Consider the following 144,179-nt stretch of genomic DNA (forward strand, 5'->3'; position numbering starts at 1 on the left):
GTGATTATTTGATACTTCAACTTTGCACTTTAGTACTGTAACACATTTTTGTTGGAGTTATACAATTATATATGTTACATATACTGTAAAAATGGAGGAATAAATATCTATTAGCATATTTAAGCCTACTTTGAAATTCATTATGAGTCTTTGTTTGTCCAAGTAGATTAAGGTAGTCTGAGAAGTAGTCTCAAATTTACTTAAAACATGGTAACTAACTGGATACTTGCTATATATGGCATTATCTTAACTGCCAGTAACACCGTGAGTCATTTTTGATCAGGATGTCTCCTTCAGTGTGCACATCAAACAAGTATAACATGTAGTACTGCTTTCTTTCATTTGCCCAATATCCCCCCATAAATTGAAATATCCTCTACTGGAGTGATGCAGAAAAACCATGTATCATAGTATAACTGAATATTTATTGCATTTAGGCTGGACTATTGTAATTCATTCTTATCAGGTCATTCTAATAGTTCCCTAAAAAGCCTCCAATGCAGCAGCGAGAGTACTAATAGGGAAGAGAAAGTGATCATTATTCTCCAATATTGTCTCCTTTTCATTGGCTCCCTGTTGAATCCAGAAATACATACAAAGTCTTGACCTCAGATTACACCACAGTAATGAAGCACTTTGGTCTCAGACTGCAGGCTTCCCTGTGGTTCCTAGTGTTTAAAAAAGTAGAATGGGAGGCAGAGCCTTCGACTTTCAGGACCGCGTCCTGCAGAACCAGCTCCCAGTTTGGATTCAGGAGACAGGCACCCTCTCTACTTTAAAGATTTGGTTTAAAACTTTCCTTTTTGAAACTCCTGCAGGACTTCATGTGATGCACTAAGCACTTCTCCACTCACACCTTTTCACTCTCCACATACACCACTGCAGTATGAAATTAAAGCCGTTCTCCTCTATCCTTTAGCCTGTGCTTTGTCCTGTTTCCATATGCTCTCGTTTTTCGTTTCTCTTTCCCCTCACGCCCCTAACCAGTTGCAGTGCATGGCTGCCCCTTATGTTCTTTGTCCACCTGTGTACTTCTGTTTTCTATTTTAATGACTGTTAGTTCAGCTGCTTTTCTGTCTGCTGATCATCTTTGGGTTTTCACACTGATGTTTTTCAGCCATATTTCTTGTAAGAATCAAAACGTGGGACATGATCTCAATATGTCGGATGAGGAGGGACAAAGGATAAAAATGCAGTGCAGTTCATCTGGTCACCCTGGCTACAAACAGCAATCAGCCCTCAACCTGTCAACAACAATATGGTTCTTGTTTTGGAATTTTCTTTCTGCAGATTTCTTCATATTTTACTGTTTTGTTTTTTTCACGTTTGAACGCTACTCTGGAGCTGCAGTTTCAGCACCCCTGGTTTAAGGCATCAGAGTATTTTCTGTCCATGTCGTGGTACATTAGATCTGGAAATACTGAACTTTTCATTTTCACTCATAGATATTCAGACGAACATCAAAAACAATGACGTAGATAAATGGCAGACAAAATGCTACAATCACAGGCTAGACTTATGTGCAATAACTAAACAGGGTATGTGAAATAACAGATGTAAAGACGATAGAAGATAAGACTCATGGTTATAATGTGCACAGAGTTTATCATCTATGATGTACATAGCTTTTTATATACACAAAAATACACTGACTATCCATCAACCAATCAAACTGTGTTTGTAAGTTGATGCAGGCTCAAAGTGCTTCACACATAAAAAAACAAAAAACAAATTGAGAAAAATTAAAAAAGATTCCTTATTAGAAGTATTAATAAACACTTAAAACGTGGATACAACTAGTGTTTAAAATAAAAAAATACTAATCAATAATTAAAATTCTGAAAACAGGCATTTCATTTGTAATCTGGATTTTTGTGGCTCTGAATATCTGACCTAAATTAATATTTTTAAAAGCACAACACAAAGACATATTTTGGAAAATGTTTCCAATTTATTTATTGCAAGAACTATTTTCAAGGTATTGTACTCAAACAAAACAGTGCTCCCTGGTGGACAAAGGGTTTTTAAATAACCTGTTATTACCACACATACAGTAACATCATCCGATCTATCATGGCCCAAATAAATTACCAGCTGGCTTTTCATTTTAAAATTGTCACGTTTGCACCTTTATGTTTATTAATCTTTGGCAACACTTGACTGAATAATGCACAGTACATTGAGGGTGAAACTAAAAGCACGTGCACAGTCACAAGATTGAGAATTTATGAAATAAGACATACAAATTGCATTTCTAGAGAGAAAAAGATTCCCTTTTCTAGCCAAATAAATAAATAAATCCCTGAGAGAGGCTAGTAAAGCAAAAGGCCAAGACAAGCATATGCTGCAATCTCCCAGATGGTTTTCTTGATAGCAGGGTCAAAGGTGGATGGACTTTCATTCATTATGTAAACAGAATGATGACTTTAGCAGAGTCCACGTAGCTCTGTCCTATGGATGTTCCAGTTACCTGCAGATAAAACTGGAAATAACTATGATATATCTGTCAGATAGTGTTGGGTGCCTTGAAAGCCTGTTGGTAGCTTTAGCGTGCTAACAAATCTGCTTCATCTCCTGAGGAACTCAAATTTTAGACAATATATTAATCTTAGGCTATAGATAATATTTTTTCTGGTCACATGGATTTTTTTAAAAGACCAGTGAAAGAAATCGCAGTGATTAAACTTCTGTGGTTATTTGATTCCAACAGCCAGTGGATGTCGGTTCTAATTAGCCTGCATCATTTGTACACGTCACGGTGCAACACTTTGCCACTCATCTTGCTGGTGAAACTAATCCCGAATAAGCCTGCTGCTTCAAATGAAAAAAAAAGAAGCAACTTTGTGTGTTTTGTTTTATTGCTCATTAGCGTTTGGTGCCAGTGTCAGTCACATAGAAGCTTGTACACTCATGGGATTTTTTTCACACTTTTTCTGTGCAGAGCTAAGTTGAGAGGTTTTCTAAGGGGAAATGAAACCTAAACTAATATGCACTGTGCGTGTCTCCTCTGCTATTCTACTAGCAAATGGACCGCCAAACATCCTCTATTCCTGGGTGTTTGACTTTGCATGCATTATTGTCACTTAAGATTAGCAATCACACATGCAGAATAAGAACCATGTGAACCTGAGGGATGCTTGTGCTAATCCCCGTGCTCTACATCCTCTTAACCTGTGCAGCCTTGTAGACCACGACTATTAAGAAATTTGCGGAATTAGTTAATGAACTAATTAGTGAGGGTGATGAGGGAGCAAACAAAAAGAAGAAGATGGTGGAACAAAACAATGACATAATGTGAATACGTGCGACAGAGGTGTAAACGCCTTCTTAATTTAACCCCTTGATACAGTTTATATTTCATGTTTTCAGAGTAAGCCAATAGGTGTCTATGCCAAATTTTGGACCATGGATCTATTTAGAATATATAAATAAGCTGACATTAATAAATGGAATAAAAATCCTCAATTAATGTAGAGAGGTCAGATTAAGAGAGCAAGAGTTGATTTTACTAGGTTTTAAACCACTTGTTTGTGGAGAAAAATGCCAGTTATCACATGTGTTGTTTTACATAAAACATGAACCATTATAGGGCAGTGGTTAGCATTGTGTCTGTGTAGGTTCTCTGTCATCCAGGTCATGGTAATGTATGGAGCTTGGAAAGAAAAATGACCTAGTGGGAGTTGTCCCTTGGTTGGTTAGCACTGTTTCCTCACAGCAAGAAGGTCCTGAGTTCAGTTCTATCATCGGGCTGGGGTCTTATTGTGTTGAGTCTTCATGTTTACATGTTTTGGAAAGACAAAGCGTGAAATGGACACAGTGGAGTGTGGTGTGTTTTGCAAACTTGTTTATTGCAAACTAATCTGTGGATTCAGAGTAGTGGTAGGAAACTTTGCCAGTGGGATTTGCACATGTGGTTCCCACACTCACCGAAATGGCAGCACGGGTGCTTTTATAACCATCATCATAATTATGACCCCTCCCATGATCTCATTTAGCTTCCAGTCATTTGTTTATTTTCAGATTATCTGGTTAAATTGCAGGGGACTGTGCTTGCACGTGCAAATGTCATGCACTTTCAAGCCACACTTTAACCGTACATTCATACAGCACTTTATTCTAACCAGTTAACCTAACATGTCTTTGGACCAACGGGAAGTTGGACTACATGCAGGAAGACTTCACAAGCCTAAGGAGAACATAAAACTGCAGGACAAGCAAATGTTGTGGGAACACGTATCGTGACACTGTCAAGGTCCCCCACTTTCCACAATGCAGGAACTCCAACAACACTTAGGGGAAGAGGAACAACTTTATTGACTGACCAATGCATTTGTGGCTTTCATCAGGGTTATCAGGTACCCCCACCTTCCCATTAAAAACACACAAGGACTGTACAGTTTCAGATTAGAGGATTTTTACTGTTGAATGTCAAATTTGACCCAAATTGTATGTGAGACTTAAGCATTATTTAAGCAGGCAAGTCATTAAGAAAAAAATCTTATTATAAAATATCATTTCCAGTGGCAGCCTAAAAAAGGGAAAACCCTGCTGAGTAGTAAAAAGAAACAAAGCACACTTCCAGAAACATTTCAGCACACCCACTAATTACATAGAATCATAGCAAGCATAACGTGAAAACAAGTATTACATGAATAACTAGCACACGACGTCCAGGAAGCTAGGTAACAGACAACACAACACGAACGCCACACACAAACAATTAAAGATACAAGCAACACAAGAAAAAGCAGCGCCATTCCTCTACAATCAGATCAATGACGGTCTCACCAGGCTGGTTTAAACATGTCACGCCTCAACGCCAAGTGCAAATTTCTGGTAAACATCTAGAGGTGGACTGTTGAGATGTAGTCCCCAGCAGCAAATCAGTGCAATTGTGTAATAAGCTGGAACCGCCCCCCACATACCCCCACATTTATTGTCATTCCAACACTTGTACTGACATGAGGTAACAGGAAAGTTTGCACTTTAAGATCCTGGTTAAAAGCCAACAAGAACATGTAAGAGTAATATATATATATACATACACACACACACACACACACACATATATATATATATATATATATATATATATATATATATATATACACACACACTTGTATGCAGTATAAAGCTTCGTGGCAGGCATACCATGGTCAAAATACCATGTCAGTATTAAAAAGTGTTTCATTTGAAGGCCTCCTGCGTGAATAGTGTGTGGGAAGTGAAGGCATGTGGGATGGCAAAGAGAGTCCAGTAATTGTGACTCCATAAGGTGACAATATTCTCCACTTGGTTGCAGCAGCATACAAAAATTGTGCTTTTCAATAACAGATCTGGGCTAGAAAATGCGAAAATAAAAAATAGCAAAACACACAAAGAAAACAAGTAAGTCGGACGTTTATTTATTTATATATTAGTGTGGTATTTTTTTTGTTGTTGAACCGATTAATCGGTTAAATGCGAAGATTTAATCTTACTTGCGCTTTCAAAATCCCGTCATGACGTGCACGACGACGCAGGTCAGGTGACTGATGACGTCTCAGGGATACTAAAAGTTTTGTGAGAGGAGGCACGTCCGTGAAACTTTCGTGAAACGGGTGTGACAGAACCCGGCAGGGGGATTAAATTCAAGAAGCTGCGAGTCTCTTCATTGTGCGCGGAACGGAAACGTAAACGGTAATTACTGAAATGTGAGGTTTGCTGTTCTCTGTTCTTCGTGCTCACAACTTTTTACGGATTCAAATCCGTCTGCGTCGGTCCTCTAACATGAAACGTGCTCCAGCGCCGATGTCTTTAAAGACGATATTCTAGCTGATTTTTTTCCTTATCTGAGGAGCTGTTTGAGTTTAACACACATTAGATACATTACCTTACATGAAGATGAACTTTGGTATGTTTTATGTAAGGTTGATATATGAAGTTATAGCTACAGGCTTAGCTTGGAATAAGATGTCAAGTGTGAGGTGGTATTGATATTTTTTACTGGAATAATTTGCTTTAAGAGGATAGCAAACGCGCTTTTTTAAACACCTGTCTTTGGTTTCATGATAGGAGCGGTGTAATTTAGCAATACTGTGAGAGCCAGTTTGGTAACGCCCCCAGGGGCATTGTTGCGCAACTAGCACGTGAGCTCCCCCCTGTGGCTGAATTGGTGTATACCGTTATACTGTGATTGTTCTAAGCCTGTATATTCTCCTTGTTAGAAATGACTGGAGACGTTGAAAAGGGCAAGAAGACATTTGTCCAGAAGTGTGCCCAGTGTCACACCGTGGAGAATGGTGGGAAGCATAAGGTTGGACCCAACCTTTGGGGCCTCTTCGGACGCAAAACCGGCCAGGCAGAGGGGTACACTTATACAGATGCCAACAAGAGCAAAGGTGAATACTCTGTGTGCATGCACTCTTTAACCAGCCTTGTAAATCACACAAACTTGATTTTAAGCCTTACTTTCTCCTGTTGTTGCCTACTTTAAAACAGGGGTTATCTGGAATGAGGAAACCCTGATGGTGTATTTGGAGAACCCCAAGAAATACATTCCAGGAACAAAGATGATCTTCGCTGGCATTAAAAAGAAGACTGAGCGAGCTGACCTTATAGCGTATCTCAAATCGGCAACTTCATAAAGATCTCTGTATCCGTGCACCTTTTTAGCAATCTTTGTGCCTTAACAAACTGTTCAAGATACCAAGACTTGTCTTTTTCCCCCCCAAAAAATAAGGCAAAAGAGCAATCAGTTGTGGTGGCACTGGGATGATAAGTTGTCGCCATTGTCTCAGGTTTACTTGATGTGGACTAAATATCTCCTGGTTTGAACAGGTTTCAGACATAAATTATTAAATAATATACTGTGCATCCATAATGTAGGGACCAAAAAAATGTTTAACTGTCCATTATTTTTTGGGGTGAGTAGGTTGTTGTTTTGTTATCAAGTTATTTGAAGATGTGTCTGTTCTAAGGATGAATGTGCCTTCTCTGGTTTGATTCCTACCTCAGCTGTCTTTTTTGTCATTTCTGAATTTGAATAAAACAACACTAAACATGAGAATTTCTTCACCTTCTTTTTTGCCCGAGATCATAAAATGCTGAGGAGGCAGCATGCCAGGTTTTGATACACTTGATTTGTCAATCAAATAAAGATTAGAGTGGTGTACTTCATTGTCTTATATGCCAGAGGATGTGCAGGATTTCTATCACAAAACTGAATAAACATGACACACTGGGACACTACTTGCAGGATTTGAGTTGTTAGTGGGGAGAGAGAAGCAAATAACTCTGAAGTGATCTTTAAGAGGCTGTGACTGATATGAAGCTATTTAAGAAAAAAACCTGCTACACTTTGAAAACTGTTCTGAGTTGTTTGACCACATTTTGAGAAAGAAAATACTGGCCAAAAAGACAGAATGCATTTGTAGGGGTCATGTTAAGCAGATAAAGGCATGTCGAAGTTAACCTTGCTTATCAAATCTAGAGGTTTCACGCTTGAATTCAGATTGCTGAACAATGAGGTGCTCATGATAGGAGTCAGATTTGTGCTGGTAGCTGTATCACTGTCCAAGTTGTGGACTACAACTCCCCCTAGTGTTCAAATTACACACCTACTCACAGAGGAACTAGTATAAAGGAATTTGAGTATCTGGCATGCTCACTAGCGATAAAAGTCGCGGTTACATAACTAAATGACACAGACCGCTGCAGACGATGTTTAATATATGCTAAGAATTCCTTCTTTTTTAGTCGACTGTCACTCATTGATTATCACAGAAAAGCCTTTTTTGTGGAATGCATAGAGATCCATTGTATTTGAATCATGTTAAAGAGTTAATTCACCCACATGGGGTTCCTTTGCTTCAGATAAGCCTTACAAAACTGGAGCGGATCCGAAATATTGAAAGTTATGAACAGTGTGCAACAAATCTATCATTATAGTCTACTGTTTTATATTTTTGTGTAGCTTATTGCATATGTAACCATACGCATTCTGTATAATATGTGCTGGACGGACAGACGTTAGTATTATCCTCGTCGTTTTCACACTTGGAGCCTGTAATAGGGGCCAAACGGTTCAGATGTCCAGAGGGCTGCGTACTGAAGCAACCCTGAGCTCCTTCTCGTGTGACGAAACGAGCATCAGTGGGACCGAGCCAACCACAGCCAGCGTCATTTGCAAACTAGAAGACGCACACGACAGTAACGCTCGGTAGTTGCTGTTTGTTGTCTTTTCAAAGCCCGTGGCAGTCCCAGCGAGCATCAGTTTGCGTCCACGCTGCTTAACCTAGATCTGCTTAAATGATCTTACATTAAGTGAAAACGGCGTGGACATGCTGTGGAAGAATATGCTGGTGCGCAAAGGGAGTCTCCATCGCCACAGAGTGGAGCTGGATATGTAGCCGAAGCTCCAGGGATGCTCCAAGCGTACTGCACCTTGGAAGTTGTCAAACGATTCTTGTCTTCAACCCCCCAGCAAAGCCTCATAGATGATATTTCTCTGCGCGACTTCATGGATTTGGTTCTCTGAGGACCATCTGAAGAACAGACATGGCAGTGTCAAAGATGCTGTTCTCTGACGTGGAAACTTTTCTGGACTCGCATCCCGAGTTATTCGAGGATTACCTGAACAGAAAGGGGAATTATAGCATGGTGGAGAAATGGCTCAAGAATCACCAGGCGAGCAAAAGTCCAACGGCTTCAGCTCCGGCCGAGACAAGAGAGGAGAAGAGCAACCCGTACAAGGACAGCTGGGCGAGCAAATGTGACGGTTTGCAGCGGAGAGCGTCTCAGAAGGAGCTGCGTAAAACTTTCGCCAGATCCAAGGCAATCAACATCAACAGGACATACGACGAACATGTTAATACCAGGGCGCAGGAGCCGCTGACAAGCATGAGGAGGAGAGCACTGCTGAGGAAAGCGAGTTCTCTGCCCCCGACCACTGCGCACATACTGAGCGCACTGCTGGAGTCCAGAGTCAACATCCCCCAGTACCCTTCCACAGCCGTGGATTTTAAATATTACCTCAAAGAACACAACGAGCGAGAGTTTTTCCTGGAGCTTGTAAAAGACATATCAAACGACTTGGATCTAACGAGTCTCAGCTACAAGATCCTCGTGTTTGTTTGCATTATGGTGGATGCAGACCGGTGCTCCTTGTTTTTAGTGGAGGGAACAGGCAACAAGCAAACGCTAGTGTCCAAATTCTTTGACGTGCACGCAGGCACCACAGTTTTACCCTCAATGAATTCAGACGAAGTTCAAGTGCCGTGGGGGAAAGGGATCATTGGTTATGTAGCCGAGCACGGGGAGACAGTGAACATCCCTGACGCTTATCAGGTGCCTTCTGCTCTGTGTGCATGTGTTTTTGTGCATTTCCATCTGTCACAGGCAGTGAGTCAGATCGTTTTCGTGCAGCTTTTCATTTTATCTCTCACAGTTTGACGAACAAGAGCACTGCTGATAGCTTGGGCCAAAACCACACGTTCACACAAATCACATAAGAGTAATAAAAAAAGTGTTTTTTGTTCTTTCTCCCCCTCAAGTCCACTGTGATTTAATACAACAACTACATAAAGGTGCTTAATAATGGCAACAGCCTTTTTAGATGTAAAAGTCTTAATGGCTGGCCAAACATTTACACTAATGCCTCACCACATTGCTCTACTTTACTACTTTTTGTAGAACAAGCTCCAAACTCTGCAGACGTCCATCAAACTGACATTCCTGTAGACACGCAGTCATGATCTTCATGTTTAGTGCCCCGTCATCTGAAAAATAGAGGAAGCAAGTGCTCTTTTCCAACAAGTGCTTACACTGTGTCTTTTCTTCTGTGCCTACGGCTTGCAGGATCGTCGGTTCAGCGATGAAATTGACAAGCTGACAGGGTACAAAACCAAGTCACTGCTGTGCATGCCCATTCGCAACAGTGATGGAGAGATCATCGGAGTTGCTCAGGCTATTAACAAGAATTCAAGTGGAGAGCTCTTCACTGAAGATGATGAGAAGGTAATTTAATCATTACAGTTATGAGCATACGTACTGAGTAAAGAAGACACACACATACACACACATGCTTCTCTAATACAGTGCATCCTCCCTGGTGTGTGCAGAATAAGCTTATGTGTTTGTTCTTTGTTTGATCCCTCCCTGTTTTCTTACATCTTACACCACTAAACCTTCCCACAGGAACTTTGTGCACGTGAATCAAATGACTTTATAAAGCGCTATACAAATAAAAATAATATCTGGGGCAGTTTTCGATCACACCATTTCTCATTCTTACATAAATAGAAACAATGCTTGTGGGTAAAAGGATGGGAAGTCACAGTGAATCGGTAATTTATCTCAATAAAAGCATACTGTTTATTTCATTTTTATTCTGTTTTGTTAAATTATTGCAAAGATGAAATAACACATTTATGTGCTTAAATCCTAATGTTACATTTCATAGACTGGCAAAGCAAGAGAAGGAAATGTGACAGACTGCATTTAATCACAGTGAAACAAATAAAGCCATATGGGGTAAAATGGTAGTTTGGGCATGAATTTTAGCCACACTTGTAACATTGTGCAAGAGCTACATCAACTGGCCTGTGCACTTCTTTGGTCCACATGGCAGGTTGAACTGCAGAGATCCTGTGACCTCTTCTCAAGCACTAGGCATGAAATATGGTTCCTTCATGTTTGAAGATGTCACCTGATCACTTTAGTAACCTGGTCACTGGCTTGATGTTTTATGAAAGCTGTTGTATGAACAGCGATGAGATTTGGCACAAACATTTTTAGAATATTTGGCTAGAACCTGCACACATGCACACACACAGTCCCATTTTCATGTCTTAGTGACATAATGCTATCCCTTGCTGCCTACCCTATTCCTAACCATCAAAAATGAATGCCTAACCCTAAGCCTTAGCTTAAACATAACCTTAACCTAATTGTAACCCTGACACTAAAACCCAATTTTGAGTCTCAAAAATGCCTTCAAACACGTGGGGACAGGCATTTTGTCCAACAAAAGGGTTTTACATCTATTGATAAAAACAAAAACAAAACGAGAACACAGCTATTATAGTTAAGAAGAAGCCAGTTTATTGTTCCATAGTTTAATTCAACAATACATACATGCAAGCCTTTTTCATAAAAGTTGGTATGCTTCATAGGACTTAAATAAAAAACTGAATACAAGATCTGAAAAAATCTGTTAAATCCCATATTTAGTCGCAGATAGTAAAAGAGAGGATTTGATGATGAAATCACAAAAACCATGGTTGCCATCAATTCAAATTCATTCACACTTTTCTTGCACGATGATCAGATCAAATTTCAAGTGTGCCATTATTTGGATTTCCTGAACCTGCAAAAGTAACAGTATTAACACCAGAGAAAAGATTACAATGTGAACACATTGCAGGTAGACTGTGAAAATAGTAAACCTGCAAACCATCAGCATGTTATAATTTCCATTGCAAGGAAACTGTGGTGATAATGATAGCGCTTCTTAACCATGGCTTTACAGAGCTGCTAGCAAGGCCTCCAACTCTCACTTTTTTTTGTTATTATTGCAGCACATTGAAGTAAAGTACAGATGAAAGAATAGCCCTGAAGTAATGCTCATGCTTTATGATTCATGTGTGGCATTTCAGGGATGTTACTCAGTTTTTTTTTTTTGGTACATAGACACTGTTTTGTGGTGTTAGCGGCACACAAGCAGCAGGGCTGTAGCGATGCCAGCTGTCATTTTTCATTACCGTCAGCGCTGCAACACTCATGAGTTTACAGTTGTAAAGATTTTAAGAACAGGATGTTTTTTTCTTCATATTTTGCCTCCTTTCGTGTTTTGTTTTGCACTGTGACCTACAAACAGGGAACAGTTTTTTTTCTATTCCCTCCAGTTTGTTGGGTGATTCTTCAGTTTCTGTGACATTAAACTTAGAGTTAGCCTCCATTCTGTTTTTAATATTTAAATTGATAAATAAATCTGCTTTATTAAATTACTTTTAATTATCAGATGACACAATAGATGTACATCTTGGAATTTTAAATGTTATTACAACTGATTAATTTCTCAAGATCTTGCTTGGCTTCAGTTGAAAGTCATTGTTAATGTTTTAACACACTGCTTAAAACCCTGAAATTAGTAACTACATCTTAAAAATATCATAATATTTAATGTAGGCCACGCCAGTAGAAGTGATTGGAACCTATTTTGAAAACACTTCCTCTCAGTTATTTTGGCATTTTAAACCTCTGTCAAAATGTATAAAACTGTAATTTAAAGGATGACTAGGCCATATTACAACCGAGTCACTAGTAAAAAATCTGCTTTAAGAAATGCTTCTTGCACATTGAAAGTTTTTTTCAATGCAATTCATACTTTTACTGCACATGTGCAAAGTTGCATTACATAATGGCTTTATTAACGACTCAGTCCAGAGTACTGACATGATAAAACACCTATTGCCTCATCCCACCAGAGCACTTGAACAAATACCATGCTAATTCATGTTATAAATACAGCAAGCCAAGGAAGAACAAAAGCAAAAAATTACATTAATTACACACGTCTCCATCTTTAATACACATGCCATGTTTATGGTCACATTTCATTTCAGGGTTCTTCGAATGCCTAACTGCCATCATCACAATGGATATTACCTTTACATGAACAACAGTAAATATTATCATGTTACATACTGTAATACTGAATGTAGGTCATGTAATGTTGTCACAGCTGTTCTTGCTTCTATCATCCCTTGTCATAAAGTATTTGACAAACAACATTAACTGAAGACATCATCGTCCACTTTATTAGATACACCTCTTCAACTGCTCATTAACACATCTAATTTAACATCTAATTAGCCAATCACATGGCAGTAGTTCAACTCTAACCTGCTGAAGTCCAAACTGAGCAACCGAATGGGAAAGAAAGATGATTTCATGTTCATTTCAATGTGGCATAGTTGTTTCTGCCAAATGGGCTGATATGAGTATTTCAGAAACTGCTGACCTACTGGGATTTTCCCACATAACTAGCTTTAGGGTATACAGAGAATAGTCCAAAAAAGAGAAAATACCCAGTGAGCGGCATTTCTCTGGGAGAAAATATGTTGTTGATGCCAGAGGTCAGAGGGAGACGGCTTTGAGCAGCTTTGAACTGATAGGAAAGGAAAAGTAGCTCAAATAACCAGTTAGCACACTCACCTAAAATGCAAAAGATTTCTGGCTTGAGCCTGAGAGCTGAAACAAATCCTTTGGAGGATTATGTAAGTGTAAAAGGATGTTCCAAATTAACAATGTGGATCCATCCAGCGTGGCAACCCTTTGTGAATAGGGCATCAACCAAAATAACTTTTCAACACACAGCCTGCCACACCTTGAAGCAGATGAAGATCACACCCCTTTCAGCTAAGAACAGGAATCTGAGGCTAAAAAACATTACCTGGTGTAATGAGTCACAATTTCTGCTGTGACATTTGGATGGTAGAGTCAGAAGTTTGCGCAAACAACATGAAAACTTGGGTCCATCATGCCTTGTAAGATAGTGTCTGGGATATTTTTTGGTCACACTTTGGGATTCTTAGTACCAAACAGCATTTTTTGAACACCACAGGCTACCTGAGTATTGTTGCTGACCATGTCCATCCCTTTCTGACCTGTTCAGATGATCTCAAACTAGCTTCATGAACACCAGACTTATATCATGGATGTGCAACTGACAAATCTGCAGTAACTATGCGATGCTATCTTGTGAATATGTTTCCAGCACCTTTTCGAATCAGTACCATGAAGAATTAAGGCATATTTTACATGCAAAAGTGAGTGTATATATGTAATCTGATAAACAGCAGATCATTTTTTCTCATTCTGTCTTCATTCCTGAGTCCAAACTGACTCAGTATTTATTATTTAAATAATTAACCCCACTGTCTGAATCCATAAACCAAGGTTGAGTCATCTGTCATTAAATTTTCCCAAGGCAGTATGATGTAAAGGGCCGGGGCACTGTGTTAATACCACCAGTATTGGCTGGTAAGACTCTCGCATTGGTTAATGCTTCACTTTACTGCTGAGTAGAATATCCAGTGCGTCAGCAATTAATTTATTGTCACCCCTTTGGACTGCGCCATTTGTGTGATTTTGAATGGTTGCCAACGGCAGCACCATGGGATTTGTGGCAGTGTTGGGGCAGCCAAGTTACTTAAAGATGATTCAAGAGGACGAAAGCAGACTCTTGGATGAGAACCATCCAGGATATTACTCCATCGGTTAGTAAACACACTGGTCAAGTTTTCAGCCCCAGCACAAAGCCATCGCTGTCTGTGAGTTAATGTAATATTTAAATTTCAAGCAGCTGTCAGGGGAGCAACATCTCCCACAGTGATCCAGATAGCCTTCTGTTTGTGAATGATCGTTTGTCAGAGAGACACGAGGAGCACGTGTTGAGTCCATCAGCGCGCTTGAATAGACGTAGCAGGAAGGCGGTGAAAAGCCGATACAGCGACTTGTTCTCTTATTGCAGGGGCCCCTAAAGGAGAGGAAAGATGAAACATGAAAGCACAAAGCTAGCTGTGCTTTTATTTAAGCGTCAGGTTTCACTGTGGCAAAAATGATCTGTCGTATGTTTTTCCTCCACTGCTGCTCTGCCATCAAAATTACATCTCCAGACTCGATGCGTTGTTTATAATAGATGCAGATTAGGAATTCTTTTTTTCATTTCCCTTGTTTTGAGTATGTTTCACATTTCGTTAACATCACACTAATGCCTGGGATGGCTGCAGCTGAATTAGTAATGAAATGCAATGTGAGTGTCAGAGAACACAGCAAGCTCCCTGTACAGCACAGCTGCAGCCCTGCTTTTATGGAAGACCTTGTAATAAGAAAATTTATCATACCTTTCGAAGCAGATTCCTTTAGAGACATAAGCTTACGTTTATCCTTAAATGATTGTGCTGAAAATTTACAGGATTTTGAACACATTACATGCTTGGTTTTAAATCCCAACAGCCTTAAATTTGTTCTGTTCTGTCATTCAAGATTTGAGACCTTTGGCAAGTCTGAAAATGGTTCAGCCCATGTATAATTGCTGTGTCTCATTATCTTCTGCAAAGGAATTTGGCTACCGACTTAATTTAAGAGTGCAAACTGACCCCGTCCTCCTATCTCTATATTTTGCATTACTTTCTTGATTCTTGTCTTGCATGCCTTGTAATACATCCGATGTGAAATGTGTTATTCTTGTGAATTAACTTTTATTAATTCTCCCATGTAGGTTCCATCTGCCAGTATATCTCAACATCTGTGTGAGCTGATTGTCAAACAGCAGTCCCCCCCTCACCACAGTGCTCCCTCTGGCTGCCAAATTCCCAGTCAAATTGGCTCAAAGCATTTCAGTTAATAACCACTTTCATACAATTTCCAAATGTAAATCTGCAGCTAAAGAACAAAGAACACAATTTCAGCTTGGCACCTAATTAAAAAAAAAAAAAAAAAAACAATCCTAGAGGATATCAGATCAAATCAAATGTAAGGAGTGCATCATACCAGAATTGCTCATTGCAAAGCAAAAGAAGGGAACTATCACAAGAAATCCTCTTAAATCTTTGCATGTTGCTGTATTAAACTCTGTGTATACTGTACAGGGGTGACCCACACACAGTAAAAGGAGACCTGCCTCCCCAGCCACTAAATAAACAGTTGATGAGAAAAATGTAATCTTCAATATTTTTTTCAGATGTTTAACAAAAGGTCTGATTCTGTTCTTTATCCGACTGTCTTCTGATGTTCCAGGAATAATACTGGATCATGTTTATCTAACAGTCATCATATTTGGTTAAAATTAGTCTTCTGTTATGCTTTCTGGGGACTTTGGTTTAACAATTCACTGTGTTATCTACCTTTGATGGCAACAGCAGTGTTAAATATATGCACATTACTTTTTTTTATATGCAAGGGAGCGAGGTGCACCAGGTCAGTCTGAGAAGAAAAACTGTATATAAAAGATGGATGTAGATTCTAGGTCTGAAAAGCCTTAAACTTGCATTATTTCTAACATCCAGCAGGATGTGACTCCTGCAAAAGTCCACTTGTGTAGAAGTTTAGGATCAAATGATACTTCTTAGTTGCTTTAATACCTCATCTATGAGTTTATGGTTACAGTTTCAAGTTTCAAGTCTTTTTTATGCAGCAAGATGCTTATTTGGTACATTATGGTTCCAGAATATCAACATAGGCTATACTTTAAGACTAGAGATGGCACGATATCGCTTTTTTATGTCCGATACCGATACCATAAATTTGGATATCTGCCGATACCGATATGAATCCGATATAGTGTATTTTATAATCAATAAAATTGTTTTTCTATACATTTTACATCAGATAAAAACTTTTGTTGTAAGATTCAGAAAATTATTTATTAAAAGCTAGACATGAGAATAAGAAAGAAAAGTATTTCTTTGTGCCCCCTTTTCCCTGTTAATGCCCTACCTGGCCCCCTGGCAAAACTTTGCTAGATCCGCCCCTGCACAGTTACCAGCCGTCAGCTACTTAGAAAAGGATCCTGGTGTGGAAAGTAATATTAAATAAGTTCTAACAACAGCTTATCAAGCTTGAACGCGCTGCTGTTGTTTAGTGCAACATCCGCTGGTTTCCTCTTTCTGGCAAAAGTGGGCCAAAAACAAACAAGAGAGACGGGAGTCGCGACAGAAAAGCTGATCAGTTGGTCATTGATCAGTTTCATGATTTCAAGTAGCAACAGTAGAGGGAGGGAGAGAAGAAGAGGCAGTTGCTCCATATATCGGTTGTTAAGCTTAACGTGGGAATGCTTTACAAACATTCCGAGACGAACTTACACACTTGCTTTACTTCTCTGGGATAGCTTTGTTGGAGAGGAAATGCTGGTTTGGAAGCACATAGCAAGGCTCCAAATGCTCAGGGAGACCACCGACAGGTCTGGCACACCGCAGCCGCTCTATCACGCGAGACATACTTCTCCGACGTGCTAAGGTCATGAGTTGGATTACGTCATGTCGCAAGTTTTGTGAGATGCTTTTGTGATACTTAATGGATCGATTACATTTTTTGTTTCTTTCTGATATCCGATCCAGTAATTTAGGTCAGTATCGGACCGATACCGATACTTAATATCGGATTGGTCCATCCCTATTTAAGACATGTACATGTGACTGACAAGTTGCTGCAGTATAGGCAAATACTCATAATCAGAGGCTTCAGAATACGACTCTACAAAATGCTGGGTGATGTGACATTGGCTACATTCACCTTTTGTATGCAAACTAATCTATGAGTATATAAAAAAAATAAAAAATAAAACCTGTGATGGGGATGTCTGACTTGTTGAGGTCAACATGTCGGTAACAGTGGAACCTGTACTAGATTAAATTAAAGCAGTGTTTGTGTCAGACAAATAAAAAGTGTGCAAACCTTTAAAGTACAGAAAGTGTAGTATTGAGTAAAAACTAGAAGAGTGTGGGTCCTTCCAGTGAACAAAGCAGAATAAAGCTGAGGATAACAGTTACATTGTCTGTGAAGAGAGAACTAAGTTAAGTTTATGTCTTCCTTTTTAAATCCTCATATTTCACAGTTTGTTATTAACCTGCTTATTAATTCCATCAAAGTTTAGATAAAAATAAAACAAATAAAACATCTGAACTAATTTCCACAGGCAGGTGGAATATGTTGGTTGTATAAGCGGCCAGAAAAGGATGTTTCAAAATTTCTGAATGGATACAAAATCATGCTCTAGGGTTAATTAGTAAATTCATTTCCATTCTGAATTCCAAACTATTAATGATAACTGATTACTCTAATTTTCTCAGTTAAGAAATTAGCATATGTAAACCACCTTGCCAAATATAGTGGCAGCACACTGATGTTAATAGAGTGCACCTGATGCCTCTATGGGTAGATTTAATCACTAAATCAGCTTTCTGGTTGATGGAACACAAAGTCCATTTTTCTATCCCAAACTGCACTTCAGCCTCAGTGAGTTACTTGTTGCTTGAATGAATATATTTAATATATTTTTCTATTTAAGATAAGTGAAGAATCTGTAGTTCTTTTCTTATTGTAAATCAAGATCCATGTAATGTCAGGGAAGAGGAGAAATTTTCTTTTTTGTCACTGACTACAAACCTCGTTAAAAACAACAACTGTTTCCTCTTTTCACACATGCAAAGCTTTAAAGCGCAACTTTAAAAGATATCCATAGAGAAATGGAGACAAAAAGTATTGTCTGTGTAATTCCCCTTGATTTCTCTCATTTGAAATTCCAGTTACAGAGAAGGAAGTCACTGAGGTTAGAGGAACTGACAGTCCCTGAGGCGGTGGCCAGTTAGCTTTGTTATTAAACCGCTCTTTACTGGTCAGCCCAGAGGTCTCTAGGCAAAAAAATGTCTTGTTTGTAATGCAACCTTGTATAATGGCCTGCTTGACAGAATGTAATTAGAGCAAGCAGTGCTTTTCTTGGCTATGCCTGTTAGTTCCACAGGCAGATCCATAGCCACATCCCCCAAGTCCTGCTCATTAATGAATCTGCTCCTGCTGGGGCTATTGATGGCCACTGCCTTTCTGGAAGATCATTATTAGAGAATTCCATAGGACAGCTGAAATACATTATGTATGAACTCATTGCTCAGCATCATCTGTTTTCTGCATCTGAAAACAGTTGCATAAGGCACTGGATTATGTATAATGACTGAATGAAGTGCATAAAGTTAATTTACCCATTAGCATGACTGAGTAAGTTTTCGTGTCACGTTATGATTAAATATGTCTTTAATTACAGTGGCTTAACATGTAGTTAATGTATCATAACATGCACACCAACAGGACATGGGAGAGCAGAGGATTTACACTTTAACGTTTACTGACGCAACGCAATAATTATAAATACACAAGACTATAACTCTGCCCTGCAGAGTTTCAACAGATGAGTGACATAGTTGACTTCTTTCAGGCTATCTTTTTAAAATCTATGCATTTCTATCCATTTTGAATATTAATTAATAATCCCCCATTAATTTACTCCTCAGTCACTAGAGTATTGATGCCAAAGTAATGGGTCACATACAGCCCGAATTTGATCTTGAGTATGTATACCAGGCCGGTAACCTAAAGACGCTACAGTCATACAAGACGATGGACAGCCTGAGAGGAAAACACAACAGCTTCAGTTTTTGCTGTTGTAAACTAAAGGCACACCTCCTTGGATTGACCACCTTACAGTAGTTTGACCTGCAAGTCATTGGTAATGTCTTTGGAAACCCACTGCTGTGGTATGGTCCAGTTTTAAGAACTGACGATCTAAATAGATAGTGAAAGAAACAAGAAGTATGTCATTTAATTGTTTATCTATTACCTTTTGGCAATTTTGTAGTAAGATTGACCATGGGACAGGTCTTTATCAGTAGAAAAACCTATAAAACTAAAATTGAGGTCCCCCTTCACATTTTCCAAAGCTGCCCAGTGGGCCAGATTGCAGTCTTTTGCAAGCTCATTCTGGCCCCCGGGCCTTATGTTTGGTACCCTTGGTCTAGAAAAAGTGACCTTCTTTGCAGTTCCAGATCCAGCAGGACATAGGTTTGATACCACTACACTCGATACCACTACATTATCCCCAATCAATTTCTGCTATATTAGTGGTTCAAAGTAGTAGCACTACCACTGTAATACAGACTAGGAAGTTACTGATATGCCACTAACCTTAAGCAGGAGCCAGCAGAAGATGGGTGCACTGTGGCTTCAAAGGGACTACCTTAGTCAATAGCAATACTCAGGCAAGCTGTAAAGTTAAAACAATGCTCATTTAGTAATAAGGGAAAGAAACTGTGCAGAGAAAATATTCCCCACACCATTATACTACCACTACCAGTCTGAATGGTCAATACAAGACAGGATGTTGCCTGCCACCTGAAGGCAACATTTTTGGTGAGCTTGTATCAATTGTAGCCTCAGCCTCCTCTTCGTAGCCAACAGTGGCACCTGGTATGGTCATCTACAACTGAAGCTCATTGGCTTTAAGGTTAAATGTATTGTGCATTCAGGGATGCTCTTCTGCACACCTTGGTTGCAGTTACTCACTGCCTTCCTATCAGCTCAAAGCAATGTTGCCATCCTACTTTGACCTCTGGCATCAAAAAAAAAAAAAAAAAAAAATCCCATCAGCAGTTTCTGAAAAAACTCAGATGAGCCTATCTGGCACAAAGAACACCGCCATGTTCAAGAAATTCAAAGTCACTTAAATCACCTTTCTTCCCAAGACTGTTGCTTGGTTTGAACTTCAGTAGGTAACATCAGGTGGTATTATCACCTCACATGGCAGCAGAAGTGCTGTGAACCGACGGTGTACGTAAACGTAAAAGAATATTTTCCATGTAGGCCACAGGTACAGGCGTATAGTTTTCCACAGAAGGCTTTAGCCTTGTGTTCTCCACATGTTCATTTGCAGCTGATGAGAAACTGATAGATTATAATTTCTGAAAAATGAAAGCGATATCCTTGTATCAGTGGCGACAGCTGAGTAACTTCCCATTCATGTATTGTTGTAATGTCCCTACCCTCAGGTCACACTGAAGGCTGGTAAATATTGGTGGGTCTGTTGTGCTGATTGTATTGTTTACACAGCAGCCAGATGCTAAAGATTGACAACTAAACAAAGAGGCAGCGCAAGGAAGCACACAACCTAAATTCTATTGATTTAATGTTATGGAGCTGAGTGTCACACCGATAAGGCCACATTGTTGGAGAACTGCGGTCATATAGAATTCAAGCCGCACGTTCACATCACAGACATATTTTTGTAGCACTGCAGCCGCTGCTTTGCACTTTCTATACAGGTAAGGTGCGTATTGATATTCATTATGAATCAACTGTGGTAAGGAAGCAAGGAATGTAGTTTGACTCTGAACCAGTAATACAATTCAGGTTATACATACCATACATATTAGCTACAGCAATCAGACCACATCAAGTGATTACATTATTTATGTGAAGAAAATATGAGGGAAATAAGGAATTCATGTTATGAGCCCAAGGCACAGTAAGTCAGACTATTTGGTCAAATGGTAAAATGTCAGTTGAATTGATTTATTTGTCCTAGCAAGTAATAACACCAATGAAAGGCCATTTCTTATTTGTTCCAATTTAATTTAACAGCTAAGTTTTTCCTGGATGAAAATATTACTTGTGTTTTAATTTCCTAATGCTAAAAGAGAAGAGTTACAAACAAGCAAAAACTTTTGTCTTTTGGTTAAATGTTAAATGTTCAGTTAGTACTAAGGGGGCCAAAACGTGCCAAAAAATATCCCTCACATCATTAAACCATCAAAACCAGACTGAACCATCACAGGATGGATTCATGCTTTTACGTTGTCTTACTGTAGCCTCAGCTTCCGTAGTTAACAGGAGTGAAATCTGGTATGTATCCGTGTGTTGTGTGCTCAGAGATGCTCTTCTGCTTAACGTGGTTGGAATGAGTGCTATTCTGAGTTGCCTAATTATCAGCTACGAGCCATCTGGCTATTCTCCACTCATGTCTAATATCAAAAAGGTATTTTTGACCAGAGAACTGCTGCTCACTGGATATTTTCTCTTTTATGGACCATTCTTTGTAAACCCTAGAGGTGGTTGTGTGGGAAAATACCAGTAGATGAGCAGTTTCTGGCAATAACAATAATGCCACATTTAAACTTAAATTACCTTTCTTCCTCATTCTGATGCTCGGTTTGAAATTCAGCAGGGCATTTTGCCCATGTCTTCATATTCCAATGGACTGACTTGCTGCCTTGTGATTGGCTGATTAGATATTTGTGCTAATGAGCAGTGGAACAGGTGTACCTAACAAACTGTCCATATAAGTCAAATGAGATTTAATATTATATTGTATTTTTTTATACAACAATAATGTGTTATTTGTGGCATACCTCCTACTTCAAACGATGTTTCATGAAGTCTTACAGTTTAGTTTCAAAGATTAAATGTGGGGGCTATGTGTCTCATCTCAACAAGCGCTTCAAACCTGTTGCTTTATTTAGTCAGCAAATCTGTTGAATATGTCCACAGGTGCTGCAGATGTACCTGCCCTTCTGTGGTATTGCAATCTCCAACGCCCAGCTATTTGCCGCCTCAAGGAAGGAGTATGACAGGAGTCGGGTAAGGGCAACAGGGCCAACCAAGATAATAATCCCCACCTACCCCTAGGATCAGCGGTACTTCCTCCACCCTCATGCTGACATTGAGGCTGAGTATTGATCAGCAGCAGCCCACTTGTTGCCACTGCAGTGGGAATCTCAGAGCAGCATGCAGCCCTGTCTGGACATTTTCTGTGGACCTGTGGAGGGGGATGGGCACATATCCAGCAAGGGGCCTGGTTCATGATCTAAATCTCTTAGGGACCGTTAAGAGATGCACTAATTCATGTCACAGGCATTGATCTGTGATGGAAGAGAACATAATGAGTGCACAGTTCAGTGAGTAGAGAAGAAACCGCATGATTTTTATGTGGTTGTGTATTAAATTCGATTGGCACTCGCTAAGATAAAGGGCCTAATTTTCTTTTATTGGGCAAAGTAATCATATTATATCGTGCTGTTGGTTTATGATTTAGAGATAATGATAACAATCAAGTTTCAATAGCTGAGCGAGGCAAAACATCTTTATTCAAAGGGTCATCACTATTACCTGTTGACCAATTTTTTTTTTATTCAGCCTTTGATTGTTGGGAATAATGCCAGTGGTAACGTTTTCTGTCACTGGTCTTTAGGCACTCCTGGAAGTAGTCAATGACCTGTTTGAAGAACAGACTGACCTGGAGAAGATTGTCAGGAAGATCATGCACCGTGCACAGACACTGCTTAAGTGCGAGCGTTGCTCTGTTCAGTTGCTGGAGGACATTGAGTCACCGGTACTGTTTTTCTCTCTGCTGTCCTGTCATATATGTCAATGCATTTGCGCATGTGCGTTCTTGTTTTTTTGTTTTCTGTTTTCCCCCTTTTTTCCCAGTAAATACTTTGTATGTCCATGAGCTGTTGTGATTTCTTCCCTTTTGCATCTTTCAGGTTGTGAAGTTCACCAAGTCGTTCGAGCTGCTCTCCCCTAAGTGTAGCGCAGACACTGAAAGCAGGTATGTTTCATTCAGAGCACCTCGGTAACATTTGGCCTGATTAAAAAAAAAACCCCTCATACAACCCCCCCTCCATAATTTTCCCTTCCATTTCCTCACTCATCATACCATTACCCTTCTCATTAAATAGTCAGATCTGCAACATGGCACCTGTGCATTTGGCACAGAGCCTTTTTGAATCTGCAGAGCGTCCATCAAGGACAAAAAAATCTGTATAAAATTTGACTATTATGTAGTGCTGTGGGAGTAATATGCGGATTCTGAATAGAAGGCATACTGTGGGAGCCCTGCTTAATTGGGTTTTCCAGCTTCTCTCTACAGCTAGGCATGGCTGAGTGGAGAAAGAAAGGTTTAATATTGCGTAGGATGTTTATGGATGAAAAAAAAAAAGGCTGAAAAGGAAGACAAATTATCCCCCCAAGTCCTGCACTTGCTGTAACTGATATGGTCACTTTGAGGCAGTAGTTACAGTAACTATAACAGTAATTTAAAAATATCATAACACAAGAAATACCAATATTAAAAAATTAGCGATGATGAAAGAAATTTTCAGCCGCTAGACTGGGAAATGTATTCTTTCTGACTGCACGCTCCTTTCCGATATGTGTTGCTACTGTCACATTTTAAATATGAAGCCAGTTTGTAAATAAAACTGCACAAATTCCTGAAGCACCTCTTCCTAAAGGCTCTCATCTCAGTAACAAGAGAGCTAGTGAAATTTATGTGTGTAATTAAATAAATGCATTCGGTGACAAAAGGTGAGGATACTGTAAGATTTCTGATGTGCCTAAAATCCCCAGCTACTCCCACAAGAACAATGTTCCTTTATGAGAGGGATGAACCGAGGAAGACAGAGAGAGAATTAGGAGAGAAACATAGTAAAAATAAAAGAAACAGGAGGTAAGGCAGATTGCCATCACACCCATGTGGTTTATTACTGCTGTGCTGTGGTTCCACATCTACACACAGCTGTATCGCTAGATCAAAGGGATCCAAAAGATCTGACATCTGTGTCGTTCCGTCTTTTTTCTAACCTTAAAAGACAAAATGAGCCACACTGAACATTTACTTTGGCGTATTTGAAAGTAAAAACTCAGTGATGGCATCCTGCAATAAGATGTAAACAGTCTGAATAGTGATGCAGGTGTCTGGCAGAGAGTGGGGGCACCGTCTAATCAGAAAATAGCTCATACTGTATGCTTAACTTTTCATTACTTTCATTACTTTTTAAAAATCAAGTAGCTAAAAATAAGATTGTTTGCTTATTGTAACATTTCTAAATGCGTATAAAGGGGGTCTGACCTGTGCTCATTTCCAGCTCCCTGTTTTATTCTTGGACTCTGCTGGAGCAGCTATGTGTGAATCAAAGTTCATGTTAATCCTTTATAAATGTATTCTACACTGGCTTGTTCCCCGGCTTGAAACAAGTTGTTTTAACTACATTACCTTTCCCTCTAAGCCAGCTTGTTTCTAAAGGTCTGAACAACAGTTTTTTGGGACTGAACCTTTGAACCTTTAGGTCACAAGGATTCATTTCACATATCCTCACCTCATCTCACACAGTCTAATTAAACAAATCTGGTTGAGAACTGGTTGAGTCTTTTGTCATCTATCTTGTTTTTTTTTCTGACCATAGTTTCAAAGACAGCATGGAGAAATCATCTTACTCAGACTGGCTCATCAATAACAGCATTGCGGAGCTGGTGGCTTCCACAGGACTGCCTGTAAACATTAGTGACGCCTATCAGGATCCTCGCTTTGATGCTGAGGTAACCACACAGTAACATACTTCCTAAAGTTCACATCACTAGGATTTAAAAAAAAAGGTGAAATGATTTGTGGGACTTGTATGAAATACACCTGCTGTGATTGTCTTGCATTGTGATATATTATATACAACGTGAATTCAAAAAGCTGAGACCAATAAAAACATACCTGATTTAAATCTGCCCACTGTGCTCTTCAGAGTCATTTCCTTGTGCACTTCTGGCCTTTTTCACGTGGCCCTGCTTTGTTTGGATAAACCTGTTTTGATCACTTCTCTGTCCTAAAGATATCTTGTAACTCACTGTTTCAAAACTTGAAAAACAGAAGGAAGTTGCAGGGGAGCCAAAACTGCCAAGTAGGACAGGTGGCAAACAGTGATTTTGTTTTCAAAGTTTCACAGCATTGTGAGCAGTCATGTGATGCCACATGTTAGCTGGTCTGAAGCAAATTTTCTACGTCAGACACTTGAAGACATTACAGTTCTCCACATTGACAATCTGTTGGGACAAATACATGGCTATGTTGTGTATATGTACGATGGTTTCCTAATAATTTTCACATTAAGCAACTTATTTAAGTTTAACATTTAACCTGGATTCACACAATAGTGAAGTGCTCATATAGATTAAACTGGATGCCAGTTTTTTGAGCTGGTGAAGCCTCTTGAAAATGTCTTTATAGCTCTCTGCACACATAAACGTACATTTTCCGAAGCTGTTCTTTCTCATTGCACTGCAGGAAATGCTCTACTTAAGACACTTTCACACTAACTGAAATACTCCGTTGGGTTTCGGTGATGGAGAGTGTAGCTGGCGGGTAAAAGTCTGGCTAGTGTCCAGCTGAGTGTGCATACTGCACTTGATCTTCCAAACAGAAGTATTCTGTCAATGCCGCACTTACAATAAAATCATATTCTTAAAATCAGTCTCAAATGCATCAGTTTAATGCAGTAGCCATTCAGAATAGTTGTAATCTGTTTTAAAGGCATTTGAGTGCACATCCTCTGTCCATGCCCTTGCCCCAAAGTGGAGATTTTAAAGAAAGTGATTCGGAACTATTACAGCAATAGCTATAGACTTATGGCTTATAGTTATAAACTTCTGTGCAGTACATCAGTTTCACGTTTTATATTTGGACTATTTTAAACTGCACAGGCAAAAAAACAAAAAAAACAACAAAAAAAACTGCACTGTATAGATGAAGAATAATTATAACTACAAGCAAATTTAACAGGTTTTTCACTCATTTTTTCATGATATTGATGAGGAGAAAAACCCAAAACACTGATCACATAAGAGAATGAAAACATTTTAAATAAAGTAAATAAACATTTATTATTTACATTTTATGTAGAATAATTATAATGTTTTATTCTCCCACTTTTTGCAGGCAGACCAGTTCTCTGACTTCCATATCCGCTCAGTGCTTTGTGTCCCTATATGGAACAGCAACCACCAAATTATTGGTAAGTTCATACACAAAAAATCTTCTAGATTCTCAAATTCTTCTGTTTAAAAGTTTCTGGTGTGGCTGAATGACATTAGATACTAAAGGATGTCTTTAGGCACTTACTAAGGTTCTGGATAGCTTATGTTGCTACAAAGGAATGCAAAATGTCCTAAAATATCATTTTAAAAGTCATTTGTAGAAGGGTCCCTAGCTGGAACCAATAGCAAGAAGTCAAGCCATAAAACATCACCACATTCCACATACCTTTGGCTGCATGCTGTGTTCAATTGCAGTAATTTCATTACCACTAATACTGCACAGGCATGCACCTTTTTGCTGCATAAGGCAGAGAATATAAGAGGGGGAGGGCTTGAAAATTTGTCCAGCCGAGACTGCATGATTAACTCCATGCTGCACCATCACGCCACACTTAGAGGTGGTTCCCTTCTTCTGGCAGCGTGCTTTGTGTTTGTGAATCAGCCCCAGGCTAACACCACACTGACACTCTGATAAATCATTGATCTCTCGTCTGGCTTTGGCGCTGGATATTGCAAGGAGGAGCGACGATAGCGGCTCTATTCAGTCCACTGAGATCTGACGCGGGAAGCCATTAGTTTTATTTGAGTGCAAAGTGATCAGCATATCTGGTGCAGATGGTTGGTGAAGACCTGTGTGCATCTTTGCGTAGGTGTAAGTGCATTTGTCAGGGAGGGGAGAGGAAGAAGAACACAAAGAGTGAGGAAGAAACACAGTGTGTGGGTGGCACCTGAGGATCTGGAGTGAAAAACCATTAAACAAACAAAGCAGCAGAAGATGAAATTCTTATATCAAGGCTACATTCAGCTAGAAAAATTAAAGCCCTTGTGTCATCCGCAAGGTTCCAGCAGACTCATTCAAAATATAAGCAAAATAAATACTTTAACAATAATAATGATTAGTGAAATCCATCTTAGCATATTATGCATCATTGAAACTGACTTTAATAAAAGCAGATGGCTCACCAGGTATTTTTAATGATTTATTTTCCTGAATTTAATGAATATCTTTTTAAAAAAAAAACAATTATTTTGCTATCCAGATAAACAGAGAGAACAAAACATTTTTTTTATTATACTTAAATCCCTAGTCCCTTTAATGTAGTACACTGTGTACACTACCTATTTATTTGTGTAGTATGTGTTTTGACAGCGTAGTTTTGTCTGAAGTCTGAATCACGTTTGTAGCACCTTCTCAATCTTAAAATGCAAAAACCACAGCCCAACAGTTCTACCCAACTTTGGACCAATTTCTAAATTCTTTATTTCCATAGTATCCCTGTATTTAACTGGGAGAAGCGTTTCAGTTTATGTGGGGTTCCTCAGGTGTCTGTTCTTGGCCCAAGTTCAATCATGAGAAAGCGTGGCCCCTCACTTCCTTTTTATGCAGATGATTCTCAAAATTAAATCTTGATTTTAAGATTTTATTCTTAGTTTTTTCCCGAGTGACAGGAGAAGGGAGCCGGAGATCGACAGACGGATTGGTGCTGCGGCCGCAGTGATGCGGATGTTGTACCGGTCCCAGGATACGCTGGAGAGATTATATCTCTTGGCTGGCCTGGGAATGCCTTGGTGTTCCCCTGGACAAGCTGGAGGAGGTGGCTGGGGAGAGGGAGGTCTGGGCTTCTCTGCTTAGGCTGCTGACCTGGCCCCAGATAAGCGGAAGAACATGGATGGATGGATGGATGGATGGATGTTTTTAAGTGTTTGCCTGGGTTGGTGCTGCGTACCTCACTGATTGTTTGCCCCTGCATGCTCCCACTTTACCGGTGGGGTCTGGTGAACAGATGCTCCTAGCTGTCGTGAGGTTCAGAATAAAACATGGAGCCGATTGCGTCTTCACAGAAGCTGCTCCTAAATTGTGTAACAAACTGCCTCTTCACATCACATCGGGATCTCCCCAACATTAGAAACTTTTAAAGCCGCTTGAAAACCCACTTTCATACTTTGGCTTTTAAACCAGACTGCGTTTTGATTGCTTTTGATTTATATTGTTTTATTATTTCAGCCGCACTTACAGGATCAGCTGTTTTTTTTAAAAACTGTTTTGTAAAAATAAATCTGACTTGACATGAGTCCACTTTATAGAAAGTTGCCATAGACTCAAGCGCTCATTGCTGCACTGTTGCTTGTTTCCACCTTTTCTGGGATTTTTGCATTGGGTAGAAGATTTAAACACATCTGTTATGGTACAAAGAATCGGCACAGGCGCTATCCCCGCATCTAAAACTGTAGCAGTTCATTTGTTTCCATTTAGCATTTAGCACTAAAGGCCTCCTTCTCCTAACAGTTATTTATTTATTCATTTATTTTTTGGGATGTTCTACAGGAGCTAAAATGAATAACCTCTGGAATTCAATCTAAATTATAAGGAAAATTATTGGAAAACTTTTTTTCATTCAACTTCTTTTTTTTTTTGTCATCAACAATTTTTATTTATTTCATTTTAAACTTCAATAACAGAACTTAAGAATAACTACATAAATAAATAGTTTAAAAAACAAACAAACAAAAAACAACAAAACAAAACACAACACAACAACAGAAACAAAACAAAACAAAAAACCCAAAGGAAAGTTATCCTATCCGGTTGTTCAGTCTGACGTCACTAGCCGTGTCTGGGTCTAAACTCCGCTGCAGGTCCATATATCAAACGATCATATGGCATTACTGAGAGTTGAAAAACTGTCTAAAGTCTTTCATCTTTAATAAAATGATCAGCGTTCTGCTCTACCAGGTGTAACAATTGAGTTTAACATCCAGGCATCCATGAAAACGGAATTTATGACATTTAAAGGAGTTAGAAGTTAGCAGAGAGTTAGCTCGCTAGCTTCTATCTAAATACAATATAACATGTCCTGACTGCGGGGTTTTGGAAACAAATTAAAACGTACAGCTCTGTTATCACTTCCAGCATAAATGAAGACAGAAAACTAAACAGCAGTGACGTTTGTAGGGTTACTGAAGTTGGGCTAGCTGGTATATAATGATGTGCTGCGTGACCGCTAGCGACACAGCTACGTTAGCATAATATAAACAAGCTAACTTTTTTTCCACTCGATAAAAGTTACCGTGAGTGTTCTCGGTGGTCAGGAACAAATGTAATCGCATGGCAGGATGCTGTAAAAGGACCAAACTTCAGCCAGGAGAACAACTGAGATAATCCATCCACAATACGAGGTTAGTCATTCATATACTGCTGCATGGGCTGGGCTGTAGTTACATCCTAAGGTTTTAAAAACTGAGCTTAAATAAATGATTAGCGGTAATAAAAGCCGAGGGAGATCAACAGTGATCACTGACTGTTTTAGGAGCTTTTTGAGATCAAATAGAAGAAAATACATAACATTAAACATGTTAACAACACAAAAGCCATATTAAACGCAGACTACTTTAGACCCGGAAGTAGGATTCGTCGCGTCATCACTGAACAACCGGATTCTTTCTTCGCACACCAATCCCCACACCACCACTCTATCATTACTCTTCTGTTCTTCAAGTTACAGAAAGCCAGCTTGTAAAGGGGGACCAAATACAATCATATTGATGCAATTTATCTAATAAACCATAAGTCACTTTTTCATAAGATGCCAACTTAGCCGTTGTCTTTAGCCACTCTTCATAGGGAGGGGGGTTCTTTTTCCGCCAATGTCTTAGTAGGACCCGTTTGGCCGTAGTAAGAGCCAGAATAATCCATCTTTTTGTATAACTAGAAAAATCTCCATCAGAAAGTTCTGTGGTTATACCAAGTATGGACAGTTTTGGTGAGATACCAAATCTCCTTTTTAAAACACTGAAAATTACCTCCATTATATTTTCCCACCAATCTCGAAGTGCCGAACAGCTCCATAAGATATGTAAAATCGAGGCATTTTGACCATCACATCTCCAACATTCGTCCGTAGAGGCCAGGTTCCATTTATACAATTGTTGCGGTGTTCGATGCCACCTATGGATTATCTTAAGTTGAATAAATCTACTGCCTGTTTCTTTATACATAGTATTAACACTTTGAAAACATGAATCCCATTCAACTGAAGATATGTCCAATGCCATGTCCTGGGCCCAGTAGCCCTTAACTTTAAGGAGAGGGTCAGCTGACCGTTCTTGCAATAAGTGATAAATCTTAGAGGTAATGCCTTTACCCAAGGGTGATCTTGAGAGCAGGACTTCCACAGGGCTGCCCACAGGACAACTCAAGGGGGTTCCCAGCCACTTCGATAATGAACTATGTATTTGGACATATCTCCAGAATTGATTACGCTTCAACTTATATAACTCCACAATTTTATCAAAGCTTAAAAAACATTTAGTCCCACAGTCAAATAAATCTGATACATTAAGGATGCCTGCTTTACGCCACTGTAGCCAGTCAACCGATGTCCCTCCAATTAAAATTCTTTTATTCCCCCATAAGGTTGCCGAAGGTGATTTAATAAAGTCCCAGCGACCTGCCCTATGTAATTTACACCACAATGTCTTCGCGTTTGCAATTATAGGATGGGTAGTTTTATGACTGGTATCAAACAGCTCCCTCCAAGGAGAAATACCACCATTAACTTCCGTCTCTATATGGGACCAGATGGGTTTAACTGGTGCAGTAGGTAACCAAGCTCTAAGTTGTTTCACGTTCATCACCCAATAATACCATTGGAAATTAGGCAATGAAAATCTCCTTGTTTTACACTCGCTTGAAGTTTCCTAATACTTAAACGATGTGGTGAACTACCCCAAAGAAACTGCCGGATCAAAAAGTCTAGATCTTTGAAATACTTATCTGGAATGTGTAATGGAATATTAGATAAAATATAAAAGATCATGGGTGCAGTCATCATCTTAATACAACTAATTTTACCCCATATTGTGAGACACACTCTGGACCATCTACCAAATTCCATTTTTATTCTTTCAATCATTGGCTCCATATTTGCTTGAACCATCTTAGTGTAATCCGAGGTAATTTGTATCCCCAAATACCTCAAACCATTCACGGACCACCGAAACTCCCACTGTTTAAATAAAGTATGGGGGCAGTGTCCTGACATAGGCATTGCCTCTGATTTATCCCAGTTGACACGATACCCTGAAAGCAGCGTAAAGCTTTCTATACATTCTAATAGGGCTGGAATTGACTTCCCAGGCTGGGTCATAAGTAACAACATATCATCTGCATATAATAGAAGCTTATGTTGACTATTACCCATCGAAATTCCAAATATATTTACATTATTTCTCAGTTTTTGTGCCAGAGGCTCTATAGCAATTACAAAGAGACCGGGGCTAAGGGGACAACCCTGTCTTGTGGATCTCTGTAAAAGGAATAGGTCTGATATGAGCCCATTCGTCAATACTCGCGCTGAAGGCGAATCATATAATATCTTTATCCACCTAATAAAATTATCACCAAAACCGAACTTTTCTAATGTCTTAAACAGATAATCCCACTCAACACAATCAAAAGCTTTTGCAGCATCCAGCGATAGGGCCACTGTTGGATATACTGAATCATATACATAATTTAGCAAATTAACCAACCGCCTAATATTATCTGGACCATAGCGGTTTGGAACAAAACCAGATTGGTCTGCATGAATTATTTTCGCCATTACTGCTTTTAATCGGCCCGCTAAGACCTTTGCCAAGATTTTTTGGTCAGAATTCAGCAAAGATATAGGGCGGTAACCACTTGGGTCTAAAGGGTCTTTCCCAGTTTTAAGAATAAATGTTATAAGTCCAGAGTGCATTGACTGAGGTAATGAGCCTACTTTGAACGCCTCATTATAAACATCGAGCAACAGGGGACTTAACATATCTTCAAATGCTCTATAGAAATCCAATGGTAACCCATCTAATCCTGGAGCTTTATTAAGTGGCATACTGTTAATTGCACGGGTAATCTCCTCCACTGTAATTGGAGCATCTATAATCTGCTGGTCAGTAGTAGAAAGCTGTGGCAGGTTTAAATCAGTAAAAAATGCTTCGAATTTCTGTTCATCTAAACTACCTTGCGTAGAATAAAGATTATTGTAAAAGGCCCTGAATCCATCATTTATATGTCTAATAGAAGTTGAAATAACCCCATCTGATTGTCGTATGCCTGGGATATGGTTCATACTGTCTTTCTGTTTAAGATGGTATGCTAATAAACGACTCGGCTTTTCTCCCATTTCCCAATATGCTTGATTAATGCGAAATAAAGCGTATTCTGCCTTTCTGTTGTACAGTACATTCAACTCATATTTAACTTTAACGATTTTATTCAACGTAACTCTGTCTTTTGTATGGGAATGTACTGCCTCAAGTGCCTTTAATTTGGCTTCTAACGTAATGATATTCTTGTTAGCTGCCTTCTTTTTAAAGGAAGCATAAGAAATTATTCTCCCCCTTAAGTATGCCTTCATAGCATCCCACCAAGTAGCCAATGTAGTGTCCTCTCGATTATTTGTCTGTTTGTAAAATTGTATTTCATCTCTTATCAATTTAATAAAACCAGAGTCTTTAATTAAGGACACATTTAAACGCCATCTGCGGCTTGGAGGAATCTGTAAAATATTTCCAAGACATAGAAAAATTGGCGCATGGTCCGAAATTACTATATTACCAATACTTGAATCTATAGTTATTCACTAAGGCTTCAGAAATAAGAAAGTAGTCGATTCTAGTATAAACATTATGAGGCGGAGAGTAAAATGAATATTCCCCGCCTTCTGGATGCATTGTCCGCCAAATATCATTCAGACCCAAATCTGAGGTCATCTGCCTTATGGCAACTACAGATTTACTCTCTGTGCCTCTCCTAGGAAGTGATCTATCTAGGTCTTGATCCAGTATTTGATTAAAATCTCCTCCTACCACTATTTGTGCACCTTCTAATTCCAAAAGATACTGTGACAGGTTATGAAAAAAGGCGGGTATGTCCGCATTAGGTGCATAGATATTACATAAAATTATTGGTGTGTCCAGTAATTGTCCATAAACCAATATAAATCTACCTTCCTTATCTGGTATTACTTTTGTTTCAGTAAAGCTAACTGCTTTATGAATCAGAACCGACACTCCCCTGCTTTTACCAGTTCCAGGACTGGAAAAGACTTTACCTACCCAGGAACATTTAAGTTTTAAAGTTTCTGACTTACAGATGTGTGTTTCTTGAATAAAGGCTATATCAACTCTTGATAACTTTAAATATTCATTCATTCAACTTCTTGACCAGCAGAAACTCTTTCTTGTAGGTAAATGTATATAAAAAACTGGCATTATAATTGCTGTTCTAAGCCAATCAAGTGGAGCTTTGACTTAAAATGTGCTTTCTTAGAGGGATAGGTTAACAGTGCTCTGGTTGCTGCTTCACAGAATGTAACATTGCCAGTTACTGGATGAAGATGACTTTGAGTTTAGGTTAGTTCTTTGATACACTGTAATTCCTCCTGGATTAATGTAGTGCTGAGCTGGTTGCAGCTCAGGTCTGGCCCAATGCTTTGTGAAGCTCTAAGCAAAATTTGACACCACCAGAGCAGTGAATAAATTGTACGGTACAGTCACACAAGACCATAAGTCGTTTGCGTAAAAACCCGTATTAGTGCTGTGATCATTGTGATAGTGTGTGTGTGTGTTTTTTTAAATGAAACACTTGTGGCACTAGGAATATAGCCTCGTTAAACCAATTAGCTTGTCTATGCTGCAACTCATCACAAATTACAAGCTCAATACAGAAGGAGCAAAATTAGATTTTAGAGAATGTTTGCCATGCATTAAAAATTAATGGCACCAAAATGAAAATTGATCATAGTTGCATTGTAAATTCTTTTCACACTATTCGTTGAAATGAACACATAATCCCATTGACAGGCTTCTTTCACCTCCTGCAGATAAATAAAAATTGTAATGATGTGGAAATAAGAGTTGCTGTATTAATTTGATGTTCTCCTTTATTACCGGAGTTCTTTCTGTTTTGATTAGACAATGAGAGAAGCGGTCTAAAAAGGAAAGACTGCTTTGTTAAACCCCACTACAGGGTTGTGGAGAATAACTGGATTTTCGGTCAAAGATAACATTATCTATTTTGCAGCTTCAGCACTATTAAACAATCATTTTATTCTTCTGTTTTCACTGATTTCCAAATGTTTAACACAGGAGATAGCTGCACTGCAGACTTTTGTTTCTTAACCACATTTATGTGCACTATTGTTGCCTCTTCCCTTAATTTTCTTTAATAATTCATAATATTGATCCTGATACTAGTCTGCCAGTATCAACCTTAAAGCATTACTGCTATGCTGTTGGTATGGGTAAACTTATTTTGTGTAACAGGTGTTGCCCAAGTGCTGAACAGGCTCGATGGGAAACCCTTCGATGATGCAGACCAGCGTCTTTTTGAGGTATTACAATTGCTTGTGTATTTTTTTCAGCATTAGCAATTCTCTAAACATTTTGGAAACCATGGGAGTTTCTCTGTTTTATCCTTTTAGGCATTTGTGATCTTTTGTGGACTGGGCATCAACAACACCATCATGTACGACCAGGTGAAAAAGTCTTGGGCCAAGCAGTCGGTGGCTTTGGATGTAAGAGCGCGTTTTTGTGTATCCACTTATATTTGTAAAAACACTGCTAAGCAAACTGCTTGACGTGTTTATTTGTGCTTGTGAGTCCTACTGTATTTATTTTTCTGTTTCATTCACTATAACGGCATCTTTACTTTGCGTTCCGATCAACATATGCTCAGGGGTAACACATTTAACCAGAAGTCACAGCAAACAACAGCTGCTACATGGAAAATGTAAACTCCCTTCCTACTTATTCTCTCTCAGTGGTCTTTTGTACTTGGCTTCTCTTTTTTGTCTCATATTTCCAGAAGAATGTACGCATTAAAAAAAAAGTGCTGATCTCTCTTTGTAGATAACCTTCTCACAAAGGTTTTATTGAAAATTAATGAGAGGCAGTGAAAAGCAATCCCTCATCTGCCCTGCGGTATGAAGCCATTCAGCACTATTCAGCCTTTACAGCATGTCCTTAGATTACAATAGGGAGCTTTCAGGTGCATTATGGTAGTTAGCACTGCTGTTTCCAAATAGGACAAGTAGAGAACAGAATTGAGACACTGGGTGAACTAATATGTTGATGCACTGCGTCTGGTAGCACTGAATAAACATGATCAAATAAGCAGCTGCAGGCCTGTGCAAAGTATTTCTCTCAGGGAATGAGCGATGGAATCAGCGCTGACATTGCAGCTCTTGTAAGCTGTTCCAGATGTGTTACCGTCATCATCTGGATGATCCACTAAAACGTACAAACGGGCAGTATTTTCAGCTGCAGCAACAGCTGAGCGTCTTGTAGAGCCTTACTGGTAAGGGTTTGAAAAGTACACTGAGTGACACTGTGCCATCATTTTGCAGGTTCTGTCGTACCATGCCACTTGCTCCAAGACTGAAGTTGACAAATTCAAGGTAATAGATGTTCACTGTTGTTCACAGTAGAAACTTTTGTTTTTCTTTCAGGATTTGCAGATGTGGCACAATCAAGTTTTTATATTTTTATTTTAAGTATTTTGTAATATATATTTTTTTGTGTTTTTGGAAAAACACAAAAAAGGAGGCACTGGTGCAAATTGGCCACTGCACAAGAGAAGTTAGCATGCTGTGCCATATCCTACTCATTACTTGCAGCTACAAACTGAGCATTTAGTTTGGCTAAATAAACCTGATCAAAAACCTATAAGGTATTGGAAGAAAGCACCACCTTGTGGGGTATTCTTTTAATGAGGTAACTTCCATAGACTCTAAATAAAAAATGGACTAAACCCCCTAAAAGCTACTAAAATCCTGTTTTGAAGCCTCATTTTTAAAAAGATGGTAGCTGGCAACTTAGTTATTGGGGGCTAGACGTTGAAGCTGTTCACAGCACTTGAAATGGCTTTGTCGACAGTGAGCACTGATCTGTTACTCACATTCTTTTGGCTTGCATTTAACAATGGGTTGGCATTAAGGTTACAGCTGGTTCAGTTCTTCTCTTAAGGTGTCAGTTTTTCTTATTCTCTGCCCCTGTTTCTTGTGGGGTCCCTCGGGGGTCTTTGCACTTTTTTCCATTTAATAATAATATTAAGAGATATAACATTGCCTTTCATTTCTATACTGATGATTTACAGCTATATCTTCCAGTAAAATATCAGGATTCCCTATAGCATCTACTTGACTGTCTTGGAGACAAACAAGGTTGGCTGATTAACAACTGCTAAAGCTGTTAAACAGTGACAAAACTAAGATTATCATTCTTATGATCAGGAAAAAAAAATTATGTGTACCTTTATTACTTCACGTCTGGATTAATCTTCCCATACCTACGTCTGCAGATGGTGCAGAAATCAGCAGCAAGACTGCTGACTGGTAGTAAGAAATATGAGCACATCCCTCCAGTCCTGGCCTTGCTGCATAAGCTTTCTGTCAATTTTAGAATCCAGTTTAAGATTTTGCTGGTTGTTATTAAGGCTTTTAATGGGTAGATCCCAGTTTATATCACCAATCTCATTCGTTTTCTATCAGCTCCCAGGTCTCTCAGGTCCATTGGCAAAGATCTGTCATATGACCCAAGGTCATGTCTCAAACAAAAGAGGGTGACAGAGCCTTTGTAGTCACTGCTCCACAGTTCTAGAATCAGTTTCACATAAAAAAGTCCTGCATCTCTGCTTTTAAATCTAAGCTCACAAACCACCTTTACTCTGGCCTTTCCTGCCCACTAATCTCCTATTTACGGTTTCTCCCCTCTTGTCCTGTGGTTGTTGTTATTGTTATGTTGCTGCTTATTTGTTTTTAATGTAATTATGTGCAGGTGAGTGTATATAGGTATATAAACTTTGTACATCACGAACCTGACGGCTAGCATCCACAAACGATCGATCATATTGGCATCCGATTATCCAAAAAAGACCAAAGTGGGTCATTTTAAATTTGGAGTTTGTAGAGATTGGTTAACTTTTGGAGTCACTGTTTAGTGGACATTGGAGGAAACTATTGAGGCCGAAGCAAACAATCACAAAAGCAAAGACAAGAAGTAAGACAAGAGAAAAGGTCTTAAGGGAGGCTTCTTGATGTCTGTATTGGTGTCACGGTCTGGAGGGCAGACCGTGGGGGATGTAGGAGAAAGGACCCAAAACGCAGACTTAATGGAATGAACAGTGGGTTTATTTACAGTGAGGTAATTGTACACCACACATTAAATCTCCAAAAGTGCTCCCTCGACTACCGTGACGTGTCTTCTCCCAAGTGCTGGTATCCCGTGCTCTCTGCCCCTGTGCCTTCACACACCCCGTGTGTCTTGCAGTCCTGTGTTCCGCTGTGCTCCTGGGGAAAAACACAGACACAGCCGTTATGGCACCAACTCCGGCAGGCATACACTTTAACAACACTAGAAACACTGACATGGAGTCTAACTCAACGATCCTGCGCCGGAGGAAGCTCCATCGCTCTGTTAAGTAGCTCCCCCGACGATCCTGATCAGAAGCAGGTGTGTGGTAAGCTAGGCGTGACCAGCAGCTGGCAGGGCCACACCCATCAGGCTTGCAGGTGGCTGTCCTTCATCCTCCAGCCTCACACACACACACACACACACACACACACCAGCATGGAACACAAGAGCACAGTGCAGCAAACATACATCCAATACACTAATAACAATAAAGGTCCACACTGTTCACGAACCCCGAGTCCCCGGAACCGGGTCCGTGACAGTACCCCCCCTCAAAGGGTCGACTCCCGACGACCCAAAACAAAACCACAGAACAACCAACCCAGGGCGGGTGGCGGGGGGTCCAGGACGGAGGGCCCCAAAACCACTCCGCTAAACAGCCACCACAAAGCAACAAAAGAAAAACACAGGTTAACAGTCCAATCCCCCGGTCCAGTGGCAGCAAACAGTTCTGGCGGCCGATCTACAGGACGGCAAAACAAGCGGGACCCGCTGCGGGTTAGGCAGTGGCGGCAAAAAAGTTCAGGTGGCCTACCTCTAACCCCGTGATGGAAGCAGAACGCTTCAGGCGGCCTGCCACGGATCCGGTGGCAACGGCGTTGCAGCTCCGGCGGCCTGCCACGGGTCCGGTGGCGGCGGCAGTGTGACTGCTCCGGCGGCCGGCCACGGGTCCGGTGGCGGCGGCAGTGTGACTGCTCCGGCGGCCGGCCACGGGTCCGGTGGCGGCGGCAGTGTGTTGCGGGGTCCGTGACAATTGGTGCAGATAATTACCATGATCTAATGTTTTGTTCTTCTAAATGCTGTCCTTAATTAATAATAATAATAAGACAATAATAAGAATCAATAATTAATTAAGACATATGAAATAAAACACCAACATTAAAGGTGTATTAGGATTCTGCTGCAACCCGATTTCACAAAAGTTTGATCTAAGATAAACTTTTACTGATACATAAAATGAAAGTTTTTTCACAGAAAGTTAAGATACTCACAATGTATTTGGTTTCCTCGTAGGTGCTTTAACTAAGATATATATTTTTCTAATTAAATAACAATTTCTTATTAACTTTAATGAGAAGGGAAAAAAAATCTATGGCAAAAGAGAGAAATTATTGGCAGACTTCAGCTTCAAAAGAACTGCAGCAGCGCACAAGCATAAATAGGAGCTGAGAAGTCCCCTGCGAATTTAAACTAATTGTAGCATTTGGAATGGATTACTTCAATCAATAAGCATTCATTCACAATGCATTATTGATAAAGATGAAAATATGGAAAATGACTACATTTTTAATTGGCAGGACATTTCTGAAAAATAGATATGACCTATTTTCCTGCACTTTCATGTTTAGGATTTTCCCCTGTGGCCATTATTGCATAGTAGGATCCCTGCTCTCTAGTGTGCCTGTGTGATCTTTCAGCCCCCTCATGCAGCACTGCTCTCTGCTTCTGCCTTTCCCTCCACTTTCTGCACTACATAAGTAGCCTTGTTGAGCACGCTTGCCTGGGATTCCACTGGTGTGAAAAAGGCAGTGGCAAACAAATCTGGCTGACATTTCATAACCCCGGGGCTATGAATTAAGATCTAAAGAATACCTGCTGGCCAGAAAGGCAAATGTTTGCGCAGGAAACAATGGTGGTTGTTAGAGAAGACAGATAGAGAGGAAAGAGAAACACAGCTTTACAGAAGATAGAGAGGAAAGAGAAACACAGCTTTACAGAAACTTTAACTCTGCTAAGATATATTTGACTGCAAAGCTCAAAATCCTTCAATTATAAATGCTGACTCAAGTCAGGAAGAGCATCTCCTGATCAGATAGACGTTGTGCTCATTAGAACCGATTAAAGATAGAAGATGTGCTTCAATATGAAAATGCTTAATTGGAATCCTATATTTTTGTTTGAATACCACAGAAAAAAAGCTGCTGCTGATTATTGTTGCCACAATTGTCAGTGAGCTCTGAAAGTAAACAACAATGAAATTCTCCAGTAGATCCCCCTCATTAATCTTAAACCCCTCCAAATGAAGCTTCGGGTCTTAATTAGCATGTTTTTATATTTCCGTATAACATCTGAAAATCGCACAACATCCTCTGACCTCTTCATCTTCATTTCTGCTCTTGTTCTTCTTGTATGTTTCCTCCTGCCATGGCGAAACAGGCTGCTAACATCCCCCTAGTCTGCGAGCTGGGCATCGACAAGCTCTCCTTTGATGATTTCTCTCTGGATGTTGACGCCATGATAACGGCAGCTTTGAGAATGTTTATGGAACTGGGAATGGTGCAGAAATTTAAGATTGACTATGAGGTGAGGACACTGAGTTTCCCTGTCTTAATTCCTTTGCTTTAATACTTGATTGAGATTGCCCCGAACAGTTTTGGAACTGCACGAGGACCGCTGACCCATGTGCTCATCTCGCCACCTGTCTTACCCTGCAGACGCTGTGCAGATGGCTGCTGACTGTCAGAAAAAACTACAGAATGGTTCTCTATCACAACTGGAGACACGCATTCAACGTTTGCCAGTGCATGTTTGCCATGCTGACGGTAATGGTCATGCTCATTTTTGATCACTTTCTGTTCTAAACACAGTTAGATCAAGGCATTGCATTTCAACATACAGTTAGAGATAAGAATAGAAAAGCTTTGAGAAAGTTGATCTGACCAGCAGTGACGATATGAGGGCTGTTGCCATATAAACTGCTATTGATAACTGGAAAACTTAATTAAATAATTTGTTTGCTATAATGATCGTAGTGTATATCTACATATATGTTTGTATGCATCCTATGTTGCATATCCATATGTTTTCGCTATCTTAGAGTTAGTTGTTCGTTCCACTTTGCTTTTAGCTTTACTTTCCTCGTCTTCTTCTCTATGATTGACTTCAGCTTTCTCACTCTCTCCAGCTGTCTCCACTTCCCCGATTGCACTTCTGTGTACATATAATCGCTGTCTCCTTTTGTCCTTAGTTTGAGTGTTTGTTCCTCTTGTCTTACTGCTTATTCAAGCTTTTATGTTCCTGTAGTTTTATAATTTAGAATTTCCTCTTCTGGACCTTATGTTTTGGTTTTTTGTTTGAATATAAACAGTCATTAAACAGCTCACTTTCAGTTAATGCAGTCTGCCTCTGCACATCTGCATTTGGGTCCTCCTCTAATCCTTCACTGTCAGTAGCACAGCTGACCATGACAATAAATTTAGAAGACAAAAAACCCCATTTTTACAGATGTCATTTTTTAAAAATTTCCTATAAATAGTCTTTATTTGACAATCCACCTGCAAATATGATGTTACATTCTACATTTGCGTTTTTTTTTTCACCTATGATGTTCAACATACATCACCTGTAGGGGAGACCGGGGATAGTAGTAACATTTTTCACATTTCTGTCTGTAAATTGGAGCTCTTTTAAGGTAGTGGATTCAAAATGTAATGCAAAGTATTTACATGTCTCTGCTATTAAATAGTGCAGCTATTTTCTCTGCAGCACAATTACCCATGCATGGTATGGCCTCAAACACGAAGAGTGAAATGTTACAATTAACCCCATAGTCTGGGTTAGTTGTAACATATCCTGGGGTGAAATGTAACACAATGAAATAAGGGTACTAACAAAATATTAACATGTAATCTTTGTTTATTCAACACATGAATGCACTTACATCCATTTATGTAGCTGTGTGTGTGTGTGTGACAGAATGCAGAAATCTAGCTTTTGAACATATTCCAACCCCCCAAAAAAGACAAATTATGGAAATTTCTGCAACTGAATATTTCATTAATTTTGGTTGGTCTTCCTTGAGTTTGGCCTCATTGGCTCAGTGGGCATTATAACCTACAACTCTTGCACCAATTTTGAACATAACAATGGAGCTGAAAAAATGTAGTTGTTCACCAGCATCGCAATTCCATTACTTTTTATCATGACTTACCTTGGTGTGGTTTGCAAAGTGCCTCAGAAAGATGAGGAAATCTGTTTCTTGCACCCATCCTGATTTATTTCACTACCAGTACTTCCTGCTGGTCCATCTCTGACACAGTGGTCTGCATAATGTATGTGTGGGAACACAAACAGTGGAGGAATTGTGTTGCCAATGGCATTAACCGCATATACAAATGCGACCAGTGAACCTCTCTCTGCTGATGTCGTTGCCCCAACTTGTTTAATATAAGTTAAAGTAATAGTGTGGTAAGTTGTAACATCTGCATTATTGTTACAACTGACCCAGACTGTTGCTGTTACAACTGACCCAGACTCCTATAGCCATGAACTAGCTAACATTAGAGCCAACGGCTAAAACATTAGCACTAAAGACCCACACAGAATATATCCTCATAGACATACAAATAACATAATTTAAGTTTGATGAGTTTAACTGCAAAGCAGATAATGCTATTACAAATTGAAATAAAGTAGAAAAACTTACTTTTTGGCATACAAATAACTTTTTTTCGTGTTAAATTGTCTGTGTTTGACGAAATGTGCTGATTTTTCACATGTGATAGCAGAACTGAGTTGGGCATGCACAGGATGAGTCACATCATTTGAAACTTAGCCCTGATTGGAGAAATTGGAAGTGTTACAACTGACCCACGTTACAACTATCCCCGGTCTCCCCTACGCAACGTACCAAAGTTTGTATCCGTGATGGAATTTTATTTGGGCCACGAAAAAATACAGAATGAAGAATTTCAAAAAGCGCTGCAGCAAAAACCACGCTGCTTTTTACTACATTTAATATTATTAACACCAGCAAAAACCAGCACAGATATGATAATGGCTGACACTCCAAAGTGGTAGGTAGTGATATTGTACCTTAATGATTTTGACAACCACCAATATGCAAAAAAGAGAGGACAGTCACTGCTCAGGTAGTGCCACAGTGTGTAGCTAGCTAGTACCAAGCAAAATCATGTTGGAGGAGTGTGAGAATTCTTTGGTTTCTGTGGTGTTAGCATAGTATAGCATAGACTCTACGTGGGAAGCTGAAAAAATTGTACTATCCTGTTTTCTTGGTGTCAAAATTGACTTATCTCAAGACAAGACTGTGAGTGCTAACTTATCAGCTAATGCCAGTTTGGTTTGTTTTGCTGATTAGTGCTAAAGGGGAAAGCGATTTTGCCACTTGTCACTTTGGTGCTGATGGTTGACTGCTAGTGGACATTTGAGTTGCTCTGGTTGCCTAGGTAACCTGCTACCACCCTTTTGTACCCTTTCTTTGTTGTCACATGATTCAGTCCCACAGCTTAAAGTTTAAGTCTGATTGCGTCCACTTCGTTGGACCAAATTGAGTTTTTTTTGTTGTTTTTTTTGTACCATTTTTCTTATCCTTCTTTTTGGTGGATAAGTTTTGACAGTTTGTCTGTAAACCGAGCTTCCCAGTAGGCACAATAAAAGGATTGAATTGAACCAGTGGTTATTTCATCTGATGTCACGTGAAGTCGCTGTCATTTTCAATGAACTTCACTTCCCAAATCTGGTGCACAAATGTCTTGCACAATCAGTGAATAGAGTTAACCATATAGCAAGCTACTTTATTTTCCCCATTATCTTCTTGGAAATGCTGCAAAAGGTACCAACACCATAAATTCTAGGTCTAGAAGCACACTAAAAAGCCTCAAAGCAGGCTACAGGTGCTGGTGTTGGCAAAGAAACCCAGTAATTCACAACTTTAAACTTTAATGCAAATAAAATTGGTGAAAAAAAATCCCTCTCTGCAGTTTACATTAGTGAAGAAATTAAAGATTTTTCAGACCAAGCTGTGAACATGTCTGCAGCAAAGTTGGACAGTTTTTTATCACCACCATAATCATGGCGACCAGAGGCCATAGAAAGTCAGTGGCATTTAGTGCCTTTAGCGAACCATGGATGAAAAATCACTGGCGATGTGAAAGGGGTGGATTCTGAGTTAAACTTTTTTAAACTTTGAGGAAAACGATCCAAAGGACTACCAATAGGAGCGCAGGATACCGGTGATTGACATGTGATAGGATAGTAAGTATATTTAAATGACGGACCTGGATGTTGCTGGATGTACAGAAAATCAAGTTAACGTAGCATATAAATGAGAGACATTAAAAGATAAGGTTGCAATAGCTTTGCTGCACACTGGCATGAATATGAATGGAAATAACTAGCCAGCTTGCAACTAGGCAGCTGATGAATGACCCTATGATCAATGTTAAGATTGTTAAAATCGTATTATTTTATGTAATACTACATTTCAGTTTGATCTACGTTGAACTCACAGAGATTTAAATGATGACTCACTATATTATTAACTGTACAAACAGCCAGTTCTGTGTTTGCTTGAATTGAGACCCCAAGAGAATTACTTCTGCTTTTCCAGCAGGCCTTTTAATTTATCAGGTCTTTGGGGTAACGCACACTCTCACACAATTACACATGCATACAGACATGCACACAAACTCGTATAAAACACCACAGTGTAGTTCACTTAATCAAGTGCAGCATTAATGGGTGGCATCCCATCTGAATTGATTATTGGCAGAGGGGAAAGAAATAGCAGTGTGTAAGCTCCTGTGGACCCCTCAGCTCTTCTCCCATGTGCTTTAATGAGCAGGCTGAGGGCCTTGCTATCTTTGCCGCTATCCCGACAATGACCTATAGTGACTCACTCAGCACATGGCCTCCAGAATCCATTCATCCAAGCCATAAATCTCACTGTTTGGCTGTGTTACTGCAGTCCCCTCATTTTTAGAGGGATATAGTTTTGGATGATGCTGCTGTTTTAGTGGGGTTTTTTTTTTTCATTTTATTCAATGTACTGCTTACAGCTTCATAAAATTATAGAGTAATAGATGCAGCTCTGGAGCACATGGAATGTGTGTGTGTGTGTCTCTGTGTGTGTGTGTGATTTCTTATTTGCCTCCTGTTCTCTGTGCCAATCAGACAGCAGGTTTCCAGGAGACTCTGACAGACGTGGAGATCTTAGCCCTTATTGTCGGATGTGTGTGCCATGACTTGGACCACAGGGGCACCAACAACGCTTTTCAAGCAAAGTAAGGAAACACACACACACACATACGAACATACTGCAATCTACACACTGCTGTTCCCATCTGCAGCAGTCTGCAGTAGTGCAGCTCAGATCAGCAAGAGTCAAGTCGGAAGTTGTTTAAGGCTTATATAAGAGTCTCCTTAACGAAGAAACTGTAAACATTGCTGACTCTGGGTGCATTAAAAAAAGCTAATAAATTACTGAATATAAATATTTTCTGCTTCCATCAAGATTGTTATAGTGCAAGCTGATTTTCAAAAATGTTGGAACATGATCGAAAATATATCAGAAAATGATATGAGAAATGTTGTTCTGGCAACATGTTTATATAAAGAATGGGCATTTATCACAGCGCTGTTGCAGTTTTTATTTCAATAACACGGTAAATGTACAGCAGCTGAGGAGATTGCTTCGAAAGTTAGATTTCTTTCGCTATTCTTGTTTCATGTAGGATTTCAGCTGCTCAACAGTTTAAGGGTTCCTTTATTGTATTTTGACTTTCAGAATGCACCCAGTGTTTTCAAGCTGGGCACAGTAGTGTTGGTTTTAGCAGCCCAACACCTGTTCAGCTGCTTGATAATGCAAATGTCATCACTTGGCAGCAACCCAGTACATTTAGACAATGTAGACAAGGAAATCTGCTCAAGGTCAAAGTGAGCATCAGAATGGGAAAGAAAAGTGATATAATGATCTGAAAAAGAGAAACTCTTAAGTGAGCAGTTGGGTTAAAATGTCTTGTTGATGAGGAGGCTGGCCAGACAACACGACGATGTGGATTCAACCTGCCTTGCAGCAGTTCAAACTCCTGGTGGTGTACTGCTTCCTTAATTATATTTTTTGGACTGACTTTGGCATTGTTTAAAGTCTGCAGCCTACCTGAGCATTGTTGTTAACCATGCTCATCCCCTTATGACCACACTGTACCCATCTTCTCGTCACATCATCTCAAACTGGTTTCTTGAACAGAGCAGTGAGTTCATTGTGCTTAAATGGCCCTTAGAGTCACCAGATCTCAATCCAACAACACTTTTGGGATGTGGTGGAACAGGACACACATCATGGATGAGCAGCCAACAGATCTGCTGCAATTGCATGTACACCTCAACCTATTAATCCAGACTAATTCACATTTGTAAAACCCTCATTATAAGAAATGCTGATTTTTACCATGGGTAATAAATAACATTTAAAGACGGCACTAAAATGTGGGATATTTTTGCATTTTAAATCCAGCTCGCATGCGTCGTTTGTGGCTGTGTCACTTCTCTTGAGTATTCTTTTTAGAAGCTAAATTAAACGACGATCTTATTCAGTGTGAAACCTCTCCGTCTTTGCTGTAGTTTAGGATATGACTCTCAAGCTGTTTTCTGTACTGCAACACGTGGTGACAGGTTGGTGAGGAAATCATACCAAACTCAATCAGTTTCTCTGCATGTGTTGAATCCTGATTATGTTATCCCTCGTTTTTGATCCCAATATGCGTGCGCGTGTGTGTGTGTTTGGCAGGACGGGCTCAGCTCTCGCTCTGCTTTATGGGACCTCTGCTACACTGGAGCACCACCACTTCAACCATGCTGTCATGATCCTGCAGAGCGAGGTGGGCTATGTTCTTATATCTGCTGCAATGCAGTTACCATAAACGGTTTGCTAATGCCTACCTCAGACAAAACAGAAAGCATTCAGAAAGACCCAACATTCAGAATCTCTTCACAAAGACATTTTTTGCAGCACTCTTGTATTTCAGTGCATTGCATGTTCACATTTGTGCTACTTTTCATTATATTGAAAGTCTGTTAATATCTGCACTGCAGATCTTTTTCACTGCCCTGATATTTTACATGGTCAAACTAATTTCATTACTGATGCCAGCTGCCAGCAGCATGCACAGTACCAGGAACCTGGAACCACCAGGTCCAAAAATTAAATGCAATAATTTTAGTAACACTCATGGTTTCCCTGCTGAAGTAGATGTCAATGCCTATTAATCCTGAAGGTTGAACAGTGAGTGATAGAAGGTTAAAGTTATGACCTTAAAGGACTGATATTACCTTTTTTTTGGTAAATACACTACTGTGTAAAATTCTTGTGCCACCCCTCATTTCTTTATATTTTACTTCCAAATAGAGACATTTATTTTTTTTAAAGTGGTCTTGAGCAGTAGCTCTCCAGACATGTTTTTCTTTGGTCATTGGCTGCTTTTTCCACTCATTTTCAGTTCAGTTCTTGTACCTGAATATTTTTAGAGGAATGTTTTTTGTTTTGAAGCCACTTAACACTGATCTATGAATGATTAAGCATTAAAAAGTCATCTCACACAAGGGATGAGTCAGTGTTGTGTTGACCAATAATGGACAGATTAGCAGAGAAGCAATTTTAAATCGTTTAAGCACTTTGTTACTAGTATCTGACGTAAAAATAAATCCTTTGTTTACTCAATTAAATCTATGAAAAACTGCCACAGATAAAATGGTATTAATAAATAGTATTTTAGAAGTGCTATCAGCTTAAATGTTGTCCAATCTCAGTATGGTGTGGTATCTCAGTATGGTGTGTCCCTAATATATTTGAGGAAACTGGCCCGTCAGATGATCCATCTACTGTTCACTGGAGCCTCATCAGAAATGGTCTCAGTGGAAGGGTTTTTGTCAAGAAGTGATTCTTCTTAAATGGGAAAGAGGGAGAAAAGACTGATGTATAACAAATTACACAAGAACTAGACTGAAAAATCAGTGGTAATAGATTTTATGGAGTGATGAATCCAAATCCAGATTTTCTGCACATAAGGAGGAAGTCAGTGCAGAGGTCCAACAGTGAGCATCTATAGCCATCTGTAAAAGACAGTGGTGCTGGGAAATGCAGAAAAGAACCACCTCAGTTGTTCTCCTGGCTGAAGTTTGGTCCTTTTGCAGCATCCTGCCATGCGATTACATTTGTTCCTGACCACCGAGAACACTCAAGTTAACTTTTATCGAGTGAAAAAAAAGTTAGCTTGTTTATATTATGCTAACATAGCTGTGTCGCTAGCGGTCACGTAGCACATCATTATATACCAGCTAGCCAAACTTCAGTAACCCTACAAACGTCACTGCTGTTTAGTTTTCTGTCTTCATTTATGTTGGAAGTGATAACAGAGCTGTACATTTTAATTTGTTTACAAAACCCCGCAGTCAGGGCATGCTATATTGTATTTAGATAGAAGCTAGCGAGCTAACTTCCTGCTAACTATTAACTCGGTTAAATGTCATAAATTCCGTTTTCATGGATGCCTGGATGTTAAACTCAATTGTTACACCTGGTAGAGCAGAACGCTGATCATTTTATTAAAGATGAAAGACTTTAGACAGTTTTTCAACTCTCAGTAATGCCATAGTGATCGTTTGATATATGGACCTGCAGCGGAGTTTAGGCCCAGATACGGCTAGTGACGTCAGACTCAATGACCGGATAGAGACGAGAAGAAAGCTTGCCTAAAATTTGTATGGCTCTGTAAGGGTGTCAGCCAACCAGCACAGACTTTAGGATGGATGCTCTTAAAGTAACACGACTAGTATCTACGTTTTACCATGAGTGCGCAGAAGTCACGTGTTTCCCTGCTGTCAAACTCCTGTGCACCTAATGTGGCTCTTCAACTCTCTGGCATCCCAAATGAATAAATGCTAAATTTTTCATAAAAGAAAACAGTGTGTGTGTGTGTGTGTGTGTGTGTGTGTGTGTGTGTGTGTGTGTGTTTGGGGAGAGGGGGGTAGTTTGTACTCACAGTGCTTGGAGGCAGACAAGTGGTGTGGATTGTCTGCTACATGTGAACAAATAAACAAATAGCTCACGCTACTCTCAAATCAATGTAATTACCGAGATGATTGATTCGGTGGTAATTGGTTGAGAGAGACATTTTACCAGGTGACTGGATTCCGTGAAGTTGTAATTGAAGGCGTTTTGAGGGAGCAGCTGAGGCGAAGCTTAGCGGTAGTTTCCACAGGCTTCATTATCGTGGTGCTGACAACACAGTAAGCTGACAAATGTTTGCTTGGAATATCATAATGGTGTGTGTTGATACTGGGGTTGAACTACTGTTATCCTTAGTTCATTAGCATATAAATGAACAGCAGGGCTAATTCAAGTCGAAGCTGGAGCTCAAATTCAATCCGCCAGCCCGCGCAAACCATTAATAAAATTGTAAACTTTTAAACGTCACTCGCTTCCTTTGTATCTCTCAGATCCCGCTAGTCATTCTATTTCAGTCGCCTCCTTCCTTCATCTGCTCCAGTTGTGACAGAATGAGAGATGTCCTTTGTGTTACTGATGTTATGCAGTTCAATATTTCATAGGAACCCATGAGCTGATGAAAGGAATTACAAGCATGTTGGCACAGTTTTTAGAGTTCAGTGCTCAGGTTGCGAAAGGGAAAACGGTGACGATCAGCATTTAAAAACCTCTGCTAATTGCAAACCATCCGTTAGAGGAGAGTGGATATAATGTGATCGCTTATATTCTAACTATGTGTTCTACTGTTATGGCTTAATTGTCCAAATAAGATCTTTTTATGACTCTTTCACACGTCAAATTTGTGAAGACTTCATAGGACTGCACATTCCCTCATTCTCTTCTCTCTATAACACAGAAACGTTTTATGGTGGTGTAGTTTTATATGGCTTTAATTTCCATATGAACTGACAATTTGGTTAGATATTTAGGCGTGTTAATGGTTCTAACAGGGGTGAATACCAGGTGTAGTAAGCACACTCCCTTCAAACACCCCCTGATTTTTAAAATTCTCCCATCAGCCCTTTGTGGTGCTGACACAAAGGGCTGATGGAGCTGACCCCTGTTATAGAGAGATACACTTGATATCTCTCTATAACAGGGGTGTCAAACTCAAATACACAGTGGGCCAAAATTCAAAACTGGAACAAAGTTGCGGGCTAACGTTAATATTTATTGAAATATATTTATTCCTCCAGATATAAGAATGAATCTTTTCTTATGGACTCAAACACGTTTTGCTGAAAAACTGAATATGGAACAAGCAAAGCTTAATACTAAACAATATATATATTAGCTGTATAATACCAGTAGGCCAGCTCTAATAGTAATTTGGTATGGCTTCGCGGGCCAAATGTAATTAGGCTGCGGGCCAAAGTTTGACACCTATGCTCTATAATATCTGGAGCTATATAAGTAAAATTGAACTGAAGGTTTTTGTTTCAGTTTATCAGCTCTCTCTGGTCACAAAATGCTCTGTATATGCTTCCCCACATATGAATTAGTACCTATTAGTAATAGGGCTGGGCTATATCATACCGTTCATGGTAATACTGGTGTAACTTTGGGCAACGATAGGAAAATGAAATATCGTGATAGAATATGGGTAAAACGTGCGTGCGCAGTGCCTTTGTTTACATATGCACATGGCGGTGACACAGAATGAGAAGAGTGAAAGCGGATCGTTGAATGAAACGGATGAACCAGAATTGGTTTGTAAAAATGCTGCAACTTCAGTGGTGTGGAACTGGTTTGGCTTTCATCGGTCAGATACACAACAAAGCACTATTTTTGGTAGAGCATCCTAGCGGGCCATCGTTATTACCGTGTTGTTTGGAAAATACAGCACACTTAAAATCAATCCTTTGATTTTTCTGAAAATCGACAGTGCCCCTTATAATCCCGTGTGCCTTATGTATTAATTCTGGTTGTGTTTACTGACCTCGAAACGATTTTATGTGGTACGTGGCGCTCGAAAATCTGTCAAATGTTTTAGTACGACTTTGCTAAGCTACGAAGCTGCACCGCTTGATGGACTGTCGCAGCATTACGGCTATCGTAGGCAGGAGCCTCGCGGAGTGATACCTACTGTGCTTCAACATAACATTGCCGTATTGTGTGTGTATAACCTCTTTTTAAGTTTTGTGGATATTATACATGGTTATGCTGAGGAATTTCCACTGGAAATGCCTTTTGGTTAAACTGTCAGCAAGAAATTTACATTTGCACTGTTAAATTTTTATATAACTTTAATGCACATAAAAAGCAGCTGCTTGTTTAAGTCAAAATGCATTGATGGGGTTTTTTGCACTAATAAAGTTGTGGAGTTGTAAAGTATTTTGTCTAGTGTCAATTATATCGTCAGTTATATCGTTATCGCAAATTTTCAAATGTATATCGTGATAAATATTTTTGGTCATATCGCCCTGCTCTAATTAGTAAAAGTATTATTATTAGTAGTAGTATTAGTATACATTATTACTGGAATTCTTCTTTTTAAAAGAATCTTTAAATTTAAAAAAAAAAGAGGCTGGGAACCAACTAGAACTTTGACTGTAAAAAACAAAACAAAAACGCTTCCAATTCAACACTGACAGTAGTTTCCTTGATCTCTGTGCCACCTTTCTAGTTGACAAATGCTTATTTTAACACGTAGATTGTAACAAAATTTAGCCCAAACTTTTATTAAAGGCCAAATGTGAGCAAGCCTAGATGAGTTGAAGTTGAAATTTTGGGACTAAATATCAAATGTTAATAGTTATTGTGGTAAAAACATTTAAGTGGGTAATACATTTGTAAAGATATCCCACACTGCTATCACGTCAGCTGCTTTAGTTTGTATATCTGACGACAGGTTTGTGCTTCTCTTAAAAATTATACAGCAGGTCATAGGAATGGTACTTATCCAAAATGTCCAGGGACAGTAATCATTCATTTCAGGCTACTTGTATGCTTTTAGAAACGTGGCTTATGTTTTCTTTATGGTGTCTCTGTGTGTCTCTCCACAGGGTCACAATATCTTCTCCAACCTCTCGTCCACAGAGTACAGCGACCTCATGCAGCTGCTGAAACAGTCAATTCTGGCCACAGACCTCACACTTTACTTTGAGTATGTACCGCTAAAAAAAACACTGCTTATTAAACTGTTAGTGAGATGTCCACAGAGCCCTGACAGTGTAGCACACTGACAGCTACAGAGCCTCTAGCTGTTCACAGCTTACTATGGGTTTCTTTTAGGTAACATCGCCCCCTTGTGGAATTTATGTAATTTACATGTACATATGAGGATTTCTTGTTTTCATTCAGGAATAGAAACATGTTCTTTGAGCTGGTCAGCAATGGAGAATACAATTGGAATGTGAAGGCACATAGAGACATGTGCAGGTAATCGTGTATGTCTTTGTCTTCCTGATTGAATTTGGTTTTATGTTACATTTTTTGGGATTATTAATGCTTCTTAAAATAAATATGTCTTCGCAGATCCATGATGATGACAGCATGTGATCTCGGTGCTGTCACTAAGCCCTGGGAAATATCACGAAAGGTGACAAAAACAGTGTGAACTCTCATGCTCATATGTAACACAGGCGACATTTGTGTGGATGTATTTCAAATCCATTCACGTGGAGCTGAAATGGCTGAGCAGCAGAAAGATACGCTGCATTCATAATCAAATCATCATTTAAAGCATTTTGAAGCAAAAAAGTTTAACTAGCCGCTGCATATAAATTGTGGGAATCTGCTGCTTTTCTTTGACAGACATAATAACTTGAGGCGTAATTGGCGATTAATCACTTAGTTGACTGAATTAGCACCTTATTGAATTGTCTCTCTTCAGGTGGCTGAGCTGGTGACGAGCGAGTTCTTTGAGCAGGGCGACAGAGAAAGACTGGAGCTGAAACTCACGCCCTCTGTGAGTAAACCGAGCCAGCTCTGGTTTTGTGCTTTTTTGCACTTTCTCTCCCCTCTGCTGACCTCTAAGAGCTGATGATGCTGAAGATAGATTTTCGCTGCAGTCGCTGCACATAGTGGCTGTTTAGGAAACACGAGAGCTTGCGTCCCATAGTGTGAGAAAAGCATATGGTCAGCTTGACTGCTCCACTGCCTTGCTGCTGTGCCAAAAAGAAAACTGTGGACAGACTTGCAGTAATTCTTAAAAACAGAAAAAGGAGAGAAGAAAAAGAAAAGAACTGCCCCCGGTTGCATTTAGAGCAAAATGTGACCTTTTTATTCATTAACGCTATTTTGGTGTATCGGGACTTTACAAGAAAATATGTTTCCTTTTTTTTAATTAGCAAAAGAGCACTGTCTGTTTGACTGAGGGGTTTTTGAGCTTGAATTATGTTGGAAGTCCTTAAAAGGGGAAAACAGACAGCTTTCCACGTACAATTAATGGCTGTTGAGTAATCGAGCCAGGCCACATTGCCTCCTCTCTGAAATAACTAATTCAGTAGCCTCAGGTCTGCTGCTTGTGTCAAACCTTTACCGCTCTGTGTGTGGGTGTTGGAAATTAAATATTAACTTCTAAGTCATATCCCAGTAACTATCTCTGAAGCACAGCCTCGGTGGAGGCTCTTAAATTCCGGCTGCAGGAGAATGAGGCGGAATGGAAAATAAAGTTATAAAGCTGTCTTGAGAGCTGAATGAGAATTTTCTTTTACAAAAGCAAGAACGGCAGCACTTTAGGGACCATGATGCTAACTTGTAACCGTTGTTTGTCTAGTGTGAGCACTGATATAGATGTAAATAAATTCTGTATTTTGTCTTTCAGGCCATTTTTGACCGAAACAGGAAGGATGAGTTGCCAGGGCTTCAGCTAGAATGGATTGATGGAATCTGCTCTCCGCTGTACGAGGTAACGCTTGAAGATCCGCCGCTCTCTGGCCTTCATTGTGTGCCGCTTGTCACACATCCGCCTCTGACATCAGTAGTCACCGTCCTTCGCCCGTTATTGTCCTCCACTGACGCCAGCAATGAAACTGTCACCAACAGCTATTCAACTTTCTATGCAGCAACAGATTTCTCACTGAAAAAGAAACACTTTTTTTTTCTTTTATTGAAAGCTGTGGAACAACTTCAAGGTTGCATCCTGCTCTTTTGAGAATAGCAGTGTGAGTGTGCACTTCCTGGGTGTGAGAAAGCTCAGAGGTAGTCGAGTGCGTGAATGAAGCTGTGATGTAAGTCGGGTTGAAACGTCTCAGTAAGACAGTGTTCTTCGTTGTTCGCCGCACACAAATGAAATTAGCAAGGACTGATGCGTTCGGTTCTTTAAATACCAAAAAATTTCAATAAAAGCAAGCAAGAAAGAAAGAAAATCTCATTTCATTTCTAGATCCCTCATGAGCAAATATTAGGATCAAGCTAATACTGTGTCCTTGCTAGTACAGTGATGCGCGTGTGCATGTGTTTCTGAATGACATCAACAGAGCCTCACTGCCCCTCCCACTGCCAGCAGCGGCGGCTGTGTGGGAGGAAGAAAAAAGGCTGACTTACTGGTGAGATCAGGTCTGTTAAGAGATGAGACGTGCTGGAGTTAAATTCATGAAAGTCAGACAGAAGAGGAGTTGTGAAAGGAGTCGAGGATAAAACAAATCATTCAGTTTTATAGAACCGGGGCCTTTTCCCTCTGCTTTTTCTACTGTGAGACTACACAGCACAACCTCTCTTCCTTTTTACTGTCATATTGCACATATTACTCTTAGTTGTCACGGGAAGAAAACAAACCATAGATCATCCTCGCATCTACTAAATTAACCCAGGATCAGTGTCAAAAGTTCGAGCAGACTAATCTTTGCCAGGCTCTGGTTACGCCATTGTTACTGCCAGGGTAGTGTAGATAAAAAGCATCAAAGCTGTGCGCCGTCTGCGTGGGGGGTTTGTCTTCACACTGGCTCGTGTAAAAAGCTGATGTTTGGAGAATCCAGATATGGAGCTCACGATCACGCTGCTGCCAATTAAACTTGCGACGGGGAGTACAGAGGAAGTTCAGAGGCAGCAGGGTTTTTATCCGTGGGTGGAAGAGATCTCGTTTGTGATCTCGCTGATCTCCTTCTCCTGGTGGTGACTCGCTATTTTCTGGAATATTAATCCCCCCATTATATAACCTTCCCTTCTTCTTACCCCACCATATGACAGTCTCTTCTCTTCTGAGTCTTCCTTAGTGGAATAATGAAGCTGCGCAGACCAGTGAGGATATGCCACAGAGGGTTTTCTGCTGCGTAGAAAGCGGGAACATGTTTTTCCCCAGAAAAGCCCCCTCTCTCAACCTGCAGATGAGACAAATCTCATCAGGTTTTGTAGAAAATGTGAAAATAACTCTGTTATGTAGGCATGTGGTGCATGCAACTGCTTTGAGAAAAAGGATTAAAACTCATTTATATGATAATTCTGTTTCATGTGAATGTTTGTGAGTGATACACATTCACATTCATTCAGATTCATTATCTGAATGATAGGTGGGAAGCACTTAAGCATAGAAAAAGGTGCTGTGTCAATGAATGAATGAGCCATGGTGTATAAGTGCTTTGAGTGCTCAGAGTAGAAAAGCACTAAAAGAACCAGTTGATTTACCAGTTACATCAGTTACATTCATATATGTTTGTACACGTGAAACGTTAATATCTACCTACCTACAGTGGATGCCGCTCCTGTCTTGACAATAGGAAACAGACATAAGGAACACTGCTGTTGTATGACTCCCATATGAATGTTAAAAAAAAACTTGCCTTGTAAGTTGGACATATATTCAATTGTTAAAGTTCAGCATCAAAAAGAGATTATTGAAATAATAACTAATTACACTGGCTGACTGCCCTGGATATCCAGTAGGCAATGTTAGAAAAATAGAGTTCTGTCTTGCAGGTAATTTATTAAACAGTGGGTGACAGCTTTGACCACATTGCCACAAGCAGCTCAGTGCAGAAAAATGACAAAGGCAACTAATCTCAGTCATACATGTGCTTCTAATCTTTAGAAACCAGCCATTTAATGGGCTGCAGCTATGAACCGGCTGTGTGTCGCTGTTATTGTAGTCGGCTACTCCCCCTGTATTGTTTCATTTGTTTGCCCATGTAATGCAGTGGATGAATAATGTGCAGCTTCTCTAGCCCCAGTCTGAGCCTAAAAAATAAATAAGTATATACTATTTCAACTATCTGGATAAAAAAAAAATGTTCCCACTGTTGTGCAAAAACAAAGTACTGCAACTGCTGTAAAGCATTACTCTTAAATAAAAAATGTTATTCTGTATCAAAAAATATTGGCAACAATACATCAATGTATGCGATTTTGCTTTTTTGCCTTCTGTTGTGTAAATTCATATTTGTTTGGATTATTAAAAAAGGAAAAAAAGTACCAAAAAAAGTTTTTGCTAAAACACAGACGGTATTTAAAAAAAGGTTAAGCCTCGGGTTTTAACCCTCTGAAGCCTGACCTGTTGCTGACATCAGACGGGTGTTTTGCAGCATTTTTTAAACATCTGTAACTCCAAAACCATTTGCTTATTTTAAGAATTCCAACGCTTCCTCAAAGCAGCGACTCTGCGCGTTGCTACGGTTAGTACAGTAATTGCTTGGGAAGAGAGAGTGAGTGAGTAAGTGACGGAGCTCGACAGAAAACAGACACTTTATTGGACATTTGGGTTGTTTTCACTGTTTTTTTAAATTGTCTTATTGAGTTTTGAATGTGGTGCTCTGCCTGGGATTATACTGTAATGACCCTAATATCACAAGCATAGAGTTGCTGCTTTCAGGAACCATTAGAACTTTTTTGATTGACGGGTCAAGAGTTACGGTAGTTTGACGTAAAGGTTTGACCTAATGTGAACTTGTTTTTTTGTAATGCAAAGGGTGACAATTCATTCAGTACATTGGGCTGAGGGGCCCCTGGTGAGCTGTGAAGGTACTGCATGTGTACTGGAGTAATTCAGTTTGACATTCCTCACACGTATGTACAGTTAAATATTTATATAAACGTATTTATTTATATAATAACTTAATTGAAACTGGGAATAGGAGCGGTTATTTTGTGAGATTACTCATTATTATTGCTATTGTATTGAAGTTTGCGTCCCAGTGACTGTGTAACATTAGCATATTATAGCCAATAGCGTGTGTTGTTTATGTGTTTTAAGGAAAACTCTTTAAGGAAATACATCACTTATGCATTTTGCTTAGAGTGGGGGGGGGGGGGGGGGGGGGATTTTCTGGTTTTTAAGTGGCCTGCAGTACGCTTGACTTTGGGAGTAGTTGATTTAATAAATTATGCTCCATCCAGCCATTCATTCCTCATGAGGGGGAAATGAAGAGCGGATGGCTAGAGGGTGGAGACTGTCCCAGCTGTCATGGGACATGAGGCAGGGTACACGCTAGACAAGTTGCCAGTCTATATTGCAGAAATTACAGTCCTATTAAGGGGAAAATAAACAAAAAAGCAGAGCCATGCTTTAAGGAATAATGCATCATCACTTCAGCATGCAGTGTTTCTTGTTTCGTCCATAAGATCCATTCCTCTTCAAAAAAACAGACAGACAGACAGACAAACAAATAAAAATACCCCCTATGAGTTTTCTTCTAAGAGTGACTGGGCTCTCCCTTAGAGATAAGGTGAGGAGGTCAGTCATTTGGGAGGGACTCTGAGTCCTGTTGGCAGAAGGCTGCTGACCATGAGGAAGACATGCTGGACAGATTATATCTCTCAGCTGGCTTGGGAATGCCTTGGGAATGCATCCCTCTGGATAGCCTGGAGGAGGCTGGGGAGAGAGATGTTTGGGTTTCTCTTAGCTTAGACTGCTACCCCTGTGACCTGAATCCAGACAAGCGGAAGCAAAATAAGAAGTTTTCCTCAGTCCCGGCTGTATACTACGAAAACTTTTTGGGTGTTTTGGGTTTTTTTTTTTTGCTTGTGGTGTTTTATCCTTTATTTATTTCTGTCAACCCTTTAACCCTGCAAAAGTAGCATTTCAAAACATTTGTTTTTAAGCAGTATCTTGCCGTTGTAAGCACATGTAGCCAACTGTAAGTGTTAATTCCTTTCCCCCCCTCTTTCTCTTTCTAGACTCTGGTCAAGTTGAATCCCAAACTTCAGCCGATGGTTGACATGATCAAAGCTAACAGGGCCAAATGGGAGGAACTGAACAGGAAGAGACAACGTGGCCAGAGTGTTTCTGCACCCGCGAGCCCCTGCAGTGGTGACAGCACAGAAGCCAGTGGCTGCACTGTGGCCAAAACTGGCAGCACACTCTGCTGCAGTGGCAGTGCTGACGGATCACCATCTAAAGCAGCTAGTTAGCTTCTGCTGCCGAGCTTCTGAGCTGATTTCCTAGGCTTATTTCCTCCAAAATGCAGTTTGCAAAGGAGGAAGTGCAGTGCATGCAGAGATTCATGGGCTCTGCTCCTGTTCGCTTTTTGCTACTAGGGATGAGCTTCAGACTTGAGTGTGGCGCTATCATAGAGGTTTTTCTGCTGCCTTCAGATTCCCTGTGCTGAAGGGTGACAGAACTGTGTTTGGCAAGCTTGTCAGAGCAACTACAAATCAGCCGATGACGCCACGTCAGAAAGGAAACTCAAACCACTGTGTCAACATGTCAGCCAGTGAGCTAACACCAACAATTCCACGGCAGTGTACAGATTTTCAGCACAGTCGTGGAGAATATAGGGGAGGAATATTTGTCTCTGCTGTGGTTTGTTTTGCTTTTGGCACCCTCTTGTTGGTCATTCTTTTTGTCCAGGGTAACAGATTATTATTATTATTATTTGTAAATCTGTAAATAGGCTACCGAGTTATTGAAAAGAGTAAGGATTGTAATGTGGCTGTAGACTTTCTGAAGGCCAACGGGGTGCAGGAACAACAAGGACCTGTGACAGTGCTTGCAATGCAAATTGAATTCCCACTCCCTCTTTTCCTGTGCCTTGTTTTAGGATCCTAATGAAACATGCATGGCCTCCGTGCTGAGGTTCTTAGATAGTGTGTCAAACCACGCTGTATTTTTTTTTGCCATAATTTGTAAAAACCAGTGACTGCAATTAACATCTTGACCCCCATAAACTTAAATATATATTTGCCTAGTTTTATAAATGCAGGGCCTGACTTATCACATACAAACTTACATACGCGCACACACACACAAACGTGCCTTGATGAAGCTGTTCTGATATTATATTAACTTCTGCAGGAAAAATCTTAACATCTACTAATTTAACACTCGCAGCTGTTACCTAAAAATAAAATATTCTTTAATATCAAAAGCCATTGTTGGACATTTGAAGAGCTGCCCTTTTTTGCTTATAGCCAATCAGTTTGAAAGGAAGATCCTTACCACTCTTGTGGTTATCTGTTGAACAGGCAGGTGATCAGAGCTTAGATAGCATAGAGACTGCAAACACGTGGAAGCAGATAGCATTGCTGTTTCTCATTGTTTATTGTCTAGCAGTTAAGGGTATTTCCTAAAATGTAAAACGTTTCAATCTAATTTCTGGCCTTTTCTAAACTTCACAAATGCTACCAGCTGTATACTGCATTTTATTTAAAAAAATTCCTGAGACAATGACATATCACTTGTAGTCACAAACTTTTGTTTCAATTAGAGCCCAGTCATTAATATATTGTTGGGACTTAAATGAGAAAGTAAAAACTTTCAGTACCTATATATTGGGTGATATTCTTTGAAGATATTGAAACATAATATGTTAGTTAAATGTCAGTTATATATTCATTTTTAACATCACTAAATATTTCATAAAATAGCAAAAAACTTACTATCACGACCCCACTTGACTCCACGGTTAGACTCTATATAAAGGATGGACAGAGCCTTCGTTAAGCCACCCTTCATTTAGTAAACTAATGTGCGACTTAAGTCTTAAACGTATTGTTTTAGTGAAATGAAGAAGAAGAAGATCTGACTTTGAAACTGAGAGACACCACACAGTCATCGGCTAACAACATGTGACTCACTTACTTTCAAATTCTAATGATAATTTTAATTAAAATACTAAAATAATCAGGGAAGTATATGCTGAGCTTAAAGAGCAAGGGAGCCCAGGGCATTTTTCCTGTAAATATATATACAACTGCAGCTCTTTTGACAGTCAGTGCTGCCCCCTGCTGGTTATTTAAAGAACTTCCACATTGGCTTCCCCATCTATCTTTTATATACAGTCTATACCCAGCTGAGATGTATACTCTTGTGCTCCTGCACAGTCCTGAGAGCTTTGGAGTTGGAGCCACCCTATGGACAAACTATGTGATGACGCCATTTCTAAATTAGGCTTTAAATTGGACATTATTTAAATTATCAAACAATTATAATAAGTGTTATTTTGGGGTGGGGGTTTGCCTTATGAATTGTGTTGTAGCTTTTGTTAATTGGAGTTTTACAACGTGACTGTGCACATTGTGTGGCATGGATCTGTGTGCTCTGTATTTTAGTTGAAGAGCTAAACTGAAGTCAGCCAGATTGTTTGTTTTTTCTTTGTTTGTTTGTTTTGTTCTTTTTAAAGAAATCGCATGTCTTTATGCAGTATTAAATTCAACCACTTGCTAAGGATGTAGCAAATAAGTGAGCCAAGAAATACCTCGTACTTTCATCAGTAAACATTTTATCTCATGGGAAATGCATGACTTAAATTCTATTGCATCATGTTATGTGATTTACGTATGAATATCACTGTTCTATTTTCCAATTAGGTCTCCGTGCAGGGCCAACTTCTACTCATTTTTTCCCGCAGTGTAACGTGCTTTTTGTGTTTCTACTTTCTCCCAGTTTGGACTCTGGATTTATTCACGGCAGGCTAAACTGAAAGAAAACTAAGGCATGGAAAGGCAAATGAGCGATGTTTCTGTTGAGAGTTTAAATAAAAACTGCTGCTACACGTGCTCTGGTTTGCTCTGACTCTGATTGTGGTGATCCATTTTGAAGCTGCGCTGCTGTCAAGTATGCATTTTATTTTATGCATTTATTTAAAAACAAACAAACAGTAAAACGCTGCTTCTATGTAAATTATTACCTGTTACTACATACAAGGCTCACAAACTATATTTCATTGTTAGATAGCCTTTTTAATAATCAATAATTCAACGAGATTTTAACTGACCTTTAATTTTAATGGTGCATTTTTACAGTTCTGTGCCAAAGCCATGTCTCATTTCTTTATATCTTGCTTCCAAGGAGTCAGAATTTCCTGTAACTTCTTAAAGTAGTCTTGAGCAGTAGTTTTCCAGATTTTTTGAAGGTCTTTCAAAGCTTTTCTTTGGAGACTGGCTGCTTTTTCACACATTTTCAGTCCAGTTTTTATACCTGACTGTATGTTTTTTTTTGTTTGCAAAACCAAAAACCACTTAAATCTGACCTATGAATCATCTAAGTGTAAAAGAAGCACCTAACTCGAGGGATGAACAAGTGTTGTGTCTACAGATAGCAGACAACTTAGCAAAGAACTCATTTTAAATTGTATCTTTAGGCACAAAAACACATAATTTGCTCCCACTTCTTTAGTAAATCTAAAAAAAATGTCAACGATAACAGTCTGACAGACACAACACTGTATTTTTGCCTCAACAAGGTGATTCTCAAAGAGCTATTAGCTGAAAAGTTTGCATATCTCAGCATGGTGTGGAGTGTGCCCTTAAAAAAAAACAAGTGGAGGACAAAAGAGGAAATGACAGGCCTTAAAAAACATCTACAGAAAATGAACAGTGTCTGAAAGTCATATCCTTAAGAAATACAAAGAAATCATGACCTGAAACATGATCTGTATCTGGCCCATTAGTTGAGCTTTAATGTTGATTAAAGCATCAACAGAAATGGTGTAAATGGAAAGGTGGGAGTCTCTGTCATGGTTTGTGGCTTTATTTCAGCCAGTGACCTTGGCGTCTTTTGATGAAATTATGAACACACACAAAAAAAGGTTTTGATCCATTATGCAATAACATCAGAAAAGCATCTGATTGGCCTGTATTGATAGATGCTCACTCGTACAGATACTGTTGATACTGTTTATCTGGATGCTGCATTTTCAGATGAAAACGCAGAGACTTGGATGGTTGATCAAAAGTTTCTCCCACTGAAAACGCAATGTCCAGATAAACAGAATCAACTTTCTGGAGCTTCTGATGGGCAGTGGCGTCATTTTTCAGTTTGACAACAATCCCAAAGACTCTTCCAATACCTAGATAGAAAAACACTATCAGTGGTAGTCTAAGAAGCTTGGAAAGAAAAAAGCGTCTGGACTTCTTTATGTTGCTTGAAGACGTTACTGAATATTGACTTTCAAAAGAATTCAAGAAAACAAGAGGCAGCCCAAGACTTTTGCACAGTACCAAATAGTCCATCAGAGATGCTTATTAAAATTTTCCTCACCATGGACACTGTCTCCCGTTTTACATCTGATTTCTTCAGTGCAGTACTGACCTCATGTGGACAAATGCATCCTTGCACACAAACTGTATCTCTCAATGAAATTCAGTAGATAGGGCGTTTCATTGAGAAATCTTTGAATTTGTAAAGAGTGGAAATTGCACAACAAACATTAGACTGGTCAGGTTACAAAGATGTAAAGATATTAGTGAAAAGATAGTAATTACCTGCAAAATATATCAATCTAATCATATCGGGAAATATGACCGTCAGTCCTAAATTTAATTATGGATCCCTTGTGTCTTTTATCTGATATATCTATTCACACATAATTCTGAGCATTAGACTGTTAGACTGTGAAAGCTGCAGCGCATTTCACAGTTCAAGTCTGAGCTCGATTGCTGTTGATCTTGGTGGTGCTGACGTCAGCCAGCAGTGTGTGTGGGTGGCTGTGTGGGTGAAGATGACTCCCAAATGAGCCCGTGCGTAGAAAAAAAATAATAAAAAAATAAAAGCCTGCCAGGAAGCAAAAGACAGGCTCTGTTAAGCTCTGCTGTTTTACCTTGAGCTCCGCATGGTGCAGGTAAAGGCTGAGCAAACAAAAAAAAGCTGCTCTCAGGCTCTCGTTGACCTTCCTAACAGCCTGACAGTATAAATAAAGACAAGAACTGAAGGGCTAAATTTAAGATGATGTATGAGGAAAAAGTTTTCTGCTCTCGCAACAATGTGGAGTGCATACAAAAAGCCAAAGAAAATAATAAAGAATTCACAACTGGGAAGTTTTACTTTAATTTATTGCACAAACAGCATTGACAAAACATACTTAGAAGTTACTATGTTGTTAAGAGAAGTGGAAAAATTGACCAAAAAGGGTACAGCCATAACATTCAAAAACAAGCTCTCGCATATTTTTGACACAAGAGGGTAGAAGGTCAGATAAGAGTTTGGGGGCGGGGTCCTGAACAAATCTTTTTACTTTTGGGGGATTTCTTTTGACCTTAAAGCACACAGGGATCCTGGAAAACATGACACATCGTTAACAATGGAAAGGTAGACCTTCAACATGAGAGCAAAAAGTCCAGTATCAAAATGTAGTACATTACAGGGTCCGATCCAAAAAACCTTTCATACAATACACTATTCAACTGTTTGACGAGCTGAAGAATTTTGGGGTGAACACAAATGATCCAACTACATGGCAGGAAGAAAAAAAAAAAGTGAAACATGGACTTGTGTTTTAATACAAAGTTTTAGCAGGTGTAACAGTCACACATATTTACATTTTAGAGCTCTTCAGATGGTTATCTTTGCATATGCTAATTAAAAAATACAGTTTAACTTTGCAGTAAGTTGCCATAACATTAAACACATGTACAGTATGCTCGCATGATCTGATGAGTTGAGTCTTTGGTACAACGTGAGCACCAGAATCCAGAGGCCCTACACTGCAAACGTGGTCATAATGGAAATGGCTTTTTCCCCTCCCCCCACTCTCTCAACAAACCATGCAAGGTTGATGCCTTCAGTGCAAACGCTAAACACACTGGGAATCATCAGTCTTTATCCTCATACTGTTTATCTAAGGGTGGGGAAATTTTGGTTGTGCAGAACAAAGACTCGAGGGGACCCATTATGTTTTTTCATCATTTTCTATTATGGTTTTATTATTGTAGTTAATGTTGCCATAACATCAACCCCACCCACCTGCTGCTGAACACTACTGTTTGTGACTGGCAGCCAATTAGAAGAGAGCTAGCTGAGATGAGATACGCAAAGGTCCAGCAGAAGATAAATAACGATTATTGTGACCTGTGAATCGTGCCAAGCTACTCGAGCAGAGTCCAAGAATAGAAAGGTGGGGCTAGATATGAACATAATAGGTCCCATTTAACTCGAAAAAGTTCATCACCAGTGGTACACACACACACGCATACACAAGAAACAAGTCTCTTGGCAATTGGTCAGTACAACAGAAGGCAGGAGGGCATGAAAAGATGAACAGAAGACACTGATGACCTTCACAAAGGGACTTCAATGTACACACGTGTAGTAGAAGGGTAGGCAGACAAAAGCTTTAGAAAGGCACAGAGCTTCAGAAAGCGCATTGAGCTGAAAGTTACCACTAAAGAAATGCCAATCACTCAATTGCATACACTCATACACACACACACACACACACACACACACACACACACACACAAGACAGGATCATGTAGACAAATTGTTTCTGCTAATGTTGGCAAGGATTTTTAGCAGTTTAACAAAAGAAAATGTGATGAAAAATGAAGGTTTTTGTTGCATCACAGTTGTGGCTTAGGAGGATGAGACCGTGACACGAGTAAAAATGAGCTTCAACATGGACGACAATGATTGTTACAGCAGATTAAGTGCAATACAAAGTCAAAGCAAGAAAAAGCCTGGGTGAATCGTTAAATGGCACCGGATGACACTTTTGATGTAGATGACAAAGATCTGTGTCCGTTTTGAAATCACATTTAGTATCTATTAATCAAAAATGCACAAGATGCTTTCAGAAAACAAAACAAAAAGGTTAGCTAAAGATGGACAGAATTATTTAATTAGAGGAGGTTTCTGTTGCCGAAGATGTTATTTGGGTCCACGTAGTCCTTGACAGACCTGAGCATCCCCATGCCGACGCTGGAGATGGTCTCTCTCATCCACTCCTTCCGAAGTTTCCCCACTGAATGACAGAGGAGAGAAATAAATAAAAAAACCAAGGAAGACGACTGAGGGGGAGAAATAGAGGAATCGGCACGGCTGATTGCTCAGCAGGCTGCTGGGAGCCAATCAATCTTGTGAGAGTGAGTGAATAAACAGAGGGTGATAAATGCTTTTATTCAGAGAGGAGAAATGTTTTGCATGGCATGATTTATGGAGCTCAGCAGACTATCAAACTCATTAGGCTCTGTGTGTTCCCAGAGGAGGGGCCGGCTGGCGGCTGGAGCGGGCTGTCCCCGGCTCCCTCACTTTTTGAGCCACCGCTCCCCTCCAATCCGCCCCCTGTCCACAGTCACAGGAGCGTTTTCTGTCTCATTGTGCCAACGGCCGCACTCCTCCAGCTGACCCGCGAGGGTTTTGTGCTCCGTTGTCCCGAACGTCACTCTATGCCCCAACACTGGCCCGATCATCATTAGGGTGCCACAGCCAGCCGTGGAGCACCAACACAATGGCACTCTGTCAGCGGGAGTTTGGCTTTCAGCCGCTCCTCGCGGCCTCTCATCATCGTCGTCCAAACCCCCCAACCTGAGGAGTGAGACTGCCTTCGGCATGAAGCCCAGTGAGAGCGCCCATTACTTTACCAGCTGTCCAGTTCGACATTCTCCAAAGCATTTGGACCTGACAGGGTCCCGCAGAGTGGAGCCGGCAACTTTTCAAACAGAAGAATTTAACAGCAAATGTAACCAAATTAAAGCACTAATTTATATTTTTGTATTTGGCAATAAGAGGAGGAAAAGAGTGGTGCTACTGGGGACTAACAACACTGACTTACTCAACTGGTCAGTAGACCCAAGAAACCCCAAATATGTAGATTTAGGTTCATGTCAAATGTTTTTCGGCACAGTCACGAAAATTGATCTAATTTCAAGTTTAACGTTGCCTTTTATGGCCTAACCAAGTACTTAAATAATAAATGATACATGAGAAGCTTTCACCTTCTCTCTGTTTTCTATCAGTGCAACTTTTTGGGGGGATAATGTGGGATTTGGGAAGCTGACAGGAAACTTTCACATTTTTCAGTGTAAAACACTGAAAAATGTGAGATAATAGCAGTGAGAATGATCATTTCGGTCACTGTTTTAGCTTTAATCCCTGCAAAATCAGTTCAAAAAGAGCAAGTAGTCATTATCAGAGTGTGATACTAATAACTAAAAATCCGGGAAAGGAAAGCTGCTTCATTCTTGGAAAAAGTCGTCTTTTAATAACAGTCCAGCAAAGAGGAAGTAAGTAAATTTTAACTTTTGACGTCGTGTCACTTTAAAAGAAATACTCGATATGTACAACCCACCCACGCAAAAAAAAGATAGACTTGAGAACAGAGCAGCTCAGAACAGGTGCTGCTCTCTGTGTAAACATGTGAAACCAGCAGTGTAATCAGTTTAGATAAGATTATAAAGGCCAAAAGGAAAAAAAACGAAATGAAAAACCCAAAAAAAACCCCCCAAAAACGTGTCTTCACATGCCTTCCTTTCCCAATCCACACGATTCTCTCCAGCCTCTACCCCCCCCGTGCTCCCAGGGCAAGATGAGAAAAAGGGGCCACCCTGACATGTTACAACGCTATGTTATCAGAGTTTGGCCAGGAAACCCAGATGGGGATAAGCCATGAGGCTAGTGAGGCCCGTCTCCTGACAAAACAGGGCAGACAGCGGGGTCACTGGGGACTCTGATACCACACAAACCTCCAGATGGGGACAAGGGGACCAATCAGCTGCTACCCAATAACTAAGAAAGTACCAAGCTCTCTACCACCACCACCTCCTCCCCACTTCTTTCCCCTCGTTCCACCTCCATCCCACCCTCCTCTCAGGAATAGGAGAGAAAACAGAAGGTGCTGGGACTGCATCATTGCCTCCATCACTGTGATAATTTACACATCTATCTTGTCATATTCTCTCTTTTTTGCTTGCTATTGCAATCAATCTCACCAGGCTTGGTGTGTGCAGCTGAGACATGCAAAGAAGTGCAGGTAGCTATTTTAGAAAATCCCCCCCTCCTTCTCAAAAATCAAACAACTGACATTTCTCCCATGTGGAAAAGCCCGGGGAAGTTCAGGGCGAATGGCAAACGCGGAACTTCACCAAATCAGGTCATTCTTTTTACCTCCTGAGAGCAGTGACCTGAGTGGAAGTGCAGTGTGGGGAGCAGGTGAGAGAGAATCTCCGCAAAAAAAAGAAAAGAAAAAGAAAGCCGCAAGGTGAGGTGAAGACGCTGGGCACCCTCGAATGGCCTTCATTTGGAGAAGAAGAGAGAAGCTGGGTTGAGGCTCATCCGCTTCCACACCCCGCTCTCGCTCTCCTGGGGTTTCTCTAACAAATGGGGGTCAGGACATGACAGACAGGGTAAGGCAGTGGCCATGCATTCCTCTGATATGACCAAGCTGGAGTATTGGTTGAGGAGTTGCGGTGCAGGGTTGATAGATGGATGATTCTCCTGGTGATGGATGTTCCGACAACTCTTCACTGCTGCGACACTGGTGACCTAGTTAAAGAGGACATTTCTCCTGGTGTTCTGTCTTTAAGCACTGGCCAATATTTAAACATTTAACATGTTTGTTTTGGGGTTTTTTAAAGCCAGTTTGTTAAAACTGACTCCTTTTTCATGAAAAATGGTTTTCCCCTGGACAGCAGCTGACACACAGTGCTGTTAGGTGAGTATTACGTCCTGTAGTGAAAGGGGTCGAAGCGCTCTGCATGCAGAGATTCCCTTTCGTATGCCCACGCAGCACCGTGCTGACCTGCTGTAAATACAGGGCCACAAAAATGTATATTTTCTCCACTGGCCTCCCACCTCACCATCCTTGACTACATCTGTTTTGTTTGATACACAAAACCCAGGGAAACTAGCTCCATTTGTCAAGCGCTGATTGTGGGCAGACAAACCGTCCTGTCTGCACCCAGATAGCGAGCCCCGCTGTTATTAATCACAATTACAGAATGGGCCTCGCACACGGTAGCTGCATCAATATCCCACCCCCCTCTCCCCAGCGTCACCTCCCCGTGCCGCTCGGGGTGGCCGGGCCACCGTTTGGAGGTCAGTGTACAGCCGGCGATAACGGCGGCATCATTTACCCCGGCCCGCTGCCTCCTTTTTATTAGCAATCTTTTAATTTTGAACCCGTCCCCGCCTTCAGGAAAAATTGTGATTTAATATCGCAGCTGATTCACTACATACTGTTTTTGACAGGTGTGATGAATAGCCTCAAGTGATGTATGAAAACAGCGAGGCGGATGGCAATATAGATAAGGCAGCCGTTTCGGTTAGCCCTGATGGGGCCAGGAGAGTTGTTTCGCCGCCCTCCCCTGCTCACGTTTCATTTGGTCACTGCTGAAATGAACAAATAGCCGAGTCAGAGTCATTCATCTGAGCTGTGGGAACAGATTTTGGAAATGTGAAGGAAGCGATGAAAGATCCACGACCAAATGCACATTTACAACATGACTGGCTGCCAGCGTGGAAGAGCACGCCGGGTAGGCTCGCCATGCTGTCATCGCAATTCAGTACAAAACTGAATCTCCAAATATAACATCACTGTGCTTTTTTGGTGATTTATATGCACTTGCTTTCTGCAGTTTGTGAAAACAGGCTCTACATTTTAAGCACAAAATTCTCAGCTCTGGGTACCTCCATGGTGATGTGACAAGCTCCCTCCATTGGCAAGGATCTCCTCTCTAGCTGCATGCTGTGAAGAGGGGAAAAAAACAAAACAACACTCAGTTTATACATTATATAATGTTATATTCTGACATCTGTTCTGATGGGTGTTGGCGTTTCAACATGTTATCACATCAGATGCAATTTGCTCTAATTTTATTTAACAGTTTTTGGCATAATGTGCAGAAAAATAAAACTGGATCTACCTCCACTTGTTCATACACATGCACTGGATCACTGAGTCCTCTGTAGTTGAAGGCAAAGTAAAAGTAGACACAGGCACCGGCATCATACGTCTGAGTCACCCTGCACGAAAAAGAAACACGTTCAAACGAGCGGAAAAAACCTTAATCTTTCTCTTTCCACCGTCTCTCAGAAAATCCAATTTACATGCATGTGAAGGAGGAGTTTTTTGACAAGTTGCTCCATTTTACATACAATAAATGATTCTTTTCTATTGGAATCGGAAGACAAAGTGCAGTGGGAGGTTTGGTTTTCCCCAGCGAACCTCTGACCTCAATTCCATTCATGGTTAGCAGAAAGCGGAGGCAGCGTGGAAGCACTATCGCCTTTAATAACACAACATTATCACATAATAAATGGCGATCAAATCCTTTTACTGAATCATCTGAGCCACATTTACTCCTCAGGTATGATGCAGGCAGGGTGATTCAACTGACATCATAATATTTGTGTTTTCCCCACACCACTAAATGCAGCTTACGCTCAGGTTTTCGAACATATTGTGTAACAACCTTTGTGTTGAGAATATAATGCTGCTTTTCCCGTTTACATGTTCTCTCTCTGGCCTTGCTCCCTCTGGAGGAGCAGGGTGCTGGGCCCTTGTTCATTTGACATGGCCCATCACCTGGCACACTCACTGTTCTGGAGGTTAAATGGACAAATCAATCATGTGACAGACTGCAGCCGGGAAATGAATGGCTGTAGCATAATCAGGCTGAGGCCTAATCTGTCCGCAATCTGTGAGCAGCAGCCTGGTGCTCCTCAACCAGCTCGCCGTCTGTCTGTCACAACGTCCGACCGCATTGTCTCCGTGGCTCTTGCAAACTCAACAGGGGTCACACTTGGTATGCACCTCAGTACTTCCAAGGTTATAACTGAAATGTATCTTTAGGATTGAATGCCATTTGCTGTCAAACAATAAAAGTTAGCAACTGATAGTCATTCTATTTTTTCTTTGCTTTTCATTTGTTTCTAATTTGGACCGACTTCTTCAAAATATTTCATTTGGGGAATGCTCTTGATTATTTGTGTATAGATGTCATTTAAAGGATTGATGTGATGATATTTTATCACAGCATGATGTTTATTATTTTTTTCAGAAGCATTTATATTTGTAAAATTTAAACAATTCAAAAACTGTTACAAACTGTGACAAACAACTACATCTTATTCCTCAGTTTAAAATAGCATCCAACAAGAAAACCATTTAATCCTTGAGTATCATTTGCTAAAAACTACACTGCCCTGCTTGTTTAATAAGTTACCTGAGCTCGTTACATATGTGTGACCTGATTGAGAGTGTCATATTTTTAATAGCCTTTGGACAAATTAGAACACACAGTGCATTGTTGTGTTCTTTTCATGGGAAGAACAATATGAAATCTATACTGTAGGTGTCGTTTCTGCACTAGTGTTAAACATTAAAATATGGTGAGGAGACTGGCAGAGCGCTTGTACAGGCTCAGTCTTTTGGAAACTGTTTTTAAATATTACCTGCATGTGGATAATGGTGGAAACTGAACTCCTTTGTCTTTACACTCTCGCACAATGCGCGCTTTTACATTTCTGCAAATGTCCAAAACCCTAAAAAAAAGAAAGAACGAAAAGACAAGAAAATTAATAGGAGTTTAAGCTGATATTTGTGTGTTTAAAACATGACAACAATGTGTATTTAAAACCAAGCACTGCAAAAATATAAATAATAAAAGAAAGACAGACCAAAAACATTAAAGAAAGGCAAGAGACCAGGCAGGAGGTAGAGACCAGACTGACTAACATGAAGACCATTGTGGGAGAGATTCCCACTGGTGTGGAAATGGCCGCCAGTCCTAAGCATCTGCAGTCGTGCGTGGAGTGTGGAGGATGGGGAGGAGGCTGGGTAATGAGCCAGGCACATATGCTCGCCTCACTGCCTGATCTCTTGGTCTCTCCCCATCAGGCATGTTACACAACAAGGAGCCTGCATGTGCTCCTGTTTGTTGTGTGAGAAAGCAGGACAATGAAAACATGTAGAAAATGCAGATCACAGTACATGGGTGTGAGATGAGCCTGTGACTCATAGTACATGGTACACATACAGAGGACACTCACACACCTCTCCCCTCTATGTATGTGTGTGGGTGTGTGAGTATGTCAGTAGTGGTACGTTTGTATGCTGAGGAGGAAAAGCTCCACCAACGCAGGGTCATTTAATGAGGGGAGAAGGCAGGCATGAAGGTGAATGTGAAAGACAGAGGAAAGGAGAAATAAACGAAAGGAAGGGAAAAACAGGATTAGGACGCTCAGGGCAGACTCTGCAGGAGGCGAGTGAATCAATGTATTTACCTGTCCCAAGGCACAGAGGTTTCAAAGGACTCGCCAATCACATAGTAGTCCATTCCCAAGTCCTGGTTGGAATGAAATGCACATATATAAGCAGGCTTATATGTTAATGTGATTCAGCACATTTTATGAGAACTGTGGTAACCCTGTAAATCAAGCGTATGCAGAAATCCTCCAAGCTTGTGATCTTATTTTGAAACCACAGCTTCTTATTTTTATGAGCTGGGTGACATTCGATCGATTTTTTTTTTTTTTTTAAAGGCAATGCACAACTTTCTTTTTTAAAGGAAAAAAAGAGAAATGAAAGCAGCTTCTCTTCTCTGTACCGATAAAACAAAGACATTATCTTGGGCTTTTTTGTGATGTTTTACCACCGGCTTACATTCAACAGAACAAACCACTATCATAAAACTAGAATATAAAGAATGACTACATAAATAACTAGTAGTACTAGTAGACATCTCAACGAGACATTTTCAGACCTGTATTGCAAAAAGGCATTTTTGAATAGAAGCTGTTGCTTTATTGAAAAGGGCTTTAAATTCTGGATGCCCTTTCCGATGCAACCCCAAAAGGGTTTGTGGCTCCTCCTGGGATTGAAATCGGGATTATTGCTTGTTGGGCGAATGTGTAAACATCTACAATATGGAGCCACTGAGGAAGGACTTTTGACAACTGAGATAAAAAAAAACAAAAAACTAAAAAGCAGAAAGCTGTTGATGACCTGCTTAAGTATATTTAAACACCCTGCTTGTTGATGATTATCAGAAAGGTTTCTAACAGGGATGACCTGAGTCAACTTTCTATTGTCATTCTGTCTGCATTTACTGTGCTCTTCTACTGCTGTTCAATGCCTTGACAACAACTGCGACCAGATCAAATCAAAGCCCTCCCGAGGTCATATTCCGCTGCTTTCATTGCTGCTCGCTATCCTCTCCGCTGTCAAATTGCAATCTCCCTGCCTGCCCCACCTGCCCATCAGCTCAGGCAGGGAAAAAGCCAGAGAAGTGACCCACCCGGAGGTAAGCGATGACAAAGGTCAACATGTAGCCCCTCTGCCCATTGTCCTCTCCAGCTGCCAGGCCCCTGCGAGGAGACATCAGGGTTAATATTTAACAGATCTTTTCTTCAGCTTTGTTGCTCCGGCTGCTCCCTCTCACAACCGCTGTCTTGGAGGCTGTCAGTGCAACAATGTACAGATCAATGGCGCTATGCTCCTTGCATCGCCATAGGTCAGCCACACATCTATCACCTGCGGTGGGTAATCACATTTTCATCTACCATCCAAACTAATCAGGCCAAGCTCATTAGAAAATCACTATATTGATTTTCACCCTTCTTCCTGTTTCCCATCACTGCAGGAAACGTTCCTCACCACACCTAAGCAATCCATCACCGGCACTTGAGCTGATGGGTGATGGCCATTTAATGAAAATAATGCAATTATTAAGACTATGTTGCATCTGACAGGTTTTGGCTGGTATGGCTTAACCCCTTTCTATCACAAAACCATTGTTTGAACCTCAGCAAGATCCTAAAATAGAAGCAAACATGAAATGCTACAATGGTGTCAAATAAGACTTAATGAATATAATGTATGGCATGTACAATCAAATACTGATCAAACATTTGGCAAAACAGGGAATGCCTTGCACAAGATATTAATTACAATGAAACACTGGACTTTTTTATTGTTTCTCTTAACTAAAAAAAATATTAAAAATCTAGAGTCCGTTTTGGTAGCAACTGTATGAACACTTGAGATCTATAGATTTACAAACGCTTCACATAGATGTGAAATATCTGCAAACGTAAAGGTTACTGCCACAACCACTTTAATGAATGACTAACACATTTATGCATTGGCTATGTCATGACTCATGATGGTGCAAATCTTGTACAAATCCTTGCAGCCAGTTTTCAGACCAAACATATCACATTTGTGGTCTACCTGAGATGAAAGGTTGATATCTTTATCCATTCATATGTTTCTGCAGTTTTTTAAATGTCCAGTTTACCATAAAAATCCATCTTTGAACTTTAAAGCTTTCTTTCTTTCTTTCTTTTGTTGTGTGTGGAAGATTTTGGATCTGAGTAAATTAGGACCGAGGTTTTGTGTTCTTATGTGGCTGTGCAAAATAATGGGAACAGACAAAAATGTCTGAGGAAACTGTGCATCAGGATTATTTGGAGTTAGTTATAGATGAGAAATGTTTATATGAGATTTCTACACAGATATATTCATATTAGGTTTCCAAAAACCTTTTACCGTTTACCAATTACAATTCACCAATAAATAAAAGTAATTATTTTCATAACAATTACACAGATGGCAAATGAACTGAATATTCTTTTTTGAGGGCTTAAAAATGGTTCTGGATGAAGGAGGTTTCCTCTCTGGCTGGCTGGTAACAGATTTCCAAGAAAGTCCTTATTGATGTGTTTCATGATCAATCACAAGAGCCAAACACTCCCCAGCTGTGTCTTGTGGCCCTGTGCTGTCCTAAGGGGAGCTGTGCCCTACTATCTCTGCCCACCTCACACCTACTTTAACATTAAAGCTAGCCTGACAGGAGGACATCCAGAGGTGATCCATCAATCCACATCGAGACAAGCTACTGAGTCGAAGAACAAATCTTAAGTGTGTAACTGTGCTTCTCAATTCTTATCACTGCTACTCCAAGGCTGCTTGAAAGCAGCGCCACCACTGTGTATAAAGCCTCACCTTATGGCACATTTCTAACCTTTCTGATCTTTAAATGATCCAACAATATAGAGATATAGAAGAAAGATGTAAAAATACCAAACTCAGCAGCCACTACTCACCCAAATTTTGCAGCGATGTCATAAACCTGCTTTTCATGCTGCAGGACCTTCTCGCGGTCTCCCTCAAACAGCAGGGTGGCCACACACAGGCGGTTGGGGTCAAACCCTTTGAACTGAGAATTAAAGAGGTAGGCTCATTTTTCATGTAAAACACCTGCAGCAAGAACCTTACAGTGTTCACCCCTGGTTATTTTTTACCTTGGTGATGTAAAATTTCTTCAACCCGTCCAAAAAGGAAGTGAAAATTGAAGATACTTGAGGCTTCAGGGCATGACCTGTTAAATATCAGATTAAAATCAGTTCAGTTAATTCACCTAAAAGAAGCCCTAAAGTAAATAAAACAAAATTTCCCACAAATTAGGCAAACTCTGCTTCTGCTTGCATCCTCCAGTGTTCTGAGAGAGCAAAGCAACTCTGATATATTTGGAATTGCAAACAAAAGAAGAAGAAATAAATGGTAACATTTGAATAACTTCACAACTGGCCAGTGGCTGCGAGCGACAGCGACTATAAATCAGAGAGTTTCCGAAGGGAAGTGGGGTTGACACAGTGATATCCGTCTTCCTCAGCCACCCTTTTTGATTTATTCCTGATCGGACGCACAAAAGCGCCTGTGGACAAGGGAAAATGAGGGGCTGGGGCCAATGGGATGGTTATCAATCACAGCAGGGAAGTCATGGGTGATGTCGCCGAGACTTAACAGTTCATTTATTTCCCCCTATGCCCAAGTCTCTTCATCACTTAGTGTCCTAATTGTTTCCATTCCAAACTGTGATTGTGGGTCTTAAGGTCCCTCACAGCCATCATACTCGTTAATTAAATACTCAAAATCCAGAGAGAAAAAATTGCTAATACAATGAACAAAAATGATATGTTCATATGTTTATATTATCTTTCCTTTATACAAAATCCTTATTTTTATATATTAATACAGGTAGAGCTAAATTGTTTGTGTAGTCTCAAACTAAAAAAAAAAACCCCAACCCTTTTATACAGTACACAAACTTTCTCCACAGTAATCATTATTAAAAAGTAAGGACAAGTTACTAAATCCATGAATGCATCATAGTGCCATGAGTTTTAGTTTTTATCCCCCCTCCCAAAAGAAAAAGAAAAAGAAAAAAAGATCCTGGTCACTTTGTCTTCCCTGTGTAAGGCTAGGAAGTGCCTACTCTGTGAAAAGTGGAAATACAGGGAAGATAATGAGATCCCACGAGACTGGGGAACTTTGCAGCGATCTCTGGGAATGCCAGATGCATTCCACTGGACCCGAAGAAACAACATCATAAAACTTCAGTGCAATAATGACTTAATTCTGGTCGGGTTTATTTTTCATCGTGCTTCAAACTGTGTGTTTGTGTGTGTGTGCGCGCAGATATTCGGTTGCAAAAATAATAATCAATTTAACGATTCAGTGGCATGGACCGTTGTGACATCATTGACTGCTGCACAAGTGCCGTTCATGGTTAGGTGGAACACCAAACAAAATAAAATGGGAGAAACTAAAGAAATGATTAAACCACATCATGTGGCTCATGTTGCAAAGCTCTCTGATCAAAGCCAAAGGTTTTATTGGGGCCTGGAAAAACAAAAAATAAAAATCTAGCCAAATTAAGTCCTACTTGTAATGGGAAAAGCTAATGTTGAGAATTTGTAGATTAAATGAAAGTCATATAGACACATAAAGAGGTGATAACTGAGATGGGCTTAAATGTGAACTCCAAATAAAACTTACCAAATTTAAATTGTTCATTATCCATGAGTCGTATAGAAGCTGGGGCACACCTCTGCAGGGAAAAGAAGTTGGCCCGAATTAGTCGAATGAACAACAATAAAGAGCTTTGACTTTATAGCTTTTGGTTATTTGTCCTAAATGTACAGTATACAGACTCTCTGAGACAGCACTTCAGGCCAAATGAGGTCTGACGACGTCAGATGCCTTTGCAAGTTGGTCTATAAATCAGTTTTTCCCTGCTTTCTTCTGCCAGGTTAGCTTTAAAGGAGGTAAAACGAAGACCTGAAAGTGCTTATTTTGTGCATACCTCAAACACAGTAACTTTCTAGCCTCCATCTCATGTTGAGACATGGCTTTATGAAGCAACAGAGCACAACATGCTGAAGGGGAGATTAACCTGTTACCTGTCTGGCAACCTCTCGAAGACAGGCAACTCCCATCTCGAAATTAGGGAACACCACAGAGCCGTATTTTTGGTACTCCGGCATGGGACGAATCTTCATTGTAACCTCAGTAACCACGCCCAGGGTTCCTGTGGAAAATCACAGTGAGAGATTTTGAGCAGAACAAAAGTACGTACATCAGTTCCCAGAGTTTATATGACCTAACCCGCTTTAAGCGGAACTCAAGACTGTTTTACAGGGCTCTGGTACATGTCCCAGGGGTTGTTCTGGTGACCTTTGTCTCACATTTCACTTAGCAGATCTGGTTTTCTACCACACACTGGGGGATAACTGAGATTTATCAGCTTAAGAACACCAGGAAGTAAAGCAGGGGTATATCAAAGGCACCAAGACCAACAACAGCAACACGCACACAAGGTAGAAGGAAACCTGTGGCTGACCTCATGACCTGGAAGCTTTCAACAATTACCTGCTGCTGAAATCCTCACACCACTTGGTTCAAATATACCCAATGTTTATTTGAAAGTAAACTATGGGTAGCAAAGGATGTTTGCCATCTCTTCTCATAAAAAAAATTGAATTAAGCTCAATCTTTGAGCACTTGCTTTCAGATGACTTTTCTGAAAAAGATGTGGCTAATCAAAATGCTTTCTTTTGTTATCAGATGAAAAATGAAAACTACAATGAGTGAAAAAAAATTAAAACATTGCTTTTTCTACAAGAACACAAGCACAGTTTAAAAACATCTATTCTTAAAGTGAACTGTACAAACATTTTAAGGGTTTTGGACAACAAAAGAGAATATCTGATGGGTTTGCACAACACGTAATTGCCATTTTTACACTTTCTCCACACACTCAACAATGAACAACAGCTATTAGAGCTAGTTTGTGAATTTTATTGCTATGATCCAAATTGCTTTCTTGCACCCTGTGCACTCTGTATCATTATAGATCACGTTCATTTATAAATGTATCCCCCATGAACACAGTCCATCAGGAGGCTTCATCAGCCTGTTATGGTTGTTAATGAGGCCTCTAATGTGACACTGTATGCCACATGCTGCTCCCTAGTGGCACACTGGAAAACGTGACTGCATTGGGCCTCACCCCAAGAAGGGTTTTTTCTCCCCCCCCCCTCCTGATAGCATGCAGGAGAAGCCACTTAATGAGAGAGGGGTGGGGATCTAGAGAAGGAGAGAAAGAAAGACTGTAGGAGGAGCCAGGGTGAGGGCTAAATGGAGGCAATAAGAACAGCAATGCTGGAAAAACTCTCTCGGGACAGATGCAATGAAATACTGAGTGCAGCTTAAGCTAACTTTACTGGAACTCTTGCTATTAGACTAACCTCATCTTAAAGGCTACGTATTTGCGGAAAGGGAATATTCACAATGAAGAGCGTTTTTAGCAGCAAATATTTTGACCAAAAAAGCCACTGACCATTGTGCAACCACTGCTTTAAATCAATCATTTAACTCTCAACATTAGGTTAGCGTTAGTTGGTTTCATATCGTATTTTCTGCATGGTTGAGGGGAGTTTAAAAGAGAAAAGGATTAGCATTGATCATTCCAATCATTGTTTACACTGGCTGTAGCAAGGGGGAAGAACTACTTTGCATTCAGGTTACTTCAAGGTCAGAGAGATACACAGACCCGTTGTTGTGCAGAGAATAAGAAGTCTGAGGTTTCACAGTAATTTCTAATGAAATGGATGCGTTCCACTTAACATGCAGAGCATAGTTGAGGGTTTTAGCGTGGCGCTTTGCTGTTGTTGTGGCCTACTGTCAGACACCAGGATGGGATTCTTTCGGTGAGGAGGTAGATAATTTTAATGAGACTGTGTGCTGGTGTGACCTCTTAGCAAAAGAGTTAGGCCTCCCAGAACAACATGCTCTACCACTGAGGTGTGGTCCTGTCCTATCTCTGCTCAGTGTAGCAACCACAGAAGCAAGAGCATCTTCAATTTCACTCACCTTAATTGCAAAAAAGCTTCTTCTCTAAGCTTGGGTTTTGAAGATATGAAGCATGTTAGAAAAAATGTGCTACTGTGATATTAGATTATTCAATATTCAAAATATTTGTACCATGTGAGTGAGTACATGAGTAAGCAATATCTAGCTATGTATTACAAGTAGACTGCTATTATTTTCACTTTCAGTAATTGATTATCTTTTATAGACTCATATCCAGAAAAAGCAGCAAACTAGGCTTGTTGTTCTCAAGTCCACTGTTTCACAAACGTAACATTTTTTGGATGCCATCAAGATGCTAGAGTTGCTTTACACACACACACACACACACACACACACACACACACACACACACACACACACACACACACACACACACACACACACACACACACACACTACATAGGACAATGCACCATGTATTGCTGGCTGTATAACTGGCCAGTAAGCAAGACAAACACTATTCTGATATTGATTGTAACATGATATTTAATCCGATACAGGATTTTTAAGACTGATATTGATACTGATATTTGGTGATTTAAATTTCCAATATTTTACAAATCAGCTGAGGTTTTCTTTCAGATACATGAAATATAACTGATGTTATGGAAATCTGCTTATGTGTAGTTGTTCACTTAGTTGGATCAGCTCGATGTGTTTGTGATGTTCCAACACGTTGCAGGGAAGTTGCAGAATGCCCTTTAGTGGACAAAAGATGTAACACTCATTACATGGTTGAACTGTGTTCCTACCAACTCTTCTTTACTTTTTAAATTTAAATTTATTGGATGATGTAAATGCAGATATGGACAGATCAACAAATAGCTATTGTAAGCCAATAGTATTTGCAGATAAAACAGTCTGGCTCTAAGGGTTCATAGTGCATAAATAATAGGGAACCCATTGCAAGTATCTTTTAGAAATTCATCCTTTGGGAAAGGAATTCTTGGATTTGGTCATTGTGTACTTCTGTAGGTATTTGCCCACGGAGAGCTTATGAGGAGATGGGTTTTCAGCCTATGCAAAAATGCTCCCATGCATCCAACAACCCAACAGTGCAGAGCTCAGCTATGCGTAGGTCGAATGCTGATTGGCTGACAAGTGGGCTGGAACAGGGAAGGGAGCCACAGGCTTTTCACAGGAGTTCACCAGGAATGGGAGAAGCATAACCAAACATCCAAGATCTGCTCGGTTTCACTTCAGCTCTTTGTATGTTGTAACTTATGTGTATTAGTATGTTATAACTACTCTGCATCTGGCTGAAGGACCATCAACAACCTAACTGAGAGCCCACAGATCATTTGTACCAGATACTTTGGACACTGCAGTCATCTCACAACAAAAGTTTTTCTGCAGGGCTGTCCCGAGCACCCTACAGTCTACTAGTGCACAATCATGTTCAAGCCATGAAGTGTAAAGTGCCAAACGTATTTAAGGCAGAGCAAAATTCTTTGGAGAAGATCTTTAATTCTGTGGTGGCTGAGTCATAAAGAGTAAAAATACATGTGGCTAGCTTAATTTGAAACTACCCATATATGGCAACTGTCAGTCAAAACATGACCTCTCACAGTTAATCTGCGCGGTCAGGACACAACTTCCAACCTTCAAACCCTGTTTCTTGGTATGATACTGTTGCTGAGATCAGTTTCGCTGAACGCAAATAGAGACTTCTGTAGCAGTCCCAGCCCAGTCGAGGAGCAGATTGCTGAGCTTTGTAGGGCAAATAAAAAGTTTGTATCCACAGCTGTTTAACATAACGATGCCAAGAGTCTCTGAACCTCTTCATTATGCAGGGGAAACCTGACATATGGCAGTATTCTCTGTGGGCATTCACAAGGACAGGACAGTGCAGATGGGGAGCAGAGGACACTTGCTGGTTCCTAACTAACACCTCTCCAGATCACATTTCCACCAATGTTAGTAAATGTGTAAGAAGCGGAGAGCATGAGAATCATCCTGATGTTACCGTTTTATCACAGAGGTTTCAAAGACACGCACACAAACCCACATTGACATGCATGTTTACACAACTGCACACACGCCCACATGCACTCCTGAACTGGAATAACGTGAGAAAGTCATCTAACCTTCCGAGCCCATGATGAAGTGGTGAACATCCGGCCCCGTGGACATGCGAGGTCCCTGACAGCTCTTTTCAATCACACCTTGTGGGGTAACCATCTTTATGTGGACAACCTATTCAGTGAGAACACAGCGATAAAGCAGCTTTAGAACCAAACAACACCTGCCCAAACTTAAAGACGTGAAGCCCACAAAACCTAATGTAATAATTTTCTTTCTACAGGTTTCTGCGCACTCACCAGGTCCTCAATGTTGCCATAGATGTTCTTCTTCATACCTGATGCTCTGGTTGCTACCCAGCCCCCCAGGGAGCTGAACTCCATGGAGTCAGGCTCGTGTCCTGTACAGTAGCCGCTCTCATTAAGCTGCAATAAAATGGAAAAATATAAAAAAAACATGTTTGTTTTTAACTTAAAAGGGAGCCAGAAATGTGTGGTAAACAATGATGTCGTAAACCCACGAGAATGTTTTAATAACAAGCGAAGAGAATGCGCAAGCAAAGGGAAAATATAATTGCACCTCTGCTGCTGCATGTCACTGCTCTAGTTATACCGCAATGTAAAAACGGCGGTTTTATGGCATTGGTGGTTTTATAATGGCCCAAAATAAACCAAGTGGAAAGACTGAATAAATAATGCACTGATCTCTCTCTCTTTAGTCTGACAGCAGCTCTGCTGTCATGTGCAAAATAATGCCTGTAAACTTGATACATCCAGCACACACAAGCCTTTGTTAGTAAAACTAAAATAATAGTAAGTTTTACATATTTATTTAAGTATATGAGTTATGCAGGCAAGACTGCTTACACATTCCTCTTCCACAAAGAAAAAAAGAACAGAAAACACACTGTATGGCTTTGTTCCTTGCCATGCAGTAATAACAATGTACTTCTGAGAAATCTATTCATCAGATTCACTATCCCCAAGGCTTTGAGGAGAATGTGTAGGTCATTGGGAGCCCACACATTCTCCTTAAGGCAGACGTAGCACTGAAAGATTGCATCTTTAGGCGGAACATTCAACAGTAATAATAATTAAGATCTTAAAGTACAACAACAATGCTCCCCAGAAGCACAAGGGTAAAGTCAAGCCTTGTTTTATCACAGCATTCCTCTGGAAGGCAGTTTATAATGCAGACCCATCTGCTCTATGAAATCGGCCCAGTCTAAATGCAGAGGTGGAGTCTGCTTTAAATGCAGCTCACGCATTCCTCTACATCAAACGCCTGCTCCTTTTCCATTTTTCTGAATTAGCTTGATGGTGCCATCTGCTCATGACCACCGTCTCAGACTCTAATCTCTCCCCTTCAGCGCTCTGCTCCTACCGCAAACTCCTTCCTGCACCCTGTTAGATCTACTGAGCAAAGAGTACCAAGGTGAATGAGCACAGACAGCCTCCTAGGGAACAGGCGCACAGCTTGATTGTTGGCACAACGCTTTATATTAACGTAAGCTCTTTCGGTGAATTAAAATGGATGGGCGAGCAGTACTTACCAATCTCTCTAGATCCTGACCGACAATGCCAGCTTCCACATGGGCAGTTAAATTTTTCTCGTCAATCCACAGAATGCGGTTCTGTGACAAACAAACAACATGTCGGAGGACGTCATAAACATACATTTTATATTTCACAAAGTTTTTTGGGAGAAATGTTTTTTTAAAGCCGTTTCCTTTGTGTAAAACGGCTGCTTTCAAACACATATTGTATATCGCCATGTCTGTCATCTGAGCTCTGCCTACATCTGTTATGTTGACTTAAAATATCTCAGACATAAACATTGCACTCAAGAGCAGGCTGTGGAGACAGTCTCTTCACAGTTTGCTTACAACACGGTATGTTTTTCATCAAAACGTCTGAGGACGAATGTGTGCAGACAAGGATGGGAGACAACTGTCAGTTTCCCAAAGGCTTAGCCCTACCTATAGGAGGTCATAAATTAGTCCCCAGAGCTAATAAACGTTACGTTCCTACTACATTGCTCCTTTCATGTGGTTCAGCTGGAGACACCTGACCTCTGATCCCTGACACAGAACGCTGGTCACTGATGTCAGTGGCAGCAAACTCAATGAGTGGTGAGCTAGGAGCTTGTAGACAGCTTGCATATCACCTCTGGGTGAGCATGGATCAAAGGGCTTTACTGTACAGTGACAATTTTCACCACTTTATATTGTATCCGATAAAAGATTATCATGTTTATGGGGACTTGTTTGGGATTGTATTGAGATTAATGGCTGGTGCATCACTTGGGTTTTGTCCCTATCCACACAACTAATTTACCAATTCTAACTCTGGCTGCACTCATGTTACTGAAAAAAAAAGATGTATATGGGAAAAAAGAACACTGGAAACACTCAGTCTCATAATGCAATAGCTTGTAGCACACACTAACAGTTTCCACTATTACTTGGCTGTTATCAGCTGATAAAAAGAAGGAATTCCTGAGCCCAAATAATGTACATGTACTATTACTACAATCATGTTTTGCCAAAAACACAATTTTACTTGACACATTTTTTTAGTAATCCAAACCTGAAGAGATATCAACAATAGACACAGAAAACAACACGTTGAATATTAATCTTAATATCCATTTCAGCTTATGGCCTGGTGTCTATGAATAAGTATACTGATCCAGCCTGACTCTCTCTCAGTCTCTTTTCAGATTATTGTTCTAACTTTAAAGATCAGATAGATTGATTTTAGTTTAGTTGTCCTTAACGCTGATCGCGCAGGTGTTTACGTACCATCTGTGAGGTATCCAACGACACGATGGAACGAGTTTCCTCTGGGGGGCACTCGAGGGCACTAGAGACACTAGTCCCTCCTAAGAGATAATAAAAACCACTGTTACAATAAAACTCCTTTTCACAGCAGTCATTTTGACACGTTACAGGAGGAAAAGCACCATCTGAATAGCTCATCCTTGAGGTGCAATATATAATTTTTTCTTATGGCACGTCTGCACACTTCAGGATTTCACTGCAGTAATGAATGACTGACTTTTATTGATATGATTGTCACGAACCTGTTCGCAAACTGCAATAAAACTAACAATACGTAAGATTTATTTCTCCCATATTATTAGCATGACATTTTTTAGTAGTGACTGACAGAAGAAAACAAACATAAAAGTTACAATCATTTCCTATGGTTGTAACCACCACAATTAGTGCAGTGTCCACTGCTCTACTTTTAACAGCAGCATCTATAATATAGATAATAAAGCTTTCACTAAGCCCTCACCCACCCACATAAAAAACAGATAACTGATGGATGAAATTACACTATATGTTACAAGTTGCGAAATGCAAATAAACTAGAGCCCCATAGTAATTTTACATAAAAGCTAATTATGTAGATTAACGCCTTTGATTTCATAGCTCACCTCCATATGGCATCAAACAAACGTTGTGTTTGCATGCGAGCTCCACAATTTTCACTACATCATTGTGACAGTCTGCAAAAAACATAGAAGATTTGTTTTGACAGGGCATCCTTTGATTTGCCTCGGGCTTTCTTCAGGCTGAGTCAAACTGCATGAAGCTACACTCTCTTGGGTGGGACATGCTAGATCAATACAGATGTATTTTAACCAATCAGAGCCCATATACATTCACACTGGGGCAGTGAGTGAGTGGGATGAACAGCAATACCAAAGTACATGGATGTGCTTGACTGGCCTCGAGAGCTTTTAAGAGGCAGTGAGAAATGCTTACATTCTACTGCATTTGGGCATCCAATTAAACACATAGCGTAGGCCAAAGGATTACAGCTCCACAAACTAAACATCCACTTAAAATTCACTTGTAGAGGCTACCGAGGAATGGCAATTATAGCTCAAAACATCTACTGCACATTTAGTAGATGAGAGTGCATTTGTACGGTTGGAAAAGTTAAAACTTGGGATTAGCCACTGTGGATGAGAATGTGCCTACAGTTGCCTGGTGATTCGCTTCCCATTTGGGAGGCTGCTAATCAAGTTTCAACCATCAGTCAACATTTATTTGCATGATAAAATAGTGCTAGCCATAACAAGAGAAAACCAATCTCAGAATCATAATTCATGAGTGTACTATGCAGGGCCAGACTGTGGAGTATTGGGTGTCAACCGTCCTCCCCCTGACGCTTCTTATTAAGCTTCTACTCATACATATTAATATCCCTGCCGCTGCAGAGATTAACCCTTTAAATCACCTAAGCCAGTAGGAGGGATCAGTTATGCTATGTAGGAGGAGAAAAGCAGACACACAGTGGAAAGAAATTATATATACACATGTTTAACAGTGACAGCATAGCTTCTGAACTCACTTGGCCATACAACCAAATCTGGAACACGGCCAATTTTCCCCTCTCTCAAAGCAAAGATCTCGTGTAAGCAATGGCCTGGAAAAAAATTTAAAAATGAAATTACGTCACCATTTTAAAAATATTTTCATAACAAATGAAAAAAATGTTGCAAATTAAATTACAATTCACAGACATTAAAAGACTTTTTTCTGCCTTACCATGAGAGCGAAAAACCCGGTCTTCAGCGTCATGAGAGAAGGGAATGCCTGTGGACTTTAGCTCCTTCAAGAAGGCCTCGTTTAGAGTGGGAGGCTGGACAGCACTGCTATTCAGAATTGGCTTAAACAAAACAAACCACAGCGGTTATGGCTTCTGCACAATGCCATTCATCGAAGTTGCAACAAATAAACAGGAGCTGTTACTCACTGCTGCTGGAGTTTTGTGCTGCAGATTGGCACCGAACGTGCTTTCCATCCACTCTCTGAGGCCGGGGATGATCATACCGCTCAGCCTATACCTGGATTGTGTAAAAGAGGAAAGAAAGTTTGAATTACCAATTAAAAATAATCAACCGAGTCTCATGTATTAGCTTCAATGCAGCAGAAGTGAAACTCTGAAACTGAAAATATCTCCATGCTTGACTGGGCAAATTCATTTGGAGAACCAGACCTGTGGCTAATAAGAATACAGTATGAGATCTGAGTCCAGTGAGGTTATTAGACAAGCAGAGCAGCAGTGACAGTGCTGTTATTGCTTTTCCTTTACCATCACTTTCATAATTGTGCTGGTGTCACAGATTGGGCCCATCCGGGGACTATGGTGTACCTTTGTAAAATATATGCAGTATTTAAGTGAGGAAAAAAAAAACCCTCCTGCAGCAAGCGAGCCAAGGAGGACGTCACCCTTGCTTCAGCTGATATACAACACCCAGATAGCTTTTTTTGTTGGTAGGGCACGGAAAGCCCTGAGGGCTCTATGGTAAGTGCTTACACAGGAGGAAACAATTTGCTTGATAATACGTGCTCGTACATACTGTGCCAGTTCTCTGTTTTGATTGTCTCACAAGCACAGCTACCTCTCCCAGAGCTGTCTGTGATGATTACGGAAACAAGACCCACCTACACCTTTGCTCTTGTCGTGGCAGGCATGGATAAAGGATATGCAGAGGAACTGAGTAACAGTTGTTTCTGGGAATCTGCAGCAATTAAAAGTACGTTTTTTCTTACACCTACATTTGCATTTACCATCAGACACATGACTGCCAGCATAATATTCATCTTATATTTTTAAGAAATTGGTGAGTTGTTTCTGCTAATGGGCACCTGAGTGCTGAAAATCACAACCAGTGACCTTCTCAGATGACAATAAACAGTTTAAATGCCAACCACTAGGTGGCAGTAGCACCACATTGTTGTGAGCACACAGCAAGCACAGAGACAGCGACTGATTTTCAAAGGCTGGGTTCAAGTAGTGGGCTGTAAAAAAAAAAAAAAAAAGATCAATGCAAAGCTGCAGCCTCAAGTTACACAAACAGAATGAATGCTAAAGCTCAACACAGTGGCTAACACTAGATTAGAGGGAGTGGATGAGACCAAGTAATGACCACCAACAGATAAGAATAAGCTTTACCTAAGAGTGCTGGCTGCTTTCTCATACTTTACCTTTTTCCAGTAAATTCTGCTTGGCCTTTCTTGTTGTACAGGAATTTTGAATCGCTGTATCCCCAGCCATTCCATTTCATAATCTCCTGTCTGTGAAAAAAATGAATTTAGGTACAAGTTAGGACTTGGGCAGATTATCACTCAAAATTACAATAGAACATGTGGGGATTATTCCAGGGTGTGGTGCCCTGGTTAATTTGCCATCCCAGTCCCTCTGGGCTAGATACTGGCTCAGCATCCTTCCTGACAATCTCATGATGTTATCTGAAAAGCCAGACATATAGAATATCCCTTAATCTTATTAAGCCATTCCCAGCTTTTCCATTAACCTGAGGTGGCTATGAAGTGGCAAATTTACAAAATGGGAGGCTGCAGACAGGCACACCCAAATGCTTTTCCCACAGGTTAGCAAACACATGGCTCTTTTAGTATTGCAAAGGCAACACATTCAAACAACTTGTCCATCCACAGAAGAAGTGAGCATACAGTCCTTGAGCTCCATTTAATACATTAGATATTTTACATTTATGGCACCAATCAGACATTTTTCAACGGCTACTTTTAACACTCCTCAGCTTTTTAGGATTAGACTTAAATGTGTGTGCTGAACTTCCAGGCTACACTTAACAAAAATGGCACGTAGACACCAACTACGCTTTGTGTTTTCCACTGTACAAACAGGAACCAAGTTGGGAACTAGCCAACAGATACTACGTGGCTGTGCTTGCTTTGCAAAGATGTAAATTTCAACAACTGTCACTATTCTGTTACTGTTCTGAGATATCAAAATACAAATGCTGGCTTTACCGCCTTATGACTGTACTGTACAATGCTAGTGTGCTGTACTTCTTAAAGAAAGACAGCTGTACAACCATGTACAGATCAATAATCACGGGTCACTTGGGATGGCATGCTACTGTTGGCATAAAAGCCATTATTAAGATTAACACATGCCAAAATGGGGTTTTCTCTAAATTACGAGCAGGAGTGACACACTAAGTCATACTTTATTGAATCCTCACCACCACTGATGGAGTGTAATAGCTGCTGTACATGCGAAATAAAACTGTCTCCATAGCTGGGCATTGTGTTTGGCAGTAAGCCAGTAAGTACAGACTACTAACTTTCATAGCGGCGACCTTGGCTCATGGGATTGGGAAGCTCATCTGTAACCGGAAGGTTGCCGGTTCGATCCCCCTGCTCTCTCTGTCCTGGTCGTTGTGTCCTTGGGCAAGACACTCTACCCTACCGCCTACTGGTGTTGACCAGAGGGGCCGATGGCGCGATATGGCAGCCTCGCTTCTGTCAGTCTGCCCCAGGGCAGCTGTGGCTACAAAGTGTGTGAATGTGAGAGTGAATGAATAGTGGGTGCCTAGAAAAACGCTATATAAATGCAATCCATTCTTATTATCATTATTATTAAAGTACAGGTACCAAAAAACAGAAACTCTCTTTCCGGCTATTAAGGATTCCTAAATTGTGGGGCAGGGTTGCTTGGGTGGACATAGTCTGTGTGCACCCCAACTCTGTCTCCACACAACATCTGTTACATTCCTGTCCATCCTGGAAGCTGTACTTCTAAAAGTTTCTTCTTTTATCCTCCCTTAAAGATTTTTTCCAAGTGTTTCTTTCTAATCAAAACCTGGTCTAAAGATAGATGACGCCATTTGTTGTACAGATAGAGAAGCAAATCCGTGCAAACATTTCTGATCCATAAAAAGTAAAGTTGCCTTAAAATGATGCAATCTAGTTAATGTGATGGTCGTAGTGAATGAGGCATGCTTTGACTGAAAAATGCCTTCCACAAGTAAAAGCTGTTTGCTCAGCCCGTTTCCTGCATGACTTTTGCTCTTCGTACTACTTTCTAGTACCTAGCAAACAAAGCCCAAAGGCGTGACAGAAATCTACTTCACTCTCACGGAAAGATTACTACATGTGTGATGACACAACATCTTGTCAACTGCTGCTTTAGGAGAACACACAACCTGTACATCAAGATTCTTGCTTAAACATGCTTTTTAAAACAGAAGCTAAAATGCTTCCCATCACACACAAAGCCCCGAATGAACAGGATATAATCACATCTTTCAATGAATCTTACATTTCGTTTTTAATAAAACTTACAATTATGATTGGATCAGGTGACCCTAACAACCCCACCAGTTATGCTGGTATGTGCTCAGGCTGCTGGATTCCTGCCGTGAGGCATTAGGTACCTTTCCCTACTCTCCTCTTTCGCTTTCATTTTCCATTCATTTATAGGTTACTATTAGATGCCATCAACATTACTGTGCAAAAAGTCTTGAGTTGCCAATTATTTCTTTATATTTAGCATCCAAAGAGCAAGACCTTTGTATTTTTAACTGATTTTAAGCAATAGTTCTTCAGACTTCTAAAAGTCTTTTAAAGTCTTTTTCTTTGGGTATTGGCTATTTTTCACTCATTTTCAGCCCAGTTCTTGAACCTGAGCATATTCAGAGGAATTTTTTTCTGTTTGTTAATCCACTTAACATTGGGGGAGGGAGGAAAAAAATGATACTGCAGGTAATTGCTTAACCCGATTCAAAGACTGACTCAATCTTGTGGCAACATTTAGAGCAGGTTTTACTGTTGGTATGCCTGACAATCTTATTTTGTAACAAAAGAAAGTGAGATAACGTTATCTTACACGATAAAACTGACCTATGAATCATTTAAGGATAAAAGGCTGCCTAATCAACTAAGTTAACAATCAATTTTGAAATTCTATTATTAAAAACTTTTAATAATAAAAAATAAGCATACTAATAATAACAACTTGTATTTATATAGGTCCTTAAAAAACTTACCAAAAAACTTAGTAGCAGCCTCTCACAGAAACACATAATTATTTAAAAATTTAAATTGTATTTTTTGCAGCAACACAGTGATTCCCAACCAGCTATTACACAAAAACTTGGCACCTAACCTTAAAAAGTAAACTGGAGGAAAAAGTCGAGGACAAAAAAAGATATCTTTACCAGATAAACAGTATAAAAAAGTGATGTCCTTGAGAAACTGGGGGGAAAAAATCCAGAAAGGACCTAGCAAAGGACCTGAGAGATGTACCTGGCCCTTCAGTTCATCCATCTATTGTTCACTGAAGCCTCATTTGAAAGGGTCTCAGTGGAAGTGTGGCTGTCAAGAAGCCATTCTTAAAGAAGGGAAAGTGTGAAAAAAAAAGACTGAGGTATGCCAAAATACACCAGAACTGGGCTGAAAATCAAGGGCTACAGGTCTCAGTGAGTGATGGTTACAAATGTGAGGTTTTTGGTTTAAATTGTTATCAATAGTACAGAGAAGGTCGGGAGAGGTGTATAACAATATACAGCTATCTGTAAAGCATGGTTAAGATTCTGTCATGTTTGGAACTACATTTAAGCCAGTGGTGTTGTCAAAACGGTGATCTACCAAGAAATACCATCTGGAAAGCATCTGATTGACAACAACTTTATTTTTCAGCATGACAATCATTCTAAACACACTGCCAAAGCAGTAAAAGCACACCTTATATATCTGGATAGAACAAATACACAATGCAAAACTATCAGGCATGGATTGGGCCCCCCAGAGCACAACATTACTGAAGCGTTGTGGGAACAACTTGATAGAAAATAGATGATGGCTGAACAAAAGGTAGCCATCATCAAAAAAAACCAAACAAAAAGCTCTAAATTTCCTTCAAGAAGCCTGAAGAACTATTCCCAAAGACTACTAAAAGAAATTACAAGAAGTGCTAAATAAGAGAGGTTAAGGTCTGTTGAAGAATAAAGGTGGTCATACCAAATATTGATTTTCAAGCTGTTAGAAATGTACAAACTGTTTTTGACTTATATACTGTATTTGCATGTATGTTTGTACATGTCTCGATAAATTCCTTTACCAATTTCATATTTGCCTAGCAAAATATAGCAAAAAGGGGTGATGCAAAACATTTTCAAATACCATATCCGCCACAGTTTGTACTTCATCATCTTTAAGCACCTCTGGCTCTGGAACTGTATGTTTCCAGTCTATGGGGACTAACCAACCTTCCAAGTGTTTCTTGTATTACGTGTTTGGCATCTCGCTTTGGTTTCCTCTCACCACAAGGAAATTCTTTCCCTAGTCTTACCAAGTAATTGCTGATAAGAGAGTCCCTGCGGCTTCCATTTGTAATGCTGTAGTGTCTTTAAATTACAAGATAAGCTGCCTCACTCTAAATGAGACACTAACAGGACTGAATGAAAGAAGTGTAGTTATACCACTGAAACAGAAATTCTCTAACACCATATAACTAGTTTAGTCTCACATTGTCAATTGATTCTTTGAATTATAAGTTTGGCAGATAGCTAGTGGCTGTGTAACTGTTTTTGCTTTGCATTTCCTCAACTATCAAACTATCACAAGTATAGCAGACAGGGGTATAAGACATAATATTTAGCCGCATTATCACTGTGTCATACTGGCCTGAAAGGGGCACGCATTACAAGGCCAGATGCACATACTTTTGCCGATTGTGTTAGCTGTTGTTATCTGCCACAGACACTAGATGTCAGTGCTCTGGTGGGGGTTCCTCAAAAGGCACTAGGCTGCTAATAGGTTGAAAGTCAGACCACCACTTGTCCTGACCAATCAGAGAAACGGAAGAGACAGAAGTTTCTCTGTCTCCTCTGACTGTTGTTACACTTTAGCTACAGGCTGCTTTACTATTTTACCCAAGATGTCTTCTCACAAGAGACAAAATTTTGGTGAACCTGCTAACGGGTCAACTCCAAAAAAGGAGAACCGCTTATCAACCCCACTAAATCGGACAGCTCAGTAACAGTTAATGAATATCAAATCGGATTAATCAAACACTAAGGACTTCACTGAAAGGAAACATAGTTACATAACAAATAAAAGAATGTACTTCGAGAGTGGATGAAAGTTACAGCTGGCAAACTTTAAGAAAGTCGACTTCTTCCTCCTACACTTAGCCGCACCCACCCCTTAGCAAATGAATGGCTGCTCTGTAGCCTAGAAACGTTAGCTATGAAGCTAACCAAACTCCGCTTCAGCTACGTTTCTAACAGACATCTATGTCTAGTGGGGAGACAGCAACCAGCCTACCGCTGCACGCCACCCAAATGTCTCATGTTTAGCTGGTAATGCACTTAAGTTTGACTTAAGAAGTAGCCAAAACCACAGCGGATAAGCCCCCCTCGTCCACCGCTCCATCACAGCCTCGTACCTCCTCCTCGGCACAGTCCTCCGCTCGCTGGAGACATCTAGCTTGTCTCCCTGGGCTTTGCACTCCGCGGCTAGGATGCCCGAGTTACCCTCCACCGGTCTCTGTAAATGTCCGGCAATTACACTCAGTCTTTGCTGTGCAATGCGTTGCCTGTCAGAGCTATCGCTGCCGCTGCTGTTGGACGCCATGCTGCTTCCGTGTTTGTACAGGAGGGAGCAGATCCGCGAGCTCCTGTCAGAGGTCAGAGCAGGGAAAGTGTGGCACATTCAATGCCTGTAGGAAATAACAAACCCCACACGCGAGTGTTAAATGTAAAAATTAGGATTTTAAAGCATACAATACAAAATAAATGTTGTTATTTTGGGTAAATTAATTTGTTATTAGACACAGGGCTAGTTTATGCATGAAAACGGTAAGTCGATTAAGAAAAGCATAGGTCAGCGCATTCTTTAAGGTTATTTTGAAGTTATTTAAACATGGACTGGTTCTAGCTTCCCAAGTATAAGCATTTTGCGTTTTTATAGATTTTAATAACACGTTTAGCTTTTGGAACTTGGATTAAGGATTTTCCACATCTTAGGACCCAAGAAAAGAAAACTGTTCACGATTCTAGGCGATAAGCATTGCACTTGTGCCTAACAATCTCCATAAGGTTCATACTATAAATAAATGAATAAAACATTTGATTTATTTATTTTATCCATCAACCTTTAAACGAACCGTTGACATCAATGCAAAGCTCCCACCTCATTCTGAAAGGAGTTACCGAGAAGTGTTTGAATGCACCATTTAACTCGTTTCCCAGCATGCATTGCAACATTAGCGTAGACTGTAAAGGGCTGGTTCCATATGTTACACTTACTGCTGAGGCATCTTTTATATGGCTGAGTATACAGTTTGTGGCTGAGATAGTAAATGCAATTAGTTAATTATATAAAACAACTGTAACCCTTCTGTTTGGAATATTAAAGAGTTTATCGGGTTTATGAAGAAGCACTTATACCCTACATTAAACACCATTTTCAAACAAATGCATGAAAGTGAACAGTGGAAACATGCAATTCAGCAAACCTGTAAGTTAAGTATCAGAATTTTTTAATTGTCTTAGTTTTAGCCAGGTATATGTAAGACGAATCCAAATCTAAAGATTTAAACTAATCCTAGAACATCTGTACATCTATAATGATTTCCCTTTACTGTGGCTGCATCATCACCTGTCTCATGTGTGCACTTTTTTTTGATGTGGTTGTAAAAACAGAGTAACTTGAAACAGTCAACGCTGTTTACCTTTCTGCTTCACCTCCACTCGATCACCTGACCAGCGTGACTAGCGCTTCCATATGGTCCACATGGCTGCTTTTAAACTAATGATTTGACACGAAACGAATACACCACAAGCAACATTATTGTGAAGTACATATCAATTAGGATTAAAGTACTGAAGGAAAGAGACTGTAAAAAAATCTTAAAATAGAAACTTTATTTTACACAACATTTGCCAACAGAAACAATAAGACGTTCTATAAACTAAAATGTCCAGATGTTTGAGGTTTTATTTCCAAAAGGTTAAAGTATTAGCTTCCAAAACAAAGTTCTGTAATGCACTGACTGCGGGCAGTTAGAGTCTAAGTGTATCACAGAACTTTATTTGGAAAGCCACAGTGCCACCTCATAGGTTTGTCCTTGTGTGGAACCTTATCCTCCTCATAACTGGGTGCTCCTTCAACCTGCAGCAAGGCACAAAAGCAAGGGAAAACAGGACAGCCATGTTGTATTATCTTTTTTATTTTCACTATACTGACTGCACTGAAAAATATATAACAGAAAACAGCTCAAAATAGCAGAGCTAAGATCTAAATGCGTTAAGGACGGGCCTAAAGAAAGGCGAGCTGTTTGGTGGTTCCTCCCTAGAGCCACACAGGTATATAGCAGGCCAGGTGGTGTCTTTTTACACGCTGTTAGCAATACAGAAATGATTAAAGACCTAAATAATATTTGGGTGTGTGCAAAAGTTGATCCTGCAGTGCAACCTCCTCAGAAATGGTTCTTGAGTGTATTTACTTACCTCTTTAGTCTTGCCCATCTGGTTGCTTGCAAAGGTTACATTTTGCATCTACGCTGGCTGGCATATTTTAAGTTTTACACTGTTGCTGATACCTTTTTGAAAGGATTACTCCACTTCAAGTACCACCGGGTATAAATGAGTCTACCTGTTGAGCTTTAACAACTTTCTGAATTAAACAGTCTCTTGAGAATAACCCATTTACTAAAGAGTGATATGATAGCAATGAGGGAAGTTCAGAAGGCCAGCTGAGCTCCAGGAGTATTGAGTTCTATCAGTTTGAATGTAGTTGGAAACTTGGCACTTCATCAGCAACCAAATGACAGCAACTTCAGAAGTGCAGAAATAACGTTCAAAATCAACACTGCAACGTGCCAACCGGAATCTTAACGATTATTTCTTTAAGAAGTACGATTTTAAAGGCAAAGTGAGCTTTGCAAGTCATACTGTACCTGATATAGGTAGACACAAGGGACCAGCTGCAATCCAACACGAGGGGAAAACAGTCTAGATCATAAAATGCAAAAGATGAAAGCGGGCTGAGGACTTTGCACGCCACGGATAGATTCACATTGCAAACGCCTGTTTTCACTGCAGTTGATGTCCATCGGCGAACTTGCAGCGCTCTAATCGTAAGGTGGCCGCCGCCGCTTTTACCTTTTCTTCCCCCAGTGCTGTGCAGTTCACTATATGCAGCTGGAAGAATGTCGACGTGGAGCTGCCAAACGTGAACGCGTATTCAGGAGCGCGCACGAGAGGCAAAAATAGGCTTTTTTAGTGTAATTTCACGTAGTGGCACAGCGAGCTGCACTTTAGTGCTAGACTCTTCACAGATGGGTGCTACAACCAGGAACAAGTCTGTCTTATTACGCGGGCATATCTGAAAAGCCACTTAATGGCACCTCGGTTTCGAATTCTTACTAACGCCGAGGTTTCAGAATGATTCAAATGTGATTAAGAATGAGGGTTTTTCTTTGGGTTATCTTCCTCTTAATGTTCTTAAATAGGCGAATCTTAGATCGACTGCTACAACGTTTATTGCATACCTGTGCTCTCCACCAGTGTGGATTGAAGATTTACATCCTTTAGCCTACTTAGGAAGTGGGAAAGTAATAATAAATCATAACCCACATTCCAATTTTTGGAAAGGTCCGAGGAATTACCAATAACATTTAGCTGAATGAAAAGTAGTGCTTATGGAGAATGTCCTCTTTCATACTCTTAACTTGTTAATGGATATGCTTTACTGTTAAAATAGCATTTTAATGTTCTAGTTTGTCAAGGTGGATCAATGTTTGATGTTGTTATTAATGTTAATTATTAATGTTAATAATCTACAGCACATGTGGTGAAAGAAATCATTAGACTGTACCTTAATAAAAAGCAGCTATAAAACACAGCTAGAGTGATCCAATATCCTTATGCTTTAGAATATTATATTATTACTACTATTGATTAACTAGTTTCTATCTATCTATCTATCTATCTATCTATCTATCTATCTATCTATCTATCTATCTATCTATCTATCTATCTATCTATCTATCTATTGAATAAGTATTAAATAGCATAAAATGCATTAAAATTATTGCACTATATTCTATACATTTACTAACCATATGATAAGTGCCCCATAAATGGAGTAAAAAACTGCATATTTACTTACAAAATGTACTGAAATGTGCAGTATTTCGGTAAGCTTAGCAAATTTTGCCTAAACAATAAAACTATTAACATAACCTAAACAATTTTTCTACACCCTACACACTACAGTACCTTCATATATGTACCAGTTTCGAAGAATAGCCTTTTGTGCATTATAATGGTTAAAACTTTAATATATTTTTTCTACACTACGTAATACAAACATATATGTTGATAATGGAAAGGAATTACAGATCTGCAAATCTTTGAGATTCCTCACTTACACGTTTTAGATCATTACTTCAGTTTTGTTTAATTTTATGAGAAATAGTGTAACAGGGAATAATTTAGCTTGTAGCACATTTAGTTAACCCACTGTAATGATTCATTACTTGACAGATGAAGATTTTCCAATTAGAGCACCCAGTGAATTATGGCAGAGTCTGACTCCCACACCCCAACCTCCTCCCAAAAGATGTTAGTAACAGTTCCACCCATTTGAACTAGTATCTCTTATGCACCTACCTCCCCTCCAAAAACAAACAAGCCAATAAACAAACAAAAACATATAAACTAACAGGAATCATTCTGCATTGGGACTTTTACCACATATAGGTGGGTGTTCTGTTTCTCTCTTTATGATTTTGTGATGGTCTACCCAGCTGCACAAGGAACATCAGGGCCCCAGGGTCTCCAGCTCCACGCTGGTCACGGTCACCAGCAGGGGGAGGTATGCACCAAACAAAGTCTGGTCACATCAGTGACGAAGTTAAAATACAAGGTACACATTTCTTTTATGAGCTGGCATACATAAAGCTGTCTATAAACGAACGATATAACATGTTGCAAATTACGTAATGGTTAATGTATTATAAAATGTTTAACTTACACATAAATATGTTGTGTAATTTTTTTGCGTGGCAACTATTGTGTTCTCCATGCGCACGCACACACAGTCCTTATCTCCAGCCCTCATAGGCCGCTGCGAGGGGGACGATCCCGGTGGGGAGGGCCATCATTTCCGTAATGCTCATTAGGTTTGGAGGAAGCAGCACTTCTCGCCGCTCAGCTCCCGTGACGGACTATATCGCCTCCAGACCGCTCGCCATTTTTATATCCAATATAAGGAATAACTCACAAATTTTTCAATCATACGGAGTTTTTTTCCCCTCAAAACCTCACGACAGAGCTCCATAATGATGGAAATGGAGGTGATGCATTCCGGTCAACAGGTAAATAGAGTATTTCTCTCTAGAAAAGATTAGACAAACTATCTGACATTGACTGTCAACTTCCTTTTTAATGCGGGCTATTAGAGAGATAGACTTTATGTAAACTTTTATTTATCAGTTAAATTACAGCTAAATTACAGTACTAGTGTATTTACGCCGGTGTTACAGACGTTATAGCTTTAAAAGTGTGAGGTAGACTACGCCGACAGGCTGTCTTAGAGTTAGACATGTTAACTGTCTTTCAGTTCTGCAAGTCATCCACTTGTGACGCTTTTCCTGGACAGGAAAAAATCCCCATTAACAGAACAGGTTCAGATATTAGTGTTGTGATCGATTGCCCGAATAAAATAACAGGTTATTTTATCCTGGCAAGTTAGACAAACAGAACCTGGACTGTGTTGAAGCATTTGTCGTAACTGTGTCATCGTCTCCCCCTGCCCACCCCGCCCTCCTCCTGCTCAAAGCATGTGATCCCATATCTGATAGCTTTTATAACCACCATGAATGATTTCTTTTACTGCTGCTTATGTCTTTGCTGTGTGTTTTACAGAGTTAATAAAAAAGGACCAAATATTACTAGACCTGTTCTTATACACTGAATGAAAATATTGAACTTGGTTGAAGTTTATTTTTTCCTGTGACATGGCCTCGCATCTTTAGTGTTTCGCTAAGCTTGTCATAGGTGAGGGTCAGTGGAAGTACAGTTGACTGATGAGGGCCCAAAGGGCTGTGCAGCTGTGTTTCATCATCCACAGTTGAGATTGGATGTCCACTGAATGGTGTTGAAAAAAGGTATGTTACAAGAGCAGGTTCGGGTGCCTCTTTCGGGGCCTTGTGTTTAACTGTAGATAAGTAAATGAACAACCAACACTAAAGGCTTGTTAAGTTTAATATGTATCTCTGGTAACTGTCATTCTGAAGGCTCTGTGTGTAAAAGCTTTTTTGACTGGTTTTTGTGTGGCATCAAGGTGCAGGAAGTAGTTTTCTCAGCCTTTCCCCCCCCTTGTTCTGGTGCCGGTCCATGTCTTGTGGCAGTTGATTGTGACACCATTACTTAAGCACACCCATATTCACAGAGCCCAGTTGCCATTAATACAGAATGTGCTGTTTATAAAGCTGCATTATAACAACAGGCTAATTTAACAACCACACTGAAATCACTGACTGACAACAGTCAGTTTTTTGGCCTTGCGGTGGTTGTTTTTTCTAAAGGACTGGCGTGACTTGTCTGATGAGCTTATTAGGTGTGACCAACAGACAAGTGTTTTTTCTTTCTTTCTTTCTTCCTTCCTTTTCTTCTTTTTATTGTTGTTTGTTAGAAAACATCAGCAACCTCAAGAAGTGAGTTTAGACATCCCACACAGACATTTTAAGGGACTTCCTCATTCCTGTACAAACCATAATGTCTAGTTGTGTGCTCACCTTCCAACCAGCAAGCAGCCTTAGTAATGTGTAATCCTTCAGTGGTCATAGCTCTGATGCAACACAGAGGCAAAGAGGGTTAGTGGATTCTTTTTTTTTTTTCTTCAGCACCACAACTGTAGTCAGGAAAATGGTGTCAACAATGGCTTAAAGTATTTATAGGTGCTCATATGCCATTATTATTAGTTTGCGGAGGCTTGTGACTCATCCTGTTTTTATTAAAAAAGAAAATTGAAGAAAACATTATCTGACAGGGTTTTTCTAAACAGTCCCACATCCTCCTTATTGTACATTGTTCTGCTTTGTTCTTTATTCTCCCCGAGTTCCCTTTTGGTGTCCTCTAGGCTCTCTCTCTTTTTTTGTATTATAAACCCAAGCTCATAAGTAATGTTTACACCCAAATCTGAGGCACAAACAAGTCACATGCTCATTTTTTATTTTTTTTTGTGTAAACCAGTATTGCGGGTTTATGTAACATCCTTGGGCCTTGTGAAACACTTTCCTTCTGTAAATAAATTCTGCTAAAAGCCCAGAGAAGGGGCCAGCATAATTTATCTTTAGACATCCTTGTTTAAAAAGGCAAATAACAATCGGCAAGTTAGGGGAAATCTACAGGAAATGGTACTAAAATGTCATCGCATGCTCTGCCTAATGTGTAAATATATGTAGGACAAGACTATTATTGTGCTAAGATAATTTAGTAGTACTTGTAATAGTTGACTTAAATACCTAGTGAGGGTGAAATTGAGGAAATAAGCATTTTAATTTCACTCAGTATGACATTATGACCTCATAGTGTGATTAGGTACAAAGGTACATTGTAACACAAACCCTTCTGAGACCTTACGCTACAGCGTAAGGTCTCAGAAGGGTTTGCCGTAACCTGAGCACCTTCAAAGAACTGTAGCTATAGGTTGGCATCAATGTAGCTGTTGCCAAATAGGCAAATGTAAATGCAACACTATTATACATTTACCGCATAATCATAATTGACGAATTACAGTGCCAATTCTACTTTGTTTATATGTTCTTCGCTCATATGTTCTTCACCAACCATAATACTGTATACTATGGCCACATTTTCTAAATGGTGTAATATGATTTAACTTCTAAACTAGTTTGGAACCATCCTTTAAATCTGAACTTTAAGTACTCGCTAAAAAACGATCCCTGGCTGTGTGGGAGTCTGAATACGCCAAACAAATTCACACTTCTGCGTAACTGGATAAGCAGTGACTACTTCCCTTCACTGGAAAAAGTATCAAATGAGGATATGTGTCTTTTGCTGGTGTGTGGTGACAACAGAGGAAGGAGAGAAATGCGTTCATTATTCATGCAGTTTCTGTCCCTTGACATTAGTGCCTGTGTTGTTGTCGGTGATCAGATACTGAGGGACAGGGTGTGGCAGGTGCAACAGTCACGCTTCGCAGCAGGGACGTTCTGTTTGGCTGCGATGCTCAGAACACTCCTATGCAGGACAGCATGGCTGCTTGCAAACTCTGTTAACCGATCTGCGGCTGTCTTTCTAGGACATGGACCTGATTGACATACTGTGGAAGCAAGACATTGATCTTGGTGCCAGGCGTGAAGTGTTTGACTACAACCACCGTCAGAAAGAGCATGAGCTCCAGAGGCAGCGGGAGCTGGAGGAGGAGAAGAAGCTGCATTTGCTCCGGGAGCAGGAGAAGGCCCTGCTGGCACAGCTACAGCTAGATGAGGAGACGGGAGAATACATACCTCGAGCCCCGCTGCAGCCTGCCGTCACACCTCTAGAGGTAGGTACACAGGTACATACACGCTCCATCATTACTCATGTCAAAGGTACACCCCTCCCACCTCATTTTATAGGCTCTGGCTGTGTTGTAGCTAGGTTACCACCTCATCCTGTGTAAATGCAGCAGCGCAGGTTGGACTTCAGTTTTGCATCAGTGCTCTGCAGGGACCTGAGCGCTATAAATACACAATCATGTGCTGCTGTTAAAACATGGTGTGCCAAAAAGCTGGTAGATGCTAGATGGTAAAAAGTAACACAAGGTATTTTAACTTCTGTTGCAGAATGCCAGTTTCACAGAAACAAGTGGCGCCATGTCATTCGATGAATGTTTGCAGCTACTGGCAGAGACGTTTCCTGTAGAAGAAACTGAGGTAAGAACATTGATCAGAAATTAACAGAAATGAACCGCGTGATTGTTGGGCATCGTTTTTAGCTGTATAAAAACTGTCATATCTGTTTTGTCTCCTAGAACACTTCAGTTTGTCTGGACACACCTGCTGTCTCAGCAGCCATCAGCAGCAACATGATGATGTCCCCCGAACAACCAGCTCCATCACCTGCCACCCTCTCCCCAGGACAGCTGCCACCACCAGCACCACAGGGAATGCCCCCAGATTTGGAGGAGGCCTGGATGGAGATTCTGTCCCTCCCCGAGCTGCAGGTATGACACAGAGATTCTACGAACTCAGCGACATGGCATTTCGTGTGGTGGAACAAATACAAAAAGAAAAAAAATGGATAAATGGCAGGAGCTTGACATTAGAAGACAAACAGTTGTTGTTTGCTTTAGGAATCCAGTGCACACTGCTAATTCCACTCCGACTAAATTTCATCATCTACATTTTACAGCATTAGAAGCATGGTTGCTCAGGGGTTATATAATTCATGTGATTAATAGCCACTAACATTTTTGCGCAGAGCCAAAAGATAGCTTGCTCAGATCAAGTGTGTCTTCAAATCTTTGCTTAGTAGCAGAAAGGTGAAGTCATTTTCATTAGCTGCTTTATCAGCTCTGTTTCAAGGCACCTCATATTTGCATTAGCTGGTGGGTGGAGCATTGCACCATTAGTTGCCTCGACCTTTGACTGAGTGAACTGGGCTGCGGTTGTAACCACAAAATAGAATTGGCAGGACTAATCTAGTTAGTTGGTGATGATACTAAAAGTGTAGACATGAAAGCTGAGTGGAATTGTGCTCAAACTTGTAAAAGCTGCTTCATGAAGATAAGATATTCTGTTTACAGCAGTAGGAAGTTCTGACATTTCAACAACTGGATAGTTTTGTTAATCACAGTAGGCAATCTTGTGCTAAAACCAGCTCTACCGGCATTCAGTGGAGCACAGGGAGCTGCAACAACTGAACAGCTCAATGGTTCAGACTTTGTTAGCTGAAACCCTGTTTAGTGATGATAACAGATTAAGAAGGAGAATTTAATAGAGTAAAATTATACTTATAAAACATACTAATCTTAGGTTTCAATATTTCAACAATGAAACCACTTAATAACAGTCATTCAGTTTTGAATGTGTGATAAGTCTTTTTTTGTAGGCTTTTTAATATCCTACCACATAAATGTTGAGATTTTTTTAAGCCGTACTTAAAATGAGTGCATTTATTTTAAAATTGTAATTTTTTTTTGTAGGAATGCCTCAACATGCAAATGGAGGACACACTGGAGACCACAACCTATCCCCTTCAAGACAGCCCTGAAATACAGAATCCAAACTACTCTTTTTACCCCATGACAGATGAGAAAGCAAACAGTTTAAATGTCGATCCCACAGAGTTTATGAACACATTTGACAGCTCCGTTCCCAGCATGGCTCCAGCTGATGGCCTCAGCCCGATAAAAGTAAAAACCTCTCAATTAAATGGCAATTTAGGCGCAGAAAGTTTCTGTAACATATTTTATCAGAACACTATATTGGAAGAGAGCAGTGGTCAGCATGAGCTCGAAGGAAACGAAAGTGCTGCCATGTCCGATGTCCCGAACGAGGCCCCCTTCACTCCCATGGATTTGTACAGCCTCTCACCCGGAGATGCCTTTGACAGAAGCAAGCAAAATCTAATAACAGAACAGCCAGACTCAGATTCGGGGATCTCTACAAATGCAAGTCCTGCAAAATCTGCATATGGAAGCGAGTCCTTTAGATGCAGCGACTCGGACATGGAGGAGATGGACCAGAACCCTGGCAGCGCAGAATCTGACTACTCTGAGATGTTTTCATTAAATTTCCAACCAGATGACGCACACGCAGCAATTTCCGTATCTATACCATCTCAGCAACCAAACGAGCACGAGAAGAATCCCAAACATAAGGTGGACCCAGGAGAAGAGAGCAGCCACAAGAACGCCCCCTTCACCAAAGATAAAGCGAAGAAACGCTCTAATGTGCGTCTCTCCAGAGACGAACAGAGAGCCAAGGCGCTAAAAATCCCCTTTACCGTTGACATGATTATCAACCTCCCCGTTGATGATTTTAATGAGATGATGTCAAAACACCAACTGAACGAGGCCCAGCTGGCCCTGGTCCGCGACATACGCCGCCGCGGAAAGAACAAGGTGGCAGCCCAGAACTGCCGTAAACGCAAGATGGAGAACATAGTGGGTTTGGAGAGTGAGCTGGACTCGCTGAAGGAAGAAAAAGAGCGCCTGCTGAGTGAGAAGAGCAAGAACATGACAGACCTGAAGGAAATGAAGTGGCAGCTCAACAACTTGTACCTGGAGGTCTTTGGCATGTTGAGAGATGAGAAGGGAAATTCCTACTCCCCATCAGAGTACTCCCTTCAGCAGTCAACGGATGGCAGCGTCTTTCTCGTTCCCCGCATTAAAAAGACTTTTAAAAGTGACAACAGACACTGATCTCCTTTGTAATATGGTACTTCATTATTATAGTATACTATACTATGCAATAACTTTGTAGTTGCTCAGCTTTAAGCGTTAATAGCTCAGCAGAACTATTGTATAGTTTTTGCTTTCTTGAATGTTCTACTATTTTTTTATATTTTACTTCTTTTGTACTCCGACACCTTCACAGATTCTTTAACCAATAGTTTGTAAATATAAGCACTGAGATTGATTAAAAAAAAGTTACTGTGTTTGTACATATATATTGTATATATATTATATTTCTGTATGCTAATGACTATTTCAATCAGTTACTTATTTTATAACTTTATCCTTATGATTTGCTCCCCTTTTTTATTCTGATTTCTGTGCTTTGAAATAAACTATTCATATAGCTACTTAGCCTCCCGCTGACTGAAAACAATATTGCGTGCTATGCTGCAGCCACAGCCCACAACAGATTGGTGCCAGATGGATATGTAGTTTTAAGATACTATTGCATAACCTACTTCATGTTCAAGACCGTTCCTGACATGAATGCTTTGCTAAAGTGCTTACAGTGCAGCAAATGAATAGAATTTTGTAAAGACACAAAGACGTCACTGGATTGAAATGCTTTCACAATCTGCTCAACTTGTATAGTTTGTACAGTAACCCAAATCTTTTTATTCTATTAAAACTCCTGGTAAAATAACTCACACCCACGGCATTCTTTATGACGCGGTACAAAGGGCACAATTGTCAAGGTACAGTCGAGTATGCTCAGCGCTAAACATGAATGACAAGTCCACAATACTCCAACGGGAAAGTGCATTCAAAGGCAAAGCCTGTTGCAATCAATGTGCCCCCACGCCATGCACTTTCACACACAGACTCTCCCCTTTGGTTGTCAAGCCTGTTTTCTGCACGTGGCAAACAAAACTGGAGGGTAGAGTTTAAAAAAAAAATTCCAAGGACACACGTTAATCAAATAATAAAATGCTCTGATAACATTTACTCTGAGGAATAAAGAAACAGTTTAAGAAATAAAACACTCATATCATGAAAAATCCCTTTATTCAAACACATAAGTCAAACGTTACATATTCTGCTTAGCAGACAAAATGGTTCACTGGTGTGCCCTTAACAAATAAGTTTTTCTTTTCTTTCCTTCGTTGACTCGCTCTTTGTCTCTCCTGACATGAGGCTGGTTATTTTACATGCCTTTGCAAAGATAATATCCTGGGAGAGACAGGATAACAGTGGGCACCGTTTTTGTTTTTTATACTGAGCAGTCTAGACATAAAGTATGTGGAATCAAAACATTTGACACCTAAACTTTGTCCACCTAGTCGCAACACGACCAAAGTATCACAAACATGAATACATATAAATCAGAAATAAGTTAAAAAAATAATTAAATGTCAAGTTTATTTTTATGCATTTGATGAAAGATCATTCATCACTTCTAAAAACTACACGGTATATGTGCCGTAGGAGGACTTGTCATGATTATGGAAACTTTACAAAAAGTCCCTCAATTTGCTGGCTTACTTGGCTACTCTGAGAACTGAAACAAATGGAAGCACTTTGTAAATGGCCTGTAATGGAAAAATACTATGCTTTCATCTATTACACCAATATTTGAGTATACTCACATTTAATGCTATACGTGCCTGTGACCCCTGCTGATAGTTTTTTTTTTAAACAATTCTTTTAAAAAATTGGTTACATTTCTTTTTAAAAATGTTAGCTTTCTAGAGAGCCTCAGCCTCCAGTTTAAAGTGCTTATTTAATAAGTCACAGTTTATACTGTGTGAATTGATACTGTAATATTATAACTGTTGATTTTTCTGACTTTGCACCTTTTGGGATTAGGATTGTTTGATACATGATAAAACTAAAAATGGGAGCTCCTTGTGTAGTGGTTTACACATTTACTCAGTTTGATCCTGGAAGGAGATACAAATCCCTTGGAGGGTTGTGCCAAGAAGGGCATTGGGTGTAGGATTTGGTCAAATGAAATATGCAGACCTACCCTTTGAAGTAGGGGAGCAACTGAAAGTAGTTACTTATAAAACTTTCTTAACTTCCTTTCTTGGAATGGATGATAATCTTTCTGTTTCAAGTGTTCAATCACCACCACCTTTATTTGAGCTTTAAAATATACTGATGATAAGCATAAAGAGTATTTGGCTTCAAAGCGTACCGAGCAGTGGGGTGAAGGGCACATGCTGATTCTGCTCAAAGTAGACAAATACTGAAGGTCAACCTGCTTTGTTTATCTTAAAACACCCTGTGTTTTGCACCTTGTGTAATCAGCATTAGATTGAAATATGAGCAGGCTTGGACAATATTTAAAAAAAAAAAAAAAAAAAAAAAGTCTTACCCATCCAGAACCTTCCATGTTATCAGGTCTTTACAGATTTTCAGCAAGAAGAGAATTCCTCTTTCCACATCTGTAAATCAAGCAAAATGGTTACTCTTACCTGTTCCATCTTCTCAAGTCAGCTTTGTGAAATACTCATTCCCTTTTCTTCTTAATGTCTGAGTTCTAGTATTTGCGGGTAAAACTGCGGTATCTCTGACTCAACAGGACCTCCAGTGTGTCCTAGTCTTTCTTCACTAGCACGGGCTGCTGGAGAGTTTAGCTAGTCTTGAAAAAAAGATAGATGCTCACTATCAGGCACGACACTGCAAGCTTCCTCCATGGGCGTTGTGCTCGATGCTGCCTTCTCCCTTCTCTCTCAAACTGCTGACTGGTCCACTGTGCTGGGGCTGAAGACGTCCTGTCTGACAGTCATCTGCAAATCTTCCACACTAGTGACGCTGAAGCCCAAAATGCTGGTGCTTGTAGCTGTTATCCTACTTGCGTAAGTGGTGTCTGGGCCCTTCACTAGGACTACCCAAAACTCCCTTTATATTGACCCTGGTACAAGTACATGAATGCAACACGCATACACTATTTTCACGTCACAGAGCTCCTAAATAATACTCCACCAGATGGGAAAGTTGTGGACCAGCTGATTTGCTACACTTCAGTCACAATAAGCAAGCAACAGATATATTAATAACTCATTTCATCTTTTTCTGAACCAAAGATGCACTGAACCTCATGTTACTTTACTACACAATTTTATTCGGTCTTTTTCAACTAATCAAAATATTTGAACAATCTATAATTCGGTTTGCTGGGAACAAGAAGAGTGAGGGATTCCCTTAATTCTACTCCAGACTGCTTGTAATTGTTGACACTGGTACTACGAGGGATTTACACACTGAGCTTTACATACAAAATCAAAAAATACACTTGACACTTGCAATTGTGAAATCATAATAACTTTAGAATGAATGTATAAAGCTATCTTATCTAAGGACCTAAAATTATTATTCTATGTGACAAAAACCAGGTTAAAAGACAAAGGTTAATTGGCCAGCAGAAAACTTACCCATATAAAAAAGAAAAATAAAGATATTTAGAACTGACTTCAGATTAAAAAAAACAAAAAAACATAGCAACCCCAAAACACTTTACTCTTTATCCCTGATACCACAGGCACAATACACACACACACTTCAGACGCACAGAAGGAAAAATTGCTCAGTAGGGAAACATCTATCACAATTAGGGTAGAGTATCATCTGCACTCATGTCTTGTATACAGTCCTTCTTCCATAAACTTCTCCGATTTAGCTGCAGTAATTTCTGACTTGTGTGTTCCTCTAATGCTTTCAGATGACTGCCTCAAAGTAACCTGCAGCTTTCCTGACAATTCCTTTGCTCACCTCCTCGCCTCTGCTGCTAAGAACTGAAGCCTGTTGAATGGATACAGGATAGAACAAATAGTTATTCTGCACTTTTTATGGGCTCACTCTGTACTGTGCTACGAGGGCGGTGTGAAGCTGAATGCAACTTACCACAACATTAAATAATTAATATCGCCGAGAGCCGTAGCCGCCGCTGCCACCACCGGAGCCGTATCCACCTGCAGTCGCAAAATTACGATGCTGTTACTCAGACTTGAAGTCTGAAGGTACTACGAGAAACTGCAGGGTGAAACTTACCGCCATAGGGTCCACCTGAGTTCCTGCCTCCAAAGCTGTTTCCCTTCATGGGCCCATAGTTTGACTGCTGACCACCATAGTTTCCAAAGTCATTGTAATTTCCACCACCTCCATATCCTGAAGATGCAGGTCAATTTTAAGGAAAGCTTTGGTTTCAACTATCTCGCACACACCTTCGCTATTCACATCCCGCGGGCAATTCAATCAAAATTCTGTAGGAAATAAAACTTTTACCTCCACCATTACCTCCATAGCCTCCGTCACAGTTGCCACCAAATCCTCCACCCTGGTTGCCATACCCAGGACCTCCACCTCCGTAGCCCCCTCGGCCACCTCCATAACCTGGTCCGCCATCATAATTTCCTCCTGGACCTATTATTTAATTAAGAAACAAAATAAAAATTAAAAATAAATGATTTTTTTTCTATAACACAGACAAACTGTTATAACATGGCACTACTGCAAAGAGTATTCTACAGACACACCAGTTGTGTAAGCATGACTTTTAAACCCATTAAAATAACCACCTTAGTGACTTTTGACCCCTAAATCAGTGCACCTGCTATAGTTTAAACTCATTAAAAGGCAAAACCTTTGAAAAACGGCTCACCATTGTCAAAATCATCCCCATATCCACCCCGTCCTCCACCATAGCCACCTAAAAAACAAGATAAAGAGATTACCAAGAAGAATCACATATTATAATGATCCCAATCAACATCACAGACCCCTCACACCCTGGACACCGACCCTGACCTGCTGCCAAATGTATAGAAGCCTGCAGACCAGGACCACCCGACACAGAAACTGTTTTTTCCCCTTGCCATCTCCCTCCCAAACAGTTGAACTGTCACAATGCTAGACACAATGCATATACTTGGCCAATAAACGCGATTCTGATTCTAAACATAGTTTTAGACTCCTATTATCTAAAACCGAATGCCTTAATTAAAAGAAATTATATTACTTCTGCTCACATAGCAAACCTTAATTTGAAACTGTCTTTTTACATGCAGTACGGTAATCTACTGAAGACTACTGATGGTAGGTTTATATTAGCATAGGCACCAGAATTTGAGAGCAAATGGTCTTTTATATTGATCAATTCATAAATACACAGTACACTTTGATATAGACATCCACACAAAGACACTCGTACTGACACATAGAACACACGTATATGCAATATTTGCAAGTACTGTGAAGTTTTGATGTTATTTCTGTGCTTCCATCCCAAATTTAAACTTCAAATTAATGTGCTTAAGGCCAGAAGTGCTTTGACTTGACATGCAAACTACCCACCTCTGCCAAAGTTGCCGCCGCCTCCAAAATTACCACCTCTGCCCATGAAATTTCCCGATCCCCCGCTCCTGCCTATTTAAAGAAAGGTATAATTTTAAAGATTTTTATGACATGAACTGCATACTGTACATGCCAAATCAGTAAGTCTAATTTTAATCTTTCTTTGATTGCATGCTTACCCCTGTTATTGGACATAGCACTCATTTCCTGTTTTGACAGAGCTTTCCTGACTTCACAATTGTGGAAGTTGATTGTGTGGAATTTCTGGGCTTCAAGGAAAATAGGAAAAACATTACATGTTTATTCACTGCTTTCTGTTTACTAACAGTTTGGCTAACTCTGAAATCTGAATGAGCCCATACCAACAATTTTGTCTACAGTATCATGGTCATCAAAAGTGACAAAGCAGAATCCTCTCTTCTTCCCTGTGGAGCGTTCCTCCATGATGTCAATGCATTCGATCTTTCCATATTTCTCAAAATACTCGCGAATGTGGTACTCCTCAGTATCTTCCTTGATGCCACCAACAAAGATCTTCTTCACTGTCAGATGGGCGCCTGGTTTATTGGAGTCCTAAAGTGGAGTGCATTAGTAAGTACACACCAAACAATAACATATCTATAGTAACTGTGCTCTGGTCTGGGATTTATTAATTTCTTCCTTTATTTTACCTCTCGGGACACAGCCCTCTTGGGTTCTACAACTCGGCCATCTACTTTATGAGGTCTTGCTTTCATGGCATCATCGACTTCCCTTACAGACGAGTATGTTACAAAGCCAAACCCTCTTGATCGTTTGCTGTTAGGATCTCTCATTACCTAGGGACAAAACAGGTTTAACAGGTACAGTTCAAGTGGTGTGCTATTACATTTACACGTTGTCACCTGTATTTGAAATCATTTTAAAACTAGCCCATGAGAAAAATACAAACCACACAATCTGTAAGGGTACCCCATTGTTCAAAATGGGCCCGTAAACTCTCCTCCGTAGTTTCAAAGCTCAGACCTCCAATGAACAGCTTTCTGAGCTGCTCAGGCTCTTTAGCGCCACGGTCCTATAAAAAAAAAAAAAAAAGCAAACACACCACCTGGTTAAAGATGCATCACAAAACTAACTGTGAAATGACCCTACACGTAAGAAGTTGTTACTACGCTGTACTAATAACCCTAAAGTAAGACATTACACACAAGAATTGTGTTTCAGACACTTTCTCTTTCTTTCTTTTTTAAATCAGCAAAATGTCCGTCTTTGTTTAAACAACGTTGTGTCTTGGAAAAAACATACAAATTTATTAAAAAAGACATCAAATATAACAATTCAGTAAAACAGAGATACATAAAAAACTATATTGATGTATGTAACGGATTAAGGAAATTTCCTATGGTTATTTTTATTATCTTAACTCATTCACTGCCAGCCATTGGCAGTGAATGAGTTAAGCATAAATGGCCAGATGAAATGTATGGGATTCTGCAATCAATATTTTTATATGGCAGCTTTTCACAACAGGTGGTTTCTTCGTACTCTGAGCCTGAAATTTCAACTTCAGCATTAATTAAAGTGTTTTACTGAAGGTTTCTTCTGACATCAATTATTGTTCTTGTTAATAAAATGTAATTCGTGTTTTAAACCAACACCTACAGACTAACAAATCGGTTGTGGTGGAAAATATACACAAATATATACAAATTTACCTCCACAGTGAGACTAAAAATATCATTTATAGAAAAGATAAAAACAAAAACAAAGAGAAAACAATATTTGAATATTTATCAGTTATGAAATTAGGCTGTTCAGCTGTAGTGTCAGCCCTTAATACCAGACTGTGACATTAACTCTTAGGCGACACACTCAGTTAAAAAAACAACAACCCCACAACACTTAAAAAACAAAAACACACGGAATTATATTACGTGACATGCTGCATATACCATCTAACGTGTCCGTGTCCATAGTACAGTCTGGGTTAGCCTGAGCTGCATTAGCTTTAGCAGCTAGCATTAGCTCGCTTCAAGACAGACGCAGGTACTCTAGCAACACTAACAATATACACATAAACAAGCAAAACGCACTTGCTCTAATAACTACCTTTGGTTTATAAACTCCAGCGAGATTGTTTATTTATTTATTTGGGAAAGCGCCAACCCCAACACAATATACTGCTCTCCAGCTCCATAGCCGGAGAGCTGAATGTTTACTCTTGTTGGACCACCATTAGCTTAGCTACAGTCTTAGCTAAAACGACCAGCTTTACAGTAACAGAGCAGCCACATGTTATGATGCAACACAATACGCCCTCTGAGCACTGTCGCGTAAGTGTTACAGAATAGCCACTGTCTCCATGCATGTCTCACACAACCGTAATTAATTTGCAACATTTGCCAGAACCTCACCTCCATTTTGCAGATGTCCACGGACGCAGATCTGAGCGGATCACGTGACCCAATCGGCGTGGCTGCTGATGCTAGTCGTAAGACAATCGTGAACTACAGTGGTCAAAATTTAAAACACAGCACTCTATAGCCTCCATGACTCATGAGCACAGACTGCCATATAAAGCTTCTTGTATAATATTAATTCTGATTAAAGTTATCTTAGTACACTCTGTCTTTTGCTGCTCGCCTCGTTTCCTGCAACAAATCAATGTTACTTTGCGCCATCTGCTGGTTGACTTGGAGTACCAACCATCAACCCTTCCATCCATCAAGCCCTCCATAGTCAATGCTTCATGTTTGTGCTGCTGATGTTAGTCTGCAGCACAAGCAGCATTTATAACCGACATATCTCTGACCAGTGTCTACTGGACTCCCAGGTACATTTCTTTTCACACAAACCTGCCTTTGATTCATTTCAGTGAAATAACTGCTGATGCAATCTAGGCTGTAAATCGTTGCTTCAATGTCAGTAAAAAAAAAGAAATAACTCCAATGCAAGCCAAACCCTAAAAACAGGCATCTTCCAAATTTTGTGTTGCATTTGCAGCAAAATAAATAAATACATAAAAACAAAAAAGGATTAGAATTCAGATTATTATCACATACAGTAAAACAAGCAAAGTAATTTCAGTAAGAGGACCAAAGTGTGATTGGGCTACTTCTTATATAGCGCTTTTTACTCTAGCTTAGCACTCAGCCCCTCCTCCCCCCACCCCGACCAGTAAACACAACAAACTTAAAACCCTACAAAGTTGTTTTTATCAGATATTTTAGTATTTTAATGGCAGAATGTTTACAACTTTCTATTTTCTTTTTTTTTTTAAAGTACACCTTTAAAGAAGTTTTAGAAATGTCTGCATGAAAATAGTTAATAACAATTATGTTCAGTTGAAAGTGTGGAAATGAGACATAAAGCCATCTTTTCAGTTCAAGTTTCCTCTGTGTTACGAGAACACTTGATTGGACAGGCATGATCTATGAGCCAGATGCTACTAAGCCTTGGTGAAGCTGACCAGCATCTTCAAATATATGACGGTTTTATGGTTTAGACAATGTCTGTCATTAACTTTACTGTAGTATGTGAGGAAAATACAGCCCCAATAAAAAAGGGTAATGTTTTACTGACACTATTAATGACGAGTTTTTATGAGCGGTCCATAGTTCAAATTCAAGAGCCAGTCCATGTTTGGCTTCTTCTGTCCTGCTGCAGCCTATGTATGCTTTCAGACACTTGATCAGTTATTTTGTGCATTACAACACAGATCTTTTTCTATGGTGGAAAATCAGTCTACAATAAATTATGGAAAAAAAAAAATCAGACGTTAGTGAGAGTGGTCCTGCTTTTTTTGGAACTACATAAATAACGGTTGTCTATGCTGGAACCTCTATTGCAAAGGTCTTGCTGTGTGTGAACATATAACAATCATCTTCTGCTTTGGTAACTGGGCCCCGTTGGACTATTTCAGCGTGGTAATGGTGCTGCTCACAATAAAGGTCAATACATTTTCTGGTTGCAGCAGATGCCTGTTTAGCAAGATGAGTGTGAATCCTGCCCCGTCCACCACCTTTGAAGTAGAACAGATGGTCTTTAACACTGTCCAAATGCCATGCTTTTATTTTTTAAATAAATTTTTCCTGTTTGTATTGGAACAAACAAGAAGCACGATGCAACACACATGAGAAGAAATCATTCTGCACTACAGGAAAAACAACAACAGCACACCTGAATCTGTCTTTACTTATCTGTACTTGTTGCATTCATAGACTGATAGTCCTTAAATCAAATTTCTATTTTATTAAATCTATCACCGTATAGTATATTTCCACAGTATGGTTAGGGATTGGTATAAATAGCAGAGAATTTGTTAAACTCATGTTAGTCCCTTAAATATACCTACTGTGAAAAGTAATACATACTGAGTTTATATGCAAGAGTACATTTTTGCCATATTTGTACTTTAACCTACTACCATATTACACTTCTACTGTAATCAGTGCTTAATAATACAGAATATGATGAGCTTATTCAGTAGATAAAATTCGCTTGACCTATGCAACAATAAAATGGCAACATTCTCTTATCACTGAGACATAAATGTTTCAGTCTCAGTGATAAGAGATCCATTTTACAACAGCCTTTTTGCAAGCTAGTGTTAGTAACTGATATCAGTGAAAGGTTCAACTCTATTTAGGTATACAGTGTTTACCCCTTTCAAATAAAAAACGGCTTTTGAGTAATCCATGTCAAGTGTGCCATTGCTTCTTAATTGCAAGCTACTGATCTGGCTCCTGCTCACAAGAGCATTTAAAGTCTCAGCAGGAGCAAGGATTTACAGAATGAGAAGAATCATGACGTGTTTACGTGTCATTTTTAAGAGTTACTGACTGGGGAAGAAATGCATGGTTGTAAATGAGAAGTTCAGTAGTTCTTGTGTTATTTAGAACATCTTAATAGCATGCACGCAGTTGATATGTGGCTTTCACCACTTAAAGTATTTAGAATGTAACTTGGTACTTAGAGAAACTGTTGCTTTTTGTGTTACTTGTTCAGCTTAATTATGTCTTTGCTGGAGATGCTGTACAAGCAACTATTGCTGCAAGGCTGATAAATTATGCCATAATTTTATAACTACATGTGAGACCTGCAAGGGCAGCGGGGCATGATCTGAGTGTAGTGGGTTAGTGAGACTAAACAGAACAGTATCGGCCGCTCACAGATGTGGTGTGATGGATGCTCTGTGTACACTTCCTCGCCCTCGCTTCAGGACAATGTGTTTGTTTGGTTGTTGATCACACCCCTCAGTCTTTGTACCTAACTGCCCCGCGACACAAAGATATATCACAAGTCCCACACACTGCTATCCGTCATGGGCACTTCCAGTCTCTGTGCTTACTGTGGCTGCTTTTTGTTTTCATGCCATTTCAAGAAACAAGCCAGCGAAAACCTGCAGCTTTTGTTTTATCACTGTAGTTTGGGGTCTTTAATGCAGCAATAGGCCAGGCTGTCAGTCCACTGCTAGAAAAAAGAGATTTAAATGCAATTATCAGCTAATTTACATCAAATAAAGTAAAAAATGAATAAAAGTATTAGTTAATGACACCAATAAAAAAGTCTTGGTTTTCCCTGATTTACCATACAGCACTGGCCTTGACTGTAATTTAGCCTCTGACAAATGAGTGATATAATGATCTGCTGAAATAGAGGGGGATGACATCCTCGTCTGGGCTAAAAGACAGCACTTACTGTAGAACCACAATGAAATAATTAATACAGGTTTTATACCCATTTTTACACCTCCAAATTATGGTTTGCCATATATCTAAGGAGCGGCCGAGCAGAACAACGTCAGCAGAAATTTAATGTACAATAAATCTTGAGTGAGGGAGGGGCCAGCGGTTGCAAATCATATGTGAGGTGAGGGATGACATGACTGTAACCTTTTGCCCTTTGTTCTCATCTGGTGGCACAGAATATGGGAGCACACATCGTACACAAAACCTCTCTTGCGGCGTGTAATATTACACTGTACAGCTGACCTTTGTCTCACTTTAATTTGATCTTATCAACAGGATATACGCACGGATTGTGCTTTTATTTCAATCATATGGCAAGGGATCTAACAGTAGGTGGCACCATATCATAATGCTTCACACAATGCATCACACACGCGCACATGCACACAAACACCCAAAGCCTGAGAAAAATGAGTTACTTTTTACTAGGCTATAATGACACCACATTTGCTCAACTGAATTTTCTCAGCGCAAATAGTCCCACCAACTAGAATATAACCTCTCAAATGATGGCCATGTTGAGTCTGGTTAGTTTTTTTTCAGTGTCCTCTAGATGGCGCCATGGTCCATGAAAAGAAGAGCCTTTTATTTTTCAAATCATATCACCTTGTAAATGTCAAACAATATTCCTCGATACTAAATTACTATTTTCCCCTTGTGTCACATGTCTGGGTGCTTGATCATCCGCAATAATCTTAACGCCTTAATTATTGCTGTGTGTTTCTATTTGTTTGCATAATTAATGTAATTATGGAGAACACATTTTTATTATTCACCTATTAGCTGTTGCACAGCGAAAGCATACTTTAGGGAGACTGTGGCAAAATGATTCATTTAGAGCACCGCTCACTATCTTTTAGCAGATTTACAGGGGATAATATATTGCAATTGGATTTGCTTCATTTTTTCTTAGCCACGGAAGTCATATGGGTTTGCCTCGCCTTATCATTTATCACTGAAATTTTGTTATGAACTCTAATATTCTCCACAAATGCTACCTCCCACTGCTGTTGGTGCCTGAGGCGTTACGGTTGACCTTGTCCTGAGAAATCGTAGACTTGGCTCCATGACTCCATTAGGGAAGCCCGCCTGCCATAACCTGGGTTTGGGCAGACGGACATACGCAAGTGGAAACTGTGAGGAAATGGACATCCAGAGCAGGGAAACCAGGGAGTCAATTTAGTCACCGTCTACTACCTTTTCGCATGCAAGTACAAAGCAAATCTCACACGTTGGTGTTGACTAGAATCTCTCTCTAAGGAATTCAGGGACAGAACAATTCCTAGCATCTGTTTCCTGTTCACTTGCATGGAGGAAACTGGGTGTAAATCAAACCAAATATAAATAGAATCAGCATTCAATTTACAGGAGGTAAAGTTGGTGACTAGTGGCCTTGGATTTTAGTTCTTTCTGTCACTGATATGTATCTGCCCCTGCTGTCGAAGATGAAAGAAGACACTTTGCTCACTTCGATCCAACACAAGGCATAAATCTGCCTTCTGAACAAATAATATGGAGATAGACCCACAGCCAATATTCTATGAGCATTAAGATATGATTTAATATTCAGAGAGTATTTATTGATCCGTTTTTAACTCTTCAGTTCTTCTCTGCAGTTCATAAAAACAAAATCTGTTAATAGATCATTTATTACAGTAATTGACATGGGAATTAGAGAATACTGTTTATGGAAAAACATGAGTAGCCAGTGGAGTATTTTGCTAGATATGAATTCTGCAACACTTGTCAAGAGTGAAAATGATAAATGGTTAAAATTGATAGGTTTGTTATTTAGAGTCGTACACATTAATTCTTTGGCTTCTATACTCTGTGAGATATGTACATGCAAAAACAGGAATGAAAACATACGCAGTGATGTCTTGGTATAAAAAATAGCATGAGTCATGAAGTCATGTGATTTCTCTACTGTTTTGTGTTACACACATCATCTTGATTTTTTGGGGTTTAGGGTTTTTACAACTATCACTAAAAAGCATTTTCTGCAAGTATCAAGGCTGAATCTCACCCTAGTTAAGTTTTGCTTGAACCATTTAAGGGTTAAAATGCATTTTCATGTTGCTATGAGCATGAGCAGTACACTAACTTTGCTATTTCATATTTACTGACTTCTCTAGTTTGATACCTTGGGACCATTACAGTCTGCATTGATACTGTCAGACAGGCCTAACAAAGGCTTTTTAAATTGTGGGTTTTCTCCAAATGCTCTGTGGGAGCAATAAATTGTGCAAGACTGTTGCCTTTGCCAATCCTGTTTAAATGAAGAATGGACTGATAGGATTCAAGGTATTTCTGTGAAGGTCAGGACAGAAAATATAGATTGATCCAAGAATGTGAGAGTTTTTGAGTTGTTCAACCCTATTCCTTTTAGTGAAAAAACAAGTCACAAAGTGATTATACTAGGAAACAGTCCATTGCATTGGCCTATTGATGTCCAGAGAAGAGGCGCAGATAGTGCGGTGCAATAAAAACCTTTATTTACAGCTCCTTAGCAGAGAGCAACAGAGGAGTGCTGTGTTCCCCTCTGGCACTAATTGACTGCCTGCAGCAGGAGAAACATAGACTCTCACCCCTCGCTGGCGCACTTCTCTCAGATGTAATAATAACCACTATGCTTTCTCTTAATGCACTTCCAAATTCATTGTCCTTTATAGCTACTGAAAAAGAGTATTCATTTTGATAACTCAGGGACTGTATAATAAAATGAAGATGTGGGCAGTGTGTCGTTCGGCGCTACCCTGCGTGACTTCTCACAGTTTAAATGGTATAAGCTTGCTGTGATCTGTGCAGCTCCAAGGCAGTTGTGTGCGGTCCATTTAGTGCATGCCCCTTTTCCCTGGGTGAGAAATAAAGGAGGGGACAGGTGCAGGAGGCGAGGGAAAAGCATATCTCTCTTCCCCTAATTCTTGTGTACGGGCAACAAACGACCACAAAAGTGCTGCTTTCACAGTTTTCTGTGGCCCGACGTTGAGCTCCCTGCAGAACGAGACAAAGGAATGGCGGGATGATGAAGTCCCGAGCAGTGCAGGGCAGGTGTTTCCTCAGTCTCCTGGGAGCTGGGGAGTACACCTGCCCACTACTAACCCACTGTGATGGATCGATGAAGCAGTAACTGACTCAGCAACTTTAAGAGCTCTACCTGGGATTAGAGCTCAGAGGACCTGATTGAAACACACTGTCATCCCACAAACAATAACACACATCCATCTTGGAGGGCCAGCTCCTCTTCTCTCCCCTGTGCTTTGCTATCACTGAGAATGATTGTACTGTTGATGATGGGAGTTGCAGCGTGCTGGATGAGAGGGGGCAGCTAAATTTCAACAGACATGATGTCTAACGGCACCACTTGGATACAGTAAACAGTATTTGCAACGCTATGAAGTTGCTGAATTATGACCTTTACACATAGTGATTGAATATTGGTTTAGAGTACAGTGTGGCACACATGGATCCGCCCCCACAATATAGAAACCCAAATCAGCGCACACTTTCACATATACACTTATATACATATAAACTTCACAAGCGGTGCACAGATATGCAAACATAATGTATGTGCACTGCCGGCCAGATACACACATTTATGTAATGTTTTGAATTAGATGATACTCCACTTAAAGAAGAATAACCATAAGGTCTCCATGGTCCCAGGAGTCGATGACTAATGTAGTATAATAGCGAGTGCTGGCACGGGTCATTTTGCAAGTCGACCCAAGCAAATCCTCCACGGTCTTTTATGCAGTTAGAGAAATGATTACTATCAATGTGTTTCAACACATTTTTAGGCTTTAAAGAAATCCATTTTGATCATATAATATCCACAATAACATGAGGTGGACCATAATATACAAACTCAACTAAGAGTGCATTTTATTAAAATATGTTACAAAAAAATATTGAAATGATAAACAATACGATTTTCATATCCTTGTTTGTTTGGGAAAATGTGATACATTTTGTACTTATTTGATCAAATATCATGGGAATAATTATATTAGCAAAAATTGTCTTTATATTTGACCTATTTTAAGTACATTTTTAAAATGCAAGTGTTATTAAATGCAAAATTAAATTGCACAATTCTTGAAGTAAATCATGCTTGAAGTTAAAATTTAAAGTGATTAAAAAAAACATTGCATGCAATGCTTAGACACAACTTTGGAGGGAGCCTTAAGCATGAAGTTGATACTCATCTGATCTAAAGACCCTTCATAAACTTTGCAATGTTCCTTTGTAATGTCGACATCATATTCAAAATACTTAATTTTGTACACTTACATGAAAATTTCCTGTTTTTCTTCATGCTTTTATTACAGTAAAATATTCAGAGCAAAGCCTGCTGATTCAGCAACTTTCTAGTTGCTTACCCTGCAAGGATTAAAATGCAGCAGCACTATTAAAATAATACTTTCCCTGGTGAACAACAGAGTAAATGCTTAGCGTAAGAGTGGATGTTTCATCTGCCGGTGCCATCAGAATATCTGGCTGCACTTTGCTGTAGCCAGCTACGCGTCCTTATCTTGTCCTGTTCTGCTTATCTGGCCTGTGTACAGAGTTGGGTCTGTAATGAGCGTCACGCCTCTACCTCACCCCGTGTGGATGGACCGGCCACTGTCCCACACATCTGTCCACACATGCAATGGGTGGGTGGGTGCGTGTAAGGCTTAATCATGCACACAAACACCTGCGTATCTCTCTCCACATGTATGTACAAAGCTGCGGCAGGGTGGTGTGGTCAAATGCCCAGGTGGCAATGACAGATTTAGAGGATGTTGTGGATGGAAGTGGACAGAGGCTGCCCTGTGGAGGATGTGTGTGACATCTAACATGCAGCGGTGGCGTGGAGTGATGACATCCTCTGTTTAATGACCAGAGTTAACACAGCTCATGTTAAAGTGAGCTGCCTGCCACAGAGAGCTGTAAATCTGCCTGCTATCACGGCTGCCCCACTAATACAGGAAGTATTATCTAATAAGTGCAACAAGGAGGACTAATTTCACTGGAGCTCATACCCCCCACGAGCAGTTTTCAAGTTTCTCGCTGTAGAGCGGCTAACCCAGTTAGAAACTTTCATCACTGGGAAGCAAGTTTGTGTACCGGGACAGGCACTGGCCAGACGTGTTTCTTCCTTTGAGTTGTCTTATGGTTAGGACAATAAAATCAGACATGGTGCCAGACAAATCCCAGATGTCTGGTTGTCCTGCCGGCAGCTGCCTTTGCTCTACCACATTCCTGGGGCATGCTGGAACTCTAAAGGACCTCTGTGTCAGTGCCCCCACTCTGGCCTGCCCTTCAGCCCTGATTTGTGGAGTGCTGGTGTCAAAGGGGACTACTTTGTAGATGGTGTGCTCTGCTTACCTGTTTCCCCACAGCAGAAGCAATAAATGCCACTCTATGACACTCTCTGGACTGTCTCACCCTGACCACTGTGATTCTGTATTGTAGAGACACAAATGCAGAGAATCAAAAGTGAAATAACTCGTCAGTACTTTTCTAACTAAAAAAGCTTATTTGTGCCCGGATTGTAAAAAGGTGGAGATAGCCACTTTCTTTGTGGATGTGGTGTCTGGCATTTATCTACAGCTGTAATGCAATTGTGTTTCAGAGTTTTCCTCCACTGAGCAGGGGGTAATTGCTGACTAGTCTTTTAACCTTATTAAATCATCCAGAGGCAGTGTTGGAGCGAAGATGGAGTTGATGATACTGCACCTCTCGTGCTTTTAGGAAAAGGAAAGATGCTGACTGCACTTCATCCAGGGGATTATACACTGAATTCAAGCAAAGCATACAGCTAATTAGAGGGAAAGGGAGGCACTGTGACAATCACCATGGGATGAACCTCGGGCTGTGATTTTTTTTTTTACACCACTTTTCAATTTTTTTGTGCAAGTTAACTTGCTGGAGTCATTATTGTTACTGTTTCGGTTGTTATTTTTACTACACTGCATTGCATTTGTTGTCATTAAAATTTATACGATCCCTCATGCATAACAATTGTCAGCTTTTATTGCTATATATCCATCGACAGCTATTATTATATCGCTGCATATGTGTGTTCATAAAAACACACATACACAGGTTTGATTGCTCGTGGCCATTTCTCAAAGCCTGACATTCACAATATGACTGCTGAAACTCCAAAGAGGTTTCGGTCTGAGCTTAATTAGATCCTGTGGAGCTAAATCAAATCAGTCTAAACGAGAGCAGAGAGACAAACCCTCCCTATCCAAGCGTGTGTCTGTTGTATACTCTGTGTGATTGCTATCTCAACAGGACTTTGTTTGGAGGATGAGGCAGGGTTCCTTCAAAGCAAAACCACCTCTCTGTCTTTTCTTGTTCACTTCTTCGCCCTCTTCTCCCACCTCTCATGCATCTTTTTCAGTAGTCAAGGAAAGAGCAAGTGCGAAGGAGGGAGAGTTTTCGCCTCTCACTCCTCCCCCTGCTCACACTGCTTAACCTTGACAAGTCAATATGATACAGACGCAATTTGCTTATCTCCTCCTGACATTACCACTGTTCTCCCTGCTGCAGGGGCATAGGGTCTGCTCCATTAGCATAGCTTACAAACACATCACTCTCTCTCCCTGAGGCACCCAGTGCTCATTTACCTATAGCCATACTGTATATGATATCTGAAAAGGCTTAGAAATATCTTCTTGTACCCTGTGTGTTTTCTAATTATGGCTCTAATTGAAATACATTATATTTTTGACAGTTAAACAAACTCTGTGACCAACTAAGGTGACAGTCTTTTTGGCACATCAGTTTCTGTCTCACTTACGATCGCCTTGCCACTGGTCTCCAGAGTGCAAATGTGATGTGCAGATATATACGTATGTGTCAGGCTGGTGAACTGAGGCTCTCAGCATCTGGCGGCTGCTCCCTGGCTAGAGAAACAGTCAGCTTCCTGGTCTCCAGCTGCAGGGTGGCTCTAACCCAGGTCCATTAGTCACCAGACCCTGGACACCTCTCGCTTATCCCACCACATAAGGTGGCGTAATTGATACCCATCAGCCGCAGCTATAATCTCCTTGGTGGGAGGCAGGATGCACACCTCATGTTTGGTTAAGAAGGTGCTGAGCGGGGTCCAGGACTCTGGGTCTGTCTCTTTGCCATCACTCCACTTGAAGGTGAGATGATTTAGGGGCCTGGGAGAAAGTTAATTTCTCTTGATCATTGTGTGCAACCTGGAGCCTTAATGGCGGGCGTAATTAATTCTGCTGATGTTAATCACCAGGGCTGGTCCCCACAATTATCAGCCCTGTGCAGATGGGGCGCGGCGCAGACATGAAAAATTAGGAAAATGAATCTGTAATGGGGTGGCAGATCTAATCTGCGTGAGAGAAAACAAAGTTAGGAAGAGCAAAGAGCCCCAGCATTCCAGGTGAAAGCCACCAATACCGACAAACCTGTGTGGCAGAGCTGAAAAATGTTGCGTGTCCGAAGTGTTTTGTAATTACTGGGGCATTGAATTGTTCTATTGTTAATTCATCACTGCTGCAGAGGTTAAGTTCAACATCTCTTTCCTGGGCTGTGGGTTGGAAAGGAGGGGAAACAGTGGCGGTCACATGCTTCTGGAGTCACTGTAAGGTTAATCAGGTTCCACACTCAGTTGTGTGGGCTTTGCAATCAGCCTCCTTACTCAACACTGTATGTAAGCTAAAGAACAGGCATACATGGAGGGACATGCTCACAAATACTGCCCTCAGTGAAAGTGCATACACACACACACACACACACACACACACACACACACTGCTTGTATAAATTAGAATATATGAAGTTTCATAACTTACAAATTCTCCAAAACTAACATATTCTTTGATTAACTCATGACAAATTGATAGGAGTGAAATTTATTTTGAACACACACACACACACACACACACACACACACACACACACACACACACACACACACACACACACTTGATTGTTTCAATCATGGGCTCTACTGATGGAAGAATTACTAAAGCATTAGTGGTCAAAGGACAGATACTCCCAGAGGACGTTTCCTCTGCCAACGTCAAACAAAATTAAGCAAAATACAACTGATTAATTGAAATTGCAGCGAAGCCATTTTTCAAGCCCTTACTTGGCTCTGGCAGTTGGGCATGCCGTCATTCCTTTTTGGTCAGCTTAATTAGTCTTCTACCTATTTTGTCTTTAATAAGGCATGCCATAGGTTCTCAGAAAATCTAGGATGCTAGAATGAATCATTATTCATCATCACTGTTGTTAGAATCGCGAAAACCGAGTAATAGACTGAACTGCTGGCTATAATTTAGTTAAAGTGTATTATTAATGAGTTGAATAAGCAGATCTGTTACATTGTTGGTCCTCACACAATCACTGCTCTCGTGAAATATCAAACCAATTTAAATATCACATGTAATGGTAAGCTGGAAGAAGTCTATTGGACTACATTAGATTAGAATATTATTCTGATATTACACAAAATATTAAACACTTTTGTATTACACTTCATTCAACATCTTTTAAATGATAAAACTGGTATGGTAAATATGTTTGCAGTACTGTGGCAAAGTCTTGAATCACCCCTCATTTCTTTATTATTTGCTATGTAAATTGGACACAGGTGCAGTCATTTATTGAAACGTGCAAACATACATGGGAATAGAGAATAAAAGTCAACAACAGAGCTCTAATAATTCTAAAAGACTTAAAAGTCAATATTTACTTTGACCCCTTTTATTGTTCAATACAGTGTGAAGCCTCTTAGAAAAGCTTCTAGTAATTTCTTGATGTAGTTGTCAGGAATAGCTCACCAGGCTTCTGAGGGACATTCAAAGGCCTTCTTTGGATGTTGGCTGTATTTTGTTCAATTCTCTGTTAAGATGATTGCACACTGCTCTTGGGGGGGGGGGGGGGGGGGGGGCAATCCATGACTGAAAGAGATCTTCTGTGTGCTTTTTCATCCAGGTATGCTTTTGATACATTTGCACTCTGTTTGTGATTATTGTCATACTGAAAAATGAAGCTGTTTCTAGTCAGATGCTTTCCAGATGATAGTTAGCTGTAGACATTTGGATTCGTCACTCCATTAGACCTGTTGCCACTGTCTTTCAGTACAGTTCTTGTGCAATTTGCCATACCGAGGAATTTTCTCACTCTTTCCCTTCCTTAAGAGTGGCTTCTCAAACTGAAGGGGCAGATGCATCTCAGGTCCAGATTTTCATTGGACTTTTTCCTAATTCTCAAGGGCGTGACTTTCAAAAGACTGTTCCTCTGTAACTTTTTAGGCCTGTCACTTTTTTTGCCCTCCACTTGTAATAAATATTTGTGAATAATCTTGTTGCTGCAGAAATACTATTTTTGCCTGTCAGAGCCTGTGTTATCAGTGTTGGCATTTTTCGTTCAAGTAAAAAATGGAAATAAATGATGTATGTTTGCAACAGGCTGCTAGTAACAAAGTGCCTAAAGATACCATTTAAACTTGTTTTTTTGCTAAGTTGTCTGTTATATGTAGACACAACACAGATTAGTACCTTGTGTTAGGTGACTTTTTATGCTTTAATGATTCATAGGTCAGTGGTAAGTGGCTTTACAAACAAAAAAACGTTCCTTTGAAAATGGTAAGGTAAGATGACTGTACAGAAAATGAGTGAAAAAGCAGCCAATGTCCAAAGCTGTGAAAGACCTGAAACTACTGCTCAAGACTACTACTTTAAAAATTACAAGAAATTCTGCCTCCTTGGAAACAAAACTTAAAAAATGGGAGGTGGCTCAAGACTTTTGAAAATTATTGCAGTTATAATTACAGCTGTGATCAATACAAACACATTGACGATACTGTATTACCCTTAAAGTTTTTTTTCCCCCCAATGTGCATCAAAAGTCAAAGACTCATTTTCTTGTAATTACTCACAGGGGGGAATGCAATTCTTGAGGTGAACCTACACAAACAATAATAGATGGACCAGCTGGCTGTTCATTGTTCTGTGGTCAGACATTTCACAGCGGTGGTGACCAGGTGTTTTCACAGGGCACAGCCACACAGCATCACAGCAAGGGGAAGGACATGAAGAGCATTTAAAGGAGCCATGCAAAGGTCTCAGATCAAAGAGACGACACATAATGTATTGTGCCGCACTACCCAGACTGAAAACAATAACATGTTTTTGCGCAATCACTGGATAGCTTTTGCAAACTGGAAAACTTCCTGTCCTTGAAGCGCGGAGATAATTCCCTCACACGCATAGTTTTTCTGAAAGTGCATGCAGAATTCCTCTGTGAGGGCGCAGTGATGGAGATGAGTATAGTCATAATTCCAGAGGATTATATGCTAATGTAGTATTACCTGTTTGTGTGGGAAAATTGCATCGTGCTTATTAATGTGATGCCAGAGCTCAGAGAAGCTACTTGGCAGATGTCCTCATCGGCGCTCGGATGCCCTCCAAGGATTTACATTTTTATTACAACATGAGAGGAAAACCAAAATAATAAAACACCACAAATGCACACACCAAACACACGACTTGAAGGATTTAATTGAATGTATTCAAATGTGATTCATTGAACAATTACACTCTCATTCAGCAAGCACATAGTGCAATTGTTTTGCCTATACTGGGCTCTCCTCCCCTATTCTCACCCTCCTGCTAACACTCCCACTCCCTTTAAATTAGAAATCGGACTGGCCTTTGCAAGAGACACTGAGGGGGAATCAATACGTGCATTAATTACAGCAATTCATTACCCAAATAAACATGGGACTCAACCTTTGCTGGATACAAATTCGGGGGACGTTAAGTGTTTGGCTGGAGACAAAGGCCTGGAATCCCTATTGCATTAATCTGAGGGATCAAAGTCCGCTGAGTGCCAGGGCTTCTCCTGGGAGTGTCCAGCCTGGGATCAATCCCTGTGCACAAGCAGTGAGTTATGGCTACTGAATACAAAGGTGGTCATGTGACATGGCACGGACACTGCTCTGCTGCTGCCGTGGTGTGTTCTCTCTGTCTTTCTCTCTCGCTCTCTCTCTGGCACTTAATGGAAAGTCCTGCTGGCCCACAATGCAATAGGCAAGCAGGGCAGGCTCCTGTTCCCCAGATCACGAGCCTTCCTGCTTATTCTAAGGTTGGGTCTCTTGCATATAGGCCCTCAGAGACTCCTGAAGGCTCGTGGCAGAGGACGAAGGTAAAGGACATCCCTCTCCCTCACTGTCATCTCTACAGAGTGTGCCTATTTGTGAATTATATCTCCAATGGTGGCCATAATAAAACATGATAATGATGGATCACACCAATAAATTACTGTTGAGTGGATTGTTAGGTCAGATGTGGAAGTGTGTGTGTGAGCTGCTGCAAATGTTTGATAGCCCTGAGCACCCAGGAAACTATGAATACCCCTCCAGCAAGGTAAACGCACACAGGCAAAAAAAAAAAGCAAACAATAGCAAGTACAAGCTGTGTGTCTTTAAATATTGAGGAACATGCAGTGTTTTTAAACAGCTGTTGCACAAGTCCTTAATCCTAAATTTACTATATGTAGCATGCAATATGTTTTTTTTTAAAACAAATTGCATACTGCAGTACTGCAGTTTTCACCTTTTATGCAAAGGGCACTCTTCAAAATTTCATCCCTGTTTGCGCACCTCTGCTAATTTTTAACCATAATCTTTTATAACTTCCAAAAAGTTTAGAACTTTTGAAAACAGAAAAGTTCCTGAAACCTTAGCCATGCTAATAAAGCATCCGAGTCTCAAAACATTCAGCAAAAAAAAAATATTGCATACCAATACTCCTGGAATACCTAGTAGATGATAACGAACTGCGAAAGACGCTTTTCTGGGTCAAGTCAAGCTACAACAAATAACAATCCTCCAAAAAACAAAATACACCTAGAAACACAGGAATGGATCCTGTATGACGAGTGGAAAATATAATAATAATGCCAAGCAATTAAATAAGAGATAATGCAGCTCCTACAGGATTTTGAAGGATGAGTATTCCTCTGTAGCAGACTTCATGGGCTTGACCCTGCAACTGCACTGTGCACATCTGGGACTAAAATGTTACAGATGTAGTCTGTGTCTCTTTTTGCCATCATAAATATTGGCCCAGTTTATAAAAGCTTGGTGAGCTTTAATAATGAGCTCATGCCAGATGAACTCACAGGGCAGAGTTTCGGGCTCATCTGACCTGCTTGTTTAATGTGGACTGACATTTTGTTGGCTTGAAAGTTTTCAGGAACCCTAAGAAGATATCTGACCTGACCTACTTTTCATCTACTCCACGTCTGCCCTCTCAACACACAACTTTAAGAACTCTGAGGTCATCTCTGTACTCTGTGTAGAGATTTTTCTTTGAGAAAGGCTGCTCCCGCTATAATTCATACAAATGCAAGGTTGTGAATAATTAGTAGCCTTTATTTATAGTGAATATGTGAACACCGGTAAAGCTTTAAACCATTCACTTACAGCTTTCAACGCTTAAAAGCTAAAAGGTGATTAGTTTTTCATAAAAGTCCATTTGAGTTGGCCAACATCCAAAAGTGTTACTAATTAAAAATCAATCTGCGGGCCATTAGCGCGAAGGTGTGTCCCAAGGTTGTGTGTATCAGAGGATCATTTGTAATGAGGATAGCTTTGGATCTGGAGAAGGGAGAGAAGGAGGGATGGGAGCGAGGCGAGGCACAGATCTGAGATAATCTGGGGACCTGCTGTTGCCCAACTTAACAATTGATACTATGTGTAAAGATGCTGAACTTGTAGTCTTCACTAATTGATCCACTTACCCTCATCGGGAGAAAGCAGAGAAATAAATGTGGGTGTTCATTGCATGCGAGAGACTCCATAGATAACTATTAAAGCTGGATTTGTTGCCCTGATTCTGATGGCTATGGAAGGGATTGCAGAGCAGGAAGGCATTTGTCTGCTTTAGCAGGAGTGCTGTTGGATGTTTATGTGATAAATGTTAGCTAACTCAGACCAGCACCTTGGGAGCAGCAACCTGGAGCCTAGGACTCTGGAACTTATTAAAGTTGCAGGGGTGTATTTCATAGCGGCTTTCTAAATTCTGCCCAATTACAGAGGAGTAGCTGCTAAGGATGCCTAACATTTTGGCCCCTTACTCTAAAACATAAAACACCATCGCCTTTGTCAAAGCTGACATGATAACAGTGGAGTTTACAGTGATTATCTTAAAAGAAATATCCTAACAGAACCAATAATGCAAGGTTGTTGAGTTCTGCTTTTTTTTTTTAATGTAATTTTATGTCAAATAAAAAGTGTCCTCTTTTGTATGTTGGTGGCCAATTTCTATAACCCCTACTATTCTTTATGGTAGAGCAGCAGCTAATGTGGCATAAAACTCTGCCCGCTAGATCATCTAGAGCAGTAAAAAGAAGCATTGACTGTATTACAGGAATAATTGTTGGAAGAACACTGAAGGTGTTGGTTAAACTGCTCTCACATTCATTCACTTGGTGCCTTGGTTTTTTTTTTTAAGAGATGGCAATTACCAAGTATTGTTTATGGTTCAGTTCATATAAGTGACTAATAAACATTGTTACACCCTAAAGGTTTAAACATGTTTGATTAAATGAGAGGTTTACAAAGCTTCAGGGTTATAACAGATAATGTATTTTTAGGCTATTTAACTTATGGTATATGGAGAAATTCTGTACTAATGCAGGCAGCTTTAACTAATCTGACTAATACTAATACTAACCTCTGTTTTACAGCATTGCTTCACTTCATTGGGGCTTGATGGCATTCATTTATGCACAGCTCTCTTAAGATCTCACCACCACGTTTCAGTCAGGTTGAAGTCTGAACTATGATTGGTCCATTGCAGCACATTGATTCTTTTCTTTTTTTGTTGTAGATTTGCTTCTGTGCTTGAGATAATTGTCAAAAAGCTGACCTGCAAACACAATTTCTATTATAGAGGTAGTCATACTTTCTAATGATCAATTACTCCAGTGCATTTGATTAGCACCAGTGGGCCGCTACTTAGTTTTAACATTTTTAATTTCATTTTAATTATTTACATTTTTGCATTTTTCCTATGCTGTAAGTGCAAGGCTTTATGAAATTCTATAAAAAAATAAAAAAATCAGATTGTGGTAATTGTTTAGCTTGTTGTTAGAGGTACACTGATTTGTGGTATGTTAGGCTTTTAAAGTACTTTTACAGTCATTTTCCATCGTTATTTAACATATTTTTGAACACTTGTCAGGATAAAAACATATGACAAACTCAATATTTTTCAGCCTAAGCTGGTCTTATATTTTAATATTACATTAGCTTTGTCAGTGAGACACATCGCAGTTAGAATGAAGCAATCTTTAACAGCTGTATATTAACTTGATCCAATATATAAATGTTTACACTTACACTTATATCTGAGATATATCGAATTGCAATCTGTGCAACCATTTCCTAACTTCTATTATTTGGGGAATTTGACAAAAAAGAAGATTTGTTTAACTAACGTTTGATGGGACATTTGCATCTACTTGCCAGGCATAGATAGAAAGACAGTGAGCAGGGAGAGGGGGAGATAAATTGTGAGTGTGTCAGAGGGAAACTGAGAGAAAGGTGTTGCATCGTTTTGATAATACATGAGCCCTGAGAGCGATCTGTGGCTGCTGTGACAGAGGAAACTCAAGGAGAGCTCAATAACAGAGCTGTCAATGTATTCCCTATTTGAGTGTATTTTTAGTGCAGGCATCATGGGTCTCATGCATATTTCAATAGATCTTTTGTATATTAGGTGCGAGAGCACACACAAACTAGAGTGAGGACTAGCACAACATGACTTCAAGAAATATGGGCTTGATTCTAAGATTTGACAGAACAGCTCAGAGCGGCTCAGGATAGGTTGGGTTTGACTTTCAGTAGATGGGGTAGGAAGACCTTCATTGATTGCATTTTGAGACAACAAAGAGATGACATTGAATCAACTATAAGGAATGAGACAAAAAAGATGTACAACATATTAAATTGGCAGGGCCAGCTAATGTATAATAATACTATGCAAAGGGAAGAAAATTAATAGCTGCTTTGGCATTCCGACACACATGTTGTCAAACAAATATGCACAAACTAAAGTGTTCTTATTGCATTATAAAGGCTTGTTTTTTCAGGCTGTTTTCTAGATTAGAGTCTCAGTTCTCTGCATGTCAATGTGAGAATTCCAATCAAGCACCATTCATCTCATATAAAATTTCAGATATCATCCCAGCATTGTAGTTTTTGTCTTGCAATGTGTTCAATTTCTTCTGTCTGTCTTTTCTGGTGATGGCGCCATAATTTTGTTGCCATCAGGGAGGGAATGTAAGCGCGCTCTCTTCCCCTGGATGGTTGACTACCCATAACACTCCTGTGACTGCAGACCAGGCTCACACTCCAACAACTGCAGCCAGCAGCTTCTCAGATTCCTGACAAAAGCTTTGGGAAGATCAGACAGGAATTTTTTCCATTACATCGAGGTCTTGGAATTTACTCTTGATGATAGCTGGATTCTATTAAAGAGCCCATCTTTGTTGCTTTTGAGAGTTTACTTTAATATGCATATATCACATTATAGCAAATATATTCTATAATCAGTTCCTGTGATTAGACAAGTTGTTGACATGTCCTAGGTCTGTGTAATGTAAAAGAGACAGCTCTCTCTTTTACACCACAGTAGTCTCCAGTGGAGGATAGAGGAAATTTGGCCACAATGTGCCCTGTGGGGTTAAGCATCCTCAGATGTCACAGGGTGTTACTTCACACCGTGGCATGCACTGCAGAGCACTGCCAGGAGAGGGAGTTTTTCTTTCCAAGAAAGCAATTGGGTCTATAGACATAGTGGTGCACTACCATTCAGTTATTCCATGTCTACCCAGTGGTGTGGATGGACTGAGCTACTTTTTGACAGAAATTCTCTGTAGGAAAATCAGGCCTTAGCAGTCAGGTTTCCACAGCTGCTCCTAGGTGCTTCATGCAAAACACATTTTGTCAAACCACAGTGTGGTGTGTGCGATGTAGCCTGTCTCGATTTCTCTACTTACAAACATCTGCCGCTCATGTTAAGGAAGTTTACAGTTTGTCTGGTAGATACAAGTTCAAGTTTGACGCATCATTTGTTAAAAGAAAACTAGGTCCATGCAGTGCTTTGTTTTAAGGCCAGTTCCTTTTATGCTGATAGTTAACTCCATATTTATTGTAAAGACAAACTGAACAGATAACCCACATGAGCACGAGAAGAACAGACTCCACAAATATGGTAAAACAGATTGTTTTTAATTCATCTCTAACCACAGTGTCATCACGTGTCCATTTTCAGCACTAAAACAGATTTAGATATGCAATGTCTTTTTTTCTCTCCCTCTGACGATTTCTTCCACTGTTTCAGAAAATATGAAATAGCTGTGATACAAACAAATCAAAAGCACATTTTAGGAATGGTTTTACAGAGCTAATCATTCACAAGATTATTCTTTCAAAATGCTCTTGACTGCACAAAATAAAAGCCATGTGACCATAGTAAGATACTTTAAAATTGATTAGGTGAAGATGCATTTCTGAATCACGTGTATATCAGCAGGAGCCTCACAATAAACACTAGCTGCTGATTATTAGATGAGTGGAAAGAGTAAATAGAGATATGATAAAAAGGAGGATGAATTTGATCTAATAGTGATTAAATTAAATAAGGATTAAGATGAAGAGGACAACAAAGGAGAGAGCGTGTTTACGGCTGCAGCCTTATTTAGAGGTGTAATTAGACAGAATACCAAAGTCAAAATAGTCCTGCTCCACTGGAAAGATCTACCATGCCTATGGATTGGCCTAGAACTTTCAAGGTGCTCTAATGAGAGGGAGAGGAGCGGTCACATTGATGGCAGAGGGGGCATCAGATTTCCATTATTGACTGCTGCAGATATTGCACTGTAGCGGTGTGTAAATTGGTTCCTGAGGGGTTTTCAGCTCTCTGAGCTGGGGCGAAGTGTGCAGGTTCACCCCCACCCCCATCCTCTGTAAATCGTAGCGGCGGATCGCTTCCAGTCCCTCACTGGCGCCGGGCCCCCCCTTCTGATCAATACCTAATTCCAGCCTGTGCAATCAGCTGCTGTTGCCCTGGCAACACCGATGTCACAGAAGTTGAGTGCTCTCTCTTACAACAAATCATTTCCTTTAAGCAGATGTAATTAAGTATTTGTACAGTAGGCTGTCAACTGAGACTATTTACATCAAGCCTGAACCTGCAGGACATTAGTTATGCCTGTTCTCTGAGGGAAGAGCTCACCAGAGCTGGTGACCTTACAGAGTAGCCGGGAAAAGGTAACTATAGCAACACAGGTTACTGTGGAGCATAGGAACTCTAGAGAGGATCAGGGTCACAGTGGTGCAGAAGATGGGATGGGCCTGCTTTCTCTTTAGGAGCGGTGAACTCGAACACCCGTAAGGAAAATTAGTCACTCGCCCTTGTTCGCAGCCAGAAGACACGGGTACAGAAACATCACTGATGTACAGTCACTATTAACTGTAATATCACAAATGAGAGTACTTCTTTTAAATCGCTTATTTCTTCTGAGACAAAGACACTTTAATTAACAAATTAGCATATGAGGGAACAGTTTAATAACCTCATATTCTCAGAGAGATGCACTATGGCACAGCGCAGGTAGTGTCCACTTGGCCAATAAAATAAATCAGATTTTCAAAAGTAATTTAAGTGGATTCGGGGACTACATAATATAAAACAAAGAACATTTCTGTGTCATATTATTTATTACATCAACATCTCATTTCTCAGAGAACTTCTCCATAAATTACAATTCAGTCTTGCTGGTGACAGCTAGGTTGTTTATCTCATTCTCGCGAATGCCTCGAGGGAGTTTTTTCACATTTAGCTTGACTCAAGGATGAACTTATTAAGATCTGGTGGTCAAAAGTCAAAGGCCACTGTGATCCTACAAAATATATTATTAGAATATAATATAGGAGTTCATCAGCTAATTAGAACTAATGTTCCGAACATCACTAAAATAAAAGGGTAAAACAATGACCTTAAAAAAACCTTAAAAGACATTCATGATCACATATAAATAGGATAAACTCATGCAACCGCATCTGAAAATGTTAACTGCAGCATCAAAGGCCCACCCCTCTACCCACTGAGAAGACTTTGGCAAGCACCAAACTGTATGATTGTGTGAGAACATTTAAATGAAAAACACACTGTAAATAGCTTTGTAGAATCAGATGTATAAAAAACGACCAATAAGTAAACATAAAAGTTTTTTGTATGCCTGCTGTAATCTATACAAACACTTATTTATTTTATGAATAACTTCGTAGCCTGCTGTTATGATAGTTTGTTACCCGATTGCAGTATAGTAGTACACAACATTTCCCTTGTTTGTTTGTTTTTACTGCTATTTATCATATTGTTTGGGTCAAAAAGGGGCAAACGTGATTTGAAATGTTGAACTGAAACATCAGCTTGCATTCAAATCTCTGCAGCCGTATTAACTCTCACCATAAAAGTAAAAATACATGACATGAATCATTCATTGGTACTCATTTTACCTTCTATTGGGAAAAAATCCCCCACAAGATCATTGTACATCCACTGTGCGTACCCTTCACAGTTAGCGGCAGCCAAGATTTCAAACAATTTTATTACTCCCTGAGCACCTAAATCTAAAACCAAATATCTTTGTCAGTCTTACAATCGCACTCTTTTATGAGATATTATTGTAACATTCTTGTTAAAAATGCTGAACTGCATAACATAACCTGTCAAACATGGAACTCTGATTCCTATTAGCTCTCTTTAAGGCGGTTTTACTGTCATTTGTCAACGTTATTGGTCATTTATCCTTGGAGAATGATAATATGTCTCAGTACAGTGAAACGCATAATACTTGGTGACTCATAAAGACATAAAGACTGGAGCATAGGGTGACAGTCGTAAATACTGAATTGTTTATACCCACAGAAAATAAATCCTAAGCGCAATTTTTGTAAATCAAATTGCTTTAAAACCACTACGACGAACAGTAATATTTGAATCTTCAGGGTGAGTCTGTGCTTATCAAAATAACTTTTAAGTGCTTCGTTTAAATTATGCACACATTTAATGGTGCATTGTGGGTTAGGGTATTTAGTAAAAGGAGAATACAGTGTAACGCAGTTAGTTCTGTGGCTTTACTGTGAATTCTCGGCTGCTTTAGTGTGGTTTGAATTCCACTTGAAGACAGTAAAAACGCTCTACATTGCATTTACTCTTTTCTGTGCTTAGTCAGGAGGAAGTTGAATGAGTGACCTCTAAGTCCTTAAACATTGTTACAGCAGATACAGTTAAAGGGGTTCTTGTGTGTTTGCTTCTGGTTTGGTATAGATGAACTCTCCCCAGGGCCACTGATTCAATCAGCGTGTCTCCACGTCCACTGTTTCCTGGCACTGATATATTGCAGAGAGCAAGCTGTGGTGTGTGCCGTCGTTGCGTGGATCAAGTTATGTCACAGCCGTTTCACAGCAGCAGCAATTTTATTCAGCGGCCGTTCAGAGATGCTGAGGGGGGAAGACATTAGTTTGATCTGCCCGGTGTGATCCCTTTATCTGAATGTGGATTGAACGAGGCAGGATGAAGGTCGACTGGATTTTTAGTGTACAGGTGGACAAAGATGATAGAGCGACTGTGGCTAGAGAGAGAGAGTGAATGAACTGAGACGAAGACAAAACGGTGTACATCACCACATCATCAGGCAGAAAAAATTGGTTTGATGTTGTTATATATGTTTGTCATTGTCAACAAATTGCATGAAAAAGACCAAAACTATGCGTCACTCTGTCCTTTCATTAAAAGGACAGAGTGAACAGAGTAAATGTGGCTCTTATATATGTTTTCACATATATTTGGAAAACAGTGGAGCTTTAATAAGGATGAAGCCAGAGTTTGGCTACATATGCAGGACTTTGATTTGTTGTACTTGACTCCTACAAGAAGACTTAAATGCAGAGATCTCCCAGTGGATCTTCTTCATGTCCAAATGTTTAAAAAGCATGCATTCATACACCAACAAGCTGAATAACATTAGAATGCACTTTTTGGTTAACCATCTCACAGGTGACACACATGTCAAAGTGATTAAACATTCAGTTAATACACAAAAAGTTCTTTATCCGAAGAACATAAGCCCCAAACAAAGGGGATAACTCACGTAATTAAATGCAATTAAAGCATGTTTTAACTAGAATGGAAGTGTTTTTAGTCTATGCTGACTTGTAGCAGTTTTGCACCTACATGTGTGCATAACTATGCTCCATCCTGGCCAATAAGAGTCCTCGCTGCTTGATAGAGTATGGAGATATTCAAAAGTTAATCTGATTCAGACCTTAGTGTAAATTTCCATATTACCCAAATGTATTCCTCTGGTGCATATTTTATTCAAGGTGACATTGAGATCTATACATTATGGCGTGAAAATATGCAGAATGTGATTATATGGCACTTATTCAACTTGTCATTTCTCACAAGGGTTAAACAAACACAAACTGAATTAAATGTAACAATTCTTCCCTCTCCAAAGGAAAACAAAAGCCGGGCCGCTGCTTTGCATATTCTCTGACATCTCTCGACTAACAGATGAGACGTGATTTAAATAAGACCTCGCTTTCCTCACCTGTCGACCTCCTGTAAATATTATTAATGGTCCAAAAGAACATCTTTTAATTCCAGATATGCTTTTTTTGTGATAGCCAAGTGTCAGTTCTCCAAGTCAAAATATTGGCTTGTGCCCATTTTTCAAGACCTTGATGAATATTCAAAGGATGTGCCTTAGAAAGGGTGAAAAAAAAGAAAAGGGGAGAGTTAACATAAATTAATATTCGTAGCAGTAAAAATGAAAGCTAGACCAGCGCTAATTTCAATAGACAATTAATCATGAGGCTTGGTAATTACACCGGGGAGTTTACAGATGATTTTTTTAAGGGGCCAGAGTAAAGGAAACAGATAATCCCCTTCCCATCACAATCACTGGCTTCCCACCAATCCCTGCAGAAAGAGCAATTAGAGCAAACAGCAGCAGAGCAGTAATTGTGTACCAGGAGAAGATGAAGGCAGAATCTTAATTGCAGTGAATGAAGATCACTTGCTCTCACACCTGATTGTGCTGAGGGAAAAGAATGTGCAGGTCGGAGCAGGTCTGTAGCACCTCCAGGTGCTGGGGTAAAAATAACCTTAACAGGAGCTCCTGCTGTAAGAGGGTGTGTAGCACATGACATCTCGGCATCCACGGCGCCCCATTCCAGTTCTGTCACACTCAGGCTGCCACACATTCACAACCAAATCTCACAGGGCATGTTACCATTATATCACATGTTTTATTTGGTTCAAATTATACCTGTTGGCTTGTTAGCTGAGATTGGAGAATGTGAAAACAGCTTCCAGTGACTGTTGTGATGTGCAGTTTATAGCAATATAAATACTGCAAATTCATGGGTGACCTGTGCTCTGTGGAATGAATGTGATTTCACGCTGCCATGTGAGAAAGTTCACATTATTTTTTAAAAAAAGCATGTGAGCCTCGAAAGCAAATGGACTGTAATAGTTTAAGTTGCCAAAGTGATGAGACCAGTTAATTGCATAAAAAACACAATTAGTGGATATCTTAGTGATAATTTTCAACTAAACATGCAATACTTTTTTTCAGAAATTAACATTTGCAGCATTACATGTTCAAGAATGAGAATATCAGTCAGCGTAACATGGTAGTCTAATGTTTCAGACACATATGATGCCCACAATTTACAATAGATTAGCTTTATCTTTATACATACTCTGAAATAAACAAAGTTTGACATGTCCTAGATGTACCTCACCTCCTGCTCTCAGACGCTCCAGATCCTCTGCAAAAGTCAGTTGGATAAGTGGAGGAAAATGGATGGATGGATGGGTAAAGCTTAAGACAGAAAATGTGTTTTTGCATTGCCTTTGGGCTAATCTATACATTTTGCTAGCATGTTTGCACACTATGTGGCCTAAATATAACCCATTACACAACCCTACATCATCTGTAAACCTAAATGTAAAAGTTTTTATGTCCGTATGTATTTGTAGATCATCATGCAGTCTTATTCAGCAGGCATGTGTTATTTTTTCACTGTGACTTTAATTTGACTTCTCATACCTCTGTATTCTTACCTCTGACAACTTCCTCTTACATCCAGTCAAGACTAAAGATCGTATATGATCTTATATAACTTGTTAGGTATTTGGTTCTTTTTTTTCAGGTTCACAGTCAAAGTTCAAACTGAACTGGGACTGAACATTTTCCATCACTGAGCCCACTGGATGCATTCCTACCCCTTACTCGTGACTGTCTGGTCTTCCTCAGTTGAGACCCCTGTTTTATAACTCCATTTGAAAAACACCCTTGAGACACCAAAATTATTTACATTTTTCCACACTATACCTGTCCCCCCCCCCACCCCCATAGACCCCTGATGTGCCGGGCTGTTTGACTTGACTATTTGTTGTTCCTCTGTGAAGACTGGAAACTGGTCTCTGAGCCCAAGCGACCACTAAAACTGAGCAGAAATAAAGAAATCAGTCCAAGCCCAGGTTGCAGTGAGTTTGAACATGTTTATTGTCAAATGGATTGGCTCATAAGGAAGAATATTAAGTCAAGCCACTCTAAAATGGTGTTGAAATTTCATGCTGTCAGCACATTACCCCATCACCTCTTGATATACAGTGAGGGCACACAGCACAAGGGCCAGCTCTTTACCACATTGTTGTTACTGGCGGCCTCCTGAAAAAAACACAACCAGCATTCACAGAAGACGTCCAATCTTTCTAAATATTGCAATTATTTTAATTGCACCCCTGCAAAATGGTACCGTTCCTTGTTATTGTTAGAAATTATCATCAGCCTATTTATCACAACAGTTACCCTGGGATACAGCCAGCAGGTTAAATGTGGGAATCTTGGCATGACTTGACTTTGCTCAAATTCTCCAACTTCACATCTACTAAACCTGGTGAGAAATATGTCATTTCTTTTTATTTTGTTTTCTTGCAAGTCTTTTACTTACCAGTTTTACACAACTCTGTAACCAATTTGACATTTGAAAACTTCATAAGCCCATTTATGCTCACAAGGTATGATTGAAACCTGTAAAATATTTGATTTTAGATTTCCAGCAAATTCAAATAACTTATAAAAGACCCCTACTTTTGCAGAGTATCATAGGCTTTTTATGTGAGGGATTCTAAAACTCCTCATTTAAATAGTAGTTGAATGATTGTTGAGATACTGGTTGCAAAAATTCCTTTCCCAATGCAGAAAACAGGCTAGACATGTACAGATTTGTTCACAGTGATCTGAACCAAATGACCTCTCTGTTGTTTCACTGCAGTTTTATGACTCTGTGAAATCTTTCAGGTGTTCATTTTGCATATTCAAACAACAAACTTGACCAAGTCTTTTTTTCCTTTGTTCTTTGTATATCAATTAAATTATTTGAATCAGTCCAGCTCAGTGCTTTGTCTCACAAATATGACAGGGCTACTGGGAAATGTAGGGTTTCAGTGATCTATTCAGAGAAGTGTGTCCACTCCAGAGCCGGATAATCGTTAAGAAATAAATTAAATCCGCAGTGAATGATCAGTGCCGCCTGTGATCTCAGTTTATTGTGTAAGAAGATACAAGGGCAGGCGTGCCGGAGCTTTGTGCTTAAACCCCAGCTTCCTGTCTAACAGTATAGCATTTCTGTTTAACTTTATAATCAGGGCTTTATTAATGCAATGCTTTTCTTCCGCCTAATAATGAAACAACACAAATAAAATAAATTGTGATCAATGGAGGCAAGCAGAGACAGATGAGGAGTGTGTCACACTGGGGATGATACCAATTTATCTCTTTAATGCATCTCCATGGGGTTCTCTCACTAAAGGATACAGATTACTGAACCCCCTTGTCTCTGAGGGAATTGCGTGAGAAGAATCCATATAACACACAGAGACGGAAAGCTGTTCTTTCATCTTGTATCATTCATGCTTCTTGGTCACTCTCTACATCACATTGAAGAATCCAGCTGACACGTGTACAGATATTCGGAAGAAAGATGTTCTCTTGCAGTGAAAAGTGAGCTAGTCTTTTTAATAAAATCTGCATGTAACAATCTGTGATGTAACAAAGGCCAACACAATGTTTCAAGTCCAAGCGAAACAGATCAAGCCAGAAAGTCTATCTAAAGTTTTTTGACCTTTGATTTTATGCATATGCAGGGTTTTGTTTTCTTTCACAGTATACGCTGTGTGTCTGTGCATTTCCAATATATATCAGATTGAATCTGCTTTTTCTTCTTTTAAAATATCTTTTTAAACATGGGTGTTTCTTGCGGGATTTGTTTTTTACATGATGACCGCTGGGACGCTGGCAAAGAGAAGCCAAATTTCAAATTCTGCTTTCTAGGACGTATGCACCATTAACAACTAGAGCTACAAAAAACAAAACTTTTCGGCAAAAGAAGGGGAAAAAAGAAATCTGACATGAACTGGCCGATGAAAACAAGGCACGCCCCTCCAGTAAAGACAGAATTCAGTCAAACTACCCAAACAAACCAGACGCTATCAGCCAGATCAGTGCTGCATCAGGAACTCAAAAAAAGAAGAAACAACTCATGCCAGAGAAATATCTGAGGTCAGACAACAAAATAAATACTTAAAAAAACCCATGCATGTTGAACAGGATCCATCCTGTGCAGCAACTTGGAGCAAAACAACCATATTTTCTGGGCAAAATATTCCAGTGTTATCCAAAATAAAGAAATCAGTTCATGTCTTCATAAATATAAACATGCTTCCATTCATGAGGTTTCTACATTTTTTGAGCAATGGCATTTCAGGAGGCCCAAGGTCAAAACCAGGCTGGGTCATAAATTGTTCTGTTTGATAGCCTGCGTTTGCCTCAATAGCAGAGGGAAGGCCAAGCCCATAAAAACGTAAAGAGGACTGTGGGCTTGGCTGCCAGCATTGTTGTCCTGGAGATGCTCCCAGTGGAGGTTTCATGGTGAATAAAGACTGTTATGGTCCACCACTGGCATGCACGGGGGGCTCATGGAGATCATTACTGCCAGCTCTCATTCAGTGAAGAAGACACAATGGCAAACTCAAAGCTGAAGCCATTCCATTGTCAGCAGAGTATAGAGGCTTGGCACCAACAGAGGGCTGCATTTCTCTTTACTGAAACAGTCCAGGGAGGCGTTAATGTTGGGATAAACGGTCATATCACCGATTTATGAAAATGTATTTTTAGATAGGAAAAGCTTATTGATAGTTTCAGAATTTTGTTAGATATTGACTTTGCTGTTTCAATAGTGTGGTAATATTGACTCTTCTTTGCCCTATATTGTTTAGTTGCTTGTCATGATAAATATAATCAAATTAAAAGCATCAAGTCTAGTCGTTTCTGTAGGATCACAAATTCACAAATATACACTTTTTTTTTTTAAATGCCCAGTTTCTACCTGAAACAGCTGAGGCTGTACTTTTACTAATAGGTTACTCAGTCAAGAGTAAATAGTGTATTTATTTTGGACTATTTTAAGCTAATAACTACATATTTGGAGCTCCACTGAGCATTTTTGCAACACCGGAATGAATGTACTTAAGACCAACAATTAACTACACCACCTATGTTTATTTTTATAATGGATCATATTACTTAGCACAGTAGCATGGTTTGTTTTCCTTATTTGTAATTCTGGTGTCCAACTTACTTTGAAAACTATGTTTGTATACCACTTACACTGATACATATTTTAAGTTTGAAAAAATTCAAACAAAAGTAGTGTGACACCTTTGTGGCTTGAGAATATTAATGACTATTTCCTGTTTAAAACTGTGAAACAAAAGATAGTTTGTTGCTCTTTCCTCCATGATTAAGAATTGATGAATGGATGCATTTTCATTTTTTACAAAACATTCTTGAAACAGCTGAGCACAGTAGTTTTTAGCTTTTTAACTTACTGTACCAGGAGCAAACAATGCATTAGGCTGGAAATCCTTTCCGCTCAGTCTCTTCTTGCTTCCATTTGCAGTCAATTTCCATTTCCATTTGGCCAATAGCATTTGAGGAGGCTTTAACTGCCTGCAAGGAAATAGCCAGTGTGGCGATCTATGGAGGGCTGACATTTGTTTCCACAACAACGTTTAGACAACATTTTATTTGCATTTTTGCATTTATCTGTACACTTAAATAGTGACAGGTAGACAGAGATCTATATATTGGGCCTCAAAAATGGTCATTGATCCCAGGCGCTAAGTTAGCATAGCTGATAGCTTCCCAGACTGGCTATCGACTGACTCATATTCGTTATTCAGTGAGTACTTAGTGACCAAAAAACTGTGTACGTTATAATCCTTTCTTCTGCGCTGCGATATGCATCATTAGAGCTGTTGTATTTTCATAATAACACAGGCCTATAGTATGCAAAGGTTTCTGATATCAATCTATTTATGGCTATTTTTAATTATGGTTAATTAGAAGTAAAATCCAGGGCATAAAATAGAGCTGGAAATTGAACTCAAAAGCCCTAATAGCATTACATAGATGAAACAAGAGGGGTTTTCAAAGGTCTGAATCATTTACGACTACAGTAACAACCTTTCAGCATAGCCAAGGTTTAGATGGATGTGCTAAATCACTGCGGTAGGCAGTTCTCAGTGTTTGCTAATAGCACTTGCTGAGTAGATATTAACACATGAAGAGAGGCTGTTTTTGTTGCACTGAGAGGGGGATTTGGGGATCTCTGGACAGACCTCCATGTAGGTTTACCCTGGACAAGCAGCACCTTGCTCCTTTAGCCCCTCCCCTCCTTTTTCTTCACTCAGCTGCATCTGCTCCTCATTAACACCGTTATAATGAGCCATAGCACCTGAGGTAAATAAAACTTTGGTCTGGCTCTCAGTCCTCTCCCTTACCCTCACATCTACATTGGCACTCTGTGTGTAGTAGAACTTGCTGCTGTTATCAGAGGAGCTTGGATGCACCCCCTTGACCCTGCCTACCCCCCTCCTTTTCTTTGTTTCAGAGAGGACATTAAATGTGGTCAGTGGAGGAGCTACTGGCTACACATAAAACCCAAACAGGTCCTCCATTCAAAGCCATGGCCACAAAGCGGATAATGAGTTCCATAAAACTGTCAGGAAGGAAGAATAAATGTGCATCGGATGCACCAACCGTAACTCAGATGTTGTCTACGTAGCTGGAAGAATGATAAAAAATGGCTTTCACTGGCATTGATCAGACCCTGTAGAAATATTAATGCGTTAAAACCCTGATAAGAGGCAGCGGTAAGTCTCTAGCATGGGAACTGCTTCTGGTGGTCTGGACTCTGGGCAAGTCCAGCTCTCATTAACGTGAAAAGGTTAAATGTTCTTCTAAAATTAAGGTAACTTGGCTTTTGAACGCAATTATTTTTATTTTGCCTTCAACCTGAACAAGACTACAACTGTTTCTTTTTTTTGGCAGGAGACTCATACTCAGCAAAGGCTGCTGTGTGCAGCAGCTGGTTCTGCAGGATTACTGCATGATGGCTTATTAAATGCGTTCCCTCTGAAAAATTCATCTGTTTATTCTCACTTTATGTTCCCACCATTAGTCCCAATATTTGCGTAAATACGTTAAGACGTAGATAAATTGCATTTAAAATTGTGTGCAATTCCATTATTGTATCATTACCATAAATATGACATCCAAATAAAAATCCATCCCCCTAAAAAAATCTGATTTAGTTGGACGTGAAGCAGTAGGCAACTTTGAACAGCGCTGTTTTGACAAATGAACATGACATGCGGGGGGAAAATAATTTGACAGGTGACAAATGTTGAGCAGTGATACAATCTGAAAAGCAGGCCACCTGAAATATGACTCACTCTATTAAAATCATTCATGGAGGATATTGAATAGTTCTTTAAAGACTTCAAATATCTGATAAGACTTATGTTCATTTGATTAAACATTTTTACGATGAGCACGTTCAAGACAAAATCTGCAGCAGCGTTTAGTTGCTAGCATGCGATGTTTCGATTTGTTGGGAAACAATTGCTTTTAAGAATTCTTGTATTTGTGCAGATGTTTACACCATTCTTTAGACTAAATGAAATACTATCATCATCACACAGTTGGAGGTTTTGAAGCAAACAGTATGTTCGCATGTTGAAAGTTGGCTTTAGCTATGAATACTTTTAGTTGCACCTCGGATTAGATTGTTTGGGTCATTTCATCTGAATTACTAGGAGATGTTCAAGGTTCCTGCAGCTGCTTCTCAGAGGAATCCAAAAAGACCTGCAGACTGGCAAACAGGCAACCTCTGGGAGAAGAAAAGCTTAACTGTACAGACAAAACACACTGTCTGTGCAGGGAGATGAGCACTTCGCAAACTACCCAGTGGTATTCATCCATCTGTGCTGGATCATGGCAGCTGTTTACCGTACTGTCTTTTCCCCTTCTTTTGCTGCAAACCTCAATTCAGTGTTATATTCAATATGTCACTGTGTCACCGGTAGTTAAGTCACTGGAACAACAGAGCTATTGCCGAGTTACTTTTCTTACCTAAATACGACTACGTTTTCTTTTCAGTACCTTTGACTCCCTGCTGTCAAGGAAAAAATACAGACCTTACCCCGCAGAGCTTCAGAACAGAAATAGGCAGAGGTTTTGTGATTTTACAGTTTTTAGGTTTAATTATGTGGCCTTTAACATTTCATCTTGGATTTTGCTTGTTCCAAGAAATATTGCCGATGATTTATGACCACATCCAAGTTGAGTTCAACAGACTTTTTTTAATTTAATTCTCAGGCTCTCTTCAATTCCAACACAAACACAAGAGTCATGTAGAGTGAAGGTCAGATGTTTTCTTTCTCTGCATGTTAAAAAGCTGCTGCAAATACTCCCACAGTTGCTTAAAATAGGCACACTATAAACTCCTATCTTATAGACGAAGAGTAAATGAATAACCTAAAGTGGAACAGACTGATTTGTGCCTGTGAAAGCATAGATTTATTAGATTTATACTGGTGCTGCATCAGAAAACTTGTCACAAAACAACATGTGTACATGCAGATCTGAATATTGTTTGTGCTCTCCCTCGAATTGCCCTGAGTGTGAAAGGAGGAGGACCGTTGATGAATAAACCAGTAATAAAGTTTCATGAGCAAAACTGGGATGCGTTCAGGAAAAAAAAGGTCATTGTCACCGTTCAGCAACTTAAGCCTGAGTCTTCCAGTGCCAAATTTATGACACCCATGCAGCGTTGTGTTGTACTAATCCAGTCTTCCTGACACAAATTTAACTTATAATGCTTAAAGCTAACAAATTGTTGAACTTTAAATAAGATGGCAAAATAAAAGGCTCTAACCACTTGGCATCAATTTTAGGGTGTGTGAGACACAAGATACTTTAAGAAACCAAATCACTAAAAACAAGAGCACCATAAACATGATGGATTGTAATATCCTCCACTGATGACACCGCAAATATGATCTTGTTGTTCTTCTAACCCCTCTTCCATATTATGGTTCCTGATAATTTAGCACAAAACTAACTGTATTTGTTCACTGATAATTATGTGCTTCTATGCAGTCAGGCATCAATACAAATATTGACTTTTTCAAAGGAGTTTGTAAGTTATGATTTTTCTTTCTTGGTGTTATTCTAAGTTTCTCTCTCTCTCACTGCATTTTCATCTAAAAATAACTAAACTCAAACAAATATTTTGATTGGTTACATATGCTCCCTGACTAATTATCTTTTATGCATTTGTTTCTTTGCCCCTATTTTGTTTTTTTTTTTCAGAAGCCAGTGATTTACTGTTCATGAATATATGCAAGAAGGGAAAGCAGCCAGTTCTGGAGGCCATAACTCATAGGCCAAAAGTTGGCCTTATTTACATTGTATACAACACAAACCTGATTCCTCATTTTGTTTTAAACCCGGTGAGTAAATCTTCATGGGAATACATGTAGCCGATAATAGTGCAGAACTTTACTGTGCACTAACCAGAAAGTAAGGTCTATAGTATGCGTAGCTTGCAAGCTACATTCTTTAAGACATTTGTAATTAAACAACACATTTTTACAGCGAAAATCAAGTGTTCTCATAAAAATATTCCTTTAAATAGTTTGAAAAGTCGAGATTGAGACTGAATCGCTCAAGTTTTTATTACTGTTGTCTTGTGTATATTTCAGTGGTGTTGTCACTGCAGAGCGTACCGTGTGGGAGTAACAGTACAGACACTTTTCGGAGGTTAATGGATAAGCTTAAGGTCTCTCTTACCCAAATGTTATTTTTATGGCCGACTTTGGCAGGGAGCCTTTTGTTTCATTAGACTGCGTCTTTATCATTTATGCACTGATGGGAACACAAGGTTTTGGGGTTAGAGACACTTATTCTCTAAATGGTATTTCACTATTTCAGCCACAGGGCAAGGCTAATGGAATCTGCTGATCCCTACCGCTCCAAATGGCTTCAGAAAAGTAAGACGGCGGCCCAAATCCTGCTTGAGATTCTGCGCACAAATATCGCCAGAAGTAATGCATTAAATATTTTATATTCAAAATATTTGATGGCTATCAATAAACTTCATAACAGCTTTCATAGATCTATAAAAGTATCTTTCATTTTGTTTGCATTTTCATCTGCAATGAATTCTCACTTTCCACAGGCTATGAAAGTGAACTGTGAATGTTTTACGCTTTTTATATTGATTGGGAGGGCTTATTTAATTCAATTGCTGCATATCCTTACTTCGAGGTGCAGTGAAAATCGTTTGAGAATCAATGGGCGGAAGCAAGCAAGACAAAAATAATTGACTGTTTTCAAACTCCTGCAGGCAGCAGAATAACTAACCAAAACAGCTCCCAGGGATGTCTGAAATTGGTTTTGCAAATCCTTCAACCACATATCCAAACCAAGAAAAATGATAATTTAGAAATCCATTTCAG

At 39.9% G+C, this 144,179-nt stretch overlaps 5 protein-coding genes across 7 annotated transcripts; 3 read left to right on the forward strand and 2 right to left on the reverse strand.

Moving 5' to 3' along the window:
- Positions 1 to 5,537: 5,537 nt before the first annotated feature.
- Positions 5,538 to 7,153, forward strand: LOC146690827 (cytochrome c-b). 2 transcript variants are annotated; one of them, XM_085433946.1, is made up of 3 exons: positions 5,538 to 5,693; positions 6,207 to 6,380; positions 6,481 to 7,153. In XM_085433946.1, exons 2-3 carry the CDS (start codon positions 6,209 to 6,211, stop codon positions 6,624 to 6,626), a joined length of 318 nt encoding a protein of 105 aa, XP_085290072.1. In that variant the 5' UTR covers positions 5,538 to 5,693; positions 6,207 to 6,208; the 3' UTR covers positions 6,627 to 7,153. The 2 variants fall into 2 exon arrangements, with proteins under 2 accessions (XP_085290072.1, XP_085290071.1); XM_085433945.1 differs by having other exon boundaries at positions 5,538 to 5,679.
- Positions 7,154 to 8,185: 1,032 nt separating this feature from the next.
- pde11a (phosphodiesterase 11a) lies at positions 8,186 to 60,499 on the forward strand. The gene is made up of 20 exons (XM_085433948.1): positions 8,186 to 9,327; positions 9,838 to 9,996; positions 22,078 to 22,167; positions 22,778 to 22,918; positions 23,073 to 23,137; positions 24,774 to 24,906; positions 26,294 to 26,369; positions 34,699 to 34,766; positions 34,857 to 34,949; positions 35,781 to 35,831; positions 40,003 to 40,149; positions 40,281 to 40,388; positions 44,758 to 44,867; positions 46,373 to 46,463; positions 51,634 to 51,734; positions 51,932 to 52,009; positions 52,106 to 52,169; positions 52,464 to 52,538; positions 53,397 to 53,480; positions 57,680 to 60,499. Exons 1-20 carry the CDS (start codon positions 8,539 to 8,541, stop codon positions 57,911 to 57,913), a joined length of 2,757 nt encoding a protein of 918 aa, XP_085290074.1. The 5' UTR covers positions 8,186 to 8,538; the 3' UTR covers positions 57,914 to 60,499.
- Positions 60,500 to 62,755: 2,256 nt separating this feature from the next.
- Positions 62,756 to 91,399, reverse strand: agps (alkylglycerone phosphate synthase). Its single transcript, XM_085433949.1, has 20 exons — positions 91,134 to 91,399; positions 85,904 to 85,993; positions 84,669 to 84,759; positions 84,461 to 84,581; positions 84,264 to 84,338; positions 83,341 to 83,412; positions 82,700 to 82,779; positions 81,449 to 81,529; positions 80,196 to 80,321; positions 79,962 to 80,070; positions 75,903 to 76,030; positions 75,499 to 75,550; positions 73,962 to 74,038; positions 73,764 to 73,876; positions 71,954 to 72,023; positions 70,941 to 71,002; positions 70,110 to 70,199; positions 68,579 to 68,678; positions 68,343 to 68,400; positions 62,756 to 64,680 (listed from the first exon to the last, which is right to left on the reverse strand). Exons 1-20 carry the CDS (start codon positions 91,397 to 91,399, stop codon positions 64,559 to 64,561), a joined length of 1,983 nt encoding a protein of 660 aa, XP_085290075.1. The 3' UTR covers positions 62,756 to 64,558.
- Positions 91,400 to 95,866: 4,467 nt separating this feature from the next.
- On the forward strand, positions 95,867 to 102,513 carry nfe2l2a (nfe2 like bZIP transcription factor 2a). The gene is made up of 5 exons (XM_085433950.1): positions 95,867 to 96,071; positions 99,023 to 99,268; positions 99,549 to 99,638; positions 99,737 to 99,928; positions 100,910 to 102,513. The coding sequence occupies exons 1-5, from the start codon at positions 96,036 to 96,038 to the stop codon at positions 102,128 to 102,130; spliced, it is 1,785 nt and encodes a 594-aa protein (XP_085290076.1). The 5' UTR covers positions 95,867 to 96,035; the 3' UTR covers positions 102,131 to 102,513.
- A 2,699-nt stretch (positions 102,514 to 105,212) lies between these two features.
- Positions 105,213 to 110,082, reverse strand: hnrnpa3 (heterogeneous nuclear ribonucleoprotein A3). 2 transcript variants are annotated; one of them, XM_085433952.1, is made up of 11 exons: positions 109,855 to 110,082; positions 108,393 to 108,515; positions 108,133 to 108,279; positions 107,824 to 108,034; positions 107,641 to 107,730; positions 107,462 to 107,533; positions 106,770 to 106,817; positions 106,406 to 106,531; positions 106,160 to 106,276; positions 106,013 to 106,080; positions 105,213 to 105,910 (listed from the first exon to the last, which is right to left on the reverse strand). In XM_085433952.1, the coding sequence occupies exons 1-10, from the start codon at positions 109,858 to 109,860 to the stop codon at positions 106,028 to 106,030; spliced, it is 993 nt and encodes a 330-aa protein (XP_085290078.1). In that variant the 5' UTR covers positions 109,861 to 110,082; the 3' UTR covers positions 105,213 to 105,910; positions 106,013 to 106,027. The 2 variants fall into 2 exon arrangements, with proteins under 2 accessions (XP_085290078.1, XP_085290077.1); XM_085433951.1 differs by having other exon boundaries at positions 106,394 to 106,531.
- Between the last annotated feature and the right edge of the window lie 34,097 nt (positions 110,083 to 144,179).

This window comes from Copadichromis virginalis, linkage group LG16 (assembly GCF_057382275.1).
Source record: "Copadichromis virginalis isolate Kocher_CV1m ecotype Utaka linkage group LG16, C_Virginalis_male_GT1.1, whole genome shotgun sequence".
Lineage (NCBI taxonomy): Eukaryota > Metazoa > Chordata > Actinopteri > Cichliformes > Cichlidae > Copadichromis > Copadichromis virginalis.

Bases quoted from the DNA above. Each gene is read 5' to 3' on its own strand.
- hnrnpa3 (XM_085433951.1), bottom strand. The intron at 106,818-107,461 runs GTGGGTAGTTTG...CTTGTTTTTTAG, and splicing joins CGGCGGCAACTTTGGCAGAG to GTGGCTATGGTGGAGGACGG. The intron at 106,532-106,769 runs GTGAGCCGTTTT...ATTAAATAATAG, and splicing joins TGGGGATGATTTTGACAATG to GTCCAGGAGGAAATTATGAT.
- agps (XM_085433949.1), bottom strand. From the start codon at position 91,399: ATGTGCCACACTTTCCCTGCTCTGACCTCTGACAGGAGCTCGCGGATC. The intron at 81,530-82,699 runs GTACGTAAACAC...TGTTTGTCACAG, and splicing joins CGTTGGATACCTCACAGATG to AACCGCATTCTGTGGATTGA. The intron at 70,200-70,940 runs GTAAATACATTG...TCTTTTTTTTAG, and splicing joins ACCTCTGTGCCTTGGGACAG to GGTTTTGGACATTTGCAGAA.
- pde11a (XM_085433948.1), top strand. From the start codon at position 8,539: ATGGCAGTGTCAAAGATGCTGTTCTCTGACGTGGAAACTTTTCTGGAC. The intron at 40,150-40,280 runs GTGAGGACACTG...CTTACCCTGCAG, and splicing joins AATTTAAGATTGACTATGAG to ACGCTGTGCAGATGGCTGCT. The intron at 46,464-51,633 runs GTGGGCTATGTT...GTCTCTCCACAG, and splicing joins TCATGATCCTGCAGAGCGAG to GGTCACAATATCTTCTCCAA.
- nfe2l2a (XM_085433950.1), top strand. From the start codon at position 96,036: ATGATGGAAATGGAGGTGATGCATTCCGGTCAACAG. The intron at 99,269-99,548 runs GTAGGTACACAG...CTTCTGTTGCAG, and splicing joins CTGCCGTCACACCTCTAGAG to AATGCCAGTTTCACAGAAAC. The intron at 99,639-99,736 runs GTAAGAACATTG...TTTGTCTCCTAG, and splicing joins TTCCTGTAGAAGAAACTGAG to AACACTTCAGTTTGTCTGGA.
- LOC146690827 (XM_085433946.1), top strand. From the start codon at position 6,209: ATGACTGGAGACGTTGAAAAGGGCAAGAAGACATTTGTCCAGAAGTGT. The intron at 6,381-6,480 runs GTGAATACTCTG...ACTTTAAAACAG, and splicing joins AGATGCCAACAAGAGCAAAG to GGGTTATCTGGAATGAGGAA.